Raw genomic sequence first — 144179 nt, 5'->3', positions numbered from 1 at the left:
GTGACAAGAAGTATCCATTCATCTGCTCCGCTCCATCTGAGTGGGAACCCCTGATTCAAACAGTATTTATATTAGATTTAGCTTTACTTTAGCATGAAATGAGAAGATAAAAAACATTTCTGGACAATAAATGTGAACACTCAGGATGCTGATGTTAGCGTGCAGTGACCAACTGCAGATAATCAGTTTGTGTTGACTTCAATGTGAGAATATCAACAGATGGAGGAAGTAACTGCTTCTAACTGACTGATAAACCCCTGAACGCCCCCTGGTGGCGGCCTGCAGTATAGCTCTAAACTGACCACAGGCAGGACAAAACTAACTGAGGACACTTTATATCAACAGGATGCTGATTATTATCAGAGCAGAAATCTCTCAACTCATCATGTTTGATTGTTTTTTTAAAGCGTCTTTGAAGAAAGTGAAGAGATTGAGGATGAGTGTGACTGTATCTGCTGTGATTGAGGGAATGCTGAAGCAGCTGAATCTTCTTTTGATTCTTTTTATTCAACTTTTAAGCAAAAACTGAGCAACAAATGACTGTTAGAAGCAAATTTAAAATGAGATGAGATGAAACTTTATCAGCCCTCAGAGAGTGAATTCACATTAAAGCAGTAAAAGAAACAGTCTGAGGAGGAAACAGATAAAGAGACATTTAAAATAATAAATCATTCACAAACTATATGTTATAAACATTACAATGCTTTGGACAGCAACGTGACATGAGAAGTAGAAACAGGGAAAGTCACAAACTATCATGTGAGGAAAAAAAGTGTGAAAAAGAGCTTCCAGAGGATGAAATGTAAAGAAGAAAGCAGAATGTAATCTCTGTGTGAGTAATAATGTTTGTCAGCTCCAACAGAAGCTGAAGGACCAGGGGCTGAATGACGACGTCACACTGAGCTGGAGGAAGCAGGCAGATGGAAAAGTCTTCCACAAGGAGAAGAAGAAGACCAGCTTTCATTGAGATTTGCTGTAAATCAGAGAAAAGTGTGTTTCTTTCCTCAGAGTCCTCGTGTGATGTGTGAGAATAGAGCTGCAACAATTAGCAGATTAATCCACTCGTTGCAGCTGTTTTTACAATCAAATCATCATTTTAGTCATTTTACAAGCTCAAATGTCAAATATCTGCTGGTTCCAGCTTCTCCTATTTAAAGACTTCATGCTTTTATTGGTCATATATGGTCATAAACTTATATTTACTCATATTTAAACATATACAGACTCTTGGTTTATTAAGTTTGAATTGATGTGTTTGGGCTGTGGGAAATTATAACAGGCAATGTTTTATTATTTTTCACATTTTATAGGTAAGATAATATAAATGAGATTTGACTGGAATCAACTCCAGTGAAAATCCACCTTTAAACTTTAATGTTGTGTTGAATCATTCAAATCTACTTTAATGAGTCAAAACATCTTTCTTCATTTGAGTTAATATATCGCATCAAAACATGCCAAACACTTTTCAAATATGAATATTTAATGCTTTTCTTTGTCATATATGGTCATAATCTTATATGTACTTATATTTAAAGGTGTTGGTTTATTAAAACAAGACATTTGAATTCATGTGTTTGTGCTGTGGGGATTTATAACAGAGATTTTTTTTTTACTATTTTCTGACATTTCATTGATAAGATTAATAATATTAGATTAACCATATTCTTTATGATGAGATTAGATATTTGGTTCCTTCAAATGGTTTTGGTTTAGAAATTAAAGTCTCACTGCTATGACATTTTATTTAGTTTATAATGATATAAAGTAATATCCAACAAAGTAATGTTATGAAAACGTTTGATGAAATAACATAATAATGTCTGCAATTCATTTAATAAATTTCTTTAATTATTTCACAAATTGTTGCTTTATTTATATTTGTCACAATTGACTTGTGTGATGATTTATTTGGTATTTTATCATAGAGAAAAGGAACAGTCAGTCAACTATTATAACCCTTAATGAAGCCTAAAAACATCTCAGAGATGATGAAACTTTATAAAAAGATTATAGATCACAGAGGACATTTATTGTTATAAATCAGCAGTATTATGGAAAGTCTTCTCTATTATCTCTGTTATAAAATACCAAATAAATCATCACACAAGTCAATTGTGATATAAATAAATAAACAATAAACAATAAAATACAATTTGTGAAATAATTAAAGAAATGTATTAAAGTCATTGCAGACATTATTATGTTATCCCATCATACATTTCTCATCATAAAGAATATGTCTAATTTTATTAATCTTATCAATGAAATGTCAGAAAATAGTGAAACATCTCTGTTATAAATCCTCACAGCACAAACACATGAATTCAAATGTCTTGTTTTAATAAACCAACATGTTTAAATATATTGATGAGATCCAAAACACACCCTGTCCTCCACTCTCTGTCTCTGCTGCTGCCTTCAGGATCCCTGTTCTTATTACAAATGCTCATCAAAAACACTGTCTGTCTATTCACAATAGAATTCACAGGCCAAAACATTTCATCACTATAAAACCTTCCAAAATAAATATAAATATAAAACTAACTTGTGTGATGACTCCAGGGAAGAGTTCTTTAACCCACAGCTGTTTAAATCAAGACGTGGCCTGGTTTGATGCATCTGAATATGAGAAGTCTGTGCAATCAATTTAAATTAGACCAAGTGTAAATTCTACTATCACAGACTGAGCCAGACATCCTGGTCCTAACAGAAACCTGGCTCAAAGACAACATACATGATTCAGAAGTTTCCCTGCATAACTACAATCTATCCAGAAGAGACAGAGCTGGAAGGAAAGGGGGTGGTGTGGCTGTATACGTCAAATCATGTTTATCTGTTACTGTACTACAGAATGTCAGCATACCTCATTCCTTTGAATTTATGGCTCTTAAATCAACCTATCCAGTAATCATTTCATCCATGTTGTTGGTGCATACAGACCACCCTCAGCCATCCCCAGTGCAATCAATTCATTAGCCCACCTCATCGCTCAGTACAACAAATCAGAGACGCTGGTCCTGGGTGACTTTCATTTAAACTGCTTGACATCTGACTCAGATCATTTAAAAGACATATGTGATCATCTAAATCTGACACAGTTGATTAAAGAGCCAACCAGACCTAACCTGAAGAACCCCAAAAACTCCTCACTGATAGATTTCATTCTGTCTAACAGGAGAAACACAATCACTGTTTCTGCTGTTTTTGCCCTTGGCATCAGTGACCACTGCCCTGTAGCCTGTGTCAGAAATGAAAAAATGGAAAAATCATGCTCCAAAATTATACTCAAAAGAAACTTCAAACACTTCAACGAGGAGGCTTTTCTCTGTCACCTTGTTGCAAGTAACATTCACCACACGCATAAAATACCAAATATAGATTCAGCTCTGGATTATTTTACAAATTCCTTTCTGTCACTTATCAATAAACACGCACCATATAAGAAACATAGGGTTAAAAATAGAACGAGCCCCTGGTTCACCACTGAACTAGCACTGATGTTCAAAGCAAGAGACAAAGCGTGGGCCACAGCAAGGCTCAGTGATGAGGCAGCTCACTGGCTCACATTCAGAAAACTAAGGAACAAATGCACTTCCGCCTTAAGAAAAGCTAAAGCTAATTATCACATTGACTTCATCTCCAGCTCTTTTACAAACCCATCAACATTTTAGAGAGCAGTTAATATAGAGAAAAACAAATCATGTGCATCTATTCCTCCTTCTATCACATCAGATAACTGTATAATAGATAAACCAGCTGACATCTGTGATGCTTTCAATGCACATTTTGTTGCTGCTGGAAACCATTTTGATATATTATATCCTGGTCTTACTGGTCAGCTGCTGCCTCATGTGTCTCCAAACCACCACTGTTCAAACCACACCTCCCTGTTTACACTGCAACCTTTTACGTCTCATGCTGTTATCAAAGCACTTCAGGGTTTAGACTGCAAGAAATCAACAGGTGAGGATAAAATAGATCCTTATTTTTTAAAGCTTGCTGCTCCTCATATAGCAGACCAAATGACATACCTGTTTAATCTGTCCATTTCTTCTGCTGTTATCCCTCAGGTATGGAAATCAGCACATGTTGTCCCACTACATAAGAGTGGTGATAAATCAAACCTCAACAACTATCCACCAGTTTCCAAACTGCCCTGTCTCACTAAGGTTCTAGAATCTCTGGTCAACAATCAGCTCCAAACATTCCTCTCACTAAATGATGTGCTGAGTCCCCTACAATCTGGTTTCACATCAAAACATAGTACACTTACTGCTATTACATCTGTTACAAACAATATTATATGTGCCATGGACAAAGGAAATGATTGTGCCGCCCTCTTTGTAGATTTATTAAAAGCATTTGATACTGTTGACCATGCTCTGCTAGTACAGCGTGAAGAAATCACAACACAAGAGATTTCTGAATGGAGTCTGGTTTGTGATCTTGTGCTGATGTTTAATGTTAAAACAGTCGACAAATTCAAATTAATCACGAGACAACCTCTATTCCTTCATGTAACTTTTATTAAGAAACTTTTCTCCATCAAATAAATATAATAAATCTGGAAAATGTTGTAATAATAATAATGTAGTGAACTCAAAAACCTTTTTTGTCCAGTTTACACATTTCAGTTACATTCAAAACTGTGTGTGTGTGTGTGTGTGTGTGTGTGTGTGTGTGTGTGTGTGTGTGTTTGTGTGTGTGTGTGTGTGTGATCATCATCATGTGGGTACCTGCACTTCCTGTGACTAACCACAGGGTGGCGCTCTCTGTCTGTGATAAAGTTCAGTTTGTATCACACAGCCATGTTGTTAGAGCTTATTTATGGCTGTGACTCCTTTCTAACACCGTAAAGAGACATGTGATGTCACACATGTGATGCAATATGTTTTCACATTGAAAATGATCCAACTGTTCAGAATTATACCCTACGTAATAGAAGAATAATCTGTGAAAATAATATGAAATGTATCATGACTGTTCCCTCAACGTCTTAAAGGAACAGACTGACATTCGTCTCACAGTGTTATTCCATTTAAAGGGAAACTGACAAAGAATGTTCACAAAGTATTTCATCATAAAATAAGCTGCTGATTGACTTATTTTCCTTTAATTGGTCAAATTATTTAAATAAACTCAAACAACAGAATACAATAAAATAGTAAATACATAAAATAGGTGAATAACAAAATGGATACTAGTAATAAAAATAAATAAATAAATTGATAATAACAGTAGTAATACAAAATAACATCAGCAATAATAAAAATAAAAATAATTATAATGACAATAATTATCATTACCATTATAAAACCTGGTTAAAAACAAGCCAAATATAAAAGAAATGAAATACATTTAAAGGGAAAACTGGCAAAAAAAATTCACAAAGTATTTATTCATAAAATAAGCTGCTATTTGACTTATCTTCATTTTATTGATCAAATTATATAGATGAGCTCAAACAATAGAATGTAATAAATAGTTAAATAGATTGATATTTTGATCAACAAATGGATATTAATGAATGAAAATAAAAAAATAGAATATAGTAATTCAAAAAATATAAACAATGATTATAAATAACAAAAATAAAAATAATACAAATAATACAAATTCTAATAACAATTATATTATTATTATTATTATTATTATTATAAATAAAATCTATTTAAAAACTATCCGAAAAAAATGACAAATATGAAATAATAAAATACATTTAAAAAAATAAATACAGTAAATAATTAGACTGCAAACAAATAAACGGAGCTCTATTAAAAGCCAGACTAAACCAATAAAAGACAATAAATGAATAAATAATGATCTAAAAAATTTGATAATTAAAAGGCCACGAGCAGAAGACCTGAGGGTTCTACAGGGTTCATACGCTAAAAGCAACTCTGAGAAATAAATAGGACATAAAACATGAAGAGCTTTATAAACAATCAAAAGGACTTTAAAATCAATTGTGAAGCAAACAGGCAGCTAATGCAGAGACTTTAAAACAGCTGAAGACTCTGTTTAATATTAGTGTGAAGACACAGGAAAGTGAGGTGCTTTGAAGCAGCCTTATCTCTCCACCACAGGGGCTGATGGGAGGTCTGAGGACCTGTTAGAAACCACGTGGCCCTCGTCTGATCTCGCAGCTCCTCCTTGTTTGGCCTCAGCTGCATCAGAGCGCCACTTCTCCCCAGGTTCACCAGAGGAAACACCGCTGCACAAAATGCTTTTCCTCCCAGCTGCTGCTCTGTGCTGTCTGTGCTCAGGTGAGTGTTTCCAGCCAATCAGGAGCCAACAAACTCCACCTTTAACAAACACTGTCACACTCACCTTCATCTACCTGTCTGTCTCCACACAGCGCTGGCTGCCATGGCAACACAGCTGCTTCAGGAGGATTTAACATGGACCAGGAGAGTTGGTGAAAGAGTCTCCTTCAGCTGTCGAGGCACTGAACTGTGTGAAGACCGTTTACCTTATGTATTCTGGTACCAGAAGAGAGACACAGAAACATTCACAGTGATTCTTGCTATTAACTGGGATGATGGTAGAATAGTTAAAGGTTACAATCATCCTCAGGAAGATGATTTCTCAGCTGTGAATAAACAGAACAGCTGGGAGTTGCAGATCCAGAGCGTTAAACTAAATCATTCAGCCACCTACTACTGCTCCTGTCAGAAGCGTGTTCCCCACAGTGATAAAATATCCCTGCAGCCTGTACAAAAACCTCCAGATGAACAGATGTCAAACAGTGTCTGTGACAGGAAGAGAGCAGTAAACCACAGCCCAGGTTCACATATTTCACCTCCATCTCAGCCAGAGTCACAAACACACTGAACTGAGGGATTTATTTTCTTTACTGCTGTCAGGATTTATTTGATATGATATTTATTCATATTTTTATCAGATATTCCAGCAGGTTTATTGTTGTTCCACACAGTGAGGACAAACTAGCAACACAGAGACACAAAGATAAAAGAAGTGAAAGAGAAAAGAGTCAAATGAATATTACAAATAAACTGAGTCAAAAACATCAAGAAGTCTTGTTTGAAAAGCAGTTTGTCATTAAAAACATGATGAAACAAAAACAAGCTTCAGCATTTTGATAAAGATTAAAATCCTCTGCTTTGACCTGCTGCAGGAATAAAGTCCGTTCCTCCTCACAATGCTGACCTGCTTCCTGTGGCTCCTTCACAATAAAAGCTTTCTTCCATCACATGTTGGAACAGATTTGAGCAGATCATTTCACTTCAGTAAATGATACAAGTGAATTGTAGGATTTGTGACAGTTCCCCCTCAACAGAGATTTGGTAAATGTATTTGGATTGAATGAAGGTTTTTCTCTGTGAGCAGTGGGACCTTTGGCTCCGTCTTTACATCCAAACAAAACTTTGATCCAGAACAAGAGAACTGTTGGCCTGATTTCTATCACATCTACAGTGGATGTTGATGGTCCCCAGAGGATGAATCCTCATATTTATACAAGTTTTAAGATCTCATTTTAACTGCTAATCAACAGAGAAATGTCTCATGAGCGTATGTGACAGAATATTAATATACAAGATATTTGAAGGTTTGAAAACAAAGAATAATGATATTAATGTCAAAGCCTATATACATACATCCAAACACTGAGATCACTTTTAGATTTCACTTGGCAACAAACCTTTTCAAGCAATAAGGTTCATTCTGGCTTCATATTTTTGACCTTCAGGTCAACAGAAATATTTGAGTGTTTACAATATTTGTCCTAAAGTTTAGTTTGAGTTGTTCACTGTTTGTTTGTGTGAACAGTAACTCTGGTCTCATGTGTTGACCTGATTTAAAAAGTAGGAGGATAATAATATTATAATAATAATAATTATAATATTATTATTATTATTATTATTATTATTATTATTATTATTATTTGAGAGAGAGAGACTTGTGTCTCTGTTGTTAAAGTTTATCGTTACTTTAGAGACATAATTTGACGTCACGCACGTCTTTTTCTGGTCCGTCGTCAGGGAAACATGACTCCCTGTCAGGGCATTTGGACCAGAGTGAAAACAAACGACATAATCACTGTATAATACCAGTATGTGTGAAAACACTCACTGTGGCTTTTTAAATGAATTGTTATTTATTCCTAGTTTATATTTTATATTTTTCAGTTGTGTCTTACTGTCAAAGTAGACAATAAAAAATAGTTAAATGTTTTTCTTTGCTGTATTTATTCATGTTTTGCAGAGGATTTAACCTGAACCAGACTTTGCAACAATAATAATCACATTACATTCATGCAGACGTAGTAGTATATACTAAACACACACACACACAGACACACACAGTAGGTCTATATATATAGGCTATTTATAACACAAAGGTATGAGATGTGTGAAAGATAACTCCTACACTGTAAAACCCGACAAGTTCATATAACTCAAAAAAATTGGTGAAACTGATTACATCGAAATTTTCTAGTTTCACTTACTCAACTTTGTGTTATATTGACATTTTAAATTAAGTACCATTAACTAAATTATTTTAAGTGGCACTGACTAAATTTTTTAAGTTACACAAACATTCTTGTTTAAGTACTTTTTACTTGGTATTTTGTTTTCACAGTAAGAATGGAATTAAGTATGGCTTCCTTAAATATTTTTATTACCTTTAACATAAAAAAATTAAGTTGTCTGTAAGAAATTATTCACTTAATATGTACTTAACTGTTTTAAGTTAAATTAACAATGCACAAAAACTCCTATATAATTAAAAACATTACTTAATTTAAAAGCAAAACTGCAAGTTAGTTTACCTTGAAACATTTTATGTAATCAGTTTCAAAAAATGTTTTAAGTAGCTTTAACTAAAAAAAAAGAAAAAAATATATAACATTTGAAATGCCAGACCAAATTTATTGAGTAACCACAATTAAACAGTGTCGCAAATGGAGGAATACATTCCAAAAATAGTACAAGGGCCTTGCAAGAAGACTTGAGGACTCCTAATCACTTTGTTACATAAGGACTTATCAAAAACAGCTGCCAAACGGTAACATTAAAAATGCAAGCATTATTTAAAACACAGTCCAGAACCTCAAAACAATGTTTGTCCTATGACCTGTTTTTTTATGTGTTTTATATGGAAAAAAACCCTTTTTATTTTCCATGCTCAACTCTTAATATTTTGCTGAACCCTAATTACTTCAATACTTTAAACACTTCCATAAACGTTATCCAACTTTGGCATCCAAAATGTATCCATTACATCTTCCAAAACTTAAAAAACTGCCTTTAAAAAAACCCAAAAAACAATCACTTTGTGACAATATGAATTAAATCCTCTGTCACACATTACACATTATTCAGACACTTTTAGACATTTCCATAAAACTTTGTGTACAAATGTTACAACCTAAATGTACATAGTACATTCAATAACACAACTAAAACCGGGCCTGAGCAATGTTGTGAACTTTGTTTACATATTAGGATCCCTCCACAATCAGCAAGTCATTTTTAAGGGTCAGCACCCGAGGCCTCAACTTCCCATCATCCAGGCCCATAAGTACTTTCTGGATGAAGTCAAACGTGTTTGACATGCCGTTTGGGTAACTTAGATGCAAGGCATAAAAAAGTGCAAAAAGTGTGACAAATGCCTCAGCCATTTTGGAAAATTCCATAACTATGTTACCCTCAAGTACAATTGCAGTCTTCTCTGGGCAGAAGAATGTTGCATCTGTTGAATCTGCACTGATCAACAGGATCCCTACTGGTAGATCTTCAGTGATTGGTTCATCAGACTTCGCCATCTGAAGACAACAACAGAGAACTGTTATGTGAGATAACCTGAGCTATCTCCCAAAGCTGTTTGCAGGCAATTCATCAGTAATGAAGACAGAAAACAGTCAGATAGAACCATCCAAAAAAATAATTAACAATACATAAATGCAAATGGTTTCTCAGGTCAGTCGCAGGTCACAGTCAATATAAAACGTGGAACAGATTAATATAAAATTATTTATGTAAAATGTAGAACAGAATGTTTTGTCTCCCAGCCTGAAATTTGTTCATTTTACCATGTTATAAACAAAAAATTTGATCTTCAATTGACTAAATATTTTCCATTGTCATTGTTGCAAGAAAAAAATAGTGATAAATAGAGGTTCTAAATTCTTTTAAATGGAATGAAAAATTCAGACTTACACATTTATTTTTATTTTTTAAGCTAAAGAGCTGCGTTTCAAAGGCATCCAAAGGAATAAATCATGCTCAGCACTTGAAATGAATTAAATATAGTTGGAATTTACTCAGCACTTCACACAATATTAAATATGCTATATGTTGTATATGCCTTTTTTTATGATTTGCATCCATTGTATACCTTACATTATCTATACTACTTATGGGATTACTTATTGCCTGCAACAAGAACCTGAATGCAATCTGGTCAGCAGAAGAGAAGAAACATTTGCTGAAAAAATTCTCACAGACAAGGTCCATATCTAGTGATATAGGTTGAAACATAAGCAAATATATGTATTTTTTTATTTCATTTTTTCATTCTTTTTTTTCTTCCTGCATTGCAGCAACTTAAACAATGTAACAAAATAAAAATAAATACCAGTAATTCTATTGTATTGTTGCAGAGCAAATGCTTAATTGTACTTACATCCCAAAACTTCAGAAATGTAGAGTCATCTTCATGAAGATAAGCTGGGAGGGCACGAAGGACAGCAGCCCGTTTGATGTGAACATCAACTTGTTCCTTGCGTGTAAGAACAAAACAGAATAACAGTAACTAAACAGATATGAATTATTATATATCTACACAAACACATACACCGACATAGTACAACTTTTAAGCACCAACAATCTTAAGCAATTGACCTGCTGGTCATAAGCATCAAAGAGCTGACCCAGAGTGTCAGCTACTTTCCCTGTGCGTGCAGCTCTCTTTCTGAACAAGCTCTGAAGACGGGGGGCATGTCGGTCCAACTCAGCATAGAACTGGTTCTTCAGGTTGATGTTTGCAATCCTGTGAAACTCGGCACAGACCTGTACAAAGTACATGAATGTTTAAGTCAGATTGTAATGTATATGTGGCCCTGTAAGGAGATATAAACAGCAACAAAGCATTCCTGAATACTGCCCAGTACTGCCAAACATTGACCTTGAACTGTTTCAAGTTTGGGGGAAAACATCCATACCACTACACTACCAAATCACACTCAATGGTATTCACTGCAAAGCTGAATGGATATTTTCAGCTTATCACTGACAAAGTCAGTCTGAAGAAAGAAATTGAATACATGTGCCTAGATAGATTTACTTAAAAAAATATTGTTTACCTGTGACTCTATTTTAAGAGCAGGCCAGCGTTCCAGGATCTCTCCAACAGGTAGGTCATCATTTATGACCTCTTTGCGCCGTAGGCCAAGCCATGGTCAAATTAAACAATATTCTCATCAATTGAAAACACTTGTGAAACAGGTTTTAGATTAATTTGATTGTGGTGCATTAATTTACATTTCAGCAACTATGCAAAACAAATATCGAAAAAAGCTTAATGTTTGCCAATAACATACCAGGTTGAAGACTCTGTATGTCGGCCTGTTGCTTCAGCCTTCAGAGAAAAAAGAATGACATTTTAAGCAAGATAATACACTTTCAACAAAAGCATTATGTACAATATCTTTGAAGTATTACATTGATTAATGTATTAACCTCACACAGTGTGAAATGTCTTAATCCCAAACTTATTAAAACAGGTTTATGAACATATTTCACTTTACTCAGACTTAAGTTCTTGCTAATCTATAGATATTGCGACAAATGGATGATGTATGTAAAAATGTAAACAGTTCTTATATCTCTAAACCAAGACATAAAAGGGTATTGCTACACTCTCAGGTTAAGAAGAGAGATATTATCTATTTTTTTAATTTATTATCATTTGTTTTCAATAAAATCTCATTTCTGTTTGACAGTCGGAATGACCTTAACCATGCAAAGACTGGGAACACTTGACCGCTGGACTGCGGTTATTTTTCCACACTGATTACAAGCCAGTTTACGTGCGTTACAAAAAAACAGAAATGGTCCGGTAAAACGTGAAATTGAAACTGATGTGACCTTAACTTTAAAGTTAAACCCTCCATACAAAACATGAACATTCAGTAACCGTTAAGCCGAGACATGCCCGGACATGCATGCCGATGAAACATGCAGTTCCAGTCGACATTGTGTGGTAAAATCAACTTTATGAAATTTACATAAAAATCCCACAAGTCCACTTTCTAATCCCTCTTTACATGTAAATTAGCTAACAGTTAAGTGAGGCATTTACAAATTAAGCTAGCCAAATCACATTTAACGGACAGATACAAATAACTGCAGACAGCCCGAATGCACACCGTTAAAATATGGCGCTTAAACAACTCTTAACTTACCAAATTAGTGCTCCCAAAGCGAATATGAAAATAACGGAGGTCAGGGCGGTGAGGGCGGTCAGCACGGCGTTCACTGTTAGCGACTCCTGCTGAGAAAGTTGCTTCGTTCTCGGCTTTTCTTGACGACGTGAGTAGCGGTAATGGCGGACTTTCCGACAGGCTTGGAGAAGAAGGACGCGCGCACGTGACGTGACGTCATCAAGTTTACTGTCAAACTATTTGAGTACAGTGACTAAAATAAATGAAAGCGGTCGAGTACTGTTAACTTAAAATTACAAATTTGTACTAATGACTCAGAAAATATGTGGTGTATTAACTTTTTACATTTTTTGAGTTAGCACAGATTATTTAATTTAACAAGCTTTTACTGTCCGGTCTCTGTGTGTGTGTGTGTGTGTGTGTGTGTGTGTGTGTGTGTGTGTGGCCTGCCAGTGACCAGTGGACATACGACAGTTCTTTAAAAGAAAAAAGACAGATTCAGGTGAGAGACTAGGGACAGTCCATAATGATCTCTGTCTTGTTTTTTCTTCTTCTGAACAGTGTTAAGCTAAAGTAACAGATAATATAAACCAGCTATCTGTATGTTGTATCAAATGACTTATGTAGGAAATGGTCTGCTACAATATATTTGTGTATGATTGTCAGTGCCAAGGGAAAGAGAGAAAGATAGAGAAGGAGAAAGGGAAAGGGAGAGCACGCAGGAAGAACCAGGTGAGAAAACAACAACAATAAATTGATATATAGTGAATAGTGGCGAGCAAAACAGTAACAACTCATACTCCTATTCTAATTTATTGGCATTACTGTAGGTGGCCTATATTTTGCATTTTGTTGTCCAAGTAGCTGTTACTTTGTTCAGTGACAATAAAGTTCAATTTAATCTAATCTAAAAGAAAAAAGTCTGTTGTGCTTTTACAGTCAGGAGAGTCAGTGTGGATGTTAAAGTCTCCTAGGAGGAGGACAGATGGGGAGACTGAAGACAGTTGTGTGAAGAATTCTAAAAATCTGACAGAAAGGTTGGGTTGGGTTTGGGTGGACGGCAGATAATAGCAATGATGAGGTTTTGGACCGGGGAGTTTAAATGCCAGATGTTCAAAAGATGGTGCAGCAATGATGGAGAGTGGCCGAGGGTTGAGGTCTTGGTGGTGTTTTCCTCCTCCTCGGCCCTTAGAGCGAGGGATGTCCATGTATGAATATCCAGCAGGAAGGTTTGGTTTAGTGTGAAATATTCCATGGGTTTTTGCCAGGTTTCAGTCACACAGAGGAAGTCTAGTTGTTTGTCAGTGATGAATTCATTTAAGATGAGGCTTTTATTGTTGAGGGATCTTGTGTTGAACAGGGCTTTTTTCAGAGGCTTTTGTTTTGAAGTTTGCATGGAGGAAGTGGGTACTGGGCGAAGGTTGAAGGCATTCACGTGGTGGTTCTCCTGATGACGTGGTGAGTTGTTGTGGTGACAGAATGAGGAAGTGCAGCAGCTGTAGTCGGTCCAGAGAGATGGGACGGGAGCCTCTATGGGTGTAGTGACGGCGTCCTAGAAGTCCAAAGTGTTTTATTGCGGTGATAAGTTGGTAACTCTGGTCTCATGTGTTGACCTGATTTAAAAAGTAGGAGGATCACAACTCTTTCTCCTTCAAATCAAAACAAGACTACAGAGCAACACACACTGGCTGTGTGGCCCAGCGTCCTGTCATTGGACGCACACACGTCATAAATCAAAGTAATGGACAATTTAAAGACGTGAGCTGATGATGGTGTTTGATCAAAACTGACCAAAGTCAGTAGGGTTCATCCTCTGAGGAACATGAACGTCTGAACCAACGATCCACGGAGACACTCTGCTAATGTGTCTAAAAAGGACATAAAAGAAGAGACAGGCATGTTAATATGAACATTAGAGAAACACATCATGGAGCTGAAATATGATACTGCTTCATAATGTGGACTGGTTCACCTCAGCTGACACATTCAGCAGCAGACAGGTTTTTGTACGAGTCTTTCTCACTGTGGGAGGCGAATGGTACGAAGTGTACTGGATCTTTGGCTCTGGAACTAAACTGTTTGTAGGTAAGAATAAACTTTCTTTTTCCTTCAGTTGTTTTATTGAAAATGTGTTTTAATGAGTTTCTGCTGCTTGTGACTTTTTTCATCATTAGTAGAGAATTCTTGCAGCCATGCAGCTATTGTTGCATAAAAAAAGCTTCATAATTCCTGAAAAGATGTTTAAATCTCACGGCAGAACTCAAGTTATTCTTTATTTCTGCAGGAGATGAAACTGATTCATATAGAAAAAGTTTGATATTGGAAAAGTTACAAATATACAGTATTTGATCCTCTCAGTAATTCAGCAGCGCCTCTTGTTTTTATTAAACAACACACTATAACTATCACTACAATTGTGTTTTATATGATGATAAACATGTCCTAAAGATATATTTATCATACTGAATATGATATGTCAATTAAATAGAACATATGGAGACTAATGAGTCATTTCTATATGTGATACAGGATGATATCTAAAGGCACACACATTTCTGTTTGTGTCAAAAGACAAAATAATTATAAATTATATATAGTAACTTATAAAACCTTTAGGAAAGTATAGATCAATATTATGTGTTGTTTTACTTTTTATGTATTATAATTATTTATTATTATTTTGTGTTTATTTAGCATATAGAGTAAAGTGTACAGCGGAAAACGTGTAAATAATTTTAACACAAATTTAGTTGCTGTATTATATTATATGAGCTCATGTTAAATTCTGTCATGGTATTTATATGGTCATTTAATTTTTGATTAACTCAGGGACCTTTTTTCATGTTCAATAGTGTTTTTATTCAATTTGGAAGATGCAGAAATCTAATTTAATTTGGGCATCAAAGTTTCCATTTTATAGCATAAAGTGCAATTAAAAAGTAATCTGATAACATTTGTTTGTAATCCAGTGGATCAAGTTACTATAATGACAAAAACTGCCGTGAAATTTCTGTTCAGCAGCTGAATCCATTTCAGAGTAATCTGCCCCAACCTGCTGATATTATATTATATTATATTTCATTGTATTATATTTTATTATAATATATTGCATTATAATACATTATAACATATAAAATATTATATTACGTTATATTATATATTTTATTTAATTTTAGATTATATTGTATTATGTGGCAGTTTTTATTCACATATGACAGAATCAAACATTGTTGCAGGAAGTTAAAATTGCAAGAAAACAGTTTGTGCCAAATATAATAAAATGTATAACAGATAGAAATGGTGAGAATTAATAGTTTAAAAATGCAAAATTATTGAGATCATTAAAACGACAATTGCATTTGATTAAATATGTAAGTTATAATCATGTGTAGAAAATGATGAAGAAAAATTGTTTTACACTTTCACAATAATATAATATTTGACTTCATCCTAAAGGATCAAGACCGTCTTTTTATTATATTATATTGTATTATATTATATTATATTGTTTGATATTACATTATGCTATATTACATTATTTTATATTATGTTATTATAATATATTATATTACATTAAAATATATTTTAAACCTGACATTGACAAATTTGGACATTTTCTAAGTTGAAAATGAAACAGAATGAGATCATTTTCAGATCATTTCTTAAATATATTCAATTAAAAAGTGTACAAAGAAAATACATTAAATGTTAAAATGGATAATCGGACAAAGCGATTTTGGAATTTAATGTAAATGTATTTTTAAATATGTTCTGCACATCATGCTAAATTAATATGGTAATATATTATATAATTATGATATTGTAATATCATATGTACTTTATTTTATTAAGTGGACATTTTCATTCACATTTGAAAGAATCAACTATTTTTTCAGGAAGTTATGAAAAAATGCAATGAAAAAAGTCATAAAATGATTTATGTCTTGATTTGTTCCTATATGAATTGTAAAAGGTTTATTGTGGTAAATATGTGGTTAATATCCCGGACGAGCCCCCATTTAGTCATAACCCGACTCCCGGGCCATGACAAAAACCGGAATGGACACAAAGAATGATGATAAATTAAAGGAGATTTATTGTGATAAAGTCAAGAAATCAGTCCAAATGAGGAGTGTGTCAGTCAGTAACATCAGTAATGTCAATGTGAGTGAATGAACACAGAGTTAAAGCAAAGCCGCCATCCTGTGGCTCCTTCAAGGACACTAACAAAAAGCAGTAACTGGGGGCCTCGCCTCTCAATAAGTAGACACTGGACTGGAGCATCAACATTCAATATATTGTGTTCCCTAACATGAAAATAATATTTGACATGAAGGTAAATATGTGCTTTATTTAAAATGTGTCATATATACAAAGACATTTCCATTGTATGAAGGTACAAGTCATCATTATATGAAATGAATTTCTATAGGTAAGAAAAATGAATGCTAAATAATGTGAAATGAAAGATGTGATCTTGTGTCCCCATATAATCCATGCTGACATTAGATGCTGAGTGTGTTTCATATGAAGGTGAATACAGTATATGTAGTGAACTTTGTGCTGTATTGATGAGTAGTTTAGTGATCAGAGTCCATGTAGTTTCCAGGATCACACTGAATGCAGTGCAGTGCTGTAAGCTGCTGTTGACTGTGTCAATGTGTGTCTGTGCTGCTTGTTGCTGCTGTCAAACTTCAGGTGAGCAGGTAGTGAAGCCCGTGGTGAGCGTGTACCCAGCAGCACCCAGAGCCCACCTGGAGGGGAAGAGCTCCCTGCTGTGTCTGGCCTCAGCCATGTTTCCTCCTCTGGTCCGCATCTCCTGGAAAAGACGAAAGGAGAACGGTCCTCTGGAGGATCTGCTCCCTGCTGAGGGAGAGCAGCTGGAGCTCAGAGAGTCGGGACGCACCGCCGGCATCTTGCTGCTCCGTCAGCAAGAGAACAGCACGTATAAATACCGCTGCTACGTCCAGCACGAGGGGGGCCAAGTGGAGGCCCCAACAGAACAAGGTAATGAAGGCTCGCTGACTGTGTTCAGCAGTGATTCAGCTTCATGTGGAGACGCTGTCAAAGAGAGCAGAGGAGCAGAGGACTGACATTTCTCACTGCAACTCCAAACATTTCACTCCTTTTCTGTTTCAGAGGTTCCAGGGAACTTTTTCCAGATTCAGTGCAGGGTGATGCTGCTCTGCCTGCTGTACACAGTGCTGATAGTGAAGAGTCTGGTGTTCTGCTGTGGAATCGTTCTGCTGATGATCCTCAGAAACAAGGGACCGTCCACCAACTGCACACATGCTGACTGACTGTTTTCTGCCTTTTCTCACCATCAAATCTCATCAATTCATCTCATTCATCACGCTGATCAGTATTCACAAATATCAATGATGACGTGTTGTGGTTGTTATGTAAAAGGAAGATACAGTCATCCTAAAAATATAAATACATATATACACGTATATATATATATATATATATATATATATATATATATATATATATATATATATATATATATATATATATGCAGTTAAGTGTGTACATTTTGTCTGGTGTTATTTTGATATTTTAGTTTATTTCCAATTTGAATTGTGACCTGTATAATAATAGAGATTTATTCTCAATCATTAGCTTCTTGTAGACATGTTATTGTTTAATATTTTCTGTTTCTTTGATTAATTCATCAAGTTTGTCAAATTCTTTCAGTTAAACATTCTCAATAAAGTGAAAAACACAGTGTGTCTGTTTATATTGTGGTATGGAAGTATTATTCATCTGTGTAATTATTACTGTAATGTTCTAATTATACAGTTAATTATCTAATTATGTCAGAGGTTCGTCGAGACAATAGTTAAGAGTTTATTCTCAAAGTCTTTAAAAAATGATTTACTACTGATGTCTGGAAAAAAAACTTCAAGAACTTCACTGGAGATGGTCAGAGTTGAAGGCAACAGAGTTTATTCTCAAACAAGAGTTTAAACCAGACTTTAATCGGGAATCAACTAAAAGTTGAACATTTTGCATCAGTATATATAACTATAATCTTCCCTCTTACCATCTGGGGAATTATTTTCAAAATTATCACTTTTCCCCCTGTTACAAAGCTCTTTTATTATTTTAAAAATAAATTTATTTTCACTGTAGTTAAGTAAAGTAAAAAGTATCTATATATCTACATATATAGAGCTATGGATAAGTAGTAGTAAAATATCAAAATATAAAGACTTAAAAAAGTACTCAACACTAAAGTACAATGAAATTTCATATTACTTCTTTTATTAAATCTAAAAAAACTATATGAAATGAATAAACATTTAAACATTCAATAAATACATAATTTAATTAATTAATTAATGAGGCAGTTCCAGGAAAAAGCTCTAAAGTCACTCGTTAAATTCAATATTTCCAAATGTATGAATATGAATGAAACAGTACGGCCCACTGAGATTACTGGCAATAATGCTTTATGTCTGTTTATATTGTGGTATGGAAGTATTATTCATCTGTCTAATTATTACTGCATTGTTCAAATTACACAGTTAATTATCTAATTTTGTTGGAGGTTCCACTGAGATAACAGTTACAAGTTTATTCTCAAAGAGTTTAAACCAGAATAAACTATAAATGTAACATTTTGCATCAGTTTATATAACTCTAATCTTCCCTCCTACTATCTGGTTAGTCTCAACATTATTTTCTAAAATTAGCAGTTTCTCCCCCGTTACAAATCTGTCATATTGTTTTAATTTTGGTGCGCTCCACCTCCATGACCTCATGTGGGGCTGCTACTACTGAAAACTGAAATTCCCCCCAGAACAAGTTGAACTTGCACTTGCTGTTCTGATCTATTTCTGGTCCTGGTTTTTCAGGGGATTTCCAGAGTGAATCGAACTCTGATCTCTTTCAGTCTTTTTCTTGTTGTTACACACTCTTTGTAGTGATAAATATGTCGTTTGTGATTAGTGAAGAATAATACTCAAGAATTTATAATCTAATGTTTACTGTGTTAATACAACAGTTTTTGTGCAGTTGAGTGTTTTTCTTTTCGTCACTTTACATCAGGAGTTAAATAAAAGTGTTTTATTGGAATAAAAAAATATGATATACTGTAGGTTATAGATTAGCATTGTAAAATAGATTATTGTATGATTTCAATCCCATAATTTATAATACAGTAAATATCAGTATGCTACTATACTTTATTTTACAGTGTGATAAAAAAACTCTTGCAGTTATTTTAGAGGTAATTGTACCATGTTATGGAATACAGCATTAATGGTTTATTTCTGTCATTAAGTTCCTGTTCCTGAGACAGTGAGTACTGAGTGCTGAAATCTAACTGAACTTCCTCTAACGATTATTTAACCAGAGTGGACGGTTGTAACTGTCATTGTGTTATTAACGTGAGAAAGGCTGCAGAGCAGAAACCCACACAGCCCGTCTGCTGCAGGAAAGGAAGTGTTGATTCGCTGCCAACAGTTTGTTTTATGAGCCTTAATAACCACTGAGAACAGATTCATATCTGCTGCTGTGCACACTGTTGGGGTTTTCATCTGCCTCCAAACTGAGCAACACTTGTGTGGGTCTCACGGTTCAAAAGTGCTTTTCACAATTATTAATAATTGTACTAAAAAAATATTATTTTTATTAAATGATATGACTCTGTAAAACAGAGAAAAGAGCCAATTCAACTCAATCAGTCTCATAAAGTTACTAAACTATCAATGTGTGTGTGTGTATGGGTGTCCGTGTGTCTCTGTGTGTGTGTGTGTGTGTCTGTGTGTGTGTGTGTGTGTGTGTGTGGTCAGAATAGTCACATGTCTTTAGTCAAAGAGTCTTGAATTCCTCTTCAAAGCTGTATGTCATGTGATGTGCCATTTTAAATTGAAGTCAGTTTTTATTGATGCATATTGACAACATCAGTATTGGGTATGTTTTTTCTGTCTGTTATCATGTGGTGCTACTGATTCCTCAGATTTCAGCTGATCAGGAAGAAGCCTGTGAACCAATCCCAAACCACATAATACAAAAATATGAACACAAGTGCTTTCACAATGATAAAAAATCCCTCTTAATTTTAATGAACAGGTCTCTTCCATTAGAAGCAGACACTGTAAAAAAAAAAAAAAAGTTATTTTAGGGAGTTTTTCCTGCTTTTTCTACATTAATTGCAAATATTAACCATGAAGTAAAAGTTGAAATCTGGAAATTAATATCATGGGATTTATTATATTTTCTTCAGAGGATTGTTAAATTGCTTAACGGTCTTGAATGTTTAATTACAGGGAACTCTGTACGAATATCTATATATATGTATATATATATATATATATATATATATATATATATATATATATATATATATATATAAAACAACAACAAGAACAACAACAATAATTGTTATTATATTTTGGTTCATTTTTATTGTTGTTATTTATAATCATTATTTATATTTTTGGAATTACTATTTTCTATTTTTTCATTTTCATCATTAATATCCATTTGCCGATCAAAATATCAATCTATTTAACTATTTATTGTATTCTACTGTTTACTGAGTTTATTTAAATCATTTGATCAATTAAATGAAAATAAGTCAAACAGCAGCTTATTTTATGATGAAATACTTTGTGAACATTCTTTGTCAGTTTCCCTTTAAATGGAATAACACTGTGAGACAAATGTCAGTCTGTTCCTTTAAGACGTTGAGGGAACAGTCATGATACATTTCATATTATTTCCACGGATTGTTCTTCTATTACGTAGGGTATAATTCTGAACAGTTGGATCATTTTCAACGTGAAAACATATTGCATCACATGTGTGACATCACATGTCTCTTTACGGTGTTAGAAAGGAGTCACAGCCATAAATAAGCTCTAACAACATGGCTGTGTGATACAAACTGAACTTTATCACAGACAGAGAGCGCCACCCTGTGGTTAGTCACAGGAAGTGCAGGTACCCACATGATGATGATCACACACACACACACACACAGTTTTGAATGTAACTGAAATGTGTAAACTGGACAAAAAAGGTTTTTGAGTTCACTACATTATTATTATTACAACATATTCCAGATTTATTATATTTATTTGATGAAGAAAGATGTTTTGACTCATTAAAGTAGATTTGAATGATTCAACACAACATTAAAGTTTAAAGGTGGATTTTCACTGGAGTTGATTCCAGTCAAATCTAATTTATATTATCTTACCTATAAAATGTGAAAAATAATAAAACATTGCCTGTTATAATTTCCCACAGCCCAAACACATCAATTCAAACTTAATAAACCAAGAGTCTGTATATGTTTAAATATGAGTAAATATAAGTTTATGACCATATATGACCAATAAAAGCATGAACTCTTTAAATAGGAGAAGCTGGAACCAGCAGATATTTGACATTTGAGCTTGTAAAATGACTAAAATGATGATTTGATTGTAAAAACAGCTGCAACGAGTGGATTAATCTGCTAATTGTTGCAGCTCTATTCTCACACATCACACGAGGACTCTGAGGAAAGAAACACACTTTTCTCTGATTTACAGCAAATCTCAATGAAAGCTGGTCTTCTTCTTCTCCTTGTGGAAGACTTTTCCATCTGCCTGCTTCCTCCAGCTCAGTGTGACGTCGTCATTCAGCCCCTGGTCCTTCAGCTTCTGTTGGAGCTGACAAACATTATTACTCACACAGAGATTACATTCTGCTTTCTTCTTTACATTTCATCCTCTGGAAGCTCTTTTTCACACTTTTTTTCCTCACATGATAGTTTGTGACTTTCCCTGTTTCTACTTCTCATGTCACGTTGCTGTCCAAAGCATTGTAATGTTTATAACATATAGTTTGTGAATGATTTATTATTTTAAATGGCTCTTTATCTGTTTCCTCCTCAGACTGTTTCTTTTACTGCTTTAATGTGAATTCACTCTCTGAGGGCTGATAAAGTTTCATCTCATCTCATTTTAAATTTGCTTCTAACAGTCATTTGTTGCTCAGTTTTTGCATCAAAGTTGAATAAAAAGAATCAAAAGAAGATTCAGCTGCTTCAGCATTCCCTCAATCACAGCAGATACAGTCACACTCATCCTCAATCTCTTCACTTTCTTCAAAGACGCTTTAAAAAAACAATCAAACATGATGAGTTGAGAGATTTCTGCTCTGATAATAATCAGCATCCTGTTGATATAAAGTGTCCTCAGTTAGTTTTGTCCTGCCTGTGGTCAGTTTAGAGCTATACTGCAGGCCGCCACCAGGGGGCGTTCAGGGCTTTATCAGTCAGTTAGAAGCAGTTACTTCCTCCATCTGTTGATATTCTCACATTGAAGTCAACACAAAGTGATTATCTGCAGTTGGTCACTGCACGCTAACATCAGCATCCTGAGTGTTCACATTTATTGTCCAGAAATGTTTTTTAATCTTCTCATTTCATGCTAAAGTAAAGCTAAATCTAATATAAATACTGTTTGAATCAGGGGTTCCCACTCAGATGGAGCGGAGCAGATGAATGGATACTTCTTGTCACAGGTCACATCCCCCCATCCTCCAGAGGAGCTGAAATCTGCTGCTGTACAAGCCTCCTCCCCCAGTTATCAGGTTGCCCTGACTTCCAGTGTCTGAACGAGGAGCTGCTTCCATCCCACCACTTCCAGGAGTCTCTGAAAAGGCCGATCCAGACATATCTTCCTGCTGGAAGCAGCTCCTGGACCTTCTGCTTCTCTGTCTTGTTTCTCACACTGGCCAGGTCTGTGTGGTGTTCTCTGCAGCAGCTCTGGGCCTCAGTCCAGCTCATGGAGTCAGTGAGGACAAATGTCACATCCAGCCCTGAAAATAGAGCAGAGAGAAACAACACTGATGCAAACTTTATATCTGAGTTTCTCTGCGTCTGAATATTTTTCTCAGCAGTTTGATGTTTCTTAATGAATGTGAGCATGAAGCTGAAGTCACCGTGGAGCTGTGTGCATATCAACTCCTTCTCTTGCAGCCCTGTTGACTGAGACAGTGAGGTGGGATAAAGCTGTTAATGATGGAGCTCTTTATATAAACCTTTATATATTTATATCAATGAAGGCAGGACTCACAAAGTCCATCTGCTTTAAATGAGCTTCATGTAAGTGAAGACAGAGAGGCAAAGAGCAGCAGAGAAGGGGAGAGGTCAACAAGCTCAACTGCTCTGTTTTACCTTCACTCATCAATATTCTCCCCTCTGACATCACAGCAGACCGCCTGTTTCTTCTCTGTGCATCTGACATCGTACCATGGTCCATTCTTATTCAGCACTGTGCACTGTTGATCACCTCCTACATTGTCTGCTTGTCCACGACTCCATCCTCTGAACTCCTCCTCTCCGTCTTTGGAGAAACTTGTGTCTGACAGTGACCACTTCCAGCTCATGACATCGTCATCGTACAGCCCGATCCAGGCCAGCTGAAACACATATTTGCATTAATAATAATATTCATGTGTCCATATGAAGAGTGAAACAGGCTGTGCTTCCTGTAATAATTGCTGCTGTTTATACTGGACATTAAGAGATCTCTTATAATACACGTTCAATGGAACTAAATCCTTCGTCCTCCTTCAGAGTAAAAAAAACATGAAAAAGTTCCTCTGAAGTATCACGGCTCAGACTGTAAAACTTTAAAGCCACGTGTCACTGACATGATGTCAAAAACAGCTTTGAAAGGAGAGAAAGAGGAAAGTGAAGTCACAGAGGAAACTCCTGCTGTTTCTGCCGTTGTGTTCAGGGTCTCCACATCCTCCATGCTGTCTACAGTGGCCAGGTCTGTGTATTTCTCTCTGCAGTAACTTTGTGCTTCAGTAAAGTTCTTCTCTTCATAAAAGACATGGTACTGACGTCCAGCACACAGGCCTGTAGAGACACATGCATACTGATCACATTCATGCTATTAATAACTCTTCATACATGTTTTATACTTGTTTAATTAGTGCAGGTATAAAGTGATGCCCAGCAGTAAAAACAGAGACTGAGCACATTTTAACTGATTTATCTCTAATACATTTTTTAACACAAGTTAGAGTTGTGACTGATTCCTGCTTTTTTAAGTTCATTGTGTGTTTAGTTAAAAGTCACTCTGACAGAGATCAGAGGACTCAGTTTATAAATGACATCCTCAAACATGGAGGTGACTTTCTTTAACCTTTTCTTACTCCCACTGCTGCCTGAGATCAACCCTAAATGAATAAATAAATAAATGTTTTTGAAACAGCCAGAAACTTTAATATATGTGAAACTTAACAATTATAGCAGGTTACCAACATTAGCCTACTTGAATATTTACTGTGTAATGTGACAGTAATGGTCACATTGTTTTGGGATATTATCAGGGTTTTGATTCTTACATGAGATTAGTTTTTTATTGTTTTATAGTTATATTATTATTACAAGCAACTAATTAGGCCAAGTCAGACTGATTTAAAAAAAAAAAAAGTGAAATAAAGGAGAAAACTCCATCACAGCCTTTTCAGTCAAGAAATGAATCAACCAATTCAACAAGAAATCATAGTCTGATCTGTGTACAGTTGTTTAAGCCATCATATCAACATGATGCTCCATTAGCTTTAATGCCTCAGTTAGTTTAATGAAATAAACTAAATAACTTTACCACTGCACAATCTCTCTCTTCATACATGGAGTAAAAACAAGCACAGAGCTCCTTAACGAGCTCGTTAACAGCCGGCAGCAGGGCAGCCTGTTAGCATCTAGCTAGCTCACCACATGGACTACAAACAAGCAACTCTGGCTTGACAATGGCAATAAAATAAAAAGGTATGCCATCAGAACTTCATCTCACCTTGCTTCTCTTTCCAGAAAGACAAGTGCTATCTCACTGTGTGGAATTTTTCTATAATATACAGAGCAACTTAATATTCAAGCAGAAATAAGGTGTAATTTCAAATATTCTTACCTTTTCTCCCAGAAACTCTTCTTTTAAAAGCCCACAGACTCCATTATCCATAACGTTGTCGTTTAATCAGTAAATGGCAGGAGTCTGGACCGACTGGGGTTTAACCACGCCCACATCCGTAAACCAGCCAATGGGACGGACCTTGGAATTGACCGGCAAAAACAGCCAATCACAAGGCAGAGCGCCAGATGTGTGTATCAGAAATGTGTATCAAACTGCAGTACCCCACAAGAAGCAGGTGGCGCTGTGTAATACACTGGAATACACTCAAAATCAGGTCGAGTGGTTCATAAGGACTGACGCCTAAAATGAGGAAATACTTTAGTTAGACAAACAACAAACTATCGGCGTAGTCCGCATAATACACTTAGGTCCTCCTAATGTCGGTGCGTATCCTTGTGAAATGTCCGTCTATATCACATTGGGGCACACACACACACACACACACACACACACACACAAGCATAAACATCACATGCTCTCAATTTCACACTGTAAATAATCTGTTAGATTAGATTTTGTGTAAACCTGACAGAAATAAACAGGTAAAGTGTTTATACATTTTACTGGACAAGAGTAGTGGAATAACTGGATTTATATTAGTTATGATTAACATGGGGTGGACAAAATAACAGCAACCCCAGTTACTGAAAGACACTTTGTGAAAGAGGATGATTTAAGAGAATATATAACAGAGGTACAGCGTGAAAAAATCAGTGTTATGGAGAATATTTTAGCAGATTATTTTAATAATTCATTGATATGGAGAATGACCTTTTTTTTCTTTGTCTGACTTTTTAATGTAATAGTAGTTATAATAGCAGAAGTAGGTGTCGAGGCCTTTTGAGTGAATTATTGAGTTGTTGCAGACACAAGAGGGAAGCAGAGTGAAGGATTTGTTGTACAGTAAATACCCTGGAAAAAGTAAAAGTCCTGCACTGAAAACGTGGATTAAATGTGACTCTGTGTGTGTGTGATCATCATCATCATCATCATCATCATCATGTGGGTACCTGCACTTCCTGTGACTAACAACAGGGTGGCGCTCTCTGCCTGTGATAAAGTTCAGTTTGTATCACACAGCCATAAATACAGTTTTTTACAACCCCTATGACTCGTTGTTCGATACTTTTAACGCTTTTTCAAAACTCTTCACACAGTTACCAGCCACAATTCTTCTTCTTTTGACACAAAATACACACATTTTACACATTTAAAATTACTTTTAACTCCTTTTACACACAAGCTCAATCAAAACCAAAACAGTAGATGTTAACTGGTGAATTTTCAAATTGCTTTCACACGGTTTGTCAAAACAGAAAACCTCATGTTCAAAACTAATGGATTGAAGATTACATTGATCACTTCTGATTCCCGTCTCACCCAGTTCAGGTGCTGGGCTTTTTTCAATCACATCACCAATCACATCACCTATATTTATAGGCGGATCTTGTGAGGGAAAAGAACAAAAGATAAGACAAGGGACAAGGTGGAGGATTTGTAAAAAACAAGTGAGGAAAAATGCCTCGAGGGAGAGTTAGAATGTGTGGTGGGGCTCAAAGAAGGGCCAGAGATACGGTGACAGATGAAATACGAGCTGCCATCATCGACCAGCTCATCAACCATGGGTTGTCACATAGAGAGGCCTGCACAACAGTCAAACTGGCCCCTACAACTCCCAACGCCTTCTCCAGTTTGTAGAGGAGCTGTATGATAGACTGGTACCTGAGGGGGAGAGGGGACAGGGTGAGTTGGGGGGTAACTTGCTAACATGTGATCACCTGGGACAACGTGGCATTCCACCATGCACCTGCAGTCACAGCTTGGTGTGATGCCCATCCCAGGAGGATCTCCCTTTTCCTTGCCCCTTACTCCCCTTTCCTCAAGCCAAATAGAGGAGTTTTCCATCACCATCCACATGACCAAATGTCCCTGTTGGATGCAGTGACTGCTGCATGCCAGGACATCACAGCTGACCACTGCCAGGGCTGGATAAGGCATGCAGAAAGATCCTTCCCAAGATGTCTGGCCGGAGAAGACATCAGGTGTGATGTCAATGAAAATATGTGGCCCAATGCTGACGACTGAGCAGATTAGCTTTTTTTTTTTTTTTTTTTTTTTTTTTTCTTCCTCTTTTACAGTGATTTTTTCTGCTCCTTTTACTTTTTGTGTATTTGACAATACAGTAATCAATGACAGCTAAATGCTGATTTTTCCTCCTCTTTACTCTACTGTAAGTCATTTTCATTTGCAATACAGTAAATCGTTTACTGCAAATCCTCATTTACTGTCTTCTTCTTTCATAAACATTCTGCAAAGCTGCTCTGACATGGCTCGTTCACTTTTTGTCCTGAGTGTTGTACAAAAAAGGAACAAAATTCATGGCCAACACATGAAAAATGAAGAACATCATCACAAACATTGATTTACATGTATGATCAATACAATAATCTGTTGATTGTAAAAGAAAAAGGAAAAAAAAGGAGATTTGACACATGCAAAGTGATTCAGTTTGTGTTCTTCCATCAGTTGTCAGTGTTTTTTATGACACTGTGCTGTGACTGACTAAATGTTTCAGTGCTTTGGTAGATTTGGTGAACTGTCTTAGTGTATTATTGTATTTTGGAAGTGTGTGTCTGTGTTTAGTTACACTGCGTGATTTTGAGCATGAAATTAACTGTTTGGGGAATTGTGTGTTTCAGGTGTGATGTGCGTTAACAGTTTTGAAAAAGTTTTTACAGTTTTTCTCGATTGCTAAGACACATTTCTTGAAAGCTGCTCTCATTTTCTCTAAACTGTGAACACAAAACTCAATTTTCAAGCTACATTCACAAAACCTCAGACTCTTCTTGCAAAACCAAACTTTCACCTCAAAACAGTTCAATCTGTGCTCAAAACTGAACTATGTTGTCAAATCGTGCCCCGAGTCAATCAAGTCAATCAAAATTAAAAACACTACTGAGCAGTCACTAAACACGACATAGAAAAATAGAAAACACAATGTTCATTGTTCATTGTAGACTAAATGCATGTTGCAAAATATATACATGAAATACTAGGCCTACAAACAGACCAACCCTCCATTACGATACTACAGTACATTGGTACAGTGATGTACTGACACATATATTTACTTACAGTATACTGTGGTACAGTATATAGTATGTCTCACAGTAATTACTGTCAACATTTACATACTGTACTATAATGTCAAAACAGGTAATTACCTGTTGTCTTCTCTAAACCTTCAGATTCTGGTGGACACAGTGAATCTACTGATGTTTGGTTGTACCTTTGTCCCGCCTCCCTCATGCTCATACCATGGACAAGAACATGGTCAATCACAGAAGCTCTGATTTCATCAGATATTACTGTTCTTTGTCTTCGCTGACCACCTCGACCACCTCGACCTCCTCTCACAGGAACTCTTCCTCTCAGGTTTCTATCCATTGTAGGGCCTCACCAACCAGCTCTGTGAACTGGCTTTATGTTCCCTCACATCATCAGCCACAAGTCTGATCAATTTGAGTTGTTGTGTTCAAGTGGTGACACTTGTGCTTTAATTGTGTTTGACTTTTGTCACCTGTGCTCACCATTATGCAGCACGGTGCATCACAATGAAAATGTGTTGTTAGTTGTGTCTAAACAGGTGAAAAGTGCTGATGGTTTTGACAAAAGAGTGATTGATTCAATCAGTGGGTTCAGGCAACTGAGCATTTGGTTCAGACAATAGGGTTTAGTGTTTTAGCAATTGAGAAAAACTGTAAGGTTCTGACAAACGGGTCATAGCGGTTGTAAAAAACTGTATTTATGGCTGTGAGTCCTTTCTAACACCGTAAAGAGACATGTGATGTCACACATGTGATGCAATATGTTTTCACGTTGAAAATGAGCCAACTGTTCAGAATTATACCCTACGTAATAGAAGAAACATCTGTGAAAATAATATGAAATGTATCATGACTGTTCCCTCAACGTCTTAAAGGAACAGACTGACATTTGTCTCACAGTGTTATTCCATTTAAAGGGAAACTGACAAAGAATGTTCACAAAGTATTTCATCATAAAAGAAGCTGCTGTTTGACTTATTTTCATTTTATTGATCAAATTATTTAAATAAACTCAAACAACAGAATAGAATGAAAAAGTAAATAGATAAAATAGGTGAATAACAAAATGGATACTAGTAATGAAAATAAATAAATAAATTGATAATAATAATTACAAAAAATAGTAATAGTAATTATACAAAATAACATCAGTAATAATAAAAATAAAAATAATTATAATAACAATAATTATCATTACCATTATAAAACCTGATTAAAAACAAGCCAAATATAAAAGAAATGAAATACATTTAAAGGGAAAACTGGCAAAAAAAAATTCACAAAGTATTTATTCATAAAATAAACTGCTATTTGACTTATTTTCATTTTATTGATCAAATTATATAGATGAGCTCAAACAACAGAATATAATAAAAAGTTAAATAGATTGATATTTTGATCGACAAATGGATATTAATTATGAAAATAAAAAAATAGAAAAATAGTAATTTAAAAAATATAAATAATGATTATAAATAACAATAATAAAAATGATAAAAAAAATAATCCAAATTCTAATAACAATTATCTTATTATTATTATTATTATTATTATTATTATTATATCATCATTATTATTATTATAAATAAAATCTATTTAAAAACTATACGAAAAAAATGACAAATATGAAATAATAAAATACATTTAAAAAAATAAATACAGTAAATAATTAGACTGCAAACAAATAAATGGAGCTCTATTAAAAGCCAGACTAAAACAATAAAAGACAATAAATAAATAAATATATAATCAAAAAAAATGTATTATTAATAGGCCACGAGCAGAAGACCTGAGGGTTCTACAGGGTTCATACGCTAAAAGCAACTCTGAGAAATAAATAGGACATAAAACATGAAGAGCTTTATAAACAATCAAAAGGACTTTAAAATCAATTGTGAAGCAAACAGGCAGCTAATGCAGAGACTTTAAAACAGCTGAAGACTCTGTTTAATATTAGTGTGAAGACACAGGAAAGTGAGGTGCTTTGAAGCAGCCTTATCTCTCCACCACAGGGGCTGATGGGAGGTCTGAGGACCTGTTAGAAACCACGTGGCCCTCGTCTGATCTCGCAGCTCCTCCTTGTTTGGCCTCAGCTGCATCAGAGCGCCACTTCTCCCCAGGTTCACCAGAGGAAACACCGCTGCACAAAATGCTTTTCCTCCCAGCTGCTGCTCTGTGCTGTCTGTGCTCAGGTGAGTGTTTCCAGCCAATCAGGAGCCAACAAACTCCACCTTTAACAAACACTGTCACACTCACCTTCATCTACCTGTCTGTCTCCACACAGCGCTGGCTGCCATGGCAACACAGCTGCTTCAGGAGGATTTAACATGGAGGAGAGTTGGTGAAAGAGTCTCCTTCAGCTGTCGAGGCACTGAACAGTGTTTTAGAGGTGAACCTTATGTATTCTGGTACCAGAAGAGAGACACAGAAACATTCACACGGATTCTGGAGATTGGCAGGGATGATGGTGAAATAAGTAAAGGTTTCAATCATCCTCAGGAAGATGATTTCTCAGCTGTGAATAAACAGAACGGCTGGGAGTTGCAGATCCAGAGCGTTAAACTAACTCATTCAGCCACCTACTACTGCTCCTGTAGGAAGCTTGTTCCCCACAGTGATAAAATATCCCTGCAGCCTGTACAAAAACCTCCAGATGAACAGATGTCAAACAGTGTCTGTGACAGGAAGAGAGCAGTAAACCACAGCCCAGGTTCACATATTTCACCTCCATCTCAGCCAGAGTCACAAACACACTGAACTGAGGGATTTATTTTCTTTACTGCTGTCAGGATTTATTTGATATGATATTTATTCATATTTTTATCAGATATTCCAGCAGGTTTATTGTTGTTCCACACAGTGAGGACAAACTAGCAACACAGAGACACAAAGATAAAAGAAGTGAAAGAGAAAAGAGTCAAATGAATATTACAAATAAACGGAGTAAAAAACATAAAGAAGTCTTGTTTGAAAAGCAGTTTGTCATTAAAAACATGATGAAACAAAAACAAGCTTCAGCATTTTGATAAAGATTAAAATCCTCTGCTTTGACCTGCTGCAGGAATAAAGTCCGTTCCTCCTCACAATGCTGACCTGCTTCCTGTGGCTCCTTCACAATAAAAGCTTTCTTCCATCACATGTTGGAACAGATTTGAGCAGATCATTTCACTTCAGTAAATGATACAAGTGAATTGTAGGATTTGTGACAGTTCCCCCTCAACAGAGATTTGGTAAATGTATTTGGATTGAATGAAGGTTTTTCTCTGTGAGCAGTGGGACCTTTGGCTCCGTCTTTACATCCAAACAAAACTTTGATCCAGAACAAGAGAACTGTTGGCCTGATTTCTATCACATCTACAGTGGATGTTGATGGTCCCCAGAGGATGAATCCTCATATTTATACAAGTTTTAAGATCTCATTTTAACTGCTAATCAACAGAGAAATGTCTCATGAGCGTATGTGACAGAATATTAATATACAAGATATTTGAAGGTTTGAAAACAAAGAATAATGATATTAATGTCAAAGCCTATATACATACATCCAAACACTGAGATCACTTTTAGATTTCACTTGGCAACAAACCTTTTCAAGCAATAAGGTTCATTCTGGCTTTATATTTTTGACCTTCAGGTCAACAGAAATATTTGAGTGTTTACAATATTTGTCCTAAAGTGTAGTTTGAGTTGTTCACTGTTTGTTTGTGTGAACAGTAACTCTGGTCTCATGTGTTGACCTGATTTAAAAAGTAGGAGGATAATAATAATAATAATAATAATAATGATAATAATAATAATAATCATGGGCTCAGCACCCCTAAAACTTGGAGTAAGAAATGTTGTTATTCTAAAATTTTTGTTCGTCTTTGACAAAGTTAAATGATGTCCAAAACAAACTCTGTAGTTTGTGGTTTAAATGTTAAGGATGAAAATGAAAACACCCCCGCTTAGCAAATGGTATCATCCTCCTCTCAGCCGCTCCCTCTGCACCGCTCCGCTGGCCGACCGGCATCCAGCGACACACGCAGAGTGAGAATCCTTTAGTTGTCGTGTTGGGAATCAACTAAGTAAGTTGCTCCAGCTCTGTCTCATACTTCTTTCCTTTTACCTGGAGTTGTTCAGATTCAGATACCATATCGGAGAGTACTGGAGTCCAGGCACCGTTTTCCAGTTAGTTAGCCCGGTTAGCTTCGTTAGCGCCATTAGCGCAGCTACAGTCAAACTGGAGCGGTCCGTTTATTAAACAAAAGGAGCAGTGCCACAAATTAACTGTGTACCTGTGAAGTGCGTACTTGTGTCTCTGTTGTTAAAGTTCATCGTTACTTTAGAGACATAATTTGACGTCACGCGCGTCTTTTTCTGGTCCGTCGTCATGGAAACATGACTCCCTGTCAGGGCATTTGGACCAGAGTGAAAACAAACGACATAATCACTGTATAATACCAGTATGTGTGAAAACACTCACTGTGGCTTTTAAAATGAATTGTTATTTATTCCTAGTTTATATTTGATATTTTTCAGTTGTGTCTTACTGTCAAAGTAGACAATAAAAATAGTTAAATGTTTTTCTTTGCTGTATTTATTCATGTTTTGCAGAGGATTTAACCTGAACCAGACTTTGCAACAATAATAATCACATTACATTCATGCAGACGTAGTAGTATATATTACACACACACACACACACACAGTAGGTCTATATATATAGGCTATTTATAACACAAAGGTATGAGATGTGTGAAAGATAACTCCTACACTGTAAAACCCGACAAGTTCATATAACTCAAAAAAATTGGTGAAACTGATTACATCGAAATTTTCTAGTTTCACTTACTCAACTTTGTGTTTTTAATTAAGTAGCTTTAACTAAATTATTTTAAGTGGCACTAACTAAATTTTTTAAGTTACACAAACATTCTTGTTTAAGTACTTTTCACTTGGTATTTTGTTTTCACAGTAAGAATAGAATTAAGTATGGCTTCCTTAAATATTTTTATTACCTTTAACATAAAAAATGTAAATTGTCTGTAAGAAATTATTCACTTAATATGTACTTAACTGTTTTAAGTTAAATTATCAATGCACAAAAACTCCTATATTATTAAAAACATTACTTAATTTAAAAGCAAAACTGCAAGTTAGTTTACCTTGAAACATTTTATGTAATCAGTTTCAAAAAATGTTTTAAGTAGCTTTAACTAAAAAGCCCCAAATACATATGTTTTGAATAGAAAAAAATATATAACATTTGAAATGCCAGACCAAATTTATTGAGTAACCACAATTAAACAGTGTCGTAAATGGAGGAATACATTCCAAAAATAGTACAAGGGCCTTGCAAGAAGACTTGAGGACTCCTAATCACTTTGTTACATAAGGACTTATCAAAAACAGCTGCCAAACGGTAACATTAAAAATGCAAGCATTATTTAAAACACAGTCCAGAACCTCAAAACAATGTTTGTCCTATGACCTGTTTTTTTATGTGTTTTATATGGAAAAAAAAACCTTTTTATTTTCCATGCTCAACTCTTAATATTTTGCTGAACCCTAATTACTTCAATACTTTAAACACTTCCATAAACGTTATCCAACTTTGGCATCCAAAATGTATCCATTACATCTTCCAAAACTTAAAAAACTGCCTTTAAAAAAACCCAAAAAACAATCACTTTGTGACAATATGAATGAAATCCTCTGTCACACATTACACATTATTCAGACACTTTTAGACATTTCCATAAAACTTTGTGTACAAATGTTACAACCTAAATGTACATAGTACATTCAATAACACAACTAAAACCGGGCCTGAGCAATGTTGTGAACTTTGTTTACATATTAGGATCCCTCCACAATCAGCAAGTCATTTTTAAGGGTCAGCACCCGAGGCCTCAACTTCCCATCATCCAGGCCCATAAGTACTTTCTGGATGAAGTCAAACGTGTTTGACATGCCGTTTGGGTAACTTAGATGCAAGGCATAAAAAAGTGCAAAAAGTGTGACAAATGCCTCAGCCATTTTGGAAAATTCCATAACTATGTTACCCTCAAGTACAATTGCAGTCTTCTCTGGGCAGAAGAATGTTGCATCTGTTGAATCTGCACTGATCAACAGGATCCCTACTGGTAGATCTTCAGTGATTGGTTCATCAGACTTCGCCATCTGAAGACAACAACAGAGAACTGTTATGTGAGATAACCTGAGCTATCTCCCAAAGCTGTTTGCAGGCAATTCATCAGTAATGAAGACAGAAAACAGTCAGATAGAACCATCCAAAACAATAATCACAATACATAAATGCAAATGGTTTCTCAGGTCAGTTGCAGGTCACAGTCAATATAAAATGTGGAACAGATTTATATAAAATTATTTATGTAAAATGTAGAACAGAATGTTTTGTCTCCCAGCCTGAAATTTGTTCATTTTACCATGTTATAAACAAAAAATTTGACCTTCAATTGACAAAAAAAAAAAATAGAAAAAATAAAAAAAATAGTAATAAATAGAGATTCTACATTTTTTTAAATGGAATGAAAAATTCAGACTTACACATTTATTTTTATTTTTAAGCTAAAGAGCTGCATTTCAAAGGCATCCAAAGGAATAAATCATGCTCAGCACTTGAAATTAATTAAATATAGTTGGAATTTACTCAGCACTTCGCACAATATTAAAGATGCTATATGTTGTATATGCCTTTTTTTATGATTTGCATCCATTGTATACCTTACATTATCTATACTACTTATGGAATTACTTATTGCCTGCAACAAGAACCTGAATGCAATCTGGTCAGCAGAAGAGAAGAAACATTTGCTGAAAAAATTCTCACAGACAAGGTCCATATCTAGTGATATAGCTTGAAACATAAGCAAATATATGTATTTTTTTATTTCATTTTTTTATTCTTTTTTTTCTTCCTGCATTGCAGCAACTTAAACAATGTAACAAAATAAAAATAAATACCAGTAATTGTATTGTATTGTTGCAGAGCAAATGCTTAATTGTACTTACATCCCAAAACTTCAGAAATGTAGAGTCATCTTCATGAAGATAAGCTGGGAGGGCACGAAGGACAGCAGCCCGTTTGATGTGAACATCAACTTGTTCCTTGCGTGTAAGAACAAAACAGAATAACAGTAACTAAACAGATATGAATTATTATATATCTACACAAACACATACACCGACATAGTACAACTTTTAAGCACCAACAATCTTAAGCAATTGACCTGGTGGTCATAAGCATCAAAGAGCTGACCCAGAGTGTCAGCTACTTTCCCTGTGCGTGCAGCTCTCTTTCTGAACAAGCTCTGAAGACGGGGGGCATGTCGGTCCAACTCAGCATAGAACTGGTTCTTCAGGTTGATGTTTGCAATCCTGTGAAACTCGGCACAGACCTGTACAAAGTACATGAATGTTTAAGTCAGATTGTAATGTATATGTGGCCCTGTAAGGAGATATAAACAGCAACAAAGCATTCCTGAATACTGCCCAGTACTGCCAAACATTGACCTTGAACTGTTTCAAGTTTGGGGGAAAACATCCATACCACTACACTACCAAATCACACTCAATGGTATTCACTGCAAACCTGAATGGATATTTTCAGCTTATCACTGACAAAGTCAGTCTGAAGAATGAAATTGAATACATGTGCCTAGATAGATTTACTTAAAAAAATATTGTTTACCTGTGACTCTATTTTAAGAGCAGGCCAGCGTTCCAGGATCTCTCCAACAGGTAGGTCATCATTTATGACCTCTTTGCGCCGTAGGCCAAGCCATGGTAAAATTAAACAATATTCTCATCAATTGAAAACACTTGTGAAACAGGTTTTAGATGAATTTGATTGTGGTGCATTAATTTACATTTCAGCAACTATGCAAAACAAATATCGAAAAAAGCTTAATGTTTGCCAATAACATACCAGGTTGAAGACTCTGTATGTCGGCCTGTTGCTTCAGCCTTCAGAGAAAAAAGAATGACATTTTAAGCAAGATAATACACTTTCAACAAAAGCATTATGTACAATATCTTTGAAGTATTACATTGATTAATGTATTAACCTCACACAGTGTGAAATGTCTTAATCCCAAACTTATTAAAACAGGTTTATGAACATATTTCACTTTACTCAGACTTAAGTTCTTGCTAATCTATAGATATTGTGACAAATGGAAAATGTAAACAGTTCTTATATCTCTAAACCAAGACATAAAAGGGTATTGCTACACTCTCAGGTTAAGAAGAGAGATATTATCTATTTTTTATTTATTATTATTTGTTTTCAATAAAATCTTATTTCTATTTGACAGTCGGAATGACCTTAACCATGCAAAGACTGGGAACACTTGACCGCTGGACTGCGGTTATTTTTCCACACTGATTACAAGCCAGTTTACGTGCGTTACAAAAAACAGAAATGGTCCGGTAAAACGTGAAATTGAAACTGATGTGACCTTAACTTTAAAGTTAAACCCTCCATACAAAACATTAACATTCAGTAACCGTTAAGCCGAGACATGCCCGGACATGCATGCCGATGAAACATCCAGTTCCAGTCGACATTGTGTGGTAAAATCAACTTTATGAAATTTACCAGACAACTTTCTACATGAGACAAAATTTCCACTTTGACATAAAAATCCCACAAGTCCACTTTCTAATCCCTCTTTACATGTAAATTAGCTAACAGTTAAGTGAGGCATTTACAAATTAAGCTAGCCAAATCACATTTAACGGACAGATACAAATAACTGCAGACAGCGGTCAGCACGGCGTTCACTGTTAGCGACTCCTGCTGAGAAAGTTGCTTCGTTCTCGGCTTTTCTTGACGACGCGAGTAGCGATAATGGCGGACTTTCCGACAGGCTTGGAGAAGAAGGACGCGCGCACGTGACGTGACGTCATCAAGTTTACTGTCAAACTATTTGAGTACAGTGACTAAAATAAATGAAAGCGGTCGAGAACTGTTAACTTAAAATTACAAATTTGTACTAATGACTCAGAAAATATGTGGTGTATTAACTTTTTACATTTTTTGAGCACAGATTATTTAATTTAACAAGCTTTTACTGTCCGGTCTCTCTCTCTCTCTGTGTGTGTGTGTGTGTGTGTGTGTGTGGTCTCCCAGTGACCAATGGACATACGACAGTTCTTTAAAAGAAAATAGACAGATGCAGGTGAGAGACTAGGGACAGTCCATAATGATCTCTGTCTTGTTTTTTCTTCTTCTGAAGAGTGTTAAGCTAAAGTAACAGATAATATAAACCAGCTATCTGTATGTTGTATCAAATTACTTATGTAGGAAATGGTCTGCTACAATATATTTGTGTATGATTGTCAGTGCCAAGGGAAAGAGAGAAAGATAGAGAAGGAGAAAGGGAAAGGGAGAGCACGCAGGAAGAACCAGGTGAGAAAACAACAACAATAAATTGATATATAGTGAATATTGGCGAGCAAAACAGTTACAACTCATACTCCTATTCTAATTTATTGGCATTACTGTAGGTGGCCTATATTTTGCATTTTGTTGTCCAAGTAGCTGTTACTTTGTTCAGTGACAATAAAGCTCAATATAATCTAATCTAAAAAAAAAAGTCTGTTGTGCTTTTACAGTCAGGAGAGTCAGTGTGGATGTTAAAGTCTCCTAGGAGGAGGACAGATGGGGAGACTGAAGACAGTTGTGTGAAGAATTCTAAAAATCTGACAGAAAGGTTGGGTTGGGTTTGGGTGGACGGCAGATGATAGCAATGATGAAGTTTTGGACCGGGGAGTTTAAATGCCAGATGTTCAAAAGATGGTGCAGCAATGATGGAGAGTGGCCGAGGGTTGAGGTCTTGGTGGTGTTTTCCTCCTCCTCGGCCCTTAGAGCGAGGGATGTCCATGTATGAATATCCAGCAGGGAAGGTTTGGTTTAGTGTGAAATATTCCATGGGTTTTTGCCAGGTTTCAGTCAGACAGAGGAAGTCTAGTTGTTTGTCAGTGATGAATTCATTTAAGATGAGGCTTTTATTGTTGAGGGATCTTGTGTTGAACAGGGTTTTTTTCAGAGGCTTTTGTTTTGAAGTTTGCATGGAGGAAGTGGGTACTGGGCGAAGGTTGAAGGCATTCACGTGGTGGTTCTCCTGATGACGTGGTGAGTTGTTGTGGTGACAGAATGAGGAAGTGCAGCAGCTGTAGTCGGTCCAGAGAGATGGGACGGGAGCCTCTATGGGTGTAGTGACGGCGTCGTAGAAGTCCAAAGTGTTTTATTGCGGTGATAAGTTGGTAACTCTGGTCTCATGTGTTGACCTGATTTAAAAAGTAGGAGGATCACAACTCTTTCTCCTTCAAATCAAAACAAGACTACAGAGCAACACACACTGGCTGTGTGGCCCAGCGTCCTGTCATTGGACGCACACACGTCATAAATCAAAGTAATGGAAAATTTAAAGACGTGAGCTGATGATGGTGTTTGATAAAAACTGACCAAAGTCAGTAGGGTTCATCCTCTGAGGAACATGAACGTCTGAACCAACGATCCACGGAGACACTCTGCTAATGTGTCTAAAAAGGACATAAAAGAAGAGACAGTCATGTTAGTATGAACATTAGAGAAACACATCATGGAGCTGAAATATGATACTGCTTCAAAATGTGGACTGGTTCACCTCAGCTGACACATTCAGCAGCAGACAGGTTTTTGTATTAGTCTTTTTCACTGTGGGAGGCATAGGGTACTACTACATATTTGGCTCTGGAACTAAACTGTTTGTAGGTAAGAATAAACTTTCTTTTTTCTTCAGTTGTTTTCTTGAAAATGTGTTTTAATTAGTTTCTGCTGCTTGTGACTTTTTTCATCATTAGTAGAGAATTCTTGCAGCCATGCAGCTATTTTTACATAAAAAAGCTTCATAATTCCTGAAAAGATGTTTAAATCTCACGGCACAACTCAAGTTATTCTTTATTTCTGCAGGAGATGAAACTGATTCATATAGAAAAAGTTGATGTTGGAAATGTTACAAATATACATTATTTGATCCTCTCAGTAATTCAGCAGCGCCTCTTGTTTTAATTAAACAACACACTATAACTATCACTACAATTGTGTTTTATATGATGATAAACATGTCCTAAAGAAATATTTATCATACTGAATATGATATGTCAATTAAATAGAACATATGGAGACTAATGAGTCATTTCTATATGTGATACAGGATGATATATAAAGGCACACACTTTTCTGTTTGTGTCAAAAAAAAAAAAAATTATTTATAAAAACCTATAAAACCTTTAGGGACGTATAGATCAATAGTATGTGTTGTTTTACTTTTTATATAGTATTATTCATTAATAGTGTGATGTGTTTATTTAGCATAAAGAGTAAAGTATACAGCGGAAAACGTGTAAATGATTTTAACACAAATTTAGTTGCTGTATTATATTTTATGGGCTCATGTAAAATTCTGTCACATGTTATTTATATGATCATTTAATTTTTGATTAACTCAGGGTCCTTTTTTCATGTTCAATAGTGTTTTTATTCAATTTGGAAGATGCAGAAATTTAATTTTATTTGGGTATCAAAGTTTACGTTTTATAGTATAAAGTCTAACTAAAAAGTAATCTGATTGCATATTTTTGTAATCCAGTGGATCAAGTTACTATAATGACAAAAACTGCCGTGAAATTTCTGTTCAGCAGCTGAATCCATTTCAGAGTAATCTGCCCCAACCTGCTCATATTATATCATATTTCATTGTATATTTTATTATAATATATTGCATTATATTACATAATAACATATAAAATATTATATTACATCAAAATATATTATGTTATATTATATATTTTATTTAATTTTAGATTATATTGTATTATTTGGCAGTTTCTATTCACATTTGACAGAATCAAACATTGTTGCAGGAAATTGAAATTGCAAGAAAACAGTTTGTGCCAATATTTAAAAAAGATATAATGGTAAGAATTCATAGTTTAAAAAGAGAAAATGATTGAGATCTTTAAAACGACAATTGCATTTAATTAAATTTGTAAGTTATAATCATATGTGTAGAAAATGATAAAGAAAAACTGTTTTACACTTTCACAACAATATATTTGACTTCATCCTAAAGGATCAAGACCATATTTTTTTTATATTATATTATATTATCTTATATTATATTGTGTTGTTTTACATTACATTATATTATATTATGTTATTGTAATATATTATATTATACTAAAATATATTTTAAACCTGACACTGACAAATTTGGACATTTTTTAAGTTGAAAATAAAACAGACTTAGATAACTTTCAGATCCTTTCTGAAATATATTAAATTAAAAACTGGACAAAGAAAATAATTTAATGTTCAAATGGATATACAGACAAAGTGATTTTGGAATTTGATGTAAATGTATTTTAGTTATCTTTTACACATGCAAAACTTTATATTACATTATATTATCATATTATATGATAGAATTGTGATATTGTAATATCATATTTACTTTATTTTATTAAGTGGTCATTTTTATTCATATTTGACAGAATCAAACATTTTTGCAGGAAGTTAAAATTGCAATGAAAAGTCATGAAATGATTAATGTCTTGATTTGTTCCTGTATTAATTGTAAAAGGTTTATTGTGGTTAATATGTGGTTAATATCCCAGACGAGCCCCCATTTAGTCATAACCCGACTCCTGGGCCATGACAAAAACGGGAATGGACACAAAGAATGATGATAAATTAAAGGAGATTTATTGTGAAAAAGTCAAGAAATCAGTCCAAATGTGGAGTGTGTCAGTCAGTAACATCAGTAATGTCAATGTGAGTGAATGAACACAGAGTTAAAGCAAAGCCGCCATCCTGTGGCTCCTTCAAGGACACAAACAAAAAGCAGTAACTGGGAGCCTCGCCTCTCAATAACTAGACACTGGACTGGAGCGTCAGCATTCAATATATTGTGTTCCCTAACATGAAAATGATATTTGACATGAAAGTAAATATGTGCTTTATTTAAAATATGTCATATATAAAAAGACATTTCCATTGTATGAAGGTACAAGTCATCATTAAATGAAATGAATTTCTATAGGTAAGAAAAATGAATGATAAATAATGTGAAATGAAAGATGTGATCTTGTGTCCCCATATAATCCATGCTGACATTAGATGCTGAGTGTGTTTCATATGAAGGTGAATACAGTATATGTAGTGAACTTTGTGCTGTATTGATGAGTAGTTTAGTGATCAGAGTCCATGTAGTTTCCAGGATCACACTGAATGCAGTGCAGTGCTGTAAGCTGCTGTTGACTGTGTCAATGTGTGTCTGTGCTGCTTGTTGCTGCTGTCAAACTTCAGGTGAGCAGGTAGTGAAGCCCGTGGTGAGCGTGTACCCAGCAGCACCCAGAGCCCACCTGGAGGGGAAGAGCTCCCTGCTGTGTCTGGCCTCAGCCATGTTTCCTCCTCTGGTCCGCTTCTCCTGGAAAAGACGAAAGGAGAACGGTCCTCTGGAGGAGCTGCCCCCTGCTGAGGGAGAGCAGCTGGAGCTCAGAGAGTCGGGACGCACCGCCGCCATCTTGCTGCTCCGTCAGCAAGAGAGCAGCACGTATAAATACCGCTGCTACGTCCAGCACGAGGGGGGCCAAGTGGAGGCCCCAACAGAACAAGGTAATGAAGGCTCGCTGACTGTGTTCAGCAGTGATTCAGCTTCATGTGGAGACGCTGTCAAAGAGAGCAGAGGAGCAGAGGACTGACATTTCTCACTGCAACTCCAAACATTTCACTCCTTTTCTGTTTCAGAGGTTCCAGCTCCAGCAGCCTCCTGTCCTCCAGAGAGAGAGCCAGCAGACCTGCTAGCTCTGCAGCAAGCTGACTGTAAGATCACCTGCTGCCTCTCCTTCAATCACAATCTTTCCTTTTTCACTTTGCTTTTCAATGCCAACCTTTAAAGTCTCTGTCCTGGCTCCGTATAGCTCAAAAGCTGGCTGGGGCCCTGACTTGTTGTCTTCAATAAGGACCTTTGAGCTTTCATTCAAAGTGTAGCCGACCCCTGTCTTCATGTAAAGCTGCTTGTCCCGTCTGGAAAAGTTCAAGTTATACTGATGAAAATCTGATGATGTTCTGACGACATTTACACACTGTGTGACTCTGTGTGTGTGTGTGTGTGTGTGTGTGTGTGTCAGGGTCCTTCCAGTCTCAGTGCAGGGTGAAGCTGCTCTGCCTGCTGTACACAGTGCTGATAGTGAAGAGTCTGCTGTTCTGTTGTGGACTCTCTCTGCTGATGGTCATCAGAAACAAGGGACCGTCCACCAACTGCACACATGCTGACTGACTGTTTTCTGCCTTTTCTCACCATCAAATCTCATCAATTCATCTCATTCATCACGCTGATCAGTATTCACAAATATCAATGATGACGTGTTGTGGTTATTATGTAAAAGGAAGATACAGTCATCGTAAAAATATAAATACATATATACACGTATATATCTGCAGTTACTAAGTGTACCTTCTGTCTGCTGTTATTTTGATATTTTAGTTAATTTCCACTTTGAATTGCGACCTGTATAATAATAGAGATTTATTCTCAATCATTAGCTTCTTGTAGACATATTATTGTTTAGTATTTTCTGTTTCTTTGATTAATTTTCATCTAGTTTGTCAAATTCTTTGAGTGAAACATTCTCAATAAAGAGAAAAATCACGGTGTGTCTGTTTTTGAAACCTCCTTGTTTTGATGTATTTCAGTTTAACTTCAGAGCAAATAATCAGAAACAAAATCTCTTGGATATATATAGTATTGTTCAAATTACACAGTTAATTATCTAATTATGTCAGAGGTTCGTTGAGACAATACTTAAGAGTTTATTCCTTAACAAGTCTTTAAAAAATAATTTACTACTGATGTCTGGAAAAAAACCTCAAGAACTTCACTGGAGACGGTCAGAGTTGAAGGCAACAGAGTTTATTCTCAAACAAGAGTTTAAACTAGACTTTACTCTGGAATCAACTAAAAGTTGAACATTTTGCATCAGTTTATATAACTATAGTCTTCCCTCCTACTATCTGGGGAATTTTTTTTTAATTATCACTTTTTTTCCCTGTTACAAAGCTCTTTTATTATTTTAAAAATAAATTTGGTTTCACTGTAGTTAAGTAAAGTAAAAAGTATCTATATATCTACATATATAGAGCTATGGAAGTAGTAGTAAAATAGCAAAATATAAAGACTTAAAGTACTCAATAGTCAAGTACAAAGAAATTAATTTTACTTTTTTTATTAAATCTAAAAAAAAATATATGAAATAAATAAACATTTAAACATGAAATAATACATAATTTAATTAATTAATTAATTAATGATGCAGTTCCAGGAAAAAGTTCAAATGTCACTCGTTAAATTCAATATTTCCAAATGTATGAATATGAATGAAACAGTACGGCCCACTGAGATCACTGGCTTTATTGCTTTATGTCTGTTTATATTGTGGTATGGAAGTATTATTCATCTGTCTAATTATTACTGTATTGTTCAAATCACAGATAATTATCTAATTATGTTGGAGGTTCCACTGAGATAACAGTTAAGAGTTTATTCTAAAAGAGTTTAAACCAGAATAAACTATAAATGTAACATTTTGCATCAGTTTATACAACTCTAATCTTCCCTCCTACTATCTGGTTAGTCTCAACATTATTTTCTAAAATTAGCAGTTTCTCCCCCGTTACAAATCTGTCATATTGTTTTAATTTTGGTGCGCTCCACCTCCATGACCTCATGTGGGGCTGGTCCTACTGAAAACTGAAATTACCCCCAGAACAAGTTGAACTTGCACTTGCTGTTCTGATCTATTTCTGGTCCTGGTTTTTCAGGGGATTTCCAGAGTGAATCGAACTCTGATCTCCTTCAGTCTTTTTCTTGTTGTTACACACTCTTTGTAGTGATAAATATGTCATTTGTGATTAGTGACGATTAATACTCGAGGAATTATAATCTAATGTTTACTGTGTTAATACAACAGTTTTTGTGCAGTTGAGTGTTTTTCTTTTTGTCACTTTACATCAGGAGTTAAATAAAAGTGTTTTATAGTAATAAAAAAAATATGATATACTGTAGGTTATAGATTAGCATTGTAAAATAGATTATTGTATGATTTCAGTCCCATAATTTATTATACAATAAATATCAGTATGCTACAATACTCTATTTTACAGTGTGATAAAAACTCTTGCAGTTATTTTAGAGCTAATTGTACCATGTTATGGAATACAGCATTAATGGTTTATTTCTGTCATTAAGTTCCTGTTCCTGAGACAGTGAGTACTGAGTGCTGAAATCTAACTGAACTTCCTCTAACGATTATTTAACCAGAGTGGACGGTTGTAACTGTCATTGTGTTATTAACGTGAGAAAGGCTGCAGAGCAGAAACCCACACAGCCCGTCTGCTGCAGGAAAGGAAGTGTTGATTCGCTGCCAACAGTTTGTTTTATGAGCCTTAATAACCACTGAGAACAGATTCATATCTGCTGCTGTGCACACTGTTGGGGTTTTCATCTGCCTCCAACCTGAGCAACACTTGTGTGGGTCTCACGGTTCAAAAGTGCTTTTCACAATTATTAACAATTATACTAAAAAAATATTATTTATATTAAATGATATGACTCTGTAAAACAGAGAAAAGAGCCAATTCAACTCAATCATTCTCATAAAGTTACTAAACTATCAATGTGTGTGTGTGTGTGTTTGTGTGTCTGTGTTTGTGTGTGTGTGTGTATGTGTGTTTTTGTGTGTGTGTGTGTATGTGTGTGTCTGTGTGCGTATGTAAAAATTGAAGTCAGTTTTTATTGATGCATATTGACAACATCAGTATTGGGTATGTTTTTTCTGTCTGTTATCATGTGGTGCTACTGATTCCTCAGATTTCCGCTGATCGGGAAGAAGCCTGTGAACCAATCCCAAACCACATAATACAAAAATATGAACACAAGTGCTTTCACAATGATAAAAAATCCCTCTTCATTATAATGAACAGGTCTCTTCCATTAGAAGCAGACACTATGAAAAAAAAAAGTTATTTTAGGGAGTTTTTCCTGCTTTTTCTACATTAATTGCAAATATTAACCATAAAATAAAGGTGGGAATCTGGAAAATTAATATAATGGGATTTGTTATATTTTCTTCACAGCATTGTTAAAGTGCTTAACGGTCTTGAATGTTTAATTACAGGGAACTCTGTACGAATATATATATATGTATATAATTTATTATTGGTGTTATTAATAATCTTCTTTTTTTTTTATCACTATTTTCTATTTTTTTATTTTCATCATTAATATCCATTTGCCGATCAAAATATCAATCTATTTAACTATTTATTATATGATATTGTTTGAGTTCATTTAAATAATTTGATCAATAAAATGAAAATAAGTCAAACAGCAGCTTATTTTATGGTTAAATACTTTGTGAACATTCTTTGTCAGTTTCCCTTTAAATGGAATAACACTGTGAGACAAATGTCAGTCTGTTCCTTTAAGACGTTGAGGGAACAGTCATGATACATTTCATATTATTTTCACAGATTTTTCTTCTATTACGTAGGGTATAATTCTGAACAGTTGGATCATTTTCAACGTGAAAACATATTGCATCACATGTGTGACATCACATGTCTCTTTACGGTGTTAGAAAGGAGTCACAGCCATAAATAAGCTCTATCAACATGGCTGTGTGATACAAACTGAACTTTATCACAGACAGAGAGCGCCACCCTGTGGTTAGTCACAGGAAGTGCAGGTACCCACATGATGATGATCACACACACACACACACACACACACACACAGTTTTGAATGTAACTGAAATGTGTAAACTGGACAATAAAGGTTTTTGAGTTCACTACATTATTATTATTACAACATATTCCAGATTTATTACATTTATTTGATGGAGAAAAGTTTCTTAATAAAAGTTACATAAAGGAATAGAGGTTGTCTCGTGCTTATTCTGAATTTGTCGACTGTTTTAACATTTAACATCAGCACAAGATCACAAACCAGACTCCATTCAGAAATCTCTTGTGTTGTGATTTCTTCACGCTGTACTAGCAGAGCATGGTCAACAGTATCAAATGCTTTTAATAAATCTACAAAGAGGGCGGCACAATCATTTCCTTTGTCCATGGCACATATAATATTGTTTGTAACAGATGTAATAGCAGTAAGTGTACTATGTTTTGATGTGAAACCAGATTGTAGGGGACTCAGCACATCATTTAGTGAGAGGAATGTTTGGAGCTGATTGTTGACCAGAGATTCTAGAACCTTAGTGAGACAGGGCAGTTTGGAAACTGGTGGATAGTTGTTGAGGTTTGATTTATCACCACTCTTATGTAGTGGGACAACATGTGCTGATTTCCATACCTGAGGGATAACAGCAGAAGAAATGGACAGATTAAACAGGTATGTCATTTGGTCTGCTATATGAGGAGCAGCAAGCTTTAAAAAATAAGGATCTATTTTATCCTCACCTGTTGATTTCTTGCAGTCTAAACCCTGAAGTGCTTTGATAACAGCATGAGACGTAAAAGGTTGCAGTGTAAACAGGGAGGTGTGGTTTGAACAGTGGTGGTTTGGAGACACATGAGGCAGCAGCTGACCAGTAAGACCAGGATATAATATATCAAAATGGTTTCCAGCAGCAACAAAATGTGCATTGAAAGCATCACAGATGTCAGCTGGTTTATCTATTATACAGTTATCTGATGTGATAGAAGGAGGAATAGATGCACATGATTTGTTTTTCTGTATATTAACTGCTCTCCAAAATGTTGATGGGTTTGTGAAAGAGCTGGAGATGAAGTCAATGTGATAATTAGCTTTAGCTTTTCTTAAGGCGGAAGTGCATTTGTTCCTTAGTTTTCTGAATGTGAGCCAGTGAGCTGCCTCATCACTGAGCCTTGCTGTGGCCCACGCTTTGTCTCTTGCTTTGAACATCAGTGCTAGTTCAGTGGTGAACCAGGGGCTTGTTCTATTTTTAACTCTATGTTTCTTATATGGTGCGTGTTTATTGATAAGTGACAGAAAGGAATTTGTAAAATAATCCAGAGCTGAATCTATATTTGGTATTTTATGCGTGTGGTGAATGTTACTTGCAACAAGGTGACAGAGAAAAGCCTCCTCGTTGAAGTGTTTGAAGTTTCTTTTGAGTATAATTTTGGAGCATGATTTTTCAAGTCAACAAGACATTTGAATTCATGTGTTTGTGCTGTGGGGATTTATAACAGAGATGTTTCACTATTTTCTGACATTTCATTGATAAGATTAATAAAACTAGACATATTCTTTATGATGAGAAATGTATGATGGGATAACATAATAATGTCTGCAATAAGTTTAATACATTTCTTTAATTATTTCACAAATTGTATTTTATTGTTTATTAATTGTTTATTTATTTATATCACAATTGACTTGTGTGATGATTTATTTGGTATTTTATAATAGAGATAATAGAGAAGACTTTCCATAATACTGCTGATTTATAACAATAAATGTCCTCTGTGATCTATAATCATTTTATAAAGTTTCATCATCTCTGAGATGTTTTTAGGCTTCATTAAGGGTGCCTGTGGCCAAAGGTCCTCATCCCAAGGCTTTAAATGACTTCAGGCCCGTGGCCTTAACTTCTTTAGTTATGAAGTCTTTCGAGACATTGATTAAAAGGGAGCTCCTGACTAGGACAGAGCATCTTTTAGATCCTCTTCAGTTTGCCCATAGGGCCAAGAGGGGTGTTCAAGATGCTTCACTCACTTTATTGAATTATGTATTGAAACACCTTGAAAACAATAAGACTCATGCTAGGCTGCTATTTGTTGATTTCTCCTCGGCTTTCAATACCATCCAGCCACATATGTTGGTTGAGAAATTAATTGACAGCTTTAATTTAGATTAAGGCCTTGTAGGATGGGTGCTTGATTTTCTCACAAACAGAACTCAGAAAGTGAAACACAACTCTGTCAGAGGAGCTGAGCACATCCAGCGGCGTCCCCCAGGGCTGCGTCATCTCCCCTCTCTTCTACATCTTGTATACAGATGATTGTCGTAGCCACCATGTAAATAGACACATTATTAAATTTGCGGATGATTCGGTAATTGTTAGCCTTCTCGAGGATAAAGAGGACAGCCATGGCCCTATTGTAAATGATTTTATTTGTTGGTGCAAAGATGCTTTCCTTCAACCTAATGTTACCAAAACTAAAGATATGTGTGTTGATTTTAGACAGCATGCTCCAGCAGCCCTCCAGAGCAGTGTCAGAAATGGCCAAGTAGTGGATGTGGTGACCACTTAGAAGTATCTTGGCACCATTTTTGACAATAAATTAAAATTTGATTTCAACACAGAAGCGCTATGTAAGAAAGGCCAGCAGCGCCTTTTTTGTTTAAGAAAACTAGCTGCATTTCAAGTTGATAAGACCTTAATGACTCTGTTCTACAGATCTTTTATCAAATCTGTTATTTCATTTTCTATCATTTGCTGGTATGGTAACCTTGGAATTAAACATAAAAATTCCCTACAGGGCATTGTGAAGGTTGCTAGCAAGATTGTGGGGACTCAGTTTCTTGATTTGAATTGTTTATTTAAAAGGCAAGTAGTGAGGAAAGCTAGGAGTATCTGTTCAGACGGTCCCATCCTCTCAGCTCTGAGTCTGTCTGGTACCATCTGGTGTGTCTTATGTGCCCCGAGGGTGAAAAAGAACAGGTCCAGATATTCATTCATCCCCACTTCCATTAGGAAACTGAACCTGGTTGAACGATGATGGTGATGTTGATAGTGATAGTGATGATGATGATGAGTTTGATATTGACGATGAGGATGATGTTGTTGATGTCGGAGACTTATGTGGTTGACACTTCACCTGGAATTGCCTTCTGTTGCACTATTGTTTTTAGTTTTATCTTTAGATATATATATAATGAGGCTGTGATCTGTTGTATGTATGTGTGTTGTTTTTTATGGATTTTATACACCTAGACTGCAAACAAATTGCCCAAGTTGGGACAAATAAACTATACTTGACTTGACTTGATAATAGTTGACTGACTGTTCCTAATCTCTATTATAAAATACCAATTAAATCATTTTTATGAAATGATTAAAGAAATGTATTAAATTCATTGCAGACATTATTATGTTATTCCATCAAACATTTTCACAACATTACTTTGTTGGATATTACTTTATTTCATTATAAACTAAATAAAATGTCATAGCATCATAAAGAATATGTGTAATCTAATATTATTCATCTTATCAATGAAATGTCAGAAAATAGTAAAAAAAATCTCTGTTATAAATCCCCACAGCACAAAAACATGAATTCAAATGTCTTGTTTTAATAAACCAACACCTTTAAATATAAGTAAATATAAGATTATGACCACATATGATAAAGAAAAGCATTAAATATTCATATTTGAAAAGCCAGAAGTGTTTGGCATGTTTTGATGTGATATATTAACTCAAATGAAGAAAGATGTTTTGACTCATTAAAGTAGATTTGAATGATTCAACACAACATTAAAGTTCAAAGGTGGATTTTCACTGGAGTTGATTCCAGTCAAATCTAATTTATATGATCTTACCTATAAAATGTGAAAAATAATAAAACATTGCCTGTTATAATTTCCCACAGCCCAAACACATCAATTCAAACTTAATAAACCAAGAGTCTGTATATGTTTAAATATGAGTAAATATAAGTTTATGACCATATATGACCAATAAAAGCATGAACTCTTTAAATAGGAGAAGCTGGAACCAGCAGATATTTGACATTTGAGCTTGTAAAATGACTAAAATGATGATTTGATTGTAAAAACAGCTGCAACGAGTGGATTAATCTGCTAATTGTTGCAGCTCTATTCTCACACATCACACGAGGACTCTGAGGAAAGAAACACACTTTTCTCTGATTTACAGCAAATCTCAATGAAAGCTGGTCTTCTTCTTCTCCTTGTGGAAGACTTTTCCATCTGCCTGCTTCCTCCAGCTCAGTGTGACGTCGTCATTCAGCCCCTGGTCCTTCAGCTTCTGTTGGAGCTGACAAACATTATTACTCACACAGAGATTACATTCTGCTTTCTTCTTTACATTTCATCCTCTGGAAGCTCTTTTTCACACTTTTTTTCCTCACATGATAGTTTGTGACTTTCCCTGTTTCTACTTCTCATGTCACGTTGCTGTCCAAAGCATTGTAATGTTTATAACATATAGTTTGTGAATGATTTATTATTTTAAATGTCTCTTTATCTGTTTCCTCCTCAGACTGTTTCTTTTACTGCTTTAATGTGAATTCACTCTCTGAGGGCTGAGAAAGTTTCATCTCATCTCATTTTAAATTTGCTTCTAACAGTCATTTGTTGCTCAGTTTTTGCATCAAAGTTGAATAAAGAGAATAAAAAGAAGATTCAGCTGCTTCAGCATTCCCTCAATCACAGCAGATACAGTCACACTCATCCTCAATCTCTTCACTTTCTTCAAAGACGCTTTAAAAAAACAATCAAACATGATGAGTTGAGAGATTTCTGCTCTGATAATAATCAGCATCCTGTTGATATAAAGTGTCCTCAGTTAGTTTTGTCCTGCCTGTGGTCAGTTTAGAGCTATACTGCAGGCCGCCACCAGGGGGCGTTCAGGGCTTTATCAGTCAGTTAGAAGCAGTTACTTCCTCCATCTGTTGATATTCTCACATTGAAGTCAACACAAACTGATTATCTGCAGTTGGTCACTGCACGCTAACATCAGCATCCTGAGTGTTCACATTTATTGTCCAGAAATGTTTTTTATCTTCTCATTTCATGCTAAAGTAAAGCTAAATCTAATATAAATACTGTTTGAATCAGGGGTTCCCACTCAGATGGAGCGGAGCAGATGAATGGATACTTCTTGTCACAGGTCACATCCCCCCATCCTCCAGAGGAGCTGAAATCTGCTGCTGTACAAGCCTCCTCCCCCAGTTATCAGGTTGCCCTGACTTCCAGTGTCTGAACGAGGAGCTGCTTCCATCCCACCACTTCCAGGAGTCTCTGAAAAGGCCGATCCAGACATATCTTCCTGCTGGAAGCAGCTCCTGGACCTTCTGCTTCTCTGTCTTGTTTCTCACACTGGCCAGGTCTGTGTGGTGTTCTCTGCAGCAGCTCTGGGCCTCAGTCCAGCTCATGGAGTCAGTGAGGACAAATGTCACATCCAGCCCTGAAAATAGAGCAGAGAGAAACAACACTGATGCAAACTTTATATCTGAGTTTCTCTGCGTCTGAATATTTTTCTCAGCAGTTTGATGTTTCTTAATGAATGTGAGCATGAAGCTGAAGTCACCGTGGAGCTGTGTGCATATCAACTCCTTCTCTTGCAGCCCTGTTGACTGAGACAGTGAGGTGGGATAAAGCTGTTAATGATGGAGCTCTTTATATAAACCTTTATATATTTATATCAATGAAGGCAGGACTCACAAAGTCCATCTGCTTTAAATGAGCTTCATGTAAGTGAAGACAGAGAGGCAAAGAGCAGCAGAGAAGGGGAGAGGTCAACAAGCTCAACTGCTCTGTTTTACCTTCACTCATCAATATTCTCCCCTCTGACATCACAGCAGACCGCCTGTTTCTTCTCTGTGACACTCTCTATACTGAGCTCTACTGTTTTGTCCCCCTGATGATGGCAAACAGGGCCGTGCAGAGACCTTTGTAGGGGCAGGTGCTCAAAGTTAAAAGGGGGCACATGGAGCACGGATTTGAAACACAATAGAGAAGCATACCTTGCAGTATAACGGGTTGAATTGTAGCAACCCATATTCATAAAGAATGTAACATGGAATCACAACATACCATATCATTGTACATACTGTACATTATATATTTGTTAGCGGTCAGTGCAAAGCAAAATGAGTCACTGTTTGACCTCATGGGTACATTGAAGAGCTTCTGTTGAGGGGTTGCTGAGGAGGCTGCTGCTGCTGATATTGCTGTATTGATCTGATGTTGTAGACAGTAAAAAGAGCATGGGAGAGATAGTAGCTGATTAAACAAGTGTTATGTGATCATGACAAGATGCAAAGATAACTAACATGTAAAATGGCTCACTGTGACTGACCTGCCGTGCTGCTGATAGTTGGAGGAGACTACTTGCTGAGAGAGGCTGCAGCCAAGGCTGACTGCTTGAACTAAACAGAACAAGTTGCTCATTCAAAGCCATAATTCAAGCTGTGCATTAATTTAGGACATATGAAGATAATGTATTAGGTTGAATTTAGATCATCATTGCACACTGGCCTGTTGCTGAACTGTGGCTACTCTTCCTGGAGTCCTTGCTTTTCAGTTTTAATCAATCTGGAGGACACAATTTAATCAATTCTGACACCTCTTTATTTGAATTTCACAGCTTTATTTTTGTTTTCTAACCTCAGTAAAACCAAATGCAACCAATTGTTTTTACACAAACATGACTTCAACATGAAATGTTTCATCCTGTATTTATTAAACACGCAGAGTGACATTTCATACCTTATCAAAAATTGTACTGTATAGCCACAAATGTTATCCATTCATAATCTGCCCTTTATTATTCCTAGTGCTACTAATAAAGTAAAAAATAATTAAATGATATAGAACTCACACATTCAAATATTTTTGTGCTTTTATTCAGTTTGACTATCGACTTTGCGCAAGACAGCAAGGTTCTAAAAGTTATATAATTTGTATGCATATTATATTTAATTTGTGTATAAATGTTATAAATAAACAAGTACTGATATGTTTAAATGAGAGGTTGAGAAAATCAAGACTCATATTCTTCTAATATTGTTGTGTTTATACTGTAATAGTCCAAAATTATGTGAATATGCATATTGCATAGTTTTAGTGAAATAACATAGTCTATGCCTCGTTGCCTCTAGAAACATAGAGGAAAACAGCTTGACAGTGAAATAACACATGATATCTCTCTAATGCACTTTGCCCATGACAAGAGAAACAGACAGAAACAACAACAACAAAAAGAGTGACGTACTTTTTCCCCACAGCACGCTGTGTGTGGTTAACTAGCGGCTATAACTTGTGAGAGGTGTGTGTGCAGATTTGTACGACACAGAGGATGCTCATTGCTCACTTCACTTCGTCAGTCATCTTACAAGAATACACCGTGCACAAACGAATACCGCTGCAAAACTTCCTCACCGGACCAGTTGTTGACACGAGACTCGCAGTGGCCTCTCCAGCAACTCAGCGATTAGCAGCAGGGCGCGTGCCTGGGCGCGTCAGGGCAGTGAGGGCACATTGTGGATCATGTGACCGGACAAGGTAGATCTAAATTATTACTATTTTGTTTTATTTATTATTATTTTGGGCCACACAGACGGACTTGTACGGACACACATACAAAACAAACAAACAAACAAACAAACAAAAACAAAAAAACCCACACTGACAAAAGGGCACTTTGGGCATCAAGGAGCAAAGGGGAAGGTGCTCAAGCACCCTCCGCCCCCCCCCCTCTGCACGTGCCTTATGGCAAACATATTTTGATACTATTTAACTGATTGACTCAGATTTAAGTCTGGAAACAAGAACTGATAAATAGAGGTATTAACAGGTAAATAAAACAGGAAAATAGAAATTCAAATAGTGTTCTTGGAGTTCACAGAAAATGGAAGCAGTAACAATGAACTCAAGTCGTGACTATTTTCACAACAAAATGTCAACAGAGCCCAAACTACTTTAGTTTAATCCACTTGAGGCTGTTTTTTATTTCCTGTCTCCTGCTGTCTTTGGTCGCCTCAAAAAAATGACTTCAATGTCTAACTGTAACTCTAACTTTTAGGTGTGCTCTCTCTCAGATATCTGTTTGTTTGTTTGTTTGTTTGTTTCCTCAGCTCTATGACGGCTGTGGTCCAGTTGTAGAACATGATAATGTAATAACCCTGATAATGTAGTAAAAATCTGCACTTGAGTCCATTGAAAATGTAATGAAACCTGATAATGTAATAAAACCTGATAATGTAATAAAGTGCATTTCCCCATAATGTAATACACTTTCTACCAATAATGTAATAAAGTATAACACCAAGCACCTTTAGATTTCAAGAAGCTGTTGAATGCATTCGGTTGTCATGGATACCTAGTTTGTGAAAAACGGATGAACGGGTCAAAAGTGAATAAACATTCAACTTTGACCTGTTGGTGGCGCTAGAGCTCTTGAGCTAGAGTTGATACACAGTATCACCACTTGAACCCAAGTAATGGGTGGTCTGCTGTTAAATTATTACAATATTGGGGAATTATTACATTATCAGGACTTGGGAAATGAAGGCTAACCTGATAATGTAATAACCTCCATTAATGTTATACTTTATTACATTATGGGGTTCTACATCCAGTCGCTGCAGGTGAAGACTCCACCTAGCAGAGCCTCGATCCAGAACCAGAGACCAGAACCAGATCTACTCCACTCACACACACATGAGCCTCAAGAGTCCAGCTTGTACTCACCAAGAAATGGAGCGATGTCTGCGAGCTAGTTCAGGCAGGCACCTGGAGCTGTGCTGCCATACTCAGGGCATGCTCCACTCCTCATACTTCCTCCACCTAAACACTCCCTCTATCCAGTCTGGAGCTCTATTTAAGGTGAGAGTAATCCTCAGCTCTCCTCTGCTGCTGCTGATGCTGCTGCTGCATCTGTACTGCTGCTTGCTTTCTCAGCCCAACCACCACCCAGCACCACCTGTAGGCTCCCACGGGGGATTTACTCCATCACTCCTCAACACCTCATGTAACTGATGAGGAGTGATGAGGTCGGAGCCTAGACGCCAAATCTAATCTATGTTCATTGTCCAATGAACACATTATGCATCACGTGAGTTGTCTGACTGAAATGTACTTATTTTAGTCAAATTTTAGTTCCAAACCTTAAATGTGACCTAAACAACATCTGACAACATTAATACAGCAGCATACAACCATTTGCTGTGCAAAGATATAAAGATAGCCTGAAGACAAAGCTCTGGGTTTACCATCCATCTATGTTCAGCCCTCACCTCTGCTCATGAGCTTTGTACGTGACAGAAAGAATGAGATCACAGATACAAGCGGCTGAGATGAGTTTCACAATCGGAATCAGAATCATTTTTGTTGCCAAGTAGATTTTGGCATAGAAGGAATTTCCTGTGATGTATTGGTGCATAAGAACAAACAAAGAAAGTACTAAAATATAGATATACATTAAGGCAAGTACTTCAGCAACTTAAACAGAAAGTATGAAGAATAGAAAAGTCAACAAACTAAAAATATGTTTTTAAAAATGAATTATAAACAGTAATATGTGCCATTATGGAATTATTTAGATGAGGGAAGGAGCTGTGTAAATAGGAGCGTGCAAGTATACAGAATTCATGTCTCCAATGTGTGATATCAGGTCAGGTGGCTGTCCACGTTAATGTAACATATAGAGGGTGCAGGGGGAGAGTCAGTGGGGGTCTCTGGCCTTGTTGATGAGGGGAAGAAACTGTTGTTATGGCGGGAGGTTTTGGTCCTCCAACAGTCTGTGTCCAGGGTGGGAGGGCTCGGCTACAGTCTTGCCTGCAGACGTACAGGTCCTGCAGGGACGGCAGATTGCAGCGATCACCTTCTCTGCAGAGGGAACGATACGCTGCAGTCTGCCCTCGTCCCTGGCAGTGGCAGCAGTGTACCAGATGGTGATGGAGGAGGTGAGGAGGGACTCCATCATGGCAACGTAGAAGTGCTCCATCATCCTCTTTGGCAGGTTGAATTTCTTCAACTGCTGCAGGAAGAACATCCTCTGTTGTGCTTTTTTGATGAGCTCCCACTTCAGGTCCTGGTGATGATGGAGCCCAGGAAGCAGAATGACTCCACAGTGGTGACTGGGGAGTCCCACAGGGTGATGGGGGCAGGTGAGGCTGGGCTCTTCCTGAAGTCCACCATCATCTCCACTGTCCTTAGAGCAGTAGTTCTCAACCTTTTTGAGTCGCGACCCCCAATTTAACATGCATGTTGTCCGCGACCCCCGCTCACTGAACACAATCTCACACGCAGAGTTCAGATCACTGAAAAAAAGAAACAAAATGACCAAAAAGACACAAAATTACCAAAAAGACACAAAATGACCAAAAAGACACAAAATTACCAAAAAAGACACAAAATTACCCAAAAAAGAAACAAAATCACCCAAAAAAAGACACAAAATGACAAAAAAAAGACACAAAATGACCAAAGAAAGGAAACAAAATGACCAAAAAAGACACAAATTGACCACAAAATGACCAAAAAAAGACATTAAGTGACCAAAAAGACTAAAACACATTAACACTTTAACACAGTGGAGACAGAGCTGACTTCCAAAATGATTTGGCGACCCCCAGAAATCATCTCGCGACCCCAATTGGGGTCCCGACCCCAAGGTTGAGAATAGCTGCCTTAGAGCACGGAGCTCCAAGTTGTTCTCACTGCACCAGGTCACCAGATGGTGGATCTCCCACCTGTAGGCCCACTCATCCCCACCACAGATGAGTCCAATGAGGGTGGTGTCGTCCGCCAACTTCAGGAGCTTGATGGATGGTGAGTGGAGGTGCAGCTGTTGGTGTACAGGGAGAAGAGCAGAGGAGAAAGAACGCAGCCTTGAGGGGATCCAGTGCTGATGGTCCAGGAATCAGAGACAAGTTTCCCCAGACTCACATGCCTCCTGTCAGACAGGAAGTCTGGCATCCACCTGCAGGTGGAGTCAGGAGTCAGCTGTGTGTGTGTGTGTGTGTGTGTGTGTGTGTGTTTGTGGGGGGGTTAAGTGTTGCATCTCTGTTTTTATATTCTGCACAGCACTTTGTGTTGCATTCATTGTATGAAAAGTGCTTTATAAATAAAGTTTGATTTGATTTGATTTGACACAACCCCCTCTGATGTTTACAGAGCCATGCCATTTGAGAATGAATGTTTGTCTTGCTTGCACAGAAACCAGGCCATTACTAACTAACACATTAATTTAGGGTCGACTACAAGAACTCACATACAGTTTACTTGAAACTGACCTTTTAACAGACACACAGAATCAAAGTTAGCATGGTCATTTAGTTCTCCCGAGACAGAAGACTGTCCGCCATTTTGATTTTACCTGCAGCTTTGTCTGCCCAAACCTAACAACACACACACACACACACACAAGCATAAACATCACATGCTCTCAATTTCACACTGTAAATAATCTGTTAGATTACATTTTGTGTAAACCTGACAGAAATAAACAGGTAAAGTGTTAATACATTTCACTGAACAAGAGTAGTGGAATAACTGGATTTATATTAGTTATGATTAACATGGGGTGGACAAAATAACAGAAACCCCAGTTACTGAAAGACACTTTGTGAAAGAGGATGATTTAAGGAAATATATAACAGAGGTACAGCGTGAAGAAATCAGTGTTATGGAGAATATTTTAACAGATTATTTTAATAATTCATTGATATGGAGAATTACCTTTTTTTTCTTTGTCTGACTTTTTAACATAATAGTAGTTATAGTAGCAGAAGTATTATATGGAACTATAGAAACAAAACTGAATTAAGAAATAAAATAACTAATGATTTATTGTGTTTCAGCTTGTCTTAACACAAGAGATTTCTGAATGGAGTCTGGTTTGTGATCTTGTGCTGATGTTAAATGTTAAAACAGTCGACAAATTCAAAATAAGCACGAGACAACCTCTATTCCTTTATGTAACTTTTATTAAGAAACTTTTCTCCATCAAATAAATATAATACATCTGGAATATGTTGTGCTGTGAAATCATCATCATCATCATCATCATCATGTGGGTACCTGCACTTCCTGTGACTAACCACAGGGTGGCGCTCTCTGTCTGTGATAAAGTTCAGTTTGTATCACACAGCCATGTTGTTAGAGCTTATTTATGGCTGTGACTCCTTTCTAACACCGTAAAGAGACATGTGATGTCACACATGTGATGCAATATGTTTTCACGTTGAAAATGATCCAACTGTTCAGAATTATACCCTACGTAATAGAAGAACAATCTGTGGAAATAATATGAAATGTATCACGACTGTTCCCTCAACGTCTTAAAGGAACAGACTGACATTTGTCTCACAGTGTTATTCCATTTAAAGGGAAACTGACAAAGAATGTTCACAAAGTATTTCATCATAAAATAAGCTGCTGTTTGACTTATTTTTAATTTAATTGATGAAATTATTTAAATAAACTCAAACAATAGAATATAATAAAAATAGTAAACAGATAAAATAGGTGAATAACAAAATGGATACTAGTAATGAAAATAAATGAATAATTTGATAAGAATAATTACAAAAAATAGTAATAGTAATAAAAAATAACAACAGTAATAATAAAAATAAAAATAATTATAGTAACAATAATTATCATTACCATTATAAAACCTGATTAAAAACAAGCCAAATATGAAATAAATGAAATACATTGAAAGGGAAAACTGGCAAAAAAATTCACAAAGTATTTAATCATAAAATAAACTGCTATTTGACTTATTTTCATTTTATTGATCAAATTATATAGATAAACTCAAACAATAGAATATAATAAATAGATAAATATAATATAATAGATTGATATTTTGATCAACAAATGGATATTAATGATGAAAATAAAAAATAGAAAATAGCATTTAAAAAAATATAAATAATGATTGTAAACAACAACAATAAAAATAATCCAAACTATAATAACAATTATTATTATTATTATTATTATTATTATTAATTATAATATTAATAATATCATTACCATCAAAAAAACACTATATGGGAAAAAAAAGACAAATATAAAATAATTTAATTTAATTAAAAAAGGAAATACAGTAAATAATTAGACTGCAAACAAATAAATGGATCTCTATTAAAAGCCAGACTCAAACAATAAAAGACAATGAATGACTGAAAAAATGAATAAAGGAATAAATAGATAGATGAAACTGGAATATTTATTATAGGGATTATTAAAAGGCCACGAGCAGAAGACCTGAGGGTTCTACAGGGTTCATACGCTAAAAGCAACTCTGAGAAATAAATAGGACATAAAACATGAAGAGCTTTATAAACAATCAAAAGGACTTTAAAATCAATTGTGAAGCAAACAGGCAGCTAATGCAGAGACTTTAAAACAGCTGAAGACTCTGTTTAATATTAGTGTGAAGACACAGGAAAGTGAGGTGCTTTGAAGCAGCCTTATCTCTCCACCACAGGGGCTGATGGGAGGTCTGAGGACCTGTTAGAAACCACGTGGCCCTCGTCTGATCTCGCAGCTCCTCCTTGTTTGGCCTCAGCTGCATCAGAGCGCCACTTCTCCCCAGGTTCACCAGAGGAAACACCGCTGCACAAAATGCTTTTCCTCCCAGCTGCTGCTCTGTGCTGTCTGTGCTCAGGTGAGTGTTTCCAGCCAATCAGGAGCCAACAAACTCCACCTTTAACAAACACTGTCACACTCACCTTCATCTACCTGTCTGTCTCCACACAGCGCTGGCTGCCATGGCAACACAGCTGCTTCAGGAGGATTTAACATGGACCAGGAGAGTTGGTGAAAGAGTCTCCTTCAGCTGTCGAGGCACTGAACAGTGTGATAGCAGTTATGTATACTGGTACCAGAAGAGAGACACAGAAACATTCACAGTGATTCTTGATATTAGAAGGCGTGATGGTTACATAGATAAAAGTTACAATCATCCTCAGAAAGATGATTTCTCAGCTGTGAATAAACAGAACGGCTGTGAGTTGCAGATCCAGAGCGTTAAACTAACTCATTCAGCCACCTACTACTGCTCCTGTTATAAAGCTCCCCACAGTGATAAAATATCCCTGCAGCCTGTACAAAAACCTCCAGATGAACAGATGTCAAACAGTGTCTGTGACAGGAAGAGAGCAGTAAACCACAGCCCAGGTTCACATATTTCACCTCCATCTCAGCCAGAGTCACAAACACACTGAACTGAGGGATTTATTTTCTTTACTGCTGTCAGGATTTATTTGATATGATATTTATTCATATTTTTATCAGATATTCCAGCAGCTTTATTGTTGTTCCACACAGTGAGGACAAACTAGCAACACAGAGACACAAAGATAAAAGAAGAGAAAGAGAAAAGAGTCAAATGAATATTACAAATAAACTGAGTCAAAAACATCAAGAAGTCTTGTTTGAAAAGCAGTTTGTCATTAAAAACACGATGAAACAAAAACAAGCTTCAGCATTTTGATAAAGATTAAAATCCTCTGCTTTGACCTGCTGCAGGAATAAAGTCCGTTCCTCCTCACAATGCTGACCTGCTTCCTGTGGCTCCTTCACAATAAAAGCTTTCTTCCATCACATGTTGGAACAGATTTGAGCAGATCATTTCACTTCAGTAAATGATACAAGTGAATTGTAGGATTTGTGACAGTTCCCCCTCAACAGAGATTTGGTAAATGTATTTGGATTGAATGAAGGTTTTTCTCTGTGAGCAGTGGGACCTTTGGCTCCGTCTTTACATCCAAACAAAACTTTGATCCAGAACAAGAGAACTGTTGGCCTGATTTCTATCACATCTACAGTGGATGTTGATGGTCCCCAGAGGATGAATCCTCATATTTATACAAGTTTTAAGATCTCATTTTAACTGCTAATCAACAGAGAAATGTCTCATGAGCGTATGTGACAGAATATTAATATACAAGATATTTGAAGGTTTGAAAACAAAGAATAATGATATTAATGTCAAAGCCTATATACATACATCCAAACACTGAGATCACTTTTGGATTTCACTTGACAACAAACCTTTTCAAGCAATAAGGTTCATTCTGGCTTTATATTTTTGACCTTCAGGTCAACAGAAATATTTGAGTGTTTACAATATTTGTCCTAAAGTTTAGTTTGAGTTGTTCACTGTTTGTTTGTGTGAACAGTAACTCTGGTCTCATGTGTTGACCTGATTTAAAAAGAAGGAGGATAATAATAATAATAATAATAATAATAATAATAATAATAATAATAATAATAATAATAATCATGGGCTCAGCACCCCTAAAACTTGGAGTAAGAAATGTTGTTATTCTAATATTTTTGTTTCGTCTTTGACAAACTTAAATGATGTCCAAAACAAACTCCATAGTTTGTGGTTTAAATGTAAATGTTAAGGATGAAAATGAAAACACCCCCGCTTAGCAAATGGTATCATCCTCCTCTCAGCCGCTCCCTCTGCACCGCTCCGCTGGCCGACCGGCATCCAGCGACACACGCAGAGTGAGAATCCTTTAGTTGTCGTGTTGGGAATCAACTAAGTAAGTTGCTCCAGCTCTGTCTCATACTTCTTTCCTTTTACCTGGAGTTGTTCACATTCAGATACCATATCGGAGAGTACTGGAGTCCGGGCACCGTTTTCCAGTTAGTTAGCCCGGTTAGCTTCGTTAGCGCCATTAGCGCAGCTACAGTCAAACTGGAGCGGTCCGTTTATTAAACAAAAGGAGCAGTGCCACAAATTAACTGTGTACCTGTGAAGTGCGTACTTGTGTCTCTGTTGTTAAAGTTTATCGTTACTTTAGAGACATAATTTGACGTCACGCGTGTCTTTTTCTGGTCCGTCGTCATGGAAACATGACTCCCTGTCAGGGCATTTGGACCAGAGTGAAAACAAACGACATAATCACTGTATAATACCAGTATGTGTGAAAACACTCACTGTGGCTTTTTAAATGAATTGTTATTTATTCCTAGTTTATATTTGATATTTTTCAGTTGTGTCTTACTGTCAAAGTAGACAATAAAAAATAGTTAAAAGTTTTTCTTTCCTGTGTTTATTCGTGTTTTGCAGAGGATTTAACCTGAACCAGACTTTGCAACAATAATAATCACATTACATTCATGCAGACGTAGTAGTATATACTACACACACACACACACATACACACACACACACAGTAGGTACATAGTAGGTACACTATTTATAACACAAAGCTATGAGATGTGTGAAAGATAACTCCTACACTGTAAAACCCGACAAGTTAATATAACTCAAAAAAATTGGTGAAATTGATTACATCGAAATTTTCTAGTTTCACTTACTCAACTTTGTGTGTTATATTGACATTTTAAATTAAGTAGCTTTAACTAAATTATTTTAAGTGGCACTAACTAAATTTTTTAAGTGACACAAACATTCTTGTATCAGTACTTTTTACTTGGTATTTTGTTTTCACAGTAAGAATAGAATTAAGTATGGCTTCCTTAAATATTTTTATTACCTTTAACATAAAAAATTTAAGTTGTCTGTAAGAAATGATTCACTTAATATGTACTTAACTGTTTTAAGTTAAATTAACAATGCACAAAACTCCTATATAATTAAAAACATTACTTAATTTAAAAGCAAAACTGCAAGTTAGTTTACCTTGAAACATTTTATGTAATCAGTTTCAAAAAATGTTTTAAGTAGCTTTAACTAAAAAGCCCCAAATACATATGTTTTGAATAGAAAAAAATATATAACATTTGAAATGCCAGACCAAATTTATTGAGTAACCACAATTAAAGAGTGTCGCAAATGGAGGATTACATTCCAAAAATAGTACAAGGGCCTTGCAAGAAGACTTGAGGACTCCTAATCACTTTGTTACATAAGGACTTATCAAAAACAGCTGCCAAACGGTAACATTAAAAATGCAAGCATTATTTAAAACACAGTCCAGAACCTCAAAACAATGTTTGTCCTATGACCTGTTTTTTTATGTGTTTTATATGAAAAAAAAACCTTTTTATTTTCCATGCTCAACTCTTAATATTTTGCTGAACCCTAATTACTTCAATACTTTAAACACTTCCATAAACGTTATCCAACTTTGGCATCCAAAATGTATCCATTACATCTTCCAAAACTTAAAAAACTGCCTTTAAAAAACCCAAAAAACAATCACTTTGTGACAATATGAATGAAATCCTCTGTCACACATTATTCAGACACTTTTAGACATTTCCATAAAACTTTGTGTACAAATGTTACAACCTAAATGTACATAGTACATTCAATAACACAACTAAAACCGGGCCTGAGCAATGTTGTGAACTTTGTTTACATATTAGGATCCCTCCACAATCAGCAAGTCATTTTTAAGGGTCAGCACCCGAGGCCTCAACTTCCCATCATCCAGGCCCATAAGTACTTTCTGGATGAAGTCAAACGTGTTTGACATGCCGTTTGGGTAACTTAGATGCAAGGCATAAAAAAGTGCAAAAAGTGTGACAAATGCCTCAGCCATTTTGGAAAATTCCATAACTATGTTACCCTCAAGTACAATTGCAGTCTTCTCTGGGCAGAAGAATGTTGCATCTGTTGAATCTGCACTGATCAACAGGATCCCTACTGGTAGATCTTCAGTGATTGGTTCATCAGACTTCGCCATCTGAAGACAACAACAGAGAACTGTTATGTGAGATAACCTGAGCTATCTCCCAAAGCTGTTTGCAGGCAATTCATCAGTAATGAAGACAGAAAACAGTCAGATAGAACCATCCAAAACAATAATCACAATACATAAATGCAAATGGTTTCTCAGGTCAGTCGCAGGTCACAGTCAATATAAAACGTGGAACAGATTTATATAAAATTATTTATGTAAAATGTAGAACAGAATGTTTTGTCTCCCAGCCTGAAATTTGTTCATTTTACCATGTTATAAACAAAAAATTTGATCTTCAATTGACTAAATATTTTCCATTGTCATTGTTGCAATAAAAAAAATAAAAAAAAAATGTAATAAATAGAGATTCTAAATTTTTAAAAATAGAATGAAAAATTCAGACTTACACATTTATTTTTATTTTTTAAGCTAAAGAGCTGCATTTCAAAGGCATCCAAAGGAATAAATCATGCTCAGCACTTGAAATGAATTAAATATAGTTGGAATTTACTCAGCACAATATTAAAGATGCTATATGTTGTATATGCCTTTTTTTATGATTTGCATCCATTGTATACCTTACATTATCTATACTACTTATGGAATTACTTATTGCCTGCAACAAGAACCTGAATGCAATCTGGTCAGCAGAAGAGAAGAAACATTTGCTGAAAAAATTCTCACAGACAAGGTCCATATCTAGTGATATAGCTTGAAACATAAGCAAATATATGTATTTTTTTATTTCATTTTTTTATTCTTTTTTTTCTTCCTGCATTGCAGCAACTTAAACAATGTAACAAAATAAAAATAAATACCAGTAATTGTATTGTATTGTTGCAGAGCAAATGCTTAATTGTACTTACATCCCAAAACTTCAGAAATGTAGAGTCATCTTCATGAAGATAAGCTGGGAGGGCACGAAGGACAGCAGCCCGTTTGATGTGACATCAACTTGTTCCTTGCGTGTAAGAACAAAACAGAATAACAGTAACTAAATTATATAGATATGAATTATTATATATCTACACAAACACATACACCGACATAGTACAACTTTTAAGCACCAACAATCTTAAGCAATTGACCTGGTGGTCATAAGCATCAAAGAGCTGACCCAGAGTGTCAGCTACTTTCCCTGTGCGTGCAGCTCTCTTTCTGAACAAGCTCTGAAGACGGGGGGCATGTCGGTCCAACTCAGCATAGAACTGGTTCTTCAGGTTGATGTTTGCAATCCTGTGAAACTGACCTGTACAAAGTACATGAATGTTTAAGTCAGATTGTAATGTATATGTGGCCCTGTAAGGAGATATAAACAGCAACAAAGCATTCCTGAATACTGCCCAGTACTGCCAAACATTGACCTTGAACTGTTTCAAGTTTGGGGGAAAACATCCATACCACTACACTACCAAATCACACTCAATGGTATTCACTGCAAACCTGAATGGATTTTTTCAGCTTATCACTGACAAAGTCAGTCTGAAGAATGAAATTGAATACATGTGCCTAGATAGATTTACTTAAAAAAATATTGTTTACCTGTGACTCTATTTGAAGAGCAGGCCAGCGTTCCAGGATCTCTCCAACAGGTAGGTCATCATTTATGACCTCTTTGCGCCGTAGGCCAAGCCATGGTAAAATTAAACAATATTCTCATCAATTGAAAACAATATTCTCACCAATTGAAAACACTTGTGAAACAGGTTTTACATTAATTTGATTGTGGTGCATTAATTTACATTTCAGCAACTATGCAAAACAAATATCGAAAAAAGCTTAATGTTTGCCAATAACATACCAGGTTGAAGACTCTGTATGTCGGCCTGTTGCTTCAGCCTTCAGAGAAAAAATAATGACATTTTAAGCAAGATAATACACTTTCAACAAAAGCATTATGTACAATATCTTTGAAGTATTACATTGATTAATGTATTAACCTCACACAGTGAAATGTCTTAATCCCAAACTTATTAAAACAGGTTTATGAACATATTTCACTTTACTCAGACTTAAGTTCTTGCTAATCTATAGATATTGTGACAAATGGAAAATGTAAACAGTTCTTATATCTCTAAACCAAGACATAAAAGGGTATTGCTACACTCTCAGGTTAAGAAGAGAGATATTATCTATTTTTTATTTATTATTATTTGTTTTCAATAAAATCTTATTTCTGTTTGACAGTCGGAATGACCTTAACCATGCAAAGACTGGGAACACTTGACCGCTGGACTGCGATTATTTTTCCACACTGATTACAAGCCAGTTTACGTGCGTTATAAAAAAACAGAAATGGAAACTGATGTGACCTTAACTTTAAAGTTAAACCCTCCATACAAAACATTAACATTCAGTAACCGTTAAGCCGAGACATGCCCGGACATGCATGCCGATGAAACATGCAGTTCCAGTCGACATTGTGTGGTAAAATCAACTTTATGAAATTTACCAGACAACTTTCTACACAAGACAAAATTTCCACTTTGACATAAAAATCCCACAAGTCCACTTTCTAATCCCTCTTTACATGTAAATTAGCTAACAGTTAAGTGAGGCATTTACAAATTAAGCTAGCCAAATCACATTTAACGGACAGATACAAATAACTGCAGACAGCCCGAATGCACACCGTTAAAATATGGCGCTTAAACAACTCTTAACTTACTAAATTAGTGCTCCCAAAGCGAATATGAAAATAACGGAGGTCAGGGCGGTGAGGGCGGTCAGCACGGCGTTCACTGTTAGCGACTCCTGCTGAGAAAGTTGCTTCGTTCTCGGCTTTTCTTGACGACGCGAGTAGCGGTAATGGCGGACTTTCCGACAGGCTTGGAGAAGAAGGACGCGCGCACGTGACGTGACGTCATCAAGTTTACTGTCAAACTATTTGAGTACAGTGACTAAAATAAATGAAAGCGGTCGAGTACTGTTAACTTAAAAGTACAAATTTGTACTAATGACTCAGAAAATATGTGGTGTATTAACTTTTTTAATTTTTTGAGCACAGATTATTTAATTTAACAAGCTTTTACTGTCCGGTCTCTCTCTCTCTGTGTGTGTGTGTGTGTGTGTGTGTGTGTGTGTGTGTGGTCTGCCAGTGACCAATGGACATACGACAGTTCTTTAAAAGAAAAAAGACAGATTCAGGTGAGAGACTAGGGACAGTCCATAATGATCTCTGTCTTGTTCTTTCTTCTTCTGAAGCGTGTTAAGCTAAAGTAACAGATAATATAAACCAGCTATCTGTATGTTGTATCAAATTACTTCTGTAGGAAATGGTCTGCTACAATATATTTGTGTATGATTGTCAGTGCCAAGGGAAAGAGAGAAAGATAGAGAAGGAGAAAGGGAAAGGGAGAGCACGCAGGAAGAACCAGGTGAGAAAACAACAACAATAAATTGATATATAGTGAATAGTGGCGAGCAAAACAGTAACAACTCATACTCCTATTCTAATTTATTGGCATTACTGTAGGTGGCCTATATTTTGCATTTTGTTGTCCAAGTAGCTGTTACTTTGTTCAGTGACAATAAAGTTCAATCTAATCTAATCTAAAAAAAAAAAAGTCTGTTGTGCTTTTACAGTCAGGAGAGTCAGTGTGGATGTTAAAGTCTCCTAGGAGGAGGACAGATGGGGAGACGGAAGACAGTTGTGTGAAGAATTCTAAAAATCTGACAGAAAGGTTGGGTTGGGTTTGGGTGGACGGCAGATAATAGCAATGATGAGGTTTTGGAGCGGGGAGTTTAAATGCCAGATGTTCAAAAGATGGTGCAGCAATGATGGAGAGTGGCCGAGGGTTGAGGTCTTGGTGGTGTTTTCCTCCTCCTCGGCCCTTAGAGCGAGGGATGTCCATGTATGAATATCCAGCAGGGAAGGTTTGGTTTAGTGTGAAATATTCCATGGGTTTTTGCCAGGTTTCAGTCAGACAGAGGAAGTCTAGTTGTTTGTCAGTGATGAATTCATTTAAGATGAGGCTTTTATTGTTGAGGGATTTTTTTTCTTTTTCTTTTTTCAGAGGCTTTTGTTTTGAAGTTTGCATGGAGGAAGTGGGTACTGGGTGAAGGTTGAAGGCATTCACGTGGTGGTTCTCCTGATGACGTGGTGAGTTGTTGTGGTGACAGAATGAGGAAGTGCAGCAGCTGTAGTCGGTCCAGAGAGATGGGACGGGAGCCTCTATGGGTGTAGTGACGGCGTCGTAGAAGTCCAAAGTGTTTTATTGCGGTGATAAGTTGGTAACTCTGGTCTCATGTGTTGACCTGATTTAAAAAGTAGGAGGATCACAACTCTTTCTCCTTCAAATCAAAACAAGACTACAGAGCAACACACACTGGCTGTGTGGCCCAGCGTCCTGTCATTGGACGCACACACGTCATAAATCAAAGTAATGGAAAATTTAAAGACGTGAGCTGATGATGGTGTTTGATAAAAACTGACCAAAGTCAGTAGGGTTCATCCTCTGAGGAACATGAACGTCTGAACCAACGATCCACGGAGACACTCTGCTAATGTGTCTAAAAAGGACATAAAAGAAGAGACAGTCATGTTAATATGAACATTAGAGAAACACATCATGGAGCTGAAATATGATACTGCTTCATAATGTGGACTGGTTCACCTCAGCTGACACATTCAGCAGCAGACAGGTTTTTGTACGAGTCTTTCTCACTGTGGGAGGAGGGCTGGTTCTACTTCATCTTTGGCTCTGGAACTAAACTGTTTGTAGGTAAGAATAAACTTTCTTTTTCCTTCAGTTGCTTTATTGAAAATGTGTTTTAATGAGTTTCTGCTGCTTGTGACTTTTTTCATCATTAGTAGAGAATTCTTGCAGCCATGCAGCTATTGTTACATAAAAAAAGCTTCATAATTCCTGAAAAGTTGTTTAAATCTCACGGCACAACTCAAGTGATTCTTTATTTCTGCAGGAGATGAAACTGATTCATATAGAAAAAGTTTGATATTGGAAATGTTTCAAATATACAGTATGTGATCCTCTCAGTAATTCAGCAGCGCCTCTTGTTTTTTTTAAACAACACACTATAACTATCACTACAATTGTGTTTTATATGATGATAAACATGTCCTAAAGATATATTTATCATACTGAATATGATATGTCAATTAAATAGAACGTATGGAGACTAATGAGTCATTTCTATATGTGATACAGGATGATATCTAAAGGTACACACTTTTCTGTTTGTGTCAAAACACAAAATAATTATAAATTATATATGATGCTTCACATAAACATGAAGTTAAAACCTTTAGGAAAGTATAGATCAAGAGTAAAGTATACAGCGGAAAACGTGTAAATAATTTTAACACAAATTTAGTTGCTGTATTATATTATATGAGCTCATGTTTACTTCTGTCATATGTTATTTATATGATCATTCAGTTTTTGATTAACTCAGGGTCCTTTTTTCATGTTCAATAGTGTTTTTATTCAATTTGGAAGATGCAGAAAGTTAATTTTATTTGGGTATCAAAGTTTCCATTTTATAGTATAAAGTACAATTAAAAAGTTATCTGATTACATATTTTTGTAATCCAGTGGATCAATTTACTATAATGACAAAAACTGCCGTGAAATTTCTGTTCAGCAGCTGAATCCATTTCAGAGTAATCTGCCCCAACCTGCTGATATTATATTATATTATATTATATTTCATTGTATTATATTTTATTATAATATATTGCATTATATTACATGATAACATATAAAATATTATATTACATCAAAATATATTACGTTATATTATATATTTTATTTTATTTTAGATTATATTGTATTATGTGGCAGTTTTTATTCACATATGACAGAATCAAACATTGTTGCAGGAAGTTTAAATTGCAAGAAAACAGTTTGTGCCAAATATAATAAAATTTATAACAGATAGAAATGGTAAGAATTCATAGTTTAAAAATGCAAAATTATTGAGATCAATAAAACGACAATTGCATTTGATTAAATATGTAAGTTATAATCATGTGTAGAAAATGATGAAGAAAAATTGTTTTACACTTTCACAATAATATAATATTTGACTTCATCCTAAAGGATCAAGACCGTCTTTTTATTATATGATATTGTATTATATTATATTATATTATATTATATTGTTTGATATTACATTATGCTATATTACATTATTTTATATTATGTTATTAAAATATATTTTAAACCTGACACTGACAAATTTGGACATTTTCTAAGTTGAAAATGAAACAGAATGAGATTTTCAGATCATTTCTTAAACATATTCAATTAAAAAGTGTACAAAGAAAATACATTAAATGTTAAAATGGATAATCGGACAAAGCGATTTTGGAATTTAATGTAAATGTATTTTGAAATATGTTCTGCACATCATGCTAAATTAATACTGTAATATATTATATAATTATGATATTGTAATATCATATGTACTTTATTTTATTTTATTAAGTGGACATTTTCATTCACATTTGAAAGAATCAACTATTTTTGCAGGAAGTTATGAAAAAATGCAATGAAAAAAGTCATAAAATGATTTATGTCTTGATTTGTTCCTATATGAATTGTAAAAGGTTTATTGTGATAAATATGTGGTTAATATCCCAGACGAGCCCCCATTTAGTCATAACCCGACTCCTGGGCCATGACAAAAACGGGAATGGACACAAAGAATGATGATAAATTAAAGGAGATTTATTGTGATAAAGTAAAGAAATCAGTCCAAATGTGGAGTGTGTCAGTCAGTAACATCAGTAATGTCAATGTGAGTGAATGAACACAGAGTTAAAGCAAAGCCGCCATCCTGTGGCTCCTTCAAGGACACTAACAAAAAGCAGTAACTGGGAGCCTCGCCTCTCAATAACTAGACACTGGACTGGAGCGTCAACATTCAATATGTTGTGTTCCCTGACATGAAAATAATATTTCAATATTTCAACTGTGTCACATTTAAAAAGACATTTCCATTGTATGAAGGTACAAGTCATCATTATATGAAATGAATTTCTCTCGGTAAGAAAAATGAATGATAAATAATGTGAAATGAAAGATGTGATCTTGTGTCCCCATATAATCCATGCTGACATTAGATGCTGAGTGTGTTTCATATGAAGGTGAATACAGTATATGTAGTGAACTTTGTGCTGTATTGATGAGTAGTTTAGTGATCAGAGTACATGTAGTTTCCAGGATCACACTGAATGCAGTGCAGTGCTGTAAGCTGCTGTTGACTGTGTCAATGTGTGTCTGTGCTGCTTGTTGCTGCTGTCAAACTTCAGGTGAGCAGGTAGTGAAGCCCGTGGTGAGCGTGTACCCAGCAGCACCCAGAGCCCACCTGGAGGGGAAGAGCTCCCTGCTGTGTCTGGCCTCAGCCATGTTTCCTCCTCTGGTCCGCTTCTCCTGGACAAGACGAAAGGAGAACGGTCCTCTGGAGGAGCTGCCCCCTGCTGAGGGAGAGCAGCTGGAGCTCAGAGAGTCGGGACGCACCGCCGCCATCTTGCTGCTCCCTCAGCAAGAGAGCAGCACGTATAAATACCGCTGCTACGTCCAGCACGAGGGGGGCCAAGTGGAGGCCCCAACAGAACAAGGTAATGAAGGCTCTCTGACTGTGTTCAGCAGTGATTCAGCTTCATGTGGAGACGCTGTCAAAGAGAGCAGAGGAGCAGAGGACTGACATTTCTCACTGCAACTCCAAACATTTCACTCCTTTTCTGTTTCAGAGGTTCCAGGGAACTTTTTCCAGATTCAGTGCAGGGTGATGCTGCTCTGCCTGCTGTACACAGTGCTAATAGTGAAGAGTCTGGTGTTCTGCTGTGGAATCTTTCTGCTGATGATCCTCAGAAACAAGGGACCGTCCACCAACTGCATACATGCTGACTGACTATTTTCTGCCTTTTCTCACCATCAAATCTCATCAATTCATCTCATTCATCACGCTGATTAGTATTCACAAATATCAATGATGACGTGTTGTGGTTATTATGGAAAAGGAAGATACAGTCATCCTAAAAATATAAATACATATATACACGTATAAATATGCAGTTCCTAAGTGTACATTCTGTCTGCTGTTATTTTGATATTTTAGTTAATTTCCACTTTGAATTGCGACCTGTATAATAATAGAGATTTATTCTCAATCATTAGCTTCTTGTAGACGTATTATTGTTTAGTATTTTCTGTTTCTTTGATTAATTTTCATCTAGTTTGTCAAATTCTTTGAGTGAAACATTCTCAATAAAGTGAAAAATCACGGTGTGTCTGTTTTTGAAACCTCCTTGTTTTGATGTATTTCAGTTTAACTTCAGAGCAAATAATCAGAAACAGAATCTCTTGGATATATATAGTATTGTTCAAATTACACAGTTAATTATCTAATTATGTCAGAAGTTCGTTGAGACAATACTTAAGAGTATATTCTGAAACAAGTCTTTAAAAATTGATTTACTACTGATGTCTGGAAAAAAACCTCAAGAACTTCACTGGAGACGGTCAGAGTTGAAGGCAACAGAGTTTATTCTCAAACAAGAGTTTAAACCAGACTTTACTCTGGAATCAACTAAAAGTTGAACATTTTGCATCAGTTTATATAACTATAGTCTTCCCTCCTACTATCTGGGGAATTTTTTTGTAATTATCACTTTTTTTCCCGGTTACAAAGCTCTTTTATTATTTTAAAAAGAAATTTGGTTTCACTGTAGTTAAGTAAAGTAAAAAGTATCTATATATCTACATTTATATAGCTATGGATAAGTAGGAGTAAAATAGCAAAATATAAAGACTTAAAGTACTCAATAGTCAAGTACAAAGAAATTTAATTTTACTTTTTTTATTAAATCTAAAAAATATATATGAAATAAATAAACATTTAAACATTAAATAAATACATAATTTAATTAATTAATTAATGAATGAATAATGCAGTTCCAGGAAAAAGTTCAAATGTCACTCGTTAAATTCTATATTTCCAAATGTATGGATATGAATGAAACAGTACGGCCCACTGAGATTACTGGCTTTATTGCTTTATGTCTGTTTATATTGTGGTATGGAAGTATTATTCATCTGTCTAATTATTACTGCATTGTTCAAATCACAGATAATTATCTAATTATGTTGGAGGTTCCACTGAGATAACAGTTAAGAGTTTATTCTAAAAGAGTTTAAACCAGAATAAACTATAAATGTAACATTTTGCATCAGTTTATATAACTCTAATCTTCCCTCCTACTATCTGGTTAGTCTCAACATTATTTTCTAAAATTAGCAGTTTCTCCCCCGTTACAAATCTGTCATATTGTTTTAATTTTGGTGCGCTCCACCTCCATGACCTCATGTGGGGCTGCTCCTACTGAAAACTGAAATTCCCCCCAGAACAAGTTGAACTTGCACTTGCTGTTCTGATCTATTTCTGGTCCTGGTTTTTCAGGGTATTTCCAGAGTGAATTGAATTCTGATCTCCTTCAGTCTTTTTCTTGTTGTTACACACTCTTTGTAGTGATAAATATCTCATTTGTGATTAGTGACAATTAATACTCGAGAAATTATAATCTAATGTTTACTGTGTTAATACAACAGTTTTTGTGCAGTTGAGTGTTTTTCTTTTTGTCACTTTACATCAGGAGTTAAATAAAAGTGTTTTATAGGAATAAAAAAAATATTATATACTGTAGGTTATAGATTAGCATTGTAAAATAGATTATTGTATGATTTCAGTCCCATAATTTATTATACAATAAATATCAGTATGGTACTATACTTTATTTTACAGTGTGATAAAAACTCTTGCAGTTATTTTAGAGGTAATTGTACCATGTTATGGAATACAGCATTAATGGTTTATTTCTGTCATTAAGTTCCTGTTCCTGAGACAGTGAGTACTGAGTGCTGAAATCTAACTGAACTTCCTCTAACGATTATTTAACCAGAGTGGACGGTTGTAACTGTCATTGTGTTATTAACGTGAGAAAGGCTGCAGAGCAGAAACCCACACAGCCCGTCTGCTGCAGGAAAGGAAGTGTTGATTCGCTGCCAACAGTTTGTTTTATGAGCCTTAATAACCACTGAGAACAGATTCATATCTGCTGCTGTGCACACTGTTGGGGTTTTCATCTGCCTCCAACCTGAGCAACACTTGTGTGGGTCTCACGGTTCAAAAGTTTTTTTCACAATTATTAATAATTATACTAAAACAATATTATTTATATTAAGTGATATGACTCTGTAAAACAGAGAAAGACTCATATTCTTCTAATATTGTTGTGTTTATACTGTAATAGTCCAAAATTATGTGAATATGCATATTGCATAGTTTTAGTGAAATAACATAGTCTATGCCTCGTTGCCTCTAGAAACATAGAGGAAAACAGCTTGACAGTGAAATAACACATGACATCTCTCTAATGCACTTTGCCCATGACAAGAGAAACAGACAGAAACAACAACAACAAAAAGAGTGACGTACTTTTTCCCCACAGCACGCTGTGTGTGGTTCACTAGCGGCTATAACTTGTGAGAGGTGTGTGTGCAGATTTGTACGACACAGAGGATGCTCATTGCTCACTTCACTTCGTCAGTCATCTTACAAGAATACACCGTGCACAAACGAATACCGCTGCAAAACTTACTCACCGGACCAGTTGTTGACACGAGACTCGCAGTGGCCTCTCCAGCAACTCAGCGATTAGCAGCAGGGCGCGTGCCTGGGCGCGTCAGGGCAGTGAGGGCACATTGTGGATCATGTGACCGGACAAGGTAGATCTAAATTATTACTATTTTGTTTCATTTATTATTATTTTGGGCCACACAGACGGACTTGTACGGACACACATACAAAACAAACAAAGAAAAAAAAAAAACCCACACTGACAAAAGGGCACTTTGGGCATCAAGGAGCAAAGGGGCAAAGCCCCCCCCCCCCCCCCAACATATTTTGATACTATTTGACTGATTGACTCAGATTTAAGTCTGGAAACAAGAACTGATAAATAGAGGTATTAACAGGTAAATAAAACAGGTAAATAGAAATTCAAACAGTGTTTTTGGAGTTCACAGAAAATGGAAGCAGTAACAATGAACTCAAGTCGTGACTATTTTCACAACAAAATGTCAACAGAGCCCAAACTACTTTAGTTTAATCCACTTGAGGCTGTTTTTTATTTCCTGTCTCCTGCTGTCTTTGGTCGCCTCAAAAAAATGACTTCAATGTCTAACTGTAACTCTAACTTTTAGGTGTGCTCTCTCTCAGATATCTGTTTCTTTGTTTGTTTGTTTGTTTGTTTCCTCAGCTCTATGACGACTGTGGTCCAGTTGTAGAACCTGATAATGTAATAACCCTGATAATTTAATAAAAATCTGCACTTGAGTCCATTGAAAATGTAATAAAACCTGATAATGTAATAACTTCCCGATAATGTAGTAAAGTGCATTTCCCAATAATGTAATACGCTTTTTACCAATAATGTAATAAAGTATAACACCAAGCACCTTTAGATTTCAAGAAGCTGTTGAATGCATTCGGTTGTCATGGATACCTCGTTTGTGAAAAACGGATGAACGGGTCAAAAGTGAATAAACATTCAACTTTGACCTGTTGGTGGCGCTAGAGCTCTTGAGCTAGAGTTGATACACAGTATCACCACTTGAACCCAAGTAATGGGTGGTCTGCTGTTAAATTATTACAATATTGGGGAATTATTACATTATCAGGACTTGTGAAATGAAGGCTAACCTGATAATGTAATAACCTCCATTAATGTTATACTTTATTACATTATGGGGTTCTACATCCAGTCGCTGCAGGTGAAGACTCCACCTAGCAGAGCCTTGATCCAGAACCAGAGACCAGAACCAGATCTACTCCACTCACACACACATGAGCCTCAAGAGTCCAGCTTGTACTCACCAAGAAATGGAGCGATGTCTGCGAGCTAGTTCAGGCAGGCACCTCGAGCTGTGCTGCCATACTCAGGGCATGCTCCACTCCTCATACTTCCTCCACCTAAACACTCCCTCTATCCAGTCTGGAGCTCTATTTAAGATGAGAGTAATCCTCAGCTCTCTGCTGCTGATGCTGCTGCTGCATCTGTACTGCTGCTTGCTTTCTCAGCCCAACCACCACCCAGCACCACCTGTAGGCTCCCACGGGGGATTTACTCCATCACTCCTCAACACCTCATGTAACTGATGAGGAGTGATGAGGTCGGAGCCTAGACGCCAAATCTAATCTATGTTCATTGTCCAATGAACACATTATGCATCACGTGAGTTGTCTGACTGAAATGTACTTATTTTAGTCAAATCATGATCTTTTCCAAACCTTAAATGTGACCTAAACAACATCTGACAACATTAATACAGCAGCATACAACCATTTGCTGTGCAAAGATATAAAGATAGCCTGTAGACAAAGCTCTGGGTTTACCATCCATCTATGTTCCAGCCCTCACCTCTGCTCATGAGCTTTGTACGTGACAGAAAGAATGAGATCACAGATACAAGCGGCTGAGATGAGTTTCACAATCGGAATCAGGATCATTTTTGTTGCCAAGTAGATTTTGGCATAGAAGGAATTTCCTGTGATGCATTGGTGCATAAGAACAAACAAAGAAAGTACTAAAATATAGATATACATTAAGGCAAGTACTTCAGCAACTTAAACAGAAAGTATGAAGAATAGAAAAGTCAACAAACTAAAAATATGTTTTTTAAAATGAATTATAAACAGTAATATGTGCCATTATGGAATTATTTAGATGAGGGAAGGAGCTGTGTAAATAGGAGCGTGCAAGTATACAGAATTCATGTCTCCAATGTGTGATATCAGGTCAGGTGGCTGTCCACGTTAATGTAACATATAGAGGGTGCAGGGGGAGAGTCAGTGGGGGTCTCTGGCCTTGTTGATGAGGGAAGAAACTGTTGTTATGGCGGGAGGTTTTGGTCCTCCAACAGTCTGTGTCCAGGGTGGGAGGGCTCGGCTACAGTCTTGCCTGCAGACGTACAGGTCCTGCAGGGACGGCAGATTGCAGCGATCACCTTCTCTGCAGAGGGAACGATACGCTGCAGTCTGCCCTCGTCCCTGGCAGTGGCAGCAGTGTACCAGATGGTGATGGAGGAGGTGAGGAGGGACTCCATCATGGCAGCGTAGAAGTGCTCCATCATCCTCTTTGGCAGTTTGAATTTCTTCAACTGCTGCAGGAAGAACATCCTCTGTTGTGCTTTCTTTGATGAGCTCCCACTTCAGGTCCTGGTGATGATGGAGCCCAGGAAGCAGAATGACTCCACAGTGGTGACTGGGGAGTCCCACAGGGTGATGGGGGCAGGTGAGGCTGGGCTCTTCCTGAAGTCCACCATCATCTCCACTGTCCTTAGAGCAGTAGTTCTCAACCTTTTTGAGTCGCGACCCCCAATTTAACATGCATGTTGTCCGCGACCCCCGCTCACTGAACACAATCTCACACGCACAGTTCAGATCACCGAAAAAAAGAAACAAAATGGCCAAAAAAAGGAAACAAAATGACCAAAAAGACACAAAATTACCAAAAAAGACACAAAATTACCCAAAAAAGAAACAAAATCACCCAAAAAAAGACACAACATGACAAAAAAAGACACAAAATGACCAAAGAAAGGAAACAAAATGACCAAAAAAGACACAAATTGACCACAAAATGACCAAAAAAAGACATTAAGTGACCAAAAAGACTAAAACACATTAACACTAACACAGTGGAGACAGAGCTGACTTCCAAAATGATTTGGAGACCCCCAGAAATCATCTCGCGACCCCAATTGGGGTCCCGACCCCAAGGTTGAGAATAGCTGCCTTAGAGCACGGAGCTCCAAGTTGTTCTCACTGCACCAGGTCACCAGATGGTGGATCTCCCACCTGTAGGCCCACTCATCCCCACCACAGATGAGTCCAATGAGGGTGGTGTCGTCCGCCAACTTCAGGAGCTTGATGGATGGTGAGTGGAGGTGCAGCTGTTGGTGTACAGGGAGAAGAGCAGAGGAGAAAGAACGCAGCCTTGAGGGGATCCAGTGCTGATGGTCCAGGAATCAGAGACAAGTTTCCCCAGACTCACATGCCTCCTGTCAGACAGGAAGTCTGTCATCCACCTGCAGGTGGAGTCAGGAGTCAGCTGTGTGTGTGTGTGTGTGTGTGTGTGTGTGTTTGTGGGGGGTTAAGTGTTGCATCTCTGTTTTTATATTCTGTACAGCACTTTGTGTTGCATTCATTGTATGAAAAGTGCTTTATAAATAAAGTTTGATTTGATTTGATTTGACACAACCCCCTCTGATGTTTACAGAGCCATGCCATTTGAGAATGAATGTTTGTCTTGCTTGCACAGAAACCAGGCCATTACTAACTAACACATTAATTTAGGGTCGACTACAATAACTCACATACAGTTTACTTGAAACTGACCTTTTAACAGACACACAGAATCAAAGTTAGCATGGTCATTTAGTTCTCCCGAGACAGAAGACTGTCCGCCATTTTGATTTTACCTGCAGCTTTGTCTACCCAAACCTAACAACACACACACACACACACACACACACACACACACACACACACACACACACACACACACGCATAAACATCACATGCTCTCAGTTTCACACTGTAAATAATCTGTTAGATTAGATTTTGTGTAAACCTGACAGAAATAAACAGGTAAAGTGTTAATACATTTTACTGAACAAGAGTAGTGGAATAATTGGATTTATATTAGTTATGATTAACATGGGGTGGACAAAATAACAGAAACCCCAGTTACTGAAAGACACTTTGTGAAAGAGGATGATTTAAGAAAATATATAACAGAGGTACAGCGTGAAGAAATCAGTGTTATGGAGAATATTTTAACAGATTATTTTAATAATTAATTGATATGGAGAATTACCTTTTTTTTTCTATGTCTGACTTTTTAACATAATAGTAGTTGTAGTAACAGAAGTATTGTATGGAACTATAGAAACAAAACTGAATTAAGAAATAAAATAACTAATGATTTATTGTGTTTCAGCTTGTCTTAACACAAGAGATTTCTGAATGGAGTCTGGTTTGTGATCTTGTGCTGATGTTAAATGTTAAAACAGTCGACAAATTCAAAATAATCACGAGACAACCTCTATTCCTTTATGTAACTTTTATTAAGAAACTTTTCTCCATCAAATAAATACAATAAATCTGGAATATGTTGTAGTGTGTGAAATCATCATCACCATCATCATCATCATCATCATCATGTGGGTACCTGCGCTTCCTGTGACTAACCACAGGGTGGCGCTCTCTGTCTGTGATAAAGTTCAGTTTGTATCACACAGCCATGTTGTTAGAGCTTATTTATGGCTGTGACTCCTTTCTAACACCGTAAAGAGACATGTGATGTCACACATGTGATGCAATATGTTTTCACGTTGAAAATGATCCAACTGTTCAGAATTATACCCTACGTAATAGAAGAAAAATCTGTGGAAATAATATGAAATGTATCATGACTGTTCCCTCAACGTCTTAAAGGAACAGACTGACATTTGTCTCACAGTGTTATTCCATTTAAAGGGAAACTGACAAAGAATGTTCACAAAGTATTTCATCATAAAATAAGCTGCTGAGAAATAAATAGGACATAAACCATGAAGAGCTTTATAAACAATCAAAAGGACTTTAAAATCAATCGTGAAGCAAACAGGCAGCTAATGCAGAGACTTTAAAACCAATTATGATTAATTATTTGAAAATACTAACAATAAACATTAACATTCTGTATTTTAATAATGAATATCTGTAGAATAACCTGTTTTAGTTTTATTTTTCACTTAATGACACTAAGTGTTGGGCCATGAGACTTTTTACTTTTATTTTTTTTTTTACATTTCTTGTAACATTATTTTAAAGTTTTACCGAAAGAAGCCCTGAGGCCTGCAGGCTTTACTGTCTTATGTTGTTTGTTGGTTTATTTTCATAGAACCACATTAATACACAAAAATTATAAACATTTAATTGAGAAAGTGAAAAAACCTGTAAAAGTTGCCAAACACTTTCCATCAAACAACATTACAATTATTCTAAAAATGCAGATTATATAGATAAATATCTGAATTTAACACACAAAAAAACATGAATCTGTAGAATAACCTTTTTTTTTTTTTAATGACAACAAGTGAGAGTAAGTCTCATACCAGGTCTTCTTTTACTATTATGTGCTTTTAAAATTAAATTTTAAATTGTACTCTGAGAAAAATAAGTTGCTCCTATTATATACATTATATATATATATATATATATATATATATATATATATATATATATATATATATATATATATTCATACAGAGTTCCCTGTAATTAAACATTCAGAACCATTAAGCAATTTAACAATACTGTGGAGAAAATGTAATAAATCCCATTATATTAATTTTCCAGATTTCAACTTTTATTTTATGGTTAATATTTGCAATTAATGTAGAAAAAGCCGGACAAACTCCCTAAAATAACTTTTTTTTTTACAGTGTCTGCTTCTAATGGAAGAGACTTGTTCATTGTAATTAAGAGGGATTTTTTATCATTGTGAAAGCACTTGTGTTCATATTTTCGTATTATGTGGTTTGGGATTGGTTCACAGGCTTCTTCCTGATCAGCTGAAATCTGAGGAATCAGTAGCACCACATGATAACAGACAGAAAAAACATACCCAATACTGATGTTGTCAATATGCATCAATAAAAACTGACTTCAATTTAAAATGGCACATCACATGACATACAGCTTTGAAGAGGAATTCAAGACTCTTTGACTAAAGACATGTGAGTATTCTGACCACACACACACACACACACACACACAAAGACACACACACACACACACACACACGCACACACACGCACGCGCACACACACACACACTCACAAACACAGACACACAAACACACACACACACCCACACACACACACACACACATCTCACACTGTAATTAATTTTCATTGCGTGTTTTGCTATACTTTTTAAGAATAACTATTTTAATATACATGTCTATTTAACGTTGTACATCTACGAGTGATATGCCAACCACTTCTCTTAAAATATATTAAATATTAATATGGTAATTTGGTGATAATTATTAACTTAATTATCACTCAGAGTTCCACATTGATAGTTTAGTAACTTTATGAGAATGATCGAGTTAAATTGGCTCTTTTCTCTGTTTTACAGAGTCATATCATTTAATATAAATAATATTTTTTTATGATGATTATTAATAATTGTGAAAAGCACTTTTGAACCGTGACACCCACACAAGTGTTGCTCAGGTTGGAGGCAGATGAAAACCCCAACAGTGTGCACAGCAGCAGATATGAATCTGTTCTCAGTGGTTATTAAGGCTCATAAAACAAACTGTTGGCAGCGAATCAACACTTCCTTTCCTGCAGCAGACGGGCTGTGTGGGTTTCTGCTCTGCAGCCTTTCTCACGTTAATAACACAATGACAGTTACAACCGTCCACTCTGGTTAAATAATCGTTAGAGGAAGTTCAGTTAGATTTCAGCACTCAGTACTCACTGTCTCAGGAACAGGAACTTAATGACAGAAATAAACCATTAATGCTGTATTCCATAACATGGTACAATTAGCTCTAAAATAACTGCAAGAGTTTTTATCACACTGTAAAATAGAGTATTGTAGCATACTGATATTTATTGTATAATAAATTATGGGACTGAAATCATACAATAATCTATTTTACAATGCTAATCTATAACCTACAGTATATAATATTTTTTTTATTCCAATGAAACACTTTTATTTAACTCCTGATGTAAAGTGACAAAAAGAGAAACACTCAACTGCACAAAAACTGTTGTATTAACACAGTAAACATAAGTTTATAATTCCTTGAGTATTATTCTTCACTAATCACAAATGACATATTTATCACTACAAAGAGTGTGTAACAACAAGAAAAAGACTGAAGGAGATCAGAGTTCGATTCACTCTGGAAATCCCCTGAAAAACCAGGACCAGAAATAGATCAGAACAGCAAGTGCAAGTTAAACTTGTTCTGGGGGGAATTTCAGTTTTCAGTAGGAGCAGCCCCACATGAGGTCATGGAGGTGGAGCGCACCAAAATTAAAACAATATGACAGATTTGTAACGGGGGAGAAACTGCTAATTTTAGAAAATAATGTTGAGACTAACCAGATAGTAGGAGGGAAGATTAGAGTTATAGAAACTGATGCAAAATGTTACATTTATAGTTTATTCTGGTTTAAACTCTTTGAGAATAAACTTGTAACTGTTATCTCAGTGGAACCTCCAACATAATTAGATAATTAACTGTGTAATTTGAACAATGCAGTAATAATTAGACAGATGAATAATACTTCCATACCACAATATAAACAGACATAAAGCAATAAAGCCAGTAATCTCAGTGGGCCGTACTGTTTCATTCATATTCATACATTTGGAAATATTGAATTTAACAAGTGACTTTTGAGGTTTTTCCTGGAACTGCCTTATTAATTAATTAAATTATGTATTTATTGAATGTTTAAATGTTTATTTATTTTAGATTTAATAAAAAAAAGTTGCATGAAATTTCATTGTACTTGACTATTGAGTAGTTTTTTAAGTCTTTATATTTTGCTATTTTACTACTACTTATCCATAGCTATAAACATGTAGATATATAGATACTTTTTACTTTACTTAACTACAGTGAAAACAAATTTCTTTTTAAAATAATAAAAGAGCTTTGTAACAGGGGAAAAGTGATAATTTTGAAAATAATTCCCCAGATAGTAGGAGGGAAGATTATAGTTCTATAAACTGATGCAAAATATTCAACTTTTAGTTGATTCCAGAGTAAAGTCTGGTTTAAACTCTTGTTTGAGAATAAACTCTGTTGCCTTCAACTCTGACCGTCTCCAGTGAAGTTCTTGAGGTTTTTTTTCCAGACATCAGTAATAAATAATTTTTTAAAGACTTGTTTGAGAATAAACTCTTTACTATTGTCTCGACGAACCTCTGACATAATTAGATAATTAACTGTCTAATTTGAACAATGCCATATTTATCCAAGAGATTCTGTTTCTGATTATTTGCTCTGAAGTCAAATTGAAATACATCAAAACAAGGAGGTTTCAAAAACAGACATACTGTGATTTTTCACTTTATTGAGATTGTTTCACTGAAAGAATTTGACAAACTTGATTAAAATGAATCAAAGAAACAGAAAACTGAGATTGAGAATAAATCTCTATTATTATACAGGTCGCAATTCAAAGTGGAAATTAACTAAAATATCAAAATAGCAACAGACAAAATGTACACTTAGTAACTACAAATATATACACGTGTATATATGTATTTATATTTTTAGGATGACTGTATCTTCCTTTTACAAAACAAGCACAACACGTCATCATTGATATTTGTGAATACTGATCAGCGTGATGAATGAGATGAATTGATGAGATTTGATGGTGAGAAAAGGCAGAAAACATTCAGTCAGCATGTGTGCAGTTGGTGGACGGTCCCTTGTTTCTGAGGATCATCAGCAGAACGAGTCCACAGCAGAACACCAGACTCTTCACTATCAGCACTGTGTACAGCAGGCAGAGCAGCATCACCCTGCACTGAGACTGGAAGACTTGATCCTGGACCAAAGTCCCTGGAACCTCTGAAACAGAAAAGGAGTGAAATGTTTGGAGTTACAGTGAGAAATGTCAGTCCTCTGCTCCTCTGCTCTCTTTGACAGCGTCTCCACATGAAGCTGAATCACTGCTGAACACAGTCAGCGAGCCTTCATTACCTTGTTCTGTTGGGGCCTCCACTTGGCCCCCCTCGTGCTGGACGTAGCAGTGGTATTTATACGTGCTGCTCTCTTGCTGACGGAGCAGCAAGATGGCGGCGGTGCGTCCCGACTCTCTGAGCTCCAGCTGCTCTCCCTCAGCAGGGGGCAGCTCCTCCAGAGGACCGTTCTCCTTTCGTCTTTTCCAGGAGAAGCGGACCAGAGGAGGAAACATGGCTGAGGCCAGACACAGCAGGGAGCTCTTCCCCTCCAGGTGGGCTCTGGGTGCTGCTGGGTACACGCTCACCACGGGCTTCACTACCTGCTCACCTGAAGTTCGACAGCAGCAGGACACAAGATCACATCTTTCATTTCACATTATTTACCATTAATTTTTCTTACCTATAGAAATTCATTTCATATAATGATGACTTGTACCTTCATACAATGGAAATGTATTTTTATATATGACACATTTTAAATAAAGCACATATTTACCTTCATGTCAAATATTATTTTCATGTTAGGGAACACAATATATTGAATGTTGACGCTCCAGTCCAGTGTCTAGTTATTGAGAGGCGAGGCTCCCAGTTACTGCTTTTTGTTAGTGTCCTTGAAGGAGCCACAGGATGGCGGCTTTGCTTTAACTCTGTGTTCATTCACTCACATTGACATTACTGATGTTATTGACTGACACACTCCACATTTGGACTGATTTCTTTACTTTATCACAATAAATCTCCTTTAATTTATCATCATTCTTTGTGTCCATTCCCATTTTTGTCATGGCCCAGGAGTCGGGTTATGACTAAATGGGGGCCCGTCTGGGATATTAACCACATATTTACCACAATAAACCTTTTACAATTTATATAGGAACAAATCAAGACATTAATCATTTTATGACTATTTTCATTGGCATTTTAACTTCCTGCAAAAATGTTTGATTCTGTCAAATGTGAATAAAAATGTCCACTTAATAAAATAAATAAAGTAAATATGATATTAAAATGTCATAATAATATAATATAATATAAAGTTTGCATGATGTGTAAAACATAATTAGAAATACATTTTAAATCAAATTCCAAAATCACTGTATATCCATTTGAAAATTAAATATATTTTCTTTGTCCAGTTTTTAATTGAATATATTTCAGAAAGGATCTGAAAATTATCTCATTCTGTTTTGTTGTCATTTTAGAAAATGTCCAAATTTGTCAGTGTCAGGTTTAAAATATATGTTAATATAAAATAATATATTATAATAACATATACATTATAGTTTTTAATTTTTTATTAAATTATAATAACAATATAATTTAATAAAAAGACGGTCTTGATCCTTTAGGATGAAGTCAAATATTATATTATTGTGAAAGTGTAAAACAGTTTTTCTTCATCATTTTCTACACATGATTATAAATTACATATTCAATAAAATGCAATTGTCGTTTTAATGATCTCAATAATTTTGTATTTTTATACTATGCATTATCACCATTTCTATCTGTTATATATTTTATTATATTTGGCACAAACTGTTTTCTTGCAATTTTAAGTTCTTGCTCCAATGTTTGATTCTGTCAAATGTGAATAAAAACTGCCACATAATACAATATAATCTAAAATTAAATAAGATATAAAATATGACGTCATATATTTTAATGTAATATAATATTTTATAATGTAATATAATGAAATAAAATATATTAAAATATAATACAATGAAATATAATATAATATAGTATAATATCAGCAGGTTGGGGGAGATTATTCTGAAATGGATTCAGCTGCTGAACAGAAATTCTACGGCAGTTTTTTTCATTATAGTAACTTGATCCACTGGATTACAAAAATATGTTATCAGATTACTTTTTAATTGCACTTTATAATATAAAATGGAAACTTTGATACCCAAATAAAATTAAATTGCTGGATCTTCCAAATTGAATAAAAACAATATTGAACATGAAAAAAGGACCCTGAGTTAATCAAAAATTAAATTATCATATAAATAACAAGACATAATTAAACAGGAGCTCATATAATATAATACAGCAACTAAATTTGTGTTAAAATTATTTACACGTTTTCCGCTGTATACTTTACTCTATATGCTAAATAAACACATCAAAATATTAATAAATAATAATAATAATACATAAAAATTAAAACAACACATAATATTGATCTATACTTTCCTAAAGGTTTTATAGGTTATTATATATAATTTATAATTATTTTTTGTTTTGACACAAAGATAAAAGTGTGTGCCTTTAGATATCATCCTGTATCACAGATAGAAATCACTCAGTCTCCATACGTTCTATTTAATTGACATTTCATATATTCAGTCCGATAAATATATCTTTAGGACATGTTTATCATCATATAGAACACATTTGTAGTGATAGTTATAGTGTGTTGCTTAATAAAAACAAGAGGCGCTGCTGAATTACTGAGAGGATCAAATACTGTATATTTGTAACATTTCCAATATCAAACTTTTTCTATATGAATCAGTTTCATCTCATGGAGAAATAAAGAATAACTTGAGTTGTGCCGTGAGATTTAAACATCTTTTCAGGAATTATGAAGCTTTTTTTATGTAACAATAGCTGCATGGCTGCAAGAATTCTCTACTAATGATGAAAAAAGTCACAAGCAGCAGAAACTCATTAAAACACATTTTCAATAAAGCAACTAAAGGAAAAAGCAAGTTTATTCTTACCTACAAACAGTTTAGTTCCAGAGCCAAAGATGAAGTCCCAGTTGGTCCCTCCGCCTGGCACAGTGAAAAAGACTGGTACAAAAACCTGTCTGCTGCTGAATGTGTCAGCTGAGGTGAACCAGTCCACATTATGAAGCAGTATCATATTTCAGCTCCATGATGTGTTTCTCTAATGTTCATATTAACGTGACTGTCTCTTCTTTTATGTCCTTTTTAGACACATTAGCAGAGTGTCTCCGTGGATCGTTGGTTCAGACGTTCATGTTCCTCAGAGGATGAACCCTACTGACTTTGGTCAGTTTTTATCAAACACCATCATCAGCTCACGTCTTTAAATTGTCCATTACTTTGATTTATGACATGTGTGCATCCAATGACAGGACGCTGGGCCACACAGCCAGTGTGTGTTGCTCTGTAGTCTTGTTTTGATTTGAAGGAGAAAGAGTTGTGATCCTCCTACTTTTTAAATCAGGTCAACACATGAGACCAGAGTTACCAACTTATCACCGCAATAAAACACTTTGGACTTCTACGACGCCGTCACTACACCCATAGAGGCTCCCGTCCCATCTCTCTGGACCGACTACAGCTGCTGCACTTCCTCATTCTGTCACCACAACAACTCACCACGTCATCAGGAGAACCACCACGTGAATGCCTTCAACCTTCGCCCAGTACCCACTTCCTCCATGCAAACTTCAAAACAAAAGCCTCTGAAAAAAGACAAAAAAAAAACACAAGATCCCTCAACAATAAAAGCCTCATCTTAAATGAATTCATCACTGACAAACAACTAGACTTCCTCTGTCTGACTGAAACCTGGCAAAAACCCATGGAATATTTCACACTAAACCAAACCTTCCCTGCTGGATATTCATACATGGACATCCCTCGCTCTAAGGGCCGAGGAGGAGGAAAACACCACCAAGACCTCAACCCTCGGCCACTCTCCATCATTGCTGCACCATCTTTTGAACATCTGGCATTTAAACTCCCCGGTCCAAAACCTCATCATTGCTATTATCTGCCGTCAACCCAAACCCAACCCAACCTTTCTGTCAGATTTTTAGAATTCTTCACACAACTGTCTTCAGTCTCCCCATCTGTCCTCCTCCTAGGAGACTTTAACATCCACACTGACTCTCCTGACTGTAAAAGCACAACAGACTTTTTTCTTTTAGATTAGATTAGATTGAACTTTATTGTCACTGAACAAAGTAACAGCTACTTGGACAACAAAATGCAAAATATAGGCCACCTACAGTAATGCCAATAAATTAGAATAGGAGTATGAGTTGTTACTGTTTTGCTCGCCACTATTCACTATATATCAATTTATTGTTGTTGTTTTCTCACCTGGTTCTTCCTGCGTGCTCTCCCTTTCCCTTTCTCCTTCTCTATCTTTCTCTCTTTCCCTTGGCACTGACAATCATACACAAATATATTGTAGCAGACCATTTCCTACATAAGTAATTTGATACAACATACAGATAGCTGGTTTATATTTTCTGTTACTTTAGCTTAACACGCTTCAGAAGAAAAAAAACAAGACAGAGATCATTATGGACTGTCCCTAGTCTCTCACCTGAATCTGTCTTTTTTCTTTTAAAGAACTGTCGTATGACCATTGGTCACTGGCAGACCACACACACACACACACACACACACACACACACACAGAGACCGGACAGTAAAAGCTTGTTAAATTAAATAATCTGTGCTCAAAAAATTAAAAAAGTAAATACACCACATATTTTCAGAGTCATTAGTACAAATTTGTAATTTTAAGTTAACAGTACTCGACCGCTTTCATTTATTTTAGTCACTGTACTCAAATAGTTTGACAGTAAACTTGATGACGTCACGTCACGTGCGCGCGTCCTTCTTCTCCAAGCCTGTCGGAAAGTCCGCCATTACCGCTACTCGCGTCGTCAAGAAAAGCCGAGAACGAAGCAACTTTCTCAGCAGGAGTCGCTAACAGTGAACGCCGTGCTGACCGCCCTCACCGCCCTGACCTCCGTTATTTTCATATTCGCTTTGGGAGCACTAATTTGGTAAGTTAAAAGTTGTTTAAGCGCCATATTTTAACGGTGTGCATTCGGGCTGTCTGCAGTTATTTGTATCTGTCCGTTAAATGTGATTTGGCTAGCTTAATTTGTAAATGCCTCACTTAACTGTTAGCTAATTTACATGTAAAGAGGGATTAGAAAGTGGATTTGTGGGATTTTTATGTCAAAGTGGAAATTTTGTCTTGTGTAGAAAGTTGTCTGGTAAATTTCATAAAGTTGATTTTACCACACAATGTCGACTGGAACTGCATGTTTCATCGGCATGCATGTCCGGGCATGTCTCGGCTTAACGGTTACTGAATGTTACTGTTTTGTATGGAGGGTTTAACTTTAAAGTTAAGGTCACATCAGTTTCAATTTCACGTTTTACCGGACCATTTCTGTTTTTTTGTAACGCACGTAAACTGGCTTGTAATCAGTGTGGAAAAATAACCGCAGTCCAGCGGTCAAGTGTTCCCAGTCTTTGCATGGTTAAGGTCATTCCGACTGTCAAACAGAAATAAGATTTTATTGAAAACAAATAATAATAAATGAAAAATAGATAATATCTCTCTTCTTAACCTGAGAGTGTAGCAATACCCTTTTATGTCTTGGTTTAGATATATAAGAACTTTTTAAATTTTGTCACAATATCTATAGATTAGCAAGAACTTAAGTCTGAGTAAAGTGAAATATGTTCATAAACCTGTTTTAATAAGTTTGGGATTAAGACATTTCACATTGTGTGAGGTTAATACATTAATCAATGTAATACTTCAAAGATATTGTACATAATACTTTTGTTGAAAGTGTATTATCTTGCTTAAAATGTCATTCTTTTTTCTCTGAAGGCTGAAGCAACAGGCCGACATACAGAGTCTTCAACCTGGTATGTTATTGGCAAACATTAAGCTTTTTTCAATATTTGTTTTGCATAGTTGCTGAAATGTAAATTAATGCACCACAATCAAATTCATCTAAAACCTGTTTCACAAGTGTTTTCAATTGATGAGAATATTGTTTTCAATTGATGAGAATATTGTTTAATTTGACCATGGCTTGGCCTACGGCGCAAAGAGGTCATAAATGATGACCTACCTGTTGGAGAGATCCTGGAACGCTGGCCTGCTCTTAAAATAGAGTCACAGGTAAACAATATTTTTTTAAGTAAATCTATCTAGGCACATGTATTCAATTTCATTCTTCAGACTGACTTTGTCAGTGATAAGCTGAAAATATCCATTCAGGTTTGCAGTGAATACCATTGAGTGTGATTTGGTAGTGTAGTGGTATGGATGTTTTCCCCCAAACTTGAAACAGTTCAAGGTCAATGTGGGCAGCATTCAGGAATGCTTTGTTGCTGTTTATATCTCCTTACAGGGCCACATATACATTACAATCTGACTTAAACATTCATGTACTTTGCACAGGTCTGTGCCGAGTTTCACAGGATTGCAAACATCAACCTGAAGAACCAGTTCTATGCTGAGTTGGACCGACATGCCCCCCGTCTTCAGAGCTTGTTCAGAAAGAGAGCTGCACGCACAGGGAAAGTAGCTGACACTCTGGGTCAGCTCTTTTTATGCTTATGACCACCAGGTCAATTGCTTAAGATTGTTGGTGCTTAAAAGTTGTACTATGTCGGTGTATGTGTTTGTGTAGATATATAATAATTCATATCTGTTTAGTTACTGTTATTCTGTTTTGTTCTTACACGCAAGGAACAAGTTGATGTTCACATCAAACGGGCTGCTGTCCTTCGTGCCCTCCCAGCTTATCTTCATGAAGATGACTCTACATTTCTGAAGTTTTGGGATGTAAGTACAATTAAGCATTTGCTCTGCAACAATACAATACAATTACTGGTATTTATTTTTATTTTGTACATTGTTTAAGTTGCTGCAATGCAGGAAGAAAAAAAATAATTAAAAAATGAAAAAAAAAAAAAAAATTATATTTGCTTATGTTTCAACCTATATCACTAGATATGGACCTTGTCTGTGAGAATTTTTTCAGCAAATGTTTCTTCTCTTCTGCTGACCAGATTGCATTCAGGTTCTTGTTGCAGGCAATAAGTAATTCCATAAGTAGTATAGATAATGTAAGGTATACAATGGATGCAAATCATAAAAAAAGGCATATACAACATATAGCATCTTTAATATTGTGCAAAGTGCTGAGTAAATTCCAACTATATTTAATTCATTTCAAGTGCTGAGCATGATTTATTCCTTTGGATGCCTTTGAAATGCAGCTCTTTAGCTTAAAAAATAAAAATAATGTGTAAGTCTGAATTTTTCATTCCATTTAAATTGTTTTAGAATCTCTATGTTTTTTTACCATTTAAAAAAAAAAAATTCTTGCGACAATGGAAAATATTTATTCAACTGAAGATCAAATTTTTTGTTTATAACATGGTAAAATGAACAAATTTCAGGCTGGGAGACAAAACATTCTGTTCTACATTTTACATAAATAATTTTATATAAATCTGTTCCACGTTTTATATTGACTGTGACCTGCGACTGACCTGAGAAACCATTTGCATTTATGTATTTTGATTATTGTTTTGGATGGTTCTATCTGACTGTTTTCTGGCTTCATTACTGATGAATTGCCTGCAAACAGCTTTGGGAGATAGCTCAGGTTATCTCACATAACAGTTCTCTGTTGTTGTCTTCAGATGGCGAAGTCTGATGAACCAATCACTGAAGATCTACCAGTAGGGATCCTGTTGATCAGTGCAGATTCAACAGATGCGACATTCTTCTGCCCAGAGAAGACTGCAATTGTACTTGAGGGTAACATAGTTATGGAATTTTCCAAAATGGCTGAGGCATTTGTCACACTTTTTGCACTTTTTTATGCCTTGCATCTAAGTTACCCAAACGGCATGTCAAACACGTTTGACTTCATCCAGAAAGTACTTATGGGCCTGGATGATGGGAAGTTGAGGCCTCGGGTGCTGACCCTTAAAAATGACTTGCTGATTGTGGAGGGATCCTAATATGTAAACAAAGTTCACAACATTGCTCAGGCCCGGTTTTAGTTGTGTTATTGAATGTACTATGTACATTTAGGTTGTAACATTTGTACACAAAGTTGTATGGAAATGTCTAAAAGTGTCTGAATAATGTGTAATGTGTGACAGAGGATTTCATTCATATTGTCACAAAGTGATTGTTTTTTGGGTTTTTTTAAAGGCAGTTTTTTAACTTTTGGAAGATGTAATGGATACATTTTGGATGCCAAAGTTGGATAACGTTTATGGAAGTGTTTAAAGTATTGAAGTAATTAGGGTTCAGCAAAATATTAAGAGTTGAGCATGGAAAATAAAAAGGGTTTTTTTCCACATAAAACACATAAAAAAACAGGTCATAGGACAAACATTGTTTTGAGGTTCTGGACTGTGTTTTAAATAATGCTTGCATTTTTAATGTTACCGTTTGGCAGCTGTTTTTGATAAGTCCTTATGTAACAAAGTGATTAGGAGTCCTCAAGTCTTCTTGCAAGGCCCTTGTACTATTTTAAAACTTAAAACTTAAACTTAAACTTAAACTTAAAAAATTTAGTTAGTGCCACTGAAAATAATTTAGTTCAAGCTACTTAATTTAAAATGTCAATATAACACACAAAGGAGGAGTTATCTTTCACCAATCTCATACCTTTGTGTTATAAATAGCCTATATATATATAGACCTACTGTGTGTGTGTGTGTGTGTGTGTGTGTGTGTGTAGTATATACTACTACGTCTGCATGAATGTAATGTGATTATTATTGTTGCAAAGTCTGGTTCAGGTTAAATCCTCTGCAAAACATGAATAAATACAGCAAAGAAAAACATTTAACTATTTTTTATTGTCTACTTTGACAGGAAGACACAACTGAAAAATATCAAATATAAACTAGGAATAAATAACAATTCATTTAAAAAGCCACAGTGAGTGTTTTCACACATACTGGTATTATACAGTGATTATGTCGTTTGTTTTCACTCTGGTCCAAATGCCCTGACAGGGAGTCATGTTTCCATGACGACGGACCAGAAAAAGACGCGCCTGATGTCAAATTATGTCTCTAAAGTAACGATAAACTTTAACAACAGAGACACAAGTACGCACTTCACAGGTACACAGTTAATTTGTGGCACTGCTCCTTTTGTTTAATAAACGGACCGCTCCAGTTTGACTGTAGCTGCGCTAATGGCGCTAACGAAGCTAACCGGGCTAACTAACTGGAAAACGGTGCCTGGACTCCAGTACTCTCCGATATGGTATCTGAATGTGAACAACTCCAGGTAAAAGGAAAGAAGTATGAGACAGAGCTGGAGCAACTTACTTAGTTGATTCCCAACACGACAACTAAAGGATTCTCACTCTGCGTGTGTCGCTGGATGCCGGTCGGCCAGCGGAGCGGTGCAGAGGGAGCGGCTGAGAGGAGGATGATACCATTTGCTAAGCGGGGGTGTTTTCATTTTCATCCTTAACATTTAAACCACAAACTACGGAGTTTGTTTTGGACATCATTTAAGTTTGTCAAAGACGAACAAAAATTTTAGGTTAACAACATTTCTTACTCCAAGTTTTAGGGGTGCTGAGCCCATAATTATTATTATTATTATTATTATTATTATTATTATTATTATTATTATTATCCTCCTACTTTTTAAATCAGGTCAACACATGAGACCAGAGTTACTGTTCACACAAACAAACAGTGAACAACTCAAACTACACTTTAGGACAAATATTGTAAACACTCAAATATTTCTGTTGACCTGAAGGTCAAAAATATGAAGCCAGAATGAACCTTATTGCTTGAAAAGGTTTGTTGCCAAGTGAAATCTAAAAGTGATCTCAGTGTTTGGATGTATGTATATAGGCTTTGACATTAATATCATTATTCTTTGTTTTCAAACCTTCAAATATCTTGTATATTAATATTCTGTCACATACGCTCATGAGACATTTCTCTGTTGATTAGCAGTTAAAATGAGATCTTAAAACTTGTATAAATATGAGGATTCATCCTCTGGGGACCATCAACATCCACTGTAGATGTGATAGAAATCAGGCCAACAGTTCTCTTGTTCTGGATCAAAGTTTTGTTTGGATGTAAAGACGGAGCCAAAGGTCCCACTGCTCACAGAGAAAAACCTTCATTCAATCCAAATACATTTACCAAATCTCTGTTGAGGGGGAACTGTCACAAATCCTACAATTCACTTGTATCATTTACTGAAGTGAAATGATCTGCTCAAATCTGTTCCAACATGTGATGGAAGAAAGCTTTTATTGTGAAGGAGCCACAGGAAGCAGGTCAGCATTGTGAGGAGGAACGGACTTTATTCCTGCAGCAGGTCAAAGCAGAGGATTTTAATCTTTATCAAAATGCTGAAGCTTGTTTTTGTTTCATCATGTTTTTAATGACAAACTGCTTTTCAAACAAGACTTCTTGATGTTTTTTACTCAGTTTATTTGTAATATTCATTTGACTCTTTTCTCTTTCACTTCTTTTATCTTTGTGTCTCTGTGTTGCTAGTTTGTCCTCACTGTGTGGAACAACAATAAACCTGCTGGAATATCTGATAAAAATATGAATAAATATCATATCAAATAAATCCTGACAGCAGTAAAGAAAATAAATCCCTCAGTTCAGTGTGTTTGTGACTCTGGCTGAGATGGAGGTGAAATATGTGAACCTGGGCTGTGGTTTACTGCTCTCTTCCTGTCACAGACACTGTTTGACATCTGTTCATCTGGAGGTTTTTGTACAGGCTGCAGGGATATTTTATCACTGTGGGGAGGATACTTATAACAGGAGCAGTAGTAGGTGGCTGAATGAGTTAGTTTAACGCTCTGGATCTGCAACTCACAGCCGTTCTGTTTATTCACAGCTGAGAAATCATGTTTCTGAGGATGATTGTAACCTTTATATGTGGTACCATCATTCCTGTCAATACGCAGAATCAGTGTGAATGTTTCTGTGTCTCTCTTCTGGTACCAGTATACACCATCGCTATCACACTCTTCATAGCCTCGACAGCTGAAGGAGACTCTTTCACCAACTCTCCTGGTCCATGTTAAATCCTCCTGAAGCAGCTGTGTTGCCATGGCAGCCAGCGCTGTGTGGAGACAGACAGGTAGATGAAGGTGAGTGTGACAGTGTTTGTTAAAGGTGGAGTTTGTTGGCTCCTGATTGGCTGGAAACACTCACCTGAGCACAGACAGCACAGAGCAGCAGCTGGGAGGAAAAGCATTTTGTGCAGCGGTGTTTCCTCTGGTGAACCTGGGGAGAAGTGGCGCTCTGATGCAGCTGAGGCCAAACAAGGAGGAGCTGCGAGATCAGACGAGGGCCACGTGGTTTCTAACAGGTCCTCAGACCTCCCATCAGCCCCTGTGGTGGAGAGATAAGGCTGCTTCAAAGCACCTCACTTTCCTGTGTCTTCACACTAATATTAAACAGAGTCTTCAGCTGTTTTAAAGTCTCTGCATTAGCTGCCTGTTTGCTTCACAATTGATTTTAAAGTCCTTTTTATTGTTTATAAAGCTCTTCATGTTTTATGTCCTATTTATTTCTCAGAGTTGCTTTTAGCGTATGAACCCTGTAGAACCCTCAGGTCTTCTGCTCGTGGCCTTTTAATGATCCCAATAATAAATAATAAATAATCCAGTTTCATCTATTCATTTATCCATTTATTCATTTATTTATTCATTCATTGTGTTTTATTGTTTTAGTCTGGCTTTTAATAGAGCTTCATTTAATTGTTTGCAGTCTAATTATTTACTGTATTTAATTTTTTTATTTAATTTTATTATTTTATATTTGTCATTTTTTCCCATGTAGTTTTTAATTAGGTTTTATGATGGTAATAATAATAATAATAATAATTGTTATTATAATTTGGATTATTTTTTATTATTTTTATTGTTGTTATTAATAATCATTATTTTTTTAATTACTATTTTCTATTTTTTTATTTTCATCATTAATATCCATTTGTCGATCAAAATATCAATCTATTTAACTATTTATTCTATTCTATTGTTTGAGTTTATTCAAATAATTTGATCAATTAAATGAAAATAAGTCAAACAGCAGCTTATTTTATGATGAAATACTTTGTGAACATTCTTTGTCAGTTTCCCTTTAAATGGAATAACACTGTGAGACAAATGTCAGTCTGTTCCTTTAAGACGTTGAGGGAACAGTCATGATACATTTCATATTATTTCCTCAGATTGTTCTTCTATTACGTAGGGTATAATTCTGAACAGTTGGATCATTTTCAACGTGAAAACATATTGCATCACATGTGTGACATCACATGTCTCTTTACGGTGTTAGAAAGGAGTCACAGCCATAAATACAGTTTTTTACAACCGCTATGACTCGTTTGTCAGAACCTTAAAAACTTTTTCAAAACTGTTAACGCACATCACACCTGAAACACACAATTCCCCAAACAGTTAATTTCATGCTCAAAATCACGCAGTGTAACTAAACACAGACACACACTTCCAAAATACAATAATACACTAAGACAGTTCACCAAATCTACCAAAGCACCGACACATTTAGTCAGTCACAGCACAGTGTCATAAAAAACACTGACAACTGATGGAAGAACACAAACTGAATCACTTTGCATCTGTAAAATCTACTTTTTTCCCTTTGTCTTTTACAATCAACAGATTATTGTGTTGATCATACATGTAAATTAATGTTTGTGATGATTTTCATCATTTTTCATGTGTTGGCCATGAATTTTGTTCCTTTTTTTTGTACAACACTCAGTACAAAAAGTGAACGAGCCATGTCAGAGCAGCTTTACAGAATGTTTATGAAAGAAGAAGACAGTAAATGAGGATTTGCAGTAAACGATTTACTGTATTGCAAATGAAAATGACTTACAGTAGAGTAAAGACGAAAAAAACAGCATTTAGCTGTCATTGATTACTGTATTGTCAAATACACAAAAAGAAAAAGGAGCAGAAAAAATCACTGTTAAAGAGGAAGAAAAAAAAGCTAATCTGCTCAGTCGTCAGCATTGGGCCACATATTTTCATTGACATCACACCTGATGTCTTCTCCGGCCAGACATCTTGGGAAGGATCTTTCTGCATGCCTTATCCAGCCCTGGCAGTGGTCAGCTGTGATGTCCTGGCATGCAGCAGTCACTGCATCCAACAGGGACATTTGGTCATGTGGATGGTGATGGAAAACTCCTCTATTTGGGTTGAGGAAAGGGGAGTAAGGGGCAAGGAAAAGGGAGCTCCTCCTGGGATGGGCATCACACCAAGCTGTGACTGCAGGTGCATGGTGGAATGCCACGTTGTCCCAGGTGATCACATGTTAGCAAGTTACCCCCCAACTCACCCTGTCCCCTCTCCCCCTCAGGTACCAGTCTATCATACAGCTCTTCTACAAACTGGAGAAGGCGTTGGGAGTTGTAGGGGCCAGTTTGACTGTTGTGCAGGCCTCTCTATGTGACAACCCATGGTTGATGAGCTGGTCCATGATGGCAGCTCGTATTTCATCTGTCACCGTATCTCTGGCCCTTCTTTGAGCCCCACCACACATTCTAACTCTCCCTCGAGGCATTTTTCCTCTCTTGTTTTTTGCAAATCCTCTGCCTTGTCCCTTGTCTTATCTTTTGTTCTTTTCCCTCACAAGATCCGCCTATAAATATAGGTGATGTGATTGGTGATGTGATTGAAAAAAGCCCAGCACCTGAACTGGGTGAGACGGGAATCAGAGGTGATCAATGTAATCTTCAATCAATGTGTGTATTTTGTGTCAAAAGAAGAAGAATTGTGGCTGATGTTGTGGTAACTGTGTGAAGAGTTTTGAAAAAGTGTTAAAAGTATCGAACAATGAGTCATACCGGTTGTAAAAAACTGTATTTATGGCTGTGTGACAAACTGAACTTTATCACAGGCAGAGAGCGCCACCTTGTGGTTAGTCACAGGAAGTGCAGGTACCCACATGATGATGATGGTGATGATGATGATCACACACACACACACACACACACACACACACAGAGTCACATTTAATCCACGTTTTCAGTGCAGGACTTTTACTTTTTCCAGGGTATTTACTGTACAACAAATCCTTCACTCTGCTTCCCTCTTGTGTCTGCAACAACTCAATAATTCACACAAAAGGCCTCGACACCTACTTCTGCTACTTTAACTACTATTACATTAAAAAGTCAGACAAAGAAAAAAAAGGGTCATTCTCCATATCAATGAATTATTAAAATAATCTGTTAAAATATTCTCCATAACACTGATTTCTTCACGCTGTACCTCTGTTATATATTTTCTTAAATCATCCTCTTTCACAAAGTGTCTTTCAGTAACTGGGGTTTCTGTTATTTTGTCCACCCCATGTTAATCATAACTAATATAAATCCAGTTATTCCACTACTCTTGTTCAGTAAAATGTATTAACACTTTACCTGTTTATTTCTGTCAGGTTTACACAAAATCTAATCTAACAGATTATTTACAGTGTGAAATTGAGAGCATGTGATGTTTATGCTGTGTGTGTGTGTGTGTGTGTGTGTGTGTGTGTGCCCCAATGTGATATAGACGGACATTTCACAAGGATACGCACCGACATTAGGAGGACCTAAGTGTATTATGCGGACTATGCCGATAGTTAGTTAGTGTCTAACTAAAATATTTCCTCATTTTGGGCGTCAGTCCTTATGAACCACTCGACCTGATTTTGAGTGTATTCCAGTGTATTACACAGCGCCACCTGCTTCTTGTGGGGTACTGCAGTTTGATACACATTTCTGATACACACATCTGGCCCTCTGCCTTGTGATTGGCTGTTTTTGCCGGTCAATTCCAAGGTCCGTCCTATTGGCTGGTTTACGGATGTGGGCGTGGTTAAACCCCAGTCGGTCCAGACTCCTGCCATTTACTGATTAAACGACAACGTTATGGATAATGGAGTCTGTGGGCTTTTAAAAGAAGAGTTTCTGGGAGAAAAGGTAAGAATATTTGAAATTACACCTTATTTCTGCTTGAATATTAAGTTGCTCTGTATATTACAGAAAAATTCCACACAGTGAGATAGCACTTGTCTTTCTGGAAAGAGAAGCAAGGTGAGATGAAGTTCTGATGGCATACCTTTTTATTTTATTGCCATTGTCAAGCCAGAGTTGCTTGTTTATAGTCCATGTGGTGAGCTAGCTAGATGCTAACAGGCTGCCCTGCTGCCGGCTGTTAACGAGCTCGTTAAGGAGCTCTGTGCTTGTTTTTACTCCATGTATGAAGAGAGAGATTGTGCAGTGGTAAAGTTATTTAGTTTATTTCATTAAACTAACTGAGGCATTAAAGCTAATGGAGCATCATGTTGATATGAAGGCTTAAACAACTGTACACAGATCAGACTATGATTTCTTGTTGAATTGGTTGATTCATTTCTTGACTGAAAAGGCTGTGATGGAGTTTTCTCCTTTATTTCACTTTTTTTTTTAATCAGTCTGACGTGGCCTAATTAGTTGCTTGTTATAATAATATAACTATAAAACAATAAAAAACTAATCTCATGTAAGAATCAAAACCCCGATAATATCCCAAAACAAAGTGACCATTACTGTCACATTACACAGTAAATATTCAAGTAGGCTAATGTTGGTAACCTGCTATAGTTAAGTTTCACATATATTAAAGTTTCTGGCTGTTTCAAAACATTTATTTATTTATTTATTTTATTTCCCACATAATGCACTCACATGACAAACCACAGAAAAGGTAAAAAAATAAACAAATAGCACAGCACGCAGACAAGAAACACACCAAAATAAATAAAAAATAAAAGATAAAAAAATAAAATAAAATAAAAAAAATAAAGTAAAAATAGTAAGGTATTACCTATACATCTTTCATTTACTGTCAGTCATTCAGTCAGAATCTGCAAAACATTTATTTTTTACTTTATTATATTGTTCTCATGCTTGTTGTAAAAAATCTTCAGAATTCTGGAGTAAATTCCTGAGAGAAGCAGAATGTCGAGGAGCCAGAGACGTCTATGTGCACCCAGAAGGCACCAAGACGTCGACAGCAAAAAAACACATCTGCATGTGCATCAACCAGTCTGCCCAAAAGCTTTGGAAAGGGAACTTTAATGTGCTGTTTCATGATTTTATAAAGTGGAGACTCTTTAAAAGGGTGAAAGAAACAAGTAGAACAAATATTCTCTGTAATGTTCCATTACCACTACCTGTCTGTTTACTGTCTCGATGCTCTGTGTTTTACCTGCTGCAGATGATGACAGAGACAAACAAGACTGAGAGACCCAAACAATGGAGATTTGGTCACTGGACCTCCCACCATGGGTGGAAAGGTACATTCAGTCTAAAATGCTGCTTATTGACATGAATTTGTTTCCAAACCTACACTGCAAAAAGGTTTGTCTAAAAACCAGATAAAAACACTAAATCAGAGGGAAATTATCTTGCTGCATGGACAGATAATTTACCTTGACAAGATTTCTTAAATAAGGATAGTTAAATCTACAAATAAGCTGATAGTGTAAAGTTGAATGCTTAAGATAAGAAATTAACTGTCAAAACAAGATGAAATATCTAACACTTCTAAATCTAAAGTTTTTTTTATCTTGGTAAGAAACAAATGATCATCAGGTCACTCTGCTCGGGCCAGTTCATCACTGCTGGCAGCTTTACTTTATCTGGTTTTAAGAGTTAATTTCTTATTTTAAGTGTTCACGCGCTTATTTCTAGATTTAATAATCTTAGTTTAAGAAATCTTGTCAAGTGAAATTATCCGTCCATGCAGCAAGATCATTTCCCTCAGATTTAGTGTTTTTATCTTGTTTTTAGACCTTTTTTACAGTGTAAAGTCTACAAGCATGTTTCATTTATGCTGTGATTGTATGAGAGGACACCCAAGTGTGATATGAGGTCATTCTCTTTAAATGCTTTTTTAAATCAGGATTCAAACAGTATTTATATTAGATTTAGGTTTACTTTAGCATGAAATGAGAAGATAATGATGTGAATCTTGTTTTTATTCTTTTTATTCAACTTTTATGCAAAAACTGAGCAACAAATGACTGTTGGAAGCAAATTTAAAATGAGATGAGATGAAACTTTATCAGCCCTCAGAGAGTGAATTCACATTAAAGCAGTAAAAGAAACAGTCTGAGGAGGAAACAGATAAAGAGACATTTAAAATAATAAATCATTCACAAACTATATGTTATAAACATTACAATGCTTTGGACAGCAACGTGACATGAGAAGTAGAAACAGGGAAAGTCACAAACTATCATGTGAGGAAAAAAAGTGTGAAAAAGAGCTTCCAGAGGATGAAATGTAAAGAAGAAAGCAGAATGTAATCTCTGTGTGAGTAATAATGTTTGTCAGCTCCAACAGAAGCTGAAGGACCAGGGGCTGAATGACGACGTCACACTGAGCTGGAGGAAGCAGGCAGATGGAAAAGTCTTCCACAAGGAGAAGAAGAAGACCAGCTTTCATTGAGATTTGCTGTAAATCAGAGAAAAGTGTGTTTCTTTCCTCAGAGTCCTCGTGTGATGTGTGAGAATAGAGCTGCAACAATTAGCAGATTAATCCACTCGTTGCAGCTGTTTTTACAATCAAATCATCATTTTAGTCATTTTACAAGCTCAAATGTCAAATATCTGCTGGTTCCAGCTTCTCCTATTTAAAGACTTCATGCTTTTATTGGTCATATATGGTCATAAACTTATATTTACTCATATTTAAACAAATACAGACTCTTGGTTTATTAAGCTTGAATTGATGTGTTTGGGCTGTGGGAAATTATAACAGGCAATGTTTTATTATTTTTCACATTTTATAGGTAAGATAATATAAATGAGATTTGACTGGAATCAACTCCAGTGAAAATCCACCTTTAAACTTTAATGTTGTGTTGAATCATTCAAATCTACTTTAATGAGTCAAAACATCTTTCTTCATTTGAGTTAATATATCGCATCAAAACATGCCAAACACTTCTGGCTTTTCAAATATGAATATTTTATGCTTTTCTTTGTCATATATGGTCATAATCTTATATTGACTTATATTTAAAGGTGTTGGTTTATTAAAACAAGACATTTGAATTCATGTGTTTGTGCTGTGGGGATTTATAACAGAGATTTTTTTTTACTATTTTCTGACATTTCATTGATAAGATGAATAATATTAGATTACACATATTCTTTATGATGAGATTAGATATTTGGTTCCTTCAAATGGTTTTGGTTTAGAAATTAAAGTCTCACTGCTGTGATGATCCCCTCCCCCTCTGTGTGTTGTGCCATTCTGGATTTCTCTTCCTGTGTAGGAGGAGCCACAGGAAATGCCACTCCTCCAGTCTGCAGAGGCTGGAGGAGGCTGTAGGAGCACACCTGACTCCACTCTCAATTACTGAGGTTATATAGAGGAGCTGAGGCCTCAGCTCTCTCTCTCTCTTCTCCTCCACAGCCTCCACCTTGGTTTGTTTAGTTGGTTTGATTATGTTGGTTTAGTTTGGTTGGTTGCTTTGGCTTATACATTTGCATTTCATCACGTCGCATGCATGCACACACCTCACCACTGATTTACTGACTCACATAATTAAGTTCCTTTGTGTTGCTTTTGGTAAATTAAATAAACATTACTTTATTATAACTTCAAAACATGTGTGGTCTCCTTGTTTGTCATGATCTATGAGCTGGTTCATGACAAAATGGGGGCTCGTCCGCTCGTCCATTTAGGACTAATTTAGTGTTTTTGTTTGGACTAGTTTGCAGTGGTGGAATTTGATTGTGGACTTTCTTGGTAAGTAACCTTTGGGAAAGTTTGTTCCACCATTTTGGTTGTTGGATTACATTGTTTGTGGGAGACACATGTATTGTTTTGGGAGTGAGAGCTTTTGTTTTGTGTCTTAGTTTGGTGCTCGGACACTGTGGCTCAGTGTACAAGCGTTCACATGCAGGTTCTTTGTTAACTGCCGTTGTTTGTCCCTGTTAGGATAAGAGCGGGTTCCCTTGGAATTCGTTTGGGGGGTTTATAGTGTGGGGGTGAAAGCGGTTTTCAGCAGTTGTCTCGGGAGCACATCCGGCGTTGCAGGAAGCTGCCATTGCTGGTGGCTGCATCGGGCTACCGGGCTGCAACAAAAATCGGGCTTTAGTGCATAATTACCCGCCGCAATTAGCCTCCTGAAGACTAGGGGGGGAGCTTAGTTTAGATTCTGGTTAGGCAGTTAGTGGGACGAACTTTGGTGGTAGGTTTGGATGTGTATTGTGGACGGTTGGCGCGCTGTGGGTCATGTGTAATTTATTTACCTGTAGCATCATTGGATGTGGAGTGTAGTTTAAGAGATACATTGACTTGTAGTTTGTCTGGAGTGATTTTGTCAGGCTGATTTGTTTGTTTTGGTAGCCATGGAGTTTCTGAGTGCTAGAAGTAATTCGGGTCTAACGTTTGAACAGCAGAGAGAGTTGTTTTTGTTGCGGCTGGATAATGAAAGGATTAGGTTGGAAACACGCAGGCTGGAACTAGAGGTGCGCCGGTTGAGCTTAAGTGCACCTGGTAGCTCAGTAAGTGGAGCTCAAGTGTTTCCTGGTCCACCTTTGTTTGAGGTTGCCACTAGTCTGCGTTTAGTACCTCCGTTTTCTGCATTACCTGTGGAAGGGCTTGACATAATTCTTGGTAATGACCTGGCAGGAGATAGAGTTTGGGCTGAGGCTCCACCCCTTAGTGAGGTCACCCAGGTTCCTGAACCTCTACCTGCTGTCTCACAGGCTGTGAGGACAGAGGCTGATCCTGAGGCTGAGCTGTTTCCAGTGTGTGCAGTAACTCGAGCAATGAGTCAGGTAAGAGACCAACCTGCTCAACGATCGAAGGCTGAGGGAAAAGTTGTTATCATACCTGAGCCTCTGAAGTCCATCCCTTACATTGATCTTGTTGGAGAACAAACTGATCCTTCAGTGAGTGCTTTGTTTGATCTGGTGTCTCCAGTGGTAGACATGGAAACTGCAGCTCAGGGGTACTTACAAAGTGGTGCGCTGGTGCGTGAATGTTCTGCACAGGGTGATTGTGTGGGAAAACCTGTAGTGCAGATTGTGGTGCCTGAGAAATTTGGAGAGTCTGTCATGAAAGCCTCCTATGATGATGTGGCTGGGCATGGGGCTGTTCATGGAACTTTCCATCGAGTCTTGCAGCATTTCTTTTGGCCCAGATTGGAAGAGGATGTCGCTGTTTTCAGCAAAACTTGTCAGCAGCAGAATTTGCTTGACTTTGTGAATGTCTTCAGGCATAGACTGTATATGGTGGGGCAAATGACAAAACAAAGGTTTTGCCATTTGAGGTGGCCGTTTCTGCTGTCTTGTGATTTGGGTTGATGCCTTTTTATAGAGGGCAAGGAAAATATATGGCTGATGCCCTCTCTCGTGCCTTCTAGTGGCTTGCTAAGTCTGCATAGTTAATATTGCCTTATATGCGTTTTCCCTTCATTCCATCATGTTCTCTTCTGCTCTCTCTTAAAGTGCTCCTAGGTCTCAAGGTTGCGGAGGGGGTAGGAAGAGTTTTTGCCAAACTGGTAAGATAAACAAACTTAAAATTGAAGGAGGCCTAATTGTGTTTTTCAGTCAGATTTGAGTGCCCAGAGAAGATGTATCTTGGGGGATGGGATTATTTAAGTGTTTAATGTATGTTGCGGAGTACCTGTTTGGTCTCCTTTCTTATGCGGGGGGGTGTGATGATCCCCTCCCCCTCTGTGTGTTGTGCCATTCTGGATTTCTCTTCCTGTGTAGGAGGAGCCACAGGAAATGCCACTCCTCCAGTCTGCAGAGGCTGGAGGAGGCTGTAGGAGCACACCTGACTCCACTCTCAATTACTGAGGTTATATAGAGGAGCTGAGGCCTCAGCTCTCTCTCTCTCTTCTCCTCCACAGCCTCCACCTTGGTTTGTTTAGTTGGTTTGATTATGTTGGTTTAGTTTGGTTGGTTGCTTTGGCTTATACATTTGCATTTCATCACGTCGCATGCATGCACACACCTCACCACTGATTTACTGACTCACATAATTAAGTTCCTTTGTGTTGCTTTTGGTAAATTAAATAAACATTACTTTATTATAACTTCAAAACATGTGTGGTCTCCTTGTTTGTCATGATCTATGAGCTGGTTCATGACACTGCTATGACATTTTATTTAGTTTATAATGAAAAAAAGTAATATACAACAAAGTAATGTTGTGAAAATGTGTGATGAAATAACATAATAATGTCTGCAATGAAGTTAATACATTTTTTAATTATTTCAGAAATTGTTGCTTTATTTATATTTGTCACAATTGACTTGTGTGATGATTTATTTGGTATTTTATAATAGAGATAAGGAACAGTCAGTCAACTATTATAACCCTTAATGAAGCCTAAAAACATCTCAAAGATGATGAAACTTTATAAAAAGATTATAGATCACAGAGGACATTTATTGTTATAAATCAGCAGTATTATGGAAAGTCTTCTCTATAATCTCTATTATAAAATACCAAATAAATCATCACACAAGTCAATTGTGATATAAATAAATAATTGCAGACATTATTATGTTATCCCATCATACATTTCTCATCATAAAGAATATGTCTAATTTTATAAATCTTATCAATGAAATGTCAGAAAATAGTGAAACATCTCTGTTATAAATCCCCACAGCACAAACACATGAATTCAAATGTCTTGTTTTAATAAACCAACATGTTTAAATATATTGATGAGATCCAAAACACACCCTGTCCTCCACTCTCTGTCTCTGCTGCTGCCTTCAGGATCCCTGTTCTTATTACAAATGCTCATCAAAAACACTGTCTGTCTATTCACAATAGAATTCACAGGGCAAAACATTTCATAACTATAAAACCTTCCAAAATAAATATCAATATAAAACTAACTTCTGTGATGACTCCAGGGAAGAGTTCTTTAACCCACAGCTGTTTAAATCAAGACGTGGCCTGGTTTGATGCATCTGAATATGAGAAGTCTGTGCAATCAATTTAAATTAGACCAAGTGGAAATTCTACTATGACAGACTGAGCCAGACATCCTGGTCCTAACAGAAACCTGGCTCAAAGACAACATACATGATTCAGAAGTTTCCCTGCATAACTACAATCTATCCAGAAGAGACAGAGCTGGAAGGAAAGGGGGTGGTGTGGCTGTATACGTCAAATCATGTTTATCTGTTACTGTACTACAGAATGTCAGCATACCTCATTCCTTTGAATTTATGGCTCTTAAATCAACCTATCCAGTAATCATTTCATCCATGTTGTTGGTGCATACAGACCACCCTCAGCCATCCCCAGTGCAATCAATTCATTAGCCCACCTCATCGCTCAGTACAACAAATCAGAGACGCTGGTCCTGGGTGACTTTCATTTAAACTGCTTGACATCTGACTCAGATCATTTAAAAGACATAAGTGATCATCTAAATCTGACACAGTTGATTAAAGAGCCAACCAGACCTAACCTGAAGAACCCCAAAAACTCCTCACTGATAGATTTCATTCTGTCTAACAGGAGAAACACAATCACTGTTTCTGCTGTTTTTGCCCTTGGCATCAGTGACCACTGCCCTGTAGCCTGTGTCAGAAATGGAAAAATGGAAAAATCATGCTCCAAAATTATACTCAAAAGAAACTTCAAACACTTCAACGAGGAGGCTTTTCTCTGTCACCTTGTTGCAATTAACATTCACCACACGCATAAAATACCAAATATAGATTCAGCTCTGGATTATTTTACAAATTCCTTTCTGTCACTTACCAATAAACACGCACCATATAAGAAACATAGAGTTAAAAATAGAACAAGCCCCTGGTTCACCACTGAACTAGCACTGATGTTCAAAGCAAGAGACAAAGCGTGGGCCACAGCAAGGCTCAGTGATGAGGCAGCTCACTGGCTCACATTCAGAAAACTAAGGAACAAATGCACTTCCGCCTTAAGAAAAGCTAAAGCTAATTATCACATTGACTTCATCTCCAGCTCTTTTACAAACCCATCAACATTTTGGAGAGCAGTTAATATAGAGAAAAACAAATCATGTGCATCTATTCCTCCTTCTATCACATCAGATAACTGTATAATAGATAAACCAGCTGACATCTGTGATGCTTTCAATGCACATTTTGTTGCTGCTGGAAACCATTTTGATATATTATATCCTGGTCTTACTGGTCAGCTGCTGCCTCATGTGTCTCCAAACCACCACTGTTCAAACCACACCTCCCTGTTTACACTGCAACCTTTTACGTCTCATGCTGTTATCAAAGCACTTCAGGGTTTAGACTGCAAGAAATCAACAGGTGAGGATCAAATAGATCCTTATTTTTTAAAGCTTGCTGCTCCTCATATAGCAGACCAAATGACATACCTGTTTAATCTGTCCATTTCTTCTGCTGTTATCCCTCAGGTATGGAAATCAGCACATGTTGTCCCACTACATAAGAGTGGTGATAAATCAAACCTCAACAACTATCCACCAGTTTCCAAACTGCCCTGTCTCACTAAGGTTCTAGAATCTCTGGTCAACAATCAGCTCCAAACATTCCTCTCACTAAATGATGTGCTGAGTCCCCTACAATCTGGTTTCACATCAAAACATAGTACACTTACTGCTATTACATCTGTTACAAACAATATTATATGTGCCATGGACAAAGGAAATGATTGTGCCGCCCTCTTTGTAGATTTATTAAAAGCATTTGATACTGTTGACCATGCTCTGCTAGTACAGCGTGAAGAAATCACAACACAAGAGATTTCTGAATGGAGTCTGGTTTGTGATCTTGTGCTAATGTTAAATGTTAAAACAGTCGACAAATTCAAAATAAGCACGAGACAACCTCTTTTCCTTTATGTAACTTTTATTAAGAAACTTTTCTCAATCAAATAAATATAATAAATCTGGAATATGTTGTAATAATAATAATGTAGTGAACTCAAAAACCTTTTTTGTCCAGTTTACACATTTCAGTTACATTCAAAACTCTGTGTGTGTGTTTGTGTGTGTGTGTGTGTGTGTGTGTGTGTGTGATCATCATCATGTGGGTACCTGCACTTCCTGTGACTAACCACAGGGTGGCGCTCTCTGTCTGTGATAAAGTTCAGTTTGTATCACACAGCCATGTTGTTAGAGCTTATTTATGGCTGTGACTCCTTTCTAACACCGTAAAGAGACATGTGATGTCACATGTGATGCAATATGTTTTCACCTTGAAAATGATCCAACTGTTCAGAATTATACCCTACGTAATAGAAGAAAAATCTGTGGAAATAATATGAAATGTATCATGACTGTTCCCTCAACGTCTTAAAGGAACAGACTGACATTTGTCTCACAGTGTTATTCCATTTAAAGGGAAACTGACAAAGAATGTTCACAAAGTATTTCATCATAAAATAAGCTGCTGTTTGACTTATTTTCATTTAATTGATCAAATTATTTAAATAAACTCAAACAATAGAATACAATAAAATAGTAAATGGATAAAATAGATCAATAACAAAATGGATACTAGTAATGAAAATAAATAAATACATTGATAATAATAATTACAAAAATAGTAATAGTAATTATAACAACATTAATACAACAGTAATAATAAAAATAATTATAATAACAATAATTATCATTACTATTATAAAACCTGATTGAAAACAAGCCAAATATAAAATAAATTAAATACAATTAAAGGGAAAACTGGCAAAAAATATTTCAAAAAATATTTGATCATAAAATAAGCTGCTGTTTGACTTATTTTCATTTCATTGATCAAATTATATAGATGAGCTCAAACAATAGAATATAATAAATAGTTAAATAGATTGATATTTTCATCGACAAATGGATGTTAATGATGAAAATAAAAATAGAAAATAGCATTTCAAAAACTATAAATAATGATTATAAACAACAACAATAAAAATAAAAATAATCCAAATTATAATAACAGTTATTATAATAATAATAATTATTATTATTATTAATAATAATAATAATAATAATAATAATAATAATATCATTACCATCAAAAACCAAATTAAAAACTATGAAAAAAGACAAATATAAAATAATTAAATTAAATTAAAAAATGAAATACACTAAATAATTAGACTACAAACAAATAAATGGAGCTCTATTCAAAGCCAGACTAAAACAATAAAAGACAATAAATAAATAGATGAAACTAAGGAGATGTTGAGTTTCCTTTTAAAAATCTCTCCATTCTCTGCTGCCCTCAGGTCTTCAGGAAGGCTGTTCCAGAGGCGTGGACGATAGTAAGAAAAGGACGCCTCATAGTGGGTTTTGGTTCTGACTTTAGGGATTATTAAAAGGCCACGAGCAGAAGACCTGAGGGTTCTACAGGGTTCATACGCTAAAAGCAACTCTGAGAAATAAATAGGACATAAAACATGAAGAGCTTTATAAACAATCAAAAGGACTTTAAAATCAATTGTGAAGCAAACAGGCAGCTAATGCAGAGACTTTAAAACAGCTGAAGACTCTGTTTAATATTAGTGTGAAGACACAGGAAAGTGAGGTGCTTTGAAGCAGCCTTATCTCTCCACCACAGGGGCTGATGGGAGGTCTGAGGACCTGTTAGAAACCACGTGGCCCTCGTCTGATCTCGCAGCTCCTCCTTGTTTGGCCTCAGCTGCATCAGAGCGCCACTTCTCCCCAGGTTCACCAGAGGAAACACCGCTGCACAAAATGCTTTTCCTCCCAGCTGCTGCTCTGTGCTGTCTGTGCTCAGGTGAGTGTTTCCAGCCAATCAGGAGCCAACAAACTCCACCTTTAACAAACACTGTCACACTCACCTTCATCTACCTGTCTGTCTCCACACAGCGCTGGCTGCCATGGCAACACAGCTGCTTCAGGAGGATTTAACATGGACCAGGAGAGTTGGTGAAAGAGTCTCCTTCAGCTGTCGAGGCACTGAACAGTGTGATAGCTATTATGTATGGTGGTACCAGAAGAGAGACACAGAAACATTCACAGTGATTCTCGATATTAACATGGATGATGGTGAAATAGATAAAGATTACAATCATCCTCAGAAAGATGATTTCTCAGCTGTGAATAAACAGAACGGCTGTGAGTTGCAGATTCAGAGCGTTAAACTAACTCATTCAGCCACCTACTACTGCTCCTGTCAGAAGCGTGTTCCCCACAGTGATAAAATATCCCTGCAGCCTGTACAAAAACCTCCAGATGAACAGATGTCAAACAGTGTCTGTGACAGGAAGAGAGCAGTAAACCACAGCCCAGGTTCACATATTTCACCTCCATCTCAGCCAGAGTCACAAACACACTGAACTGAGGGATTTATTTTCTTTACTGCTGTCAGGATTTATTTGATATGATATTTATTCATATTTTTATCAGATATTCCAGCAGGTTTATTGTTGTTCCACACAGTGAGGACAAACTAGCAACACAGAGACACAAAGATAAAAGAAGTGAAAGAGAAAAGAGTCAAATGAATATTACAAATAAACTGAGTAAAAAACATTAAGAAGTCTTGTTTGAAAAGCAGTTTGTCATTGAAAACATGATGAAACAAAAAAAAGCTTCAACATTTTGATAAAGATTAAAATCCTCTGCTTTGACCTGCTGCAGGAATAAAGTCCGTTCCTCCTCACAATGCTGACCTGCTTCCTGTGGCTCCTTCACAATAAAAGCTTTCTTCCATCACATGTTGGAACAGATTTGAGCAGATCATTTCACTTCAGTAAATGATACAAGTGAATTGTAGGATTTGTGACAGTTCCCCCTCAACAGAGATTTGGTAAATGTATTTGGATTGAATGAAGGTTTTTCTCTGTGAGCAGTGGGACCTTTGGCTCCGTCTTTACATCCAAACAAAACTTTGATCCAGAACAAGAGAACTGTTGGCCTGATTTCTATCACATCTACAGTGGATGTTTATGGTCCCCAGAGGATGAATCCTCATATTTATACAAGTTTTAAGATCTCATTTTAACTGCTAATCAACAGAGAAATGTCTCATGAGCGTATGTGACAGAATATTAATATACAAGATATTTGAAGGTTTGAAAACAAAGAATAATGATATTAATGTCAAAGCCTATATACATACATCCAAACACTGAGATCACTTTTAGATTTCAGTTGGCAACAAAACTTTTCAAGCAATAAGGTTCATTCTGGCTTTATATTTTTGACCTTCAGGTCAACAGAAATATTTGAGTGTTTACAATATTTGTCCTAAAGTTTAGTTTGAGTTGTTCACTGTTTGTTTGTGTGAACAGTAACTCTGGTCTCATGTGTTGACCTGATTTAAAAAGTAGGAGGATAATAATAATAATAATAATAATAATTATTATTATTATTATTATTATTATCATTATTATTATTATTATTATTATAATCATGGGCTCTTCACCCCTAAAACTTGGAGTAAGAAATGTTGTTATCCTAAAATTTTGTTCGTCTTTGACAAACTTAAATGATGTCCAAAACAAACTCTGTAGTTTGTGGTTTAAATGTTAAGGATGAAAATGAAAACACCCCCGCTTAGCAAATGGTATCATCCTCCTCTCAGCCGCTCCCTCTGCACCGCTCCGCTGGCCGACCGGCATCCAGCGACACACGCAGAGTGAGAATCCTTTAGTTGTCGTGTTGGGAATCAACTAAGTAAGTTGCTCCAGCTCTGTCTCATACTTCTTTCCTTTTACCTGGAGTTGTTCACATTCAGATACCATATCGGAGAGTACTGGAGTCCAGGCACCGTTTTCCAGTTAGTTAGCCCGGTTAGCTTCGTTAGCGCCATTAGCGCAGCTACAGTCAAACTGGAGCGGTCCGTTTATTAAACAAAAGGAGCAGTGCCACAAATTAACTGTGTACCTGTGAAGTGCGTACTTGTGTCTCTTTTGTAAAAGTTCATCGTTACTTTAGAGACATAATTTGACGTCACGAACGTCTTTTTCTGGTCCGTCGTCATGGAAACATGACTCCCTGTCAGGGCATTTGGACCAGAGTGAAAACAAACGACATAATCACTGTATAATACCAGTATGTGTGAAAACACTCACTGTGGCTTTTTAAATGAATTGTTATTTATTCCTCGTTTATATTTCATATTTTTCAGTTGTGTCTTACTGTCAAAGTAGACAATAAAAAATAGTTAAATGTTTTTCTTTGCTGTATTTATTCATGTTTTGCAGAGGATTTAACCTGAACCAGACTTTGCAACAATAATAATCACATTACATTCATGCAGACGTAGTAGTATATACTACACACACACACACACACACACACACACACACAGTAGGTCTATACATAGGCTATTTATAACACAAAGGTATGAGATGTGTGAAAGATAACTCCTACACTGTAAAACCCGACAAGTTCATATAACTCAAAAAAATTGGTGAAACTGATTACATCGAAATTTTCTAGTTTCACTTACTCAACTTTGTGTGTTATATTGACATTTTAAATTAAGTAGCTTTAACTAAATTATTTTCAGTGGACTAACTAAATTTTTTAAGTTACACAAACATTCTTGTTTAAGTACTTTTTACTTGGTATTTTGTTTTCACAGTAAGAACAGAATTAAGTATGGCTTCCTTAAATATTTTTTATTACCTTTAACATAAAAAATTTAAGTTGTCTGTAAGAAATTATTCACTTAATATGTACTTAACTGTTTTAAGTTAAATTAACACTGCACAAAAACTCCTATATAATTAAAAACATTACTTAATTTAAAAGCAAAACTGCAAGTTAGTTTACCTTGAAACATTTTATGTAATCAGTTTCAAAAAATGTTTTAAGTAGCTTTAACTAAAAAGCCCCAAATACATATGTTTTGAATAGAAAAAAATATATCACATTTGAAATGCCAGAGCAAATTTATTGAGTAACCACAATTAAACAGTGTCGCAAATGGAGGATTACATTCCAAAAATAGTACAAGGGCCTTGCAAGAAGACTTGAGGACTCCTAATCACTTTGTTACATAAGGACTTATCAAAAACAGCTGCCAAACGGTAACATTAAAAATGCAAGCATTATTTAAAACACAGTCCAGAACCTCAAAACAATGTTTGTCCTATGACCTGTTTTTTTTATGTGTTTTATATGGAAAAAAAAACCCTTTTTATTTTCCATGCTCAACTCTTAATATTTTGCTGAACCCTAATTACTTCAATACTTTAAACACTTCCATAAACGTTATCCAACTTTGGCATCCAAAATGTATCCATTACATCTTCCAAAACTTAAAAAACTGCCTTTAAAAAACCCCAAAAAACAATCACTTTGTGACAATATGAATGAAATCCTCTGTCACACATTACACATTATTCAGACACTTTTAGACATTTCCATAAAACTTTGTGTACAAATGTTACAACCTAAATGTACATAGTACATTCAATAACACAACTAAAACCGGGCCTGAGCAATGTTGTGAACTTTGTTTACATATTAGGATCCCTCCACAATCAGCAAGTCATTTTTAAGGGTCAGCACCCGAGGCCTCAACTTCCCATCATCCAGGCCCATAAGTACTTTCTGGATGAAGTCAAACGTGTTTGACATGCCGTTTGGTTAACTTAGATGCAAGGCATAAAAAAGTGCAAAAAGTGTGACCAATGCCTCAGCCATTTTGGAAAATTCCATAACTATGTTACCCTCAAGTACAATTGCAGTCTTCTCTGGGCAGAAGAATGTTGCATCTGTTGAATCTGCACTGATCAACAGGATCCCTACTGGTAGATCTTCAGTGATTGGTTCATCAGACTTCGCCATCTGAAGACAACAACAGAGAACTGTTATGTGAGATAACCTGAGCTATCTCCCAAAGCTGTTTGCAGGCAATTCATCAGTAATGAAGACAGAAAACAGTCAGATAGAACCATCCAAAACAATAATCACAATACATAAATGCAAATGGTTTCTCAGGTCAGTCGCAGGTCACAGTCAATATAAAATGTGGAACAGATTTATATAAAATTATTTATGTAAAATGTAGAACAGAATGTTTTGTCTCCCAGCCTGAAATTTGTTCATTTTACCATGTTATAAACAAAAAATTTGATCTTCAATTGACTAAATATTTTCCATTGTCATTGTTGCAAGAAAAAAATAAAAAAAATAGTAATAAATAGAGATTCTAAATGTTTTTAAATGGAATGAAAAATTCAGACTTACACATTTATTTTTATTTTTTAAGCTAAAGAGCTGCATTTCAAAGGCATCCAAAGGAATAAATCATGCTCAGCACTTGAAATGAATTAAATATAGTTGGAATTTACTCAGCAGTTCGCACAATATTAAAGATGCTATATGTTGTATATGCCTTTTTTTATGATTTGAATCCATTGTATACCTTACATTATCTATACTACTTATGGAATTACTTATTGCCTGCAACAAGAACCTGAATGCAATCTGGTCAGCAGAAGAGAAGAAACATTTGCTGAAAAAATTCTCACAGACAAGGTCCATATCTAGTGATATAGGTTGAAACATAAGCAAATATATGTCTTTTTTTATTTCATTTTTTAATTCTTTTTTTTTTTCCTGCATTGCAGCAACTTAAACAATGTAACAAAATAAAAATAAATACCAGTAATTGTATTGTATTGTTGCAGAGCAAATGCTTAATTGTACTTACATCCCAAAACTTCAGAAATGTAGAGTCATCTTCATGAAGATAAGCTGGGAGGGCACGAAGGACAGCAGCCCGTTTGATGTGAACATCAACTTGTTCCTTGCGTGTAAGAACAAAACAGAATAACAGTAACTAAACAGATATGAATTATTATATATCTACACAAACACATACACCGACATAGTACAACTTTTAAGCACCAACAATCTTAAGCAATTGACCTGGTGGTCATAAGCATCAAAGAGCTGACCCAGAGTGTCAGCTACTTTCCCTGTGCGTGCAGCTCTCTTTCTGAACAAGCTCTGGGGGGGGGGGGGGGGGTGGGTCGACTAGTCACCGACTATTGAAACGATTAGTCGACTAATCGGATAATTATTAATTTTTTCTTAAATGTAGCATGAAGTTGCTTTAAATATGTGGCAAAAGATAATAAACACAAGAAAGATGGGTACTTAAATGAAAAATGCATCTTTTATTCAACAATTCAGCTGCTGATTCATACAAAAAATAAATAAACCTCTGTCCATTTTTTCTGGACAGGAAAATGTGTTTTATAAAACTGTATTTCTGCTCCATCAAGTGGGTGGAACTGGTTCTGGGTTCTGGATGTAGTCTGGGTTGAACTGGGCTCACCTGTTGGAACCTCGTATCACAGACCAGCACCAGTACTGACTCAGTGAGGAGCCTGTTGCTGCTGCACATCTGCTTCTTCTGCAGAAAGGCTCCATGCTGGCTCTCTGCTTCAGACTGCATGCATTTAATTTAAAATATGTTCGTCAGACATAACGTTAAAGCTCTCTTTTAAAGCCAAAAAAAGCGCTTATAAACAAAACGTATCGGCTGAATGTTACTTAAATCTTACCGAGACGAGTCAGACTCCGTTTGGTTCAACTGCCCGACGTGCTTTCTATTTAAATGCTCGTGCATCACCGAGGTGCTGCTGTGATACGCAGGTCTGCTTTGCAAACCTTGCAAGTCATTTTTTTATTGGCCGTATCCAGGCTAAAATGCTCCCAAACTTTCTAAGTTTTGGTACGTGTAGCTGTGTTGGACGCCGCAAGCGCGTACGTTACCGCTCGCGCTCGGAAGAGATTGTAATGAAGTGAGATGCCTCACTCTGTTGGAAAAACACGTCTGGCGACGATAGTCGACAATGGAATTCACTGTCGACTATTTCTATTACCGATTTTTGTCGACAACGTCGACGAATGGTTGCAGCCCTAATGTATATGTGGCCCTGTAAGGAGATATAAACAGCAACAAAGCATTCCTGAATACTGCCCAGTACTGCCAAACATTGACCTTGAACTGTTTCAAGTTTGGGGGAAAACATCCATACCACTACACTACCAAATCACACTCAATGGTATTCACTGCAAACCTGAATGGATATTTTCAGCTTATCACTGACAAAGTCAGTCTGACGAATGAAATTGAATACATGTGCCTAGATAGATTTACTTAAAAAATATTGTTTACCTGTGACTCTATTTTAAGAGCAGGCCAGCGTTCCAGGATCTCTCCAACAGGTAGGTCATCATTTATGACCTCTTTGCGCCGTAGGCCAAGCCATGGTAAAATTAAACGATTTTCTCATCAATTGAAAACAATATTCTCATCAATTGAAAACACTTGTGAAACAGGTTTTAGATTAATTTGATTGTGGTGCATTAATTTACATTTCAGCAACTATGCAAAACAAATATCGAAAAAAGCTTAATGTTTGCCGATAACATACCAGGTTGAAGACTCTGTATGTCGGCCTGTTGCTTCAGCCTTCAGAGAAAAAAGAATGACATTTTAAGCAAGATAATACACTTTCAACAAAAGCATTATGTACAATATCTTTGAAGTATTACATTGATTAATGTAATAACCTCACACAGTGTGAAATGTCTTAATCCCAAACTTATTAAAACAGGTTTATGAACATATTTCACTTTACTCAGACTTAAGTTCTTGCTAATCTATAGATATTGTGACAAATGGAAAATGTAAACAGTTCTTATATCTCTAAACCAAGACATAAAAGGGTATTGCTACACTCTCAGGTTAAGAAGAGAGATAGTATCTATTTTTTATTTATTATTATTTGTTTTCAATAAAATCTTATTTCTGTTTGACAGTCGGAATGACCTTAACCATGCAAAGACTGGGAACACTTGACCGCTGGACTGCGGTTATTTTTCCACACTGATTACAAGCCAGTTTACGTGCGTTACAAAAAAACAGAAATGGTCCGGTAAAACGTGAAATTGAAACTGATGTGACCTTAACTTTAAAGTTAAACCCTCCATACAAAACATTAACATTCAGTAACCGTTAAGCCGAGACATGCCCGGACATGCATGCCGATGAAACATGCAGTTCCAGTCAACATTGTGTGGTAAAATCAACTTTATGAAATTTACCAGACAACTTTCTACACAAGACAAAATTTCCACTTTGACATAAAAATCGCACAAGTCCACTTTCTAATTCCTCTTTACATGTAAATTAGCTAACAGTTAAGTGAGGCATTTACAAATTAAGCTAGCCAAATCACATTTAACGGACAGATACAAATAACTGCAGACAGCCCGAATGCACACCGTTAAAATATGGCGCTTAAACAACTCTTAACTTAACAAATTAGTGCTCCCAAAGCGAATATGAAAATAACGGAGGTCAGGGCGGTGAGGGCGGTCAGCACGGCGTTCACTGTTAGCGACTCTTGCTGGGAAAGTTGCTTCGTTCTCGGCTTTTCTTGACGAAGCGAGTAGCGGTAATGGCGGACTTTCCGACAGGCTTGGAGAAGAAGGACGCGCGCACGTGACGTGACGTCATCAAGTTTACTGTCAAACTATTTGAGTACAGTGACTAAAATAAATGAAAGCGGTCGAGTACTGTTAACTTAAAATTACAAATGTGTACTAATGACTCAGAAAATATGTGGTGTATTAACTTTTTAAATTTTTTGAGTTAGCACAGATTATTTAATTTAACAAGCTTTTACTGTACGGTCTCTCTCTCTCTCTGTGTGTGTGTGTGTGTGTGTGTGTGTGTGGTCGACAGTTCTTTAAAAGAAAAAAGACAGATTCAGGTGAGAGACTAGGGACAGTCCATAATGATCTCTGTCTTGTTTTTTCTTCTTCTGAAGCGTGTTAAGCTAAAGTAACAGATAATATAAACCAGCTATCTGTATGTTGTATCAAATTACTTATGTAGGAAATGGTCTGCTACAATATATTTGTGTATGATTGTCAGTGCCAAGGGAAAGAGAGAAAGATAGAGAAGGAGAAAGGGAAAGGGAGAGCACGCAGGAAGAACCAGGTGAGAAAACAACAACAATAAATTGATATATAGTGAATAGTGGCGAGCAAAACAGTAACAACTCATACTCCTATTCTAATTTATTGGCATTACTGTAGGTGGCCGATATTTTGCATTTTGTTGTCCAAGTAGCTGTTACTTTGTTCAGTAACAATAAAGTTCAATCTAATCTAATCTAAAAAAAAAAAAGTCTGTTGTGCTTTTACAGTCAGGAGAGTCAGTGTGGATGTTAAAGTCTCCTAGGAGGAGGACAGATGGGGAGACTGAAGACAGTTGTGTGAAGAATTCTAAAAATCTGACAGAAAGGTTGGGTTGGGTTTGGGTGGACGGCAGATAATAGCAATGATGAGGTTTTGGACCGGGGAGTTTAAATGGCAGATGTTCAAAAGATGGTGCAGCAATGATGGAGAGTGGCCGAGGGTTGAGGTCTTGGTGGTGTTTTCCTCCTCCTCGGCCCTTAGAGCGAGGGATGTCCATGTATGAATATCCAGCAGGGAAGGTTTGGTTTAGTGTGAAATATTCCATGGGTTTTTGCCAGGTTTCAGTCAGACAGAGGAAGTCTAGTTGTTTGTCACTGATGAATTCATTTAAGATGAGGCTTTTATTGTTGAGGGATCTTGTGTTGAACAGGGCTTTTTTCAGAGGCTTTTGTTTTGAAGTTTGCATGGAGGAAGTGGGTACTGGGCGAAGGTTGAAGGCATTCACGTGGTGGTTCTCCTGATGACGTGGTGAGTTGTTGTGGTGACAGAATGAGGAAGTGCAGCAGCTGTCGTCGGTCCAGAGAGATGGGACGGGAGCCTCTATGGGTGTAGTGACGGCGTCGTAGAAGTCCAAAGTGTTTTATTGCGGTGATAAGTTGGTAACTCTGGTCTCATGTGTTGACTTGATTTAAAAAGTAGGAGGATCACAACTCTTTCTCCTTCAAATCAAAACAAGACTACAGAGCAACACACACTGGCTGTGTGGCCCAGCGTCCTGTCATTGGACGCACACACGTCATAAATCAAAGTAATGGACAATTTAAAGACGTGAGCTGATGATGGTGTTTGATAAAAACTGACCAAAGTCAGTAGGGTTCATCCTCTGAGGAACATGAACGTCTGAACCAACGATCCACGGAGACACTCTGCTAATGTGTCTAAAAAGGACATAAAAGAAGAGACAGTCATGTTAATATGAACATTAGAGAAACACATCATGGAGCTGAAATATGATACTGCTTCATAATGTGGACTGGTTCACCTCAGCTGACACATTCAGCAGCAGACAGGTTTTTGTACCAGTCTTTCTCACTGTGGGAGGCAAACGGTACAGGATCTTTGGCTCTGGAACTAAACTGTTTGTAGGTAAGAATAAACTTTCTTTTTCCTTCAGTTGTTTTATTGACAATATCTTTGAATGAGTTTCTGCAGCTTGTGACTTTTTTCATCATTAGTAGAGAATTCTTGCAGCCATGCAGCTATTGTTACATAAAAAAAGCTTCATAATTCCTGAAAAGATGTTTAAATCTCACGGCACAACTCAAGTTATTCTTTATTTCTGCAGGAGATGAAACTGATTCATATAGAAAAAGTTTGATATTGGAAATGTTACAAATATACAGTATTTGATCCTCTCAGTAATTCAGCAGCGCCTCTTGTTTTTATTAAACAACACACTATAACTATCACTACAATTGTGTTTTATATGATGATAAACATGTCCTAAAGATATATTTATCATACTGAATATGATATGTCGATTAAATAGAACGTATAGAGACTAATGAGTCATTTCTATCTGTGATACAGGATGATATCTAAAGGCACACACTTTTATCTTTGTGTCAAAACACAAAATAATTATAAATTATATATAAAAACCTATAAAACCTTTAGGAAAATATAGATCAATATAATGTGTTGTTTTAATTTTTATGTATTATTATTTATTAATATTTTGATCTGTTTATTTAGCATAAAGAGTAAAATATACAGCGGAAAACGTGTGAATAATTTTAACACAAATTTAGTTGCTGTATTATATTTTATGAGCTCATGTTAAATTCTGTCATGTTATTTATATGATCATTTAATTTTTGATTAACTCAGGGTCCTTTTTTCATGTTCAACAGTGATTTTATTCAATTTGGAAGATGCAGAAATTTAATTTTATTTGGGTATCAAAGTTTCCATTTTATTGTATAAAGTGCAATTAAAAAGAAATCTGATTACATATTTTTGTAATCCAGTAGATCAAGTTACTATAATGACAAAAACTGCCGTGAAATTTCTGTTCAGCAGCTGAATCCATTTCAGAGTGATCTGCCCCAACCTGCTGATATTATATTATATTATATTATATTATATCATATTTTGTTATAATATATTGCATTATATTACATTATATTATATTATAACATATAAAATATTATATTACATCAAAATATATTACGTCATATTATATATTTTATCTAATTTTAGATTATATTGTATTATGTGGCAGTTTTTATTCACATTTGACAGAATCAAACATTGGCGCAAGAACTTAAAATTGCAAGAAAACAGTTTGTGCCAAATATAATAAAATATATAACAGATAGAAATGGTGATAATGCATAGTATAAAAATACAAAATTATTGACATCATTAAAACGACAATTGCATTTTATTGAATATGTAATTTATAATCATGTGTAGAAAATGATGAAGAAAAACTGTTTTACACTTTCACAATAATATAATATTTGACTTCATCCTAAAGGATCAAGACCGTCTTTTTATTAAATTATATTGTTATTATAATTTAATAAAAAATTAAAAACTATAATGTATATGTTAATGTAATATGTTATTTTATATTAACATATATTTTAAACCTGACACTGACAAATTTGGACATTTTCTAAAATGACAACAAAACAGAATGAGATAATTTTCAGATCCTTTCTGAAATATATTCAATTAAAAACTGGACAAAGAAAATATATTTAATTTTCAAATGGATATACAGTGATTTTGGAATTTGATTTAAAATGTATTTCTAATTATGTTTTACACATCATGCAAACTTTATATTATATTATATTATTATGACATTTTAATATCATATTTACTTTATTTATTTTATTAAGTGGACATTTTTATTCACATTTGACAGAATCAAACATTTTTGCAGGAAGTTAAAATGCCAATGAAAATAGTCATAAAATGATTAATGTCTTGATTTGTTCCTATATAAATTGTAAAAGGTTTATTGTGGTAAATATGTGGTTAATATCCCAGACGAGCCCCCATTTAGTCATAACCCGACTCCTGGGCCATGACAAAAATGGGAATGGACACAAAGAATGATGATAAATTAAAGGAGATTTATTGTGATAAAGTAAAGAAATCAGTCCAAATGTGGAGTGTGTCAGTCAGTAACATCAGTAATGTCAATGTGAGTGAATGAACACAGACTTAAAGCAAAGCCGCCATCCTGTGGCTCCTTCAAGGACACTAACAAAAAGCAGTAACTGGGAGCCTTGCCTCTTAATAAGTAGACACTGGACTGGAGCGTCAACATTCAATATATTGTGTTCCCTAACATGAAAATAATATTTGACATGAAGGTAAATATGTGCTTTATTTAAAATGTGTCATATATAAAAATACATTTCCATTGTATGAAGGTACAAGTCATCATTATATGAAATGAATTTCTATAGGTAAGAAAAATTAATGGTAAATAATGTGAAATGAAAGATGTGATCTTGTGTCCTGCTGCTGTCGAACTTCAGGTGAGCAGGTAGTGAAGCCCGTGGTGAGCGTGTACCCAGCAGCACCCAGAGCCCACCTGGAGGGGAAGAGCTCCCTGCTGTGTCTGGCCTCAGCCATGTTTCCTCCTCTGGTCCGCTTCTCCTGGAAAAGACGAAAGGAGAACGGTCCTCTGGAGGAGCTGCCCCCTGCTGAGGGAGAGCAGCTGGAGCTCAGAGAGTCGGGACGCACCGCCGCCATCTTGCTGCTCCGTCAGCAAGAGAGCAGCACGTATAAATACCGCTGCTACGTCCAGCACGAGGGGGGCCAAGTGGAGGCCCCAACAGAACAAGGTAATGAAGGCTCGCTGACTGTGTTCAGCAGTGATTCAGCTTCATGTGGAGACGCTGTCAAAGAGAGCAGAGGAGCAGAGGACTGACATTTCTCACTGCAACTCCAAACATTTCACTCCTTTTCTGTTTCAGAGGTTCCAGGGACTTTGGTCCAGGATCAAGTCTTCCAGTCTCAGTGCAGGGTGATGCTGCTCTGCCTGCTGTACACAGTGCTGATAGTGAAGAGTCTGGTGTTCTGCTGTGGACTCGTTCTGCTGATGATCCTCAGAAACAAGGGACCGTCCACCAACTGCACACATGCTGACTGACTGTTTTCTGCCTTTTCTCACCATCAAATCTCATCAATTCATCTCATTCATCACGCTGATCAGTATTCACAAATTTCAACGATGACGTGTTGTGCTTGTTTTGTAAAAGGAAGATACCGTCATCCTAAAAATATAAATACATATATACACGTGTATATATATGTAGTTACTAAGTGTACATTTTGTCTGTTGTTATTTTGATATTTTAGTGAATTTCCACTTTGAATTGCGACCTGTATAATAATAGAGATTTATTCTCAATCTCAGTTTTCTGTTTCTTTGATTCATTTTAATCAAGTTTGTCAAATTCTTTCAGTGAAACATTCTCAATATAGTGAAAAATCACAGTATGTCTGTTTTTGAAACCTCATTGTTTTGATGTATTTCAGTTTAACTTCAGAGCAAATAATCAGAAACAGAATCTCTTGGATATATATAGTATTGTTCAAATTACACAGTTAATTATCTAATTATGTCAGAGGTTCGTTGAGACAATACTTAAGAGTATATTCTGAAACAAGTCTTTAAAAAATGATTTACTACTGATGTCTGGAAAAAACCCTCAAGAACTTCACTGGAGACGGTCAGAGTTGAAGGCAACAGAGTTTATTCTCAAACAAGAGTTTAAACTATAATCTTCCCTCCTACTATCTGGGGAATTATTTTTTAAATTATCACTTTTTTTCCCGGTTACAAAGCTCTTTTATTATTGTAAAAAGAAATTTGGTTTCACTGTAGTTAAGTAAAGTAAAAAGTATCTATATATCTACATGTATAGAGCTATGGATAAGTAGTAGTAAAATAGCAAAATATAAAGACTTAAAAAAGTACTCAATAGTCAAGTACAAAGAAATTTAATTTTACTTTTTTTATTAAATAAAAAAAACTATATGAAATAAATAAACATTTAAACATTCAAGAAATACATAATTTAATTAATTAATTAATAAGGCAGTTTCAGGAAAAAGCTCAAATGTCACTCGTTAAATTCAATATTTCCAAATGTATGAATATGAATGAAACAGTACGGCCCACTGAGATTACTGGCTTTATTGCTTTATGTCTGTTTATATTGTGGTATGGAAGTATTATTCATCTGTCTAATTATTACGGAATTGTTCAAATTATACAGTTAATTATCTAATTATGTTGGAGGTTCCACTGAGATAACAGTTAAGAGTTTATTCTCAAAGACTTTAAACCAGAATAAACTATCAATGTAACATTTTGCATCAGTTTATATAACTCTAATCTTCCCTCCTACTATCTGGTTAGTCTCAACATTATTTTCTAAAATTAGCAGTTTCTCCCCCGTTACAAATCATTCATATTGTTTTAATTTTGGTGCGCTCCACCTCCATGACCTCATGTGGGGCTGCTCCTACTGAAAACTGAAATTCCCCCCAGAACAAGTTGAACTTGCACTTGCTGTTCTGATCTATTTCTGGTCCTGGTTTTTCAGGGGATTTCCAGAGTGAATCGAACTCTGATCTCCTTCAGTCTTTTTCTTGTTGTTACACACTCTTTGTAGTAATAAATATATCATTTGTGATTAGTGACGATTAATACTCGAGAAATTATAATCTAATGTTTACTGTGTTAATACCACAGTTTTTGTGCAGTTGAGTGTTTTTCTTTTCGTCACTTTATATCAGGAGTTAAATAAAAGTGTTTTATTGGAATAAAAAAAATATGATATACTGTAGGTTATAGATTAGCATTGTAAAATAGATTATTGTATGATTTCAGTCCCATAATTTTTATACAATAAATATCAGTATGCTACTATACTTTATTTTACAGTGTGATAAAAACTCTTGCAGTTATTTTAGAGGTAATTGTACCATGTTATGGAATACAGCATTAATGGTTTATTTCTGTCATTAAGTTCCTGTTCCTGAGACAGTGAGTACTGAGTGCTGAAATCTAACTGAACTTCCTCTAACGATTATTTAACCAGAGTGGACGGTTGTAACTGTCATTGTGTTATTAACGTGAGAAAGGCTGCAGAGCAGAAACCCACACAGCCCGTCTGCTGCAGGAAAGGAAGTGTTGATTCGCTGCCAACAGTTTGTTTTATGAGCCTTAATAACCACTGAGAACAGATTCATATCTGCTGCTGTGCACACTGTTGGGGTTTTCATCTGCCTCCAACCTGAGCAACACTTGTGTGGGTCTCACGGTTCAAAAGTGCTTTTCACAATTATTAATAATTATACTAAAAAAATATTATTTATATTAAATGATATGACTCTGTAAAACAGAGAAAAGAGCCAATTCAATTAAATCAGTCTCATAAAGTTACTAAACTATCAATGTGTGTGTGTGTGTGTGTGTGTGTGTGTGTGTGTGTGTGTGTGTCTGTGTGTGTGTGTGTGTGTGTGTGTGTGTGTCTGTGTGTGTGTGTGTGTGTGTGTGTGAGTATGTCTGTGTGTGTGTGTGTGTGTGTGTGTCTGTGTTTGTGTGTGTGAGTGTGAGTGTGTGTGTGTATGTGTGTGTTTGTGTGAGTGTGTGTGTGTTTGTGTGTGTGTGTGTGTGTGTGTGTGTGTGCGTGTGTGTGTGAGTGTGTCTGTGTGTGTGTGTGTTTGTTTGTGTATGTGTGTGTGTTTCTGTGTGTGTTTCTGTGTGTATGTGTGTTTGTTTGTGCGTGTGCATGCGTGCTTGCGTGTTTGTGTTGTCATTAATTTTTTTTTTAATTACTATTTTCTATTTTTTTATTTTCATTCATTAATATCCATTTGCCGATCAAAATATCAATCTATTTAACTATTTATTATATTCTATTGTTTGAGTTTATTTAAATAATTTGATCAATTAAATGAAAATAAGTCAAACAGCAGCTTATTTTATGATGAAATACTTTGTGAACATTCTTTGTCAGTTTCCCTTTAAATGGAATAACACTGTGAGACAAATGTCAGTCTGTTCCTTTAAGACGTTGAGGGAACAGTCATGATACATTTCATATTATTTTCACAGATTGTTCTTCTATTACGTAGGGTATAATTCTGAACAGTACTTTTTTCCCTTTTTCTTTCACAATCAACAGATTATTGTATTGATCATACATGTAAATTAATGTTTGTGATGATGTTCTTCATTTTTCATTTGTTGGCCATGAATTTTGTTCTTTTTTTTGTACAACACTCAGTACAAAAAGTGAACGAGCCATGTCAGAGCAGTAACAGTAAATGACAGGATTTGCAGTAAACGATTTACTGTATTGCAAATGAAAATGACTTACAGTAGAGTAAAGAGGAGGAAAAATCAGCATTTAGCTGTCATTGATTACTGTATTGTCAAATACACAAAAATAAAAAGGAGCAGAAAAAATCACTGTTAAAGAGGAAGAAAAAAAAGCTAATCTGCTCAGTCGTCAGCATTGGGCCACATATTTTCATTGACATCACACCTGATGTCTTCTCCGGCCAGGTATCTTGGGAAGGATCTTTCTGCATGCCTTATCCAGCCCTGGCAGTGGTCAGCTGTGATGACCTGGCATGCAGCAGTCACTGCATCCAACAGGGACATTTGGTCATGTGGATGGTGATGGAAAACTCCTCTATTTGGGTTGAGGAAAGGTGAGTAAGGGGCAAGGAAAAGGGAGATCCTCCTGGGATGGGCATCACACCAAGCTGTGACTGCAGGTGCATGGTGGAATGCCACGTTGTCCCAGGTGATCACATGTTAGCAAGTTACCCCCCAACTCACCCTGTCCCCTCTCCCCCTCAGGTACCAGTCTATCATACAGCTCCTCTACAGACTGGAGAAGGCGTTGGGAGTTGTAGGGGCCAGTTTGACTGTTGTGCAGGCCTCTCTATGTGACAACCCATGGTTGATGAGCTGGTCGATGATGGCAGCTCGTATTTCATCTGTCACCGTATCTCTGGCCCTTCTTTGAGCCCCACCACACATTCTAACTCTCCCTCGAGGCATTTTTCTCACTTGTTTTTTACAAATCCTCCGCCTTGTCCCTTGTCTTATCTTTTGTTCTTTTCCCTCACAAGATCCGCCTATAAATATAGGTGATGTGATTGGTGATGTGATTGAAAAAAGCCCAGCACCTGAACTGGGTGAGACGGGAATCAGAGGTGATCAATGTAATCTTCAATCCATTAGTTTTGAACATGAGGTTTTCTGTTTTGACAAACCGTGTGAAAGCAATTTGAAAATTCACCAGTTAACATCTACTGTTTTGGTTTTGATTGAGCTTGTGTGTAAAAGGAGTTAAAAGTAATTTTAAACGTGTAAAATGTGTGTATTTTGTGTCAAAAGAAGAATAATTGTGGCTGATGTTGTGGTAACTGTGTGAAGAGTTTTGAAAAAGCGTTAAAAGTATCGAACAACGAGTCATAGCGGTTGTAAAAAACTGTATTTATGGCTGTGTGATACAAACTGAACTCTATCACAGGCAGAGAGCGCCACCCTGTGGTTAGTCACAGGAAGTGCAGGTATCCACATGATGCTGATGGTGATGATGATGATCACACACACACACACACACACACACACACACACAGTGAATTACGCAGCATAGATAGTGGCGTTCGCCACACAGAGACAGACAACAGATTATTCTATCAATCCCCCTTTTGACCTCATATCCATGAGGTCAGTTACATCATGTCTTGGTCTTCAGCATTGTCACAGTCATCAGCAGCAGCAACATCAGTGAGCAGTAAAACTTGTATTCCAGAGTGGATTAATGCCATTTGATATGGGGGAGGGGATTTACCTTGGATGACCCTGAGAGATACAAGAGATACAACAGCACCACACAACACCAGGACAGCTACCACCACCATGTTTGTGTCGTCTATGTCATTTCCTCCATCCTGTACCAAACATCTGTCAGTGGATTTACTCCCAAGAGACCTCTCAAGTCTTTAGAAGGGTCTTATATTAGCAGCAGACGGAGGACCTCTGTGTCCTCCTCTAGTGTGGGTGGTCCACTCTCCCCCCTCGGCTCCAGGTGACACAGACCAGAGAGCACTAGAACCAGAGATATCAAGCAGAGCAAAGCAGCTTCATCCAAAGACATCTACCTGGAGGAAACATCCACATTTAGCAGTATATCATGTCAAACACTATTCAGTTCAGTTCAGTTCAGCTTTTATTTAGAACATGTGCGAGTAACACAACAAAGTAAACTCAAAAACAAACAAATCCAATGAGAATAATCAAAACAAAAAAATACCAATAGTCAAAACAAAAGCTATAATGTGAACGCAACATGTCCGAAAAGGAGTAGGATGAAGCATAATATGCTTATTTAAACCTTCTCCACTACTCAATTAACACGTTTTTTCCCCTAAACATACATATTTAAATAATACATATTTACAAAAAAATAGAAAATAAATAGATCAAATAAACAAATACATGAATAATTTATCATTTATGAAAACACCCGGTTGTTAAAGCCCTGTACCTGGTGAAAACCATGTGTTTGTACTGCTTTTTAAACTGGATCATGCTTGGACATTGCTTGAGTCTGTTCCACAGCCTCACTCCACAAACTGAAGACAAAAACGTTTTAATGTTGTACGTGCCCGCTGATGTTTTAGATTGAACTCACCCCTCAGATTATAACCCCCAACTCTGTGAAAAAACAATTTTTGAATATTCCCAGGAAGTAGATTGTTTATTGCTTTGTATTGCAATTGATGATATGAATATGATGTTTCATGAATATATGATTCTCACAGCATATGTGGTTGCTGTTTCCACCTGATATGGACCTGCCCAACGTGGTTCTGTCCACTTCCTTTTGAAGACCTTCAGCCACACCCACTCAGAGGGTCTGACACCCTTACCAGAGCTTTCTGTCTGGAGCTGTCATGTCTCCTGGACCTGTGGAGACAGAAGGCTTCCAGTGCAGTTAGAGGACAGTAAAAGGACTCATGGTCCAACTGTGGTAAGTCCATCTCACAAGTCAATTGTGACAAATATAAATAAAGCAACAAGTTGGGAAATAATTAAAGAACTTTATTAAATTCATTGTAGACATTATTATGTTATTTCATCATACACACATTTACACACATACACATACACACATTTCACAACATCACTTTGTTGGATATTACTTTATTTCATTATAAACTAAATCCTTCGTCCTCCTTCAGAGTAAAAAAAACATGAAAAAGTTCCTCTGAAGTATCACGGCTCAGACTGTAAAACTTTAAAGCCACGTGTCACTGACATGATGTCAAAAACAGCTTTGAAAGGAGAGAAAGAGGAAAGTGAAGTCACAGAGGAAACTCCTGCTGTTTCTGCCGTTGTGTTCAGGGTCTCCACATCCTCCATGCTGTCTACAGTGGCCAGGTCTGTGTATTTCTCTCTGCAGTAACTTTGTGCTTCAGTAAAGTTCTTCTCTTCATAAAAGACATGGTACTGACGTCCAGCACACAGGCCTGTAGAGACACATGCATACTGATCACATTCATGCTATTAATAACTCTTCATACATGTTTTATAGGTGTTTAATTAGTGCAGGTATAAAGTGATGCCCAGCAGTAAAAAACAGAGACTGAGCACATTTTAACTGATTTATCTCTAATACATTTTTTAACACAAGTTAGAGTTGTGACTGATTCCTGCTTCTTTAAGTTCATTGTGTGTTTAGTTAAAAGTCACTCTGACAGAGATCAGAGGACTCAGTTTATAAATGACATCCTCAAACATGGAGGTGACTTTCTTTAACCTTTTCTTACTCCCACTGCTGCCTGAGATCAACCCTAAATGAATAATTAAATAAATGTTTTTGAAACAGCCAGAAACTTTAATATATGTGAAACTTAACAATTATAGCAGGTTACCAACATTAGCCTACTTGAATATTTACTGTGTAATGTGACAGTAATGGTCTTATTGTGTTTTGGGATATTATCGGGGTTTTGATTCTTACATGAGATTAGTTTTTTATTGTTTTATAGTTATATTATTATAACAAGCAACTAATTAGGCCAAGTCAGACTGATTAAAAAAAAAAAGTGAAATAAAGGAGAAAACTCCATCACAGCCTTTTCAGTCAAGAAATGAATCAACCAATTCAACAAGAAATCATAGTCTGATCTGTGTACAGTTGTTTAAGCCATCATATCAACATGATGCTCCATTAGCTTTAATGCCTCAGTTAGTTTAATGAAATAAACTAAATAACTTTACCACTGCACAATCTCTCTCTTCATACATGGAGTAAAAACAAGCACAGAGCTCCTTAACGAGCTCGTTAACAGCCGGCAGCAGGGCAGCCTGTTAGCATCTAGCTAGCTCACCACATGGACTATAAACAAGCAACTCTGGCTTGACAATGGCAATAAAATAAAAAGGTATGCCATCAGAACTTCATCTCACCTTGCTTCTCTTTCCAGAAAGACAAGTGCTATCTCACTGTGTGGAATCATTCTATAATATACAGAGCAACTTAATATTCAAGCAGAAATAAGGTGTAATTTCAAATATTCTTACCTTTTCTCCCAGAAACTCTTCTTTTAAAAGCCCACAGACTCCATTATCCATAACGTTGTCGTTTAATCATTAAATGGCAGGAGTCTGGACCGACTGGGGTTCAACCACGCCCACATCCGTAAACCAGCCAATAGGACGGACCTTGGAATTGACCGGGAAAACCAGCCAATCACAAGGCAGAGGGCCAGATGTGTGTATCAGAAATGTGAATCAAACTGCAGTACCCCACAAGAAGCAGGTGGCGCTGTGTAATACACTGGAATACACTCAAAATCAGGTCGAGTGGTTCATAAGGACTGACGCCCAAAATGAGGAAATATGTTAGTTAGACAAACAACAAACTATCGGCAGAGTCCGCATAATACACTTAGGTCCTCGTAATGTCGGTGCGTATCCATGTGAAATGTCCGTCTATATCACATTGGGGCACACACACACACACACACACACACACACACAGACACACACACACACACACACACACACACACACACACACACACAGACACACACACACACACACACACACACACACACACACACACAAGCATAAACATCACATGGTCTCAATTCCACACTGTAAATAATCTGTTAGATTAGATTTTGTGTAAACCTGACAGAAATAAACAGGTAAAGTGAAAATACATTTTACTGAACAAGAGTAGTGGAAGAACTGGATTTATATTAGTTATGATTAACATGGGGTGGACAAAATAACAGAAACCCCAGTTACTGAAAGACACTTTGTGAAAGAGGATGATTTAAGAGAATATATAACAGAGGTACAGCGTGAAGAAATCAGTGTTATGGAGAATATTTTAACAGATTATTTTAATAATTCATTGATATGGGGGATGACCTTTTTTTTCTTTGTCTGACTTTTTAATGTAATAGTAGTTATAATAGCAGTAGTAGGTGTGAATTATTGAGTTGTTGCAGACACAAGAGGGAAGCAGAGTGAAGGATTTCTTGTACAGTAAATACCCTGGAAAAAGTAAAAGTCCTGCACTGAAAACGTGGATTAAATGTGATACTAAATAATAAATGTGGAGCTATAGAAACAAAACTGAATTAAGAAATAAAATAACTAATGATTTATTGTGTTTCAGCTTGTCTTAACACAAGAGATTTCTGAATGGAGTCTGGTTTGTGATCTTGTGCTGATGTTAAATGTTAAAACAGTCGACAAATTCAAAATAAGCACGAGACAACCTCTATTCCTTTATGTAACTTTTATTAAGAAACTTTTCTCAATCAAATGAATATAATACATCTGGAATATGTTGTAGTGTGTGAAATCATCATCATCATCACCATCATGTGGGTACCTGCACTTCCTGTGACTAACCACAGGGTGGCGCTCTCTGTCTGTGATAAAGTTCTAGTCTGTTCAATAAACATCAGAAGTGGATGAGCGTCTCTGCGTGTGATTATTATAATGTGTGTCGGCTCCTCTGCAACCTAACCTGAGCTGCTAAAAGGAGAAAAAGGATTAGCCACTTCAATTACTTTCTTATAACTATGACATTTTAGCTGGAGGCTTTAAATAAGCCCATGTGGGTTTTCTGCCTCTCCCTGCACTTTACACTATATGTTATCTTTGTCATTTTATGTAATTGTAACTGTGCAGATAAATCAACCTAAACCTAATGTCTCCTCCTGTGCAGTCCCCTTTAGAGGTGAAGAAAGAGAATGAGGAAGTTGGAGTCTAGTTTTTATAACGGCTCCTTTGTTGTCAGAGTTTCTTCCTGATAAATGACGTTGTCACACAGCGGTTAGGCTCATAAACGCCAGGCATCATGTGGAGGAGACTTTCCTGGCTGTGTCCTTCCAGGAAAAAAAGGGACCCCAGATGCCATTTTGAGAGGCTCATGAGAAATGCTGCTTTATTTTCATTCACGTCAGTTCAAATCCACAAATGAACCAAAGTCCACATGTGGCATGATCCCAACAACTGGGACTCTATACACAGGAGAGATGAGAGCCAGATAAATGTTTTTGGAACTGATGGCTGCCAAACTGTCTGGCATGGTAAAGGTGAGGAGTCCAAAGAAAATGCATGGAGCCTCTAGTGTTACGGCTCCACCCACACCCTCCTCCTCTGCTCCTTCACACCCCTCTGTTCCGGCCTCAGCCACTCCCAGCACCTCAGCTCGCTCCCAGCGGGCACTCCTGAGACACAGCTGCAACAGGTTGAGTTGACGAGGTGAATGAGCCGGATCACTGCACACCTGCTGCCACTCTCCAATCAACCCCTCTGCCTACAAGACTCCAGCTCTCCTGCCAGTCATCGCCAGATCTTCCCTGATAGTTACCTGGCAAGTACCTAGAAGAGACGCAGACTCCCTGCGAAGTGTTTGTTGCTGTTGCCTTTTTGCCTTTTGGCTTTTTGACCCTTTTTGCCTCCTTGCCTTGCTCCAACTCACATTCAACCTCTCTTCCCACAGGTCTCCCCTCTCCAGCAGTGATCCGGCTTGCCTGCCTGTCAACCAGCCCAGTCACCTCACCTGCTCTTCACCTCCAGCTCACCTCCGGTTCCCCTCCAGCTCACCTCCAGCTCCCCTCCAGCTTACCCAGCCTTTTCCCCCACATCACCCTGCTAATAAAACCCTGAACTCTACTATATCCTGCCTCCTGTGTTGTGCGCTCGAGCCTCTCCCAGCTGCCCCGTAACAGAAGATCTGGCCATGGACCCAGGCTCGGCAGACACAGGAGAGCGGACCCAAACCCCGCTCCCTGAACCCGCACAGCAGGCTCTCCAGGCCCAAGGGAGAGTTATTTCGGACCACAGCCGTCTCCTCAGGGAGGCTTCGGTTTCTGTCCAGTCCCTGGGTGACCGGCTCCTGGCCCAGGAGGCTCTCCAGCAGGGGCGCTCTTCCCAGGTCCAGAACCTCACATCGATGGTCCAGGCCCTGTCGGAGCAGGTGGCTGCACTTATGGCTGCCATCACCCCCCTGGCTGCCCCTGCCGCAGGTCCACCCTCGTTGGCTGCTCCGCCCCCGGCCCTGCCTTCCGTCCAGCCCCGTGAGCCCAACTTGGCCAGTCCCCGCCCCTTCGACGGGACCTTTTCCCAGTTCCGTGGCTTCATCCTGCAGTGTGAGTTGATATTCTCCCATCAACCCAGCCAGTTCCTCACACCAGCAGCCCGTGTGGCCTTCATCACTAACCTCACCACCAGCGAGGCCCTGAATTGGGCCCAGGCCATCCTCAGCTCTCGCCCAGATTTGTTTGATGACTACACCACCTTCCTCGCTGAGTTCAGGAGGGTCTTCGACCACCCCACTGCCGGGCAGGATGTTGGGGCACGGCTGATGTCCCTTCGCCAGGGGAACCGGACAGCGGCCGCCTTCTCGACGGAGTTTCGCACTCTTGCCGCTGGGAGTGGTTGGAATGACGCTGGGCTAAGGAGCGCTTTTCGTCAGGGGCTGAGTGAGACCATCAAAGATGAACTCATCAGAGACAAGCCCTCCACTCTGGACGAATTGGTGGTCTTGGCTATTGATGTGGACGAGCGCATCAGGGAGCGCCAGCGTGAGAGGCGGCCCCCGACCAGCTCATCACGGCCCTGGAACACCATCCTCGGGGCCTCCCCGCCAAGGGCCAACCCCCCTGTTCGTGAACCAGCCACCACCATCCCCTCAGGTGAGGAGCCCATGCAGTTGGGCCGGACTCGCCTCACCGCAGCAGAGAGGAACCGGAGGATTGTCCGGGGCTTGTGCCTCTACTGTGGTGACGGCAGGCACCTCCGCGACTCCTGCCCCTCCCTGCCAAAAGAGTAGGCTCACCCGAAGGGGGATTGCGGGTGAGCCGAATTACTCACTCCCCACCACCTATCAGCCCAGCCAGGTTCCCTGTCACCCTCTCCTGGCAGGGTCAGACTATTTCAGTCGGGGCCATCATAGACTCAGGGGCAGACGGGAACTTCCTGGACGCCCAGTTTGCCCGCTCGGCTGCCCTCCCCCTCGTCGCCCTGGAGTCCCCACTGGCAGTCTCTGCCCTTGATGGACACAGTCTGGGGCCCCTCACCCACCGCACAAGACCCCTCTCCATGACCATCTCCGGGAACCATGTCGAGACGATCCACTTCTACGTCCTTAATTCTCCCCAAGCCCCCCTCATTCTGGGCCGACCATGGCTTGAGCTCCACATTCCCCATGTCAGCTACGGTGAGGGGCGCATCCTCAGCTGGAGTACGGCCTGCTATGCGCGGTGTCTCCGTGCTGCCCATACCCCGTCGTCACCACCACAGCCCCCTCCAGCTCCCCCGGACCTCTCCTCCGTGCCAGAGGTCTACCACGACTTGGGAGAGGCCTTCAGTAAGGAGCGTGCACGCACCCTGCCCCCGCACCGGCCCTATGACTGTGCCATTGAGCTCCGCCCTGGCAGTAAACACCCGGTCAGCCGCCTGTACAACCTTGCCCCTCCAGAGAAGGCCGCCATGGATGAGTACATCTCCGAGAGCCTGGCCGAGGGGCTTATCCGACCTTCTCACTCCCCGGTGGCAGCGGGATTTTTTTTTGTGAAGAAGAAGGATGGGTCCCTCAGGCCATGCATTGACTACCGTGAGCTCAACGCCATCACCATCCGGAACACCTACCCTCTCCCCCTCATGAGCTCCAACTTCGAGCCCCTCCTCGGGGCCACGGTGTTCACCAAGTTGGACCTACGGAACGCATACCATCTGGTCCGGATCCGTGAGGGGGACGAGTGGAAGACGGCCTTCAAGACCCCCCGTGGCCACTATGAATACCGAGTGATGCCCTTCGGCCTAACCAACGCCCCCTCGGTTTTCCAGGCCCTTATGAACGACGTGCTGAGGGATATGTTGGACATCTTTGTGGTCCTGTATCTGGATGACATCCTGGTGTTCTCCAGAAACCCCGAAGAACACGTTCAGCATGTCCGCCTCGTCATCCAGCGTCTCCTGGAGAACCGACTGTTTATAAAGGCTGAGAAATGCACCTTCCACGCTCCCTCCGTGGAATTTCTGGGACTCATTGTGGAGGGGGGACGGACCCGGCCTGACCCTAAGAAGATCCGGGCAGTCGTCGACTGGGAACAGCCTACCTCCCGCAAGCAGCTGCAGTCCTTCCTCGGCTTCGCCAACTTTTATCGCCGGTTCGTTCGGGACTACAGTCGGGTGGCTGCCCCCCTCACTGCCCTCACCTCCTCGCTGCGACCGTTTGCCTGGACACCAGGGGCCAGTACCGCCTTCGCTGACCTGAAGAGGCGCTTCACCTCTGCACCGATCCTGGTCAACCCAGACCCAGCGAAGCCCTTCATAGTAGAGGTGGACGCCTCAGACACGGGCGTGGGCGGTGTCCTCTCTCAGCGGTCTGCTGACCAGAAGATGCGCCCCTGTGCCTTCTTTTCCCGTCGCTACTCCCCCGCAGAGGCCAACTACGACATTGGTAACCGGGAGCTACTGGCTGTTGTGGAGGCATTCCAGGAGTGGCGGCACTGGCTGGAGGGCGCAGAGCACCCCATCACTGTTCTTTCAGATCACAAAAATCTGACGTACATCAGGTCGGCCAGGAGGTTGACCTCCCGCCAGGCACGCTGGGCCCTGTTCCTCGGGCGGTTCGACTTCACCATCACGTTCCGCCCGGGGTCCCTTAACAATAAGGCTGACTCTCTGTCTCGGTGTCATGCGGCGGGGGAGGAGCCTACCACTCCAGATACCATCCTTCCTTCCTCCCGGGTCATCGGAGTGGTGAAGATGGACATCGAGGCAGTGGTCATAAGGGCTCAGCACACCCAGCCCGACCCTGGGACTGGTCCACCTGGTCGTCTCTTCGTTCCGGAAGCCGTCAGAGCCACGGTAATCCAGTGGGGTCATGCCAGCCGCTTTGCCTGCCACCCGGGGGCCCGACGTACCCTGTCCTTCCTGCGCCGGCAGTTCTGGTGGCCTACTATGGCAGAGGATGTCCGGGGGTACGTCTCAGCCTGCCCCACTTGTGCCCGCAGCAAGGCATCCCATCAGCCCCCGTCTGGTCTGCTGCGGCCCCTCCCCGTACCCAGTCGTCCATGGTCCCACATCGCGGTCGACTTTGTCACTGGTCTCCCCCTGTCCCAGGGTGACTCAGTCATCCTCACCATTGTGGACCGGTTTTCAAAGTCTGTGCGGTTGGTGGCCCTGGCAAAGCTGCCAACCGCAGCGGAGACTGCAGAGCTGCTGACTGCCCATGTCTTCAGGCTGTACGGGCTCCCCCAGGATGTGGTGTCCGACCGTGGTCCCCAGTTCACCTCAAAGGTGTGGCAGGCCTTCTGTGGGGGTATTGGGGCCACGGCAAGCCTCTCATCCGGCTACCACCCCCAGACCAACGGGCAGGCCGAGAGGACCAATCAGAGTCTGGAGTCGGCACTCCGCTGCATGGCTTCCCTCCATCCATCCTCCTGGAGCAAGGACCTGCCCTGGGTTGAGTACTCCCTGAATGCCATGGTCAGCGACTCCACCGGCCGGTCACCTTTTGAGTGCTCCCTGGGGTACCAGCCCCCCCTGCTCCCACTCCAGGAGGCTGATGCTTCGGTCCCGTCTGTCCAGGCTCACATCCGTCGGTGTCGGCGGGTTTGGGCCTCTGTGCGCTCGGCTCTGCTCCGTGCTACGTCGCGGGCCGCTCGGGGTGCCAACCGGCGCCGCTCCCCTGCACCTGAGTACCAGGCCGGCCAGCAGGTTTGGCTGTCCACTGCTGACCTCCCCCTCCACGTCCCCTCCCAGAAGCTGGCGCCCAGGTTCATCGGCCCCTATGTCATTGACCGGGTGATCAACCCTGCGGCTGTCCGGCTGGTCCTCCCCCACTCCCTTCGGCGTGTCCACCCGGTGTTCCACGTCTCCCGGGTCAAGCCCGTCGTCACAAATGCTCTTGTGCCGCCGGCTCCTCCTCCGCCCCCTCCTCAGCTGGTGGATGGTCACCCTCAGTGGGCGGTTCGGCGGCTCCTTCGGGCCCGGCGCCAGGGCCGGGGGTTCCAGTACCTGGTGGACTGGGAGGGGTATGGGCCTGAGGAACGGAGCTGGGTTCCCAGGTCGCAGATCATGTCCCCTGCCCTCCTCCGGGACTTCTACAGGGCCCACCCTGATGCCCCGGGTGGGCCCCGGATGGCCGCACCTGGAGGTGCTCGCTCGGGGGGGGGTCCTGTTACGGCTCCACCCACACCCTCCTCCTCTGCTCCTTCACACCCCTCTGTTCCGGCCTCAGCCACTCCCAGCACCTCAGCTCGCTCCCAGCGGGCACTCCTGAGACACAGCTGCAACAGGTTGAGTTGACGAGGTGAATGAGCCGGATCACTGCACACCTGCTGCCACTCTCCAATCAACCCCTCTGCCTACAAGACTCCAGCTCTCCTGCCAGTCATCGCCAGATCTTCCCTGATAGTTACCTGGCAAGTACCTAGAAGAGACGCAGACTCCCTGCGAAGTGTTTGTTGCTGTTGCCTTTTTGCCTTTTGGCTTTTTGACCCTTTTTGCCTCCTTGCCTTGCTCCAACTCACATTCAACCTCTCTTCCCACAGGTCTCCCCTCTCCAGCAGTGATCCGGCTTGCCTGCCTGTCAACCAGCCCAGTCACCTCACCTGCTCTTCACCTCCAGCTCACCTCCGGTTCCCCTCCAGCTCACCTCCAGCTCCCCTCCAGCTTACCCAGCCTTTTCCCCCACATCACCCTGCTAATAAAACCCTGAACTCTACTATATCCTGCCTCCTGTGTTGTGCGCTCGAGCCTCTCCCAGCTGCCCCGTAACATCTAGTGAGAGATGGTGTTGGCAGTGTCATTATGTGGGGCTGCATGAGTGCTGCTGGTGCATTTCATTGATGCTATCATGAGTTCACAGAGGTCCTGTTCTATAGTGAAAGAGAAGATGCTACCATCACTCAGTCACCTTGGTTGTCGTGCACTTTTCCAACATGACAATGATCCAAAGATACATCTAAGGCCACTGTTGCATTTCTGAAGAAGAGCAAGGTTAAAGTGATTCAGAGCCAATTATATCTCCTGATCTGACACCTACGGGGAATTCTGAAGAGACAAATGAAGCATCACTCTCCATCCAGCATGCAGCCTCTAAAAGAGCTCCTTCTTGAAGAATGGAAGAAGATAGATGTTGCAATATGTACTTGTTCATTCTGTGCCTGGAAGACTTGGTACTGTCCTTAAAAATCATGGAGGACACACAAAACACTAGATGTAGTAGTTTTTGTTGTGGGGTGTTTTCATTTCTTCATCAACTGATTTGAGTAAAACTGAAGATTTGGTAATATAATTTATAGTTTATATATATAGAGCATACAAAAATAAATGTCATGGTTTGATATTCTTGGTTTTTGACAAAATCTGCTGTAAACCACATATAAACCATGTGAGAGCAAAGTTGGCAAAGTTGATTGCAGTTTTGGGGAAAACACGTCATATTCTGTATCAAACATGATGATTCACTCTGTACTGCTCACTGTTCTACTGGATCTAATTTACTGTGTGGAGGTTTGGGGTCACGCCTTCAAAAGCTCCCTACAGCCATGATGCATGCTACAAAAAAGAGCCATAAGGAGAATTAACAATGGATATGGAGAACACACTAACTCACTGTTCATAAGAATCATCATCATCATCATCATCATCATCATCATCAGCATCATGTGGGTACCTGCACTTCCTGTGACTAACCACAGGGTGGCGCTCTCTGTCTGTGATAAAGTTCAGTTTGTATCACACAGCCATGTTGTTAGAGCTTATTTATGACTGTGACTCCTTTCTAACACCGTAAAGAGACATGTGATGTCACACATGTGATGCAATATGTTTTCACCTTGAAAATGATCCAACCGTTCAGAATTATACCCTACGTAATAGAAGAAAAATCTGTGGAAATAATATGAAATGTATCATGACTGTTCCCTCAACGTCTTAAAGGAACAGACTGACATTTGTCTCACAGTGTTATTCCATTTAAAGGGAAACTGACAAAGAATGTTCACAAAGTATTTCATCATAAAATAAGCTGCTGAGAAATAAATAGGACATAAAACATGAAGAGCTCTATAAACAATCAAAAGGACTTTAAAATCAATTGTGAAGCAAACAGGCAGCTAATGCAGAGACTTTAAAACAGCTGAAGACTCTGTTTAATATTAGTGTGAAGACACAGGAAAGTGAGGTGCTTTGAAGCAGCCTTATCTCTCCACCACAGGGGCTGATGGGAGGTCTGAGGACCTGTTAGAAACCACGTGGCCCTCGTCTGATCTCGCAGCTCCTCCTTGTTTGGCCTCAGCTGCATCAGAGCGCCACTTCTCCCCAGGTTCACCAGAGGAAACACCGCTGCACAAAATGCTTTTCCTCCCAGCTGCTGCTCTGTGCTGTCTGTGCTCAGGTGAGTGTTTCCAGCCAATCAGGAGCCAACAAACTCCACCTTTAACAAACACTGTCACACTCACCTTCATCTACCTGTCTGTCTCCACACAGCGCTGGCTGCCATGGCAACACAGCTGCTTCAGGAGGATTTAACATGGACCAGGAGAGTTGGTGAAAGAGTCTCCTTCAGCTGTCGAGGCACTGAACAGTGTGATAGACGTTATCCTTTTGTATACTGGTACCAGAAGAGAGACACAGAAACAATCACACTGATTCTTGATATTGACAGGGATGATGGTAAAATAGATAAACGTTACAATCATCCTCAGAAAGATGATTTCTCAGCTGTGAATAAACAGAACGGCTGTGAGTTGCAGATCCAGAGCGTTAAACTAACTCATTCAGCCACCTACTACTGCTGCTGTAAGAAGGGTGTTCCCCACAGTGATAAAATATCCCTGCAGCCTGTACAAAAACCTCCAGATGAACAGATGTCAAACAGTGTCTGTGACAGGAAGAGAGCAGTAAACCACAGCCCAGGTTCACATATTTCACCTCCATCTCAGCCAGAGTCACAAACACACTGAACTGAGGGATTTATTTTCTTTACTGCTGTCAGGATTTATTTGATATGATATTTATTCATATTTTTATCAGATATTCCAGCAGCTTTATTGTTGTTCCACACAGTGAGGACAAACTAGCAACACAGAGACACAAAGATAAAAGAAGTGAAAGAGAAAAGAGTCAAATGAATATTACAAATAAACTGAGTCAAAAACATCAAGAAGTCTTGTTTGAAAAGCAGTTTGTCATTAAAAACATGATGAAACAAAAACAAGCTTCAGCATTTTGATAAAGATTAAAATCCTCTGCTTTGACCTGCTGCAGGAATAAAGTCCGTTCCTCCTCACAATGCTGACCTGCTTCCTGTGGCTCCTTCACAATAAAAGCTTTCTTCCATCACATGTTGGAACAGATTTGAGCAGATCATTTCACTTCAGTAAATGATACAAGTGAATTGTAGGATTTGTGACAGTTCCCCCTCAACAGAGATTTGGTAAATGTATTTGGATTGAATGAAGGTTTTTCTCTGTGAGCAGTGGGACCTTTGGCTCCGTCTTTACATCCAAACAAAACTTTGATCCAGAACAAGAGAACTGTTGGCCTGATTTCTATCACATCTACAGTGGATGTTTATGGTCCCCAGAGGATGAATCCTCATATTTATACAAGTTTTAAGATCTCATTTTAACTGCTAATCAACAGAGAAATGTCTCATGAGCGTATGTGACAGAATATTAATATACAAGATATTTGAAGGTTTGAAAACAAAGAATAATGATATTAATGTCAAAGCCTATATACATACATCCAAACACTGAGATCACTTTTAGATTTCACTTGGTAACAAACCTTTTCAAGCAATAAGGTTCATTCTGGCTTTATATTTTTGACCTTCAGGTCAACAGAAATATTTGAGTGTTTACAATATTTGTCCTAAAGTTTAGTTTGAGTTGTTCACTGTTTGTTTGTGTGAACAGTAACTCTGGTCTCATGTGTTGACCTGATTTAAAAAGTAGGAGGATAATAATAATAATAATAATAATAATAATAATTAAAAAAGAATAATAATAATAGTAATAATAATAATAATAATAATAATAATAATAAAAATAATAATAATGGGCTCTTCACTCCTTAAACTTGAAGTAAGAAATGTTGTTATTCTAAAATATATGTTCATCTTTGACAAACTTAAATGATGTCCAAAACAAACTCTGTAGTTTGTGGTTTAAATGTAAATGTTAAGGATGAAAATGAAAACACCCCCGCTTAGCAAATGGTATCATCCTCCTCTCAGCCGCTCCCTCTGCACCGCTCCGCTGGCCGACCGGCATCCAGCGACACACGCAGAGTGAGAATCCTTTAGTTGTCGTGTTGGGAATCAACTAAGTAAGTTGCTCCAGCTCTGTCTCATACTTCTTTCCTTTTACCTGGAGTTGTTCAGATTCAGATACCATATCGGAGAGTACTGGAGTCCAGGCACCGTTTTACAGTTAGTTAGCCCGTTTAGCTTCGTTAGCGCAGCTACAGTCAAACTGGAGCGGTCCGTTTATTAAACAAAAGGAGCAGTGCGACAAATTAACTGTGTACCTGTGAAGTGCGTACTTGTGTCTCTTTTGTAAAAGTTCATCGTTACTTTAGAGACATAATTTGACGTCACAAACGTCTTTTTCTGGTCCGTCGTCATGGAAACATGACTCCCTGTCAGGGCATTTGGACCAGAGTGAAAACAAACGACATAATCACTGTATAATACCAGTATGTGTGAAAACACTCACTGTGGCTTTTTGAATGAATTGTTATTTATTCCTAGTTCATATTTGATATTTTTCAGTTGTGTCTTACTGTCAAAGTAGACAATAAAAAATAGTTAAATGTTTTTTCTTTGCTGTATTTATTCATGTTTTGCAGAGGATTTAAACTGAACCAGACTTTGCAACAATAATAATCACATTACATTCATGCAGACGTAGTACTACACACACACACACACACACACACACACACACACACACACACACAGTAGGTCTATATATATAGGCTATTTATAACACAAAGGTATGAGATGTGTGAAAGATAACTCCTACACTGTAAAACCCGACAAGTTCATATAACTCAAAAAAATTGGTGAAACTGATTACATCGAAATTTTCTAGTTTCACTTAATCAACTTTGTGTGTTATATTGAAATTTTAAATTAAGTAGCTTTAATTAAATTATTTTCAGTGGCACTAACTACATTTTTTAAGTTACACAAACATTCTTGTTTAAGTACTTTTTACTTGGTATTTTGTTTTCACAGTAAGAATAGAATTAAGTATGGCTTCCTTAAATATTTTTATTACCTTTAACATAAAAAATTTAAGTTGTCTGTAAGAAATGATTCACTTGATATGTACTTAACTGGTTTAAGTTAAATTAACAATGCACAAAAACTCCTATATAATTAAAAACATTACTTAATTTAAAAGCAAAACTGCAAGTTAGTTTACCTTGAAACATTTTATGCAATCAGTTTCAAAAAATGTTTTAAGTAGCTTTAACTAAAAAGCCCCAAATACATATGTTTTGAATAAAAAAAAATATATAACATTTGAAATGCCAGACCAAATTTATTGAGTAACCACAATTAAACAGTGTAGCAAATGGAAGAATACATTCCAAAAATAGTACAAGGGCCTTGCAAGAAGACTTGAGGACTCCTAATCACTTTGTTACATAAGGACTTATCAAAAACAGCTGCCAAACGGTAACATTAAAAATGCAAGCATTATTTAAAACACAGTCCAGAACCTCAAAACAATGTTTGTCCTTTGACCTGTTTTTTTATGTGTTTTATATGGAAAAAAAACCCTTTTTATTTTCCATGCTCAACTCTTAATATTTTGCTGAACCCTAATTACTTCAATACTTTAAACACTTCCATAAACGTTATCCAACTTTGGCATCCAAAATGTATCCATTACATCTTCCAAAACTTAAAAAACTGCCTTTAAAAAAACCCAAAAAACAATCACTTTGTGACAATATGAATGAAATCCTCTGTCACACATTACACATTATTCAGACACTTTTAGACATTTCCATAAAACTTTGTGTACAAATGTTACAACCTAAATGTACATAGTACATTCAATAACACAACTAAAACCGGGCCTGAGCAATGTTGTGAACTTTCTTTACATATTAGGATCCCTCCACAATCAGCAAGTCATTTTTAAGGGTCAGCACCCGAGGCCTCAACTTCCCATCATCCAGGCCCATAAGTACTTTCTGGATGAAGTCAAACGTGTTTGACATGCCGTTTGGGTAACTTAGATGCAAGGCATAAAAAAGTGCAAAAAGTGTGACAAATGCCTCAGCCATTTTGGAAAATTCCATAACTATGTTACCCTCAAGTACAATTGCAGTCTTCTCTGGGCAGAAGAATGTTGCATCTGTTGAATCTGCACTGATCAACAGGATCCCTACTGGTAGATCTTCAGTGATTGGTTCATCAGACTTCGCCATCTGAAGACAACAACAGAGAACTGTTATGTGAGATAACCTGAGCTATCTCCCAAAGCTGTTTGCAGGCAATTCATCAGTAATGAAGACAGAAAACAGTCAGATAGAACCATCCAAAACAATAATCACAATACATAAATGCAAATGGTTTCTCAGGTCAGTCGCAGGTCACAGTCAATATAAAACGTGGAACAGATTTATATAAAATTATTTATGTAAAATGTAGAACAGAATGTTTTGTCTCCCAGCCTGAAATTTGTTCATTTTACCATGTTATAAACAAAAAATTTGACCTTCAATTGACTAAATATTTTCCATTGTCATTGTTGCAAGAAAAAAATGAAAAAAATAGTAATAAATAGAGATTCTACATTTTTTTAAAATGGAATGAAAAATTCAGAGTTACACATTTATTTTTATTTTTTAAGCTAAAGAGCTGCATTTCAAAGGCATCCAAAGGAATAAATCATGCTCAGCACTTGAAATGCATTAAATATAGTTGGAATTTACTCAGCACTTCGCACAATATTAAAGATGCTATATGTTGTATATGCCTTTTTTTATGATTTGCATCCATTGTATACCTTACATTATCTATACTACTTATGGGATTACTTATTGCCTGCAACAAGAACCTGAATGCATTCTGGTCAGCAGAAGAGAAGAAACATTTGCTGAAAAAATTCTCACAGACAAGGTCCATATCTAGTGATATAGGTTGAAACATAAGCAAATATATGTATTTTTTTATTTCATTTTTTAATTCTTTTTTCTCTTCCTGCCTTGCAGCAACCTAAACAATGTAACAAAATAAAAATAGATACCAGTAATTGTATTGTATTGTTGCAGAGCAAATGCTTAATTGTACTTACATCCCAAAACTTCAGAAATGTAGAGTCATCTTCATGAAGATAAGCTGGGAGGGCACGAAGGACAGCAGCCCGTTTGATGTGAACATCAACTTGTTCCTTGCGTGTAAGAACAAAACAGAATAACAGTAACTAAACAGATATGAATTATTATATATCTACACAAACACATACACCGACATAGTACAACTTTTAAGCACCAACAATCTGAAGCAATTGACCTGGTGGTCATAAGCATCAAAGAGCTGACCCAGAGTGTCAGCTACTTTCCCTGTGCGTGCAGCTCTCTTTCTGAACAAGCTCTGAAGACGGGGGGCATGTCGGTCCAACTCAGCATAGAACTGGTTCTTCAGGTTGATGTTTGCAATCCTGTGAAACTCGGCACAGACCTGTACAAAGTACATGAATGTTTAAGTCAGATTGTAATGTATATGTGGCCCTGTAAGGAGATATAAACAGCAACAAAGCATTCCTGAATACTGCCCAGTACTGCCAAACATTGACCTTG

The 144179-nt window shown here is 37.2% G+C and overlaps 2 protein-coding genes and 3 pseudogenes across 2 annotated transcripts in view; 4 read left to right on the top strand and 1 right to left on the bottom strand.

The window, feature by feature from the left end:
* The first annotated feature begins 27340 nt into the window (after positions 1–27340).
* On the top strand, positions 27341–42784 carry LOC131980157 (immunoglobulin lambda-1 light chain-like). The gene is made up of 8 exons (XM_059344350.1): positions 27341–27386; positions 30464–30643; positions 30736–31065; positions 39175–39216; positions 40094–40101; positions 41817–42120; positions 42253–42327; positions 42636–42784. Exons 1-8 carry the CDS (start codon positions 27341–27343, stop codon positions 42782–42784), a joined length of 1134 nt encoding a protein of 377 aa, XP_059200333.1.
* Positions 42785–59585: 16801 nt separating this feature from the next.
* LOC131980937 (immunoglobulin kappa light chain-like) lies at positions 59586–71808 on the top strand (annotated as a pseudogene).
* An 11633-nt stretch (positions 71809–83441) lies between these two features.
* LOC131980940 (immunoglobulin lambda-1 light chain-like) lies at positions 83442–94999 on the bottom strand (annotated as a pseudogene).
* A 13993-nt stretch (positions 95000–108992) lies between these two features.
* On the top strand, positions 108993–122020 carry LOC131980939 (immunoglobulin lambda-1 light chain-like; annotated as a pseudogene).
* A 16458-nt stretch (positions 122021–138478) lies between these two features.
* LOC131980943 (immunoglobulin lambda-1 light chain-like) overlaps positions 138479–144179 on the top strand; it is a 13247-nt gene continuing 7546 nt past the window's right edge. Inside the window, exons 1-2 of the mRNA XM_059345239.1 lie at positions 138479–138747; positions 138840–139160. Coding sequence (XP_059201222.1) covers positions 138705–138747; positions 138840–139160 — 364 coding nt within the window. The 5' untranslated portion in view covers positions 138479–138704. The remainder of the gene's footprint in view (positions 138748–138839; positions 139161–144179) is intronic.

Source organism: Centropristis striata, chromosome 11, assembly GCF_030273125.1.
Source record: "Centropristis striata isolate RG_2023a ecotype Rhode Island chromosome 11, C.striata_1.0, whole genome shotgun sequence".
NCBI lineage: Eukaryota > Metazoa > Chordata > Actinopteri > Perciformes > Serranidae > Centropristis > Centropristis striata.
This window is presented reverse-complemented; position numbering and strand designations above follow the sequence as displayed.

Coding starts and splice junctions, on each gene's coding strand:
- LOC131980157 (XM_059344350.1), top strand. CDS start 27,341: ATGCAGAAAGATCCTTCCCAAGATGTCTGGCCGGAGAAGACATCAG. Junction 27,387..30,463: donor CTGGCCGGAGAAGACATCAG/GTGTGATGTCAA, acceptor TCTCCACCACAG/GGGCTGATGGGAGGTCTGAG. Junction 30,644..30,735: donor TCTGTGCTGTCTGTGCTCAG/GTGAGTGTTTCC, acceptor GTCTCCACACAG/CGCTGGCTGCCATGGCAACA.